General features: G+C 47.4%; 1 protein-coding gene across 1 annotated transcript; it reads right to left on the reverse strand.

Moving 5' to 3' along the window:
• Positions 1–6,184: 6,184 nt before the first annotated feature.
• Positions 6,185–94,535, reverse strand: CD44 (CD44 molecule). The gene is given in 9 exon segments (NM_001197022.1): positions 6,185–6,878; positions 14,101–14,179; positions 16,182–16,253; positions 19,934–19,999; positions 44,532–44,765; positions 47,321–47,389; positions 53,600–53,733; positions 57,782–57,947; positions 94,271–94,535. Coding segments are annotated over 9 exon segments (1,092 nt in total). The 5' UTR covers positions 94,338–94,535; the 3' UTR covers positions 6,185–6,673.
• Between the last annotated feature and the right edge of the window lie 14,474 nt (positions 94,536–109,009).

The raw sequence follows: 109,009 nt of genomic DNA on the forward strand, positions 1-109,009 counted from the left end.
CACCAGGCCCAGAGGATGAGGGCACGCTGACCTGGTTTGCAGCATTTGGAGATGACCTCCTAACTCTGACAAGTTCAGTTTACCAGACTTCTGACTACAGGCAACAAAGCATGTTAGGTCAGAGGCCCTGGACAGAGCTGAGCTCCATTCCAGCTTCTACTCCTTTTTACTTGTGTATCTTAAGGACAATAATTAACTTCTCTGCCTCACCTATTTAAATCAGGATATGAATTCCCCTTCATGGGTTATAGGAACAACTCAAAGGTGTGTAAATCCAGGAGTCTATAAGTGCTCAGTAGAGGGTAACTTTTGAGGCCATTATTGATCTCGGCCTTCTGCTGTGCACTGGAGATACAGAGCTGAGTCCTGCCTTCAGGCTTGCTGTCTTGTGGAAAAGACAGGCCCCATGGGGCAATTAATTAGGTGCGGAATAAGACCTGCTTCAATGACACCTGGACCAGGTAAAGGGGTGGCTCTGGGAGGGGAAGGGGCTCAGCCTGGTTGGGAGCGTGTTGAGGCAACTTTCTGGACATCTTGATCAAAGCCGTGGGTGGAGCTGCAACTTTGGTTAATCCACAGCCACTGCTTGAATGGCCAAGGTTTCATCAAGGGATGCCAACTAATCTGCTACCTGGACTCCTTGCTCTTTAGTCTGACTTTGGAACCAAAAAAACCTTTCTATGGAAATCAAAGAGCCTTCGAGTCCAAAATATTCTGGTTCTAAGCATCCTAAGTTAATAGCTTAAAAGCTGATTAGAGTTCTGGAAACCGGAGGTGATGGCGAAGAGAGAAGTTAAGTGCCTACTGTGCATGAGGGAGGTGAATTAATATTCACCTAGGAATTGATATTTTCATGGGCCTGATATATGTCAGGCCCTCCCAGGTACTATTACCTCATTTAATCCTCAGAGCAGCCCCATGGAGGTTTTTTTTGTCCTTCTTTTACAGATAAGAAAACTAAGACTCGAAGTGTTTAAGATGTGTGAACAGGGTTGCAGTTAAGTGGTAGAGTCAGGATTAAAACCCAAGTTTGTCTGATTCCAAATCTCATTCTCTGTCTACTGTTTCAGACAATTTCTGGAGCGGAGATTCACACAGGTCCCAGCTCCTTTCTTTCCCAATAAACATGGCATTTATATATGTCATTGATGGTTTTCTAAATTAATGCTCTTGCCCACATGGCCAAAATGGCATGTGCACATAAGCGTAAACATGAGAGGTGCCCTCAAGTACAAGAACCGTTCAACATATCAGTCACAGATTGATTACACTAGTGACCCTGATCATTGGCCTCCTTGTAACCACACTTTTTGCAATGTGACTTTGCAGCTCCTCCCATTAAGGGGTAAAATCTGTTTTCCATCCCTTAAGTCTGAGCTGCCCTTGCATTGTCTATATGGTGGAATGATGAGAGCCAGCTCCAGGTCTAGGCTGGGGGAAGCCTTGTGGGCAACTACCGTCACTTGCATCCCCGTCAAGCCTAGATTAGACAGCTTGGGGCATGTGAGGGACACATAGAAAGAGAGCCCTCCCCGCCCCCATCTTCCCAGCCATCCCAGGTGAACCATCACAGATTCTAGCTGACTTGTTTGTGAACACAGACACACATGTGACTACAATCATGCCCAGCTGAGCTCTGCCTGGATCCGCGGCAGCACCCAGTCAAGGGGCAAGCTCCTGAGAAATAATAAATGTTTGTTGTTTTAAGTTCCTGCATTTTCGGAGTAGTTTTTAATGCACCAACAGCTAACTGCTAGAACCAAAAATGTCATTTTCTTCTTCATTAGAGGTCAATTCATTTATTGTCAGTACTTCAGTTTGGACGGGCTGTGCCCTAGAGCTGCTGTGCGGCTACCGTTGCGGGATCTCCCTGTTTCATCATTACAGGAATTCCCTCTATTTTGCTTTCTGAATCTCATGCCTTCCTCCTTCTGGGTAACTCCCTTGTTTTGATGGAGTACATCCTGTGAGAGTTGCCTAAAAATGGGTGGGTAGGTTTGGAGACAATACATATTTGGAACACATTCATGCTACCCTTTCTCTTAAGTTGTGGATTAGCCCAAGTTGAGTTCTAGCTGGGAAATATTTCTTTCAGAATTTTGAGGGTACTGTTTCATGGTCTTCTGTGTGGCTGTTGAGGAGTCTGGTTCTATTCTGATTCTTAATCCTCTGTATTGTCAATTTTCCCTCTCCAGAAGCTTATCAAGTAGTCTCTTTGCCTCAATTGCGATGCATTTTTAAGATGATGCGCTTTAGTGTGGGTCTGTTTTCATCCATTGTGGTGGGCATTCACTTGGTCCTTTTAATCTAAATATTCATATTCTTCAACTCTGGGAAACCTTGTTAATTTATTCTTGAATGAATCCTTTCTCTTAATTTTCTGTTTTTTTCTTTCTGAAACTCCTATTATTCACATGCTAGATTTTCTAGAGTGGTTCCCTATTTGTATCTTTTCTCCTCTGTTTCCTTTGCTTATTTTTTGCTCTCTTTTCTGGGATATTTCTTCAACATCACGTTCCAAATCTCCTACTGAGTTTATTTTTTAATTTGTGCTTTTGAGTTTAAAGAGCTCCTCTTTTGTAGGTGTTCCCTCAGTGTTCCTTTATATGCTAGTGTTGTGTTCTTGTTTCATTGATACACTATCTCCTCTTATCTTAAGGAGGTTAGTAATGACGTTTTTAAAGGTTTTCTTCTCTGTGAATCATCTCTACTTCTGATGTTTAAGAGGGAGCCCCCGGATGCTATGAGTCCTGTGTGCCTGGCAGGGCTTGAGATGTGATCATCACTGAGCCATTTCCTTAGGGGAGGATCTCTCATGTTAGTATTTTTAGACTTTTCTCTGAGGCTTATCAAATTCCCCAGAAAGATTGGTCTTCTGTCTGATGGGTACTTGCTTGGTGCTGGCATTCTAGAAGCCAAGCTGGGGGAAGGGCAGGGGAGTCTCAGCATTCCTTATGTATGCTTTACTTCTTAGCATGGTATTTCTAATGTCAACTGGATATGCCTTGTTGCCCCTCCGAGACTGTTTTGCCCTCTCTAGAGAGTGGGCTACTGGTCATTGGTTGGGATTGGAAAACAACAGTCACTCAGCTACTTGGAGTGAGGAGGGAGATTTGGAGTTCTAACTGCATCTTAAGTAGACTTCAAAGCCATCCTCCTAATTTTAGCCCCATCTTCTCTAGCACATTCCAGTGGTAGCTAATGCTGCCAATTTCTGAGCCTTTGGTGGGGGTTCTGCTTCACCAATGCAGTTGTGTCTCAACTTCCCCACTGCTGGCTTAGGATTCAGCTTCCTCAGATTCGCTCGGTTACCAATGAACCGTCACTTCCCAGCTTCAAATTTTTGTTCCTATTGCCTCTTCTTCCATTTTCTTTGATCCCCCTGGTTTACACCTTTTTTGGAATATCTCTTTATTGTCTTTTCATAGGCCTGCATGAGAGAATGGAGGTGAGTATGTTCCCTCTTCTCTCTTTACCTGGAAATCCAGGAGTAGTTCTTGGCTTTTAAAGAACTAACACTTCAAGATATCTTATTTAGTTTAGGCCACGTGGACCACATGTTTACCATAGAAAATTAAACTTTCTCCCAAAGAAGACCCTCAAGTGGTAGAAGTATATGTGATTTCTCTTTTTAGAAAAAAATGAGTTCAAGCCCTCAGTCACTTCACAAACTTACCCTTGTGGTTCCAAATTGCCCAGACTGCCAGACAATCACAGTGGTACCCCTCCCAGACTTCCATTCCCTTTAAATCAGAGACTCCTGAGTCCATTTGCTTTAACCTTTTAATAGTAGCCTTTTGGTATTTTCCTATAAGTGCTTTCAACTGGGCAATATACATATCATGCTTTCCTCATTATCACTGGTCCATCAATAAATATACAAAAAATCAGAGGAAGGGTGTCCTGTGAAAAATTGAAGTAAAAATGGTCACTATACATGCATGAACAATGAGCTATTCTCTGAAAACTCAACACAAGTGATTTATAGAAAGGCATACCTATTACATAAAGGCAAATGGGCCATGTTATTCTTCTACTTAAGTACACTTGACATTTCTAGAGAAGTCAGAGATTCCTTTCTCCCACTCCTCTGCTGTACCAGTATTGAATGAACATTGGCTATGGAATCAGTTCTTGGTATCATGGTCTCAATATAAAACTTTGAGAGTTTCTGCTGGAAAAATCCATTCTGCCAGGCTAGAATCTATGAAATATGGATAAGAAGGTGTCTCTTGCCCCCTTTTATTTTCACCCAATGCTAATTTAAAGGCAGCCCTCAGGAGACACAAAAGATTTACAATTGTAGGAAAAATTACACCTTAAGCTCTTGGCTTAATGGAATTACACCATTATTTCAAATGGGAGAGAATACATTTTATTCCATGAACTTTGGACAATATTATAGGGGTATTACATACATCCAAGGGATGGAAGCTCTGGGCCTCTCCCATTGCTATTGGAGAACACAGAGGTATATCCAAGTGAGAGACTACAACAATAATAAAAGGAAAGATCATATTAAATTCTAAAATAAAACAGAAAATAATCACCTATCTCAGCCTATTTATTGGAAACGTCTAGAAGAGGAAAACCATCCTTAGCTGTGAGATTTGTAAGACTATCCATGACCCCAAAGAGAATCTGGGGACAGATAGAGCCTAGCATAGCCCTCCTGAACCTGATCCAGGAGTGGCTAAAGAGCTGGAGTGAGCGTGTCAGCAGCAGACCCAGGAAAGCTCTTGGAAAGCAGGAAGCACCTGGACACTAGTGGCTGTAAAACAGAGTGGCTATATGTCCATTTCTTTTTTTCATCTTGAAAATAAAAAGAAAACCAGACAGCTGGATATGGCACTGGCCAATGAAGTTCACAGAAGAGAAGGAAATTTTCAAAGATCATGATTGGGAGGAGGTTATGAGGGTGGATAGGGGAGAACAGAAGTTGGAAATGAGTGCAGAAAGTGGGCATCTCTTTTAAAAACAGATCCTTCATAATTACCCCATGTATAAGCCCAGCCCTATGTGGGACCTATTTTCTTCTTTTCCTCCTCCTCCTCCTACCTCCTCTTTCCTCTTTTTCTTTTCCTCCTCCTTCTCCTCCCTTCTTCTCTCTCTCTAGTCCTAGCAACATCAGCAGTTAAAGCTATCGGTTTAGGCAACAGATGACCTTTTACGGGGGCATAAGGAAGGAGGGCTCGTTTTAGAGGAGTCTGAGGACTTGCCAAGCAAGGGATAAAGCTATTATTCTCTTATTTGGTCATAAACCTGCCTATCTGGTGCTAAGATTCCAATGGTGGGAAGGCCTGTAACCTTCTGAGGGACTTCCCAGGCACTTCACCTATTCAGAGTAACAACTGCATGGGGAACAGACAGCTGGCTTGTTAACGTATAAACAAATACAGCCATAAAAATACTCAAACAGGATCTACACAGCCTCCTCTCTTCCCCAACCTGTGGGAATCAGTTGGCTACTATCTATGCTCTCTTTCATCTCCATTGGCTTTTCTTTTTATTACAAGAACTCAAAAGGTACTTTCATATTGTTTTTGGACATCATTTCACAGGGTCAGCATCTATGAACTGGTATCTATCTGTGCCACGAAAGGTTAGGTCATGCAATGTAATGTGACTTTTCCTAGCCTTTCAGGGCAGAGCACTGGTGGCCATTAACACATAAAAGCAGTTGAGGCTCCTCCCCTTGCAATTCTGGTGCTAAGACAGGAGAAAGTCTTTGGAGCCCCAGAGATAAAATAGCACTGTCTTCCTTGATTTTCTTTGAGATTTGGTTGAGTGAGCCCGACTGGGGGCTTAGTGGCTCTGAGATGAAGACTTTCAAGGAGGACCTTCTCACAACTTCCTGATGAGTTTCTGGGGACCAGACCTTGCTGAAGGATCACAGCACAAAGGGTTAAGTTGGAAAAAGTACAGATGTTTATTATGAATCAGCTTAAACCCTTTATGCCTCTGACAAAGTAACCAAAAAAAAAAAAAAAATCATATCGATCAAAGGACCTCCAGGGTTTAATATTTCAAAAAAACAGATAAATAGCATCCTACAGATAAATAGCTTCACCTTTTGGGTATTTCCCAGAAGCATCTGAAAAATTTCCAGATGGTCTGTAGAAGCGGATGTGTAACCAGTACATTCCGACCCCCTACCCCACTGGAAAGAAATGCCCAGGGATTGGGCTGCAGGAGGGGCAGGGGGCATGTGGTACCTTTTAAATATCCTCCCAAGGGACCAATCCCTTTTAGCCCTGGGGGATGTTCTTAGCAGGTGGTTGTTGCCTGAGAGGGGGAAGGGAGGGAAGGTGGGGGATCAAGAAGATGTATATGTGCCTTCTGTTAGAAGCCGTCCATAGCACATCCTAGGGGGTGGAGGCTTTTAGATGGGAACTGGAACAGTCAAATTCTTGTGGATTATCCATTGGGCCCTCATTTCAGAAAGCAATGCTGTTTTTATAAATTGGACCTGACTTTAAAAAACAAAATGCAAAAAAAAAAAAAAAAACCAAACAAACAAACAAACAAAAAAAGAAGTAGAAAACGTTATACTAAAAAAAGATCCCCAATAATGAAACAATCAGTAGCACATTGCATCTGTGAAGTGTCCCAGCTCCTTGCCATGATTCTGTCTCCAACTGCCATTTCTCTCCAAGGTCACCAAGTGTGGGGGTTACACCCCAATCTTCATATCCACGTTCTGCAGGTTCCGTGTCTCGTCGGCTGTCGTATACTGATCGGGGGTCTCTGAGGGTTCCTTGTTTACCAAGTGCACCATCTCCTGAGACTTGCTGGCCTCTCCGTTGATCCCACTTGGCTTCCTGTCCCCCACTGCTCCATTGCCATTGTTGATAACCAGCTTTTTCTTCTGCCCACACCTAATGATTCAAAAAAAAGTCACATGAGAAGGTGCCCTGATAACTCAAACCATCATCACTGTCGTCACCACCATCAGCATCATCACGACAGTGTTTTCTTTTTTTTTTAAGATTTTATTTATTTATTCATGAGAGACACAGGGGGAGACACACACACACAGAGAGAGAGAGAGAGAGAGAGGCAGAGACACAGGCAGAGGGAGAAGCAGGCTCCATGCAGGGAGCCTGACATGGGACTTGATCCCGGGACCCCAGGATCACGCCCTCAGCCGAAGGCAGATGCTCAACCGCTGAGCCACCAGGGGCCCCATCAGGGACATTCTCCATGGCCAGCCTGAGCATGTTTCACCTGACTGACTGTAACTCATCCGTGCTTCTCAGAGTGTGTCCCTGAACCAGCAACAGAAGCATCACTGGTGAACTTATTAGAAATGCACACTTCTCAGCCTGACCCCACATGTACTAAGGCGGAGAAGCCTAGAAGTGGGTTTAATATCTGTGGTTTGAATAAGTCCCCAAGGGGTTTCGGTTGCACACTGGATTTGGGGAATCCGTGGTCACAACTCTGGGAAGCCAGGGCTAGTACTGTCCCCCTATGGCCGGTGAAGAGATCCTTATGCTCCAAGAATTCAGTTATCCCAGTTATTCAGCAAGCAATAAAAGAATCGGGATTCAAGCCCTTCCATGTCTGATTCCTAAGTTCTAATTCTCCTTCCCCATCCTGTGCAATGGCAATGTTTGCCTTTTTTAGACACATTAGCAGTTCCCGCAGACTTGGATAAACGATGAATATGATATGATGACTATAAATCATTCTGATTTGTGTAATTCAACCAAGCCCCATAACTTCCTCTCCCAGTGGACCCTTTGGTGGCCTTATCGAGGTTATTACTGGATGGCTTGAGAAAAAGGAAACCCTATTCATATTATTCTAGAAGAGTGGGGCCATACTGATTTTCATAGGCTAACACTGGGTAACTCGCATAGACGGGGGGGTTTCACTCCCTAAGGAAAGGCATTCGCCGTGCCCACAAGGCTTCTCAGGACCCTGCTCAAGGCGCGCATGCAGAAGGTCTCCTATGGAAGCCCATGACCTTGATCGCGTCCCCAAGTCTTAGTGCTGTTGGGGCATTGCCTCACCCCCCACCCCCAGCCTGTTGCAACGTTTCCTCTATCCTGTCACATGGGCACGGCCACACGTCTAGAAGTCAGATGGAAGCCAAGCTGCAGAGCCTCGTGGCATCGAGTAAGGTGGGGACGAGGGGAAATGGGCTGGCATTTACTGGACACCTCCCCAAAGCCAGACATATTAAATACAACTTCATGAAAGCCTCACAATAATCCCATGATGCAGCTGTTACTCTAGTTACACAGTAGTGGAAACTGAGGTCCAGGAATGTTTAATAAGTAGCTTGGGGTCACAGAGCTAGGAAGACGGAGTCAATATTCAAATCTCCGCCTCTCTGAGCAGATGCCAGGACTCTGCCCAGCTCTATTCACGCTGCCAACCATCTGGAGATCTGGAAACAGCATGAAGTCGGAATCGTTCACTTTGCCGCTGGATATTTGGACTCAGAGAGACAAAGACTCTATTATTCATGATTAGGGGCCATTCCCTCTAGAACTGCCAAGGCCATAAACTTTAATCTCTTATTTGGGGAAACAGAAATTATACCTCCTCGACAGGAGGTAGATCCTGTCTCCTCTGGCATGATGCTCGATGAGGGGTGGAGGGAAGGCTGCTTGACCTCTGGGGCACATCTGCGGGGCTGGGACTATGGGCACAGTCCGTGCAGAGTAGGGGCTGGGAAGGCTTGGTTTTGAGGCCTTATCGCTGTGGGGCCTGGACCAACTCATTTGACCTCTCTGGCTCTCAGTTTTCTTATCCATAATATGGGGCCAGGAAGAGCACCAACCTCACTGGATTGTGGGATGCCCTTGAAACAAAGCCCAGCACTGATACGGGAGTCTATTATTGTTATTATTGCTCTTACTAAATGGGGTGGGGAAGCCAAGGCCTTGGAGGAGCACTTGGGACAGAATCTGGAACGCAGTAAATGTTCAAAAAGCGTGTAGTTGTTCATAGAACCAGAGCCATATGAGTTTGGCTTTTGCTGGTTTGCCCTGGCTGCCTCCACGCAGTCGTTATATTTACCATGAAGATGGCCCAGGAGGCCGAAGGTGGAAGTCTGCTCGTTTTAGTTCAAATTCTCAAACGGTATCTCAGGTGTTCTTTGGAGGGAAAATATCTTATTAAAGCAATTCCCATTTGCTGACCTGAGGGTAGTTTAGAAGTCGAATGACATATTGTAGAAAAGACACTAACAATCATAAAAATAAAATGTTGGTGCCTGGGTGGGTGGGGTGGGGGATTCGTGCTCTTTAGGCTCAACAGAGCTGATTTTAAAAGTGGGTGACAGGGAACCCGCAGCGCTCAGAAATGCCCTGGTTGGGTTTGTCCTGCCCCCGTTTCCCTTTGGATTCATGTGTCTCTGTTATCTGAGTTCCTTCAGGGGGACAGGATGATTCTCACAAATAACCAGCCCAGTATGTGTTGCTCCAGGGCCTTAATGAGTCCTTTTCTCTTTTAACTCACGACATCACCAGTTTATTACAAAAGGACATAACCCAGGAACAGCCAGATGGAAGAGATACATGGGGCGAGGTACGAGGAAGGGATGTGGAGCCCCCATGCCTCTCTGAGAGCACCATTCTCCCCGAATCTCCATGGGGTCACCACCTCAGATGCATTCATGAGTACTTTTAAAAGACAAGTTCTCATTTTTCCATTCTCCTTAGTTATAGGATTTTCAGAAAGAACACCAGAGCTGAGGGGACTTCAGACGTCGCCTAGCCAACCTCTTCATTATATAAAACAGAGACTGAGTCCAGGAAGTGAAAGGGATCGTCTGAGGCCACGCGGCTGGTTAGGGCAATAAATGGGGTATCTGCAACTTAGACTCTCTGACTCCAAAGGTCAGAGATCTCTACCAAACTGCATCCCCTCTTCGCCCCTTGTCTCCTCAAATCTCAGGCATCCATCAGCCGAGCAGTGACCATGTGATGTGGGAGGGAGCCATCCTGGAGTCTCACCAGGAGAGGGTGGGCAGGCGGGGTGGGTGAGAAACCAGGTAACACACGTTCAGGGCATGGAGGAATTTATCTCGGAAAATTTGGGGGAGTAACTTAACAACCACTCTTTATGTCTTTTCTGCCTGACAATCCCTAAAGATCTTTAGAGAAATTTATGTTGCATTGGGTCAGAGCTGTGCCACCCAACGTGGGAGCCACCGGCCCCAGGTGGCTATTGAAATGCAAGCCAGTGAAAAGTGAACGAGGTTCAAAATTCACCTCTTCACTCAGACTCAGCCACATTTCAAGGGCTTAGGAGCCACAAGTGGTTAGTGGTTGTGTGCTGGTGCAGACGTAAAAACCTTTCCATTGTCGCCGAAAGTTCTATTGGACAGCTCTGTTCCAGAGGACGGAACAAGGCTGGCTGAAGACAGACTGCGATAAGCCTGGCTGATGCTTAGGAGAAGGATGGCATTTCCAAACCATGGAGTTTTACAGAGGGGACCTGCAGAGCAGGGGAGGGAATGAAGGCCCTCCAGGGTGCACAGAAAGGATGATTATTCCCATTCCCATTAAGCCCTGGTGAAAGCCTTTTCTGTACAACCAATATAGTGACATCCCTGAATCATTCCTGTCTTGTGAAACCTCCCCTCGTAAGGTCCTCACATTTTTTTTTCTCCTTTTCATAGAATCAGATCAATTCCTTAGGGGAAAGGCACCTCTTGGGCCTCATCCGATACCTACCAACTCAACTGACTCCTAAGACAACTGTCTGCTCTTAAGGAAATGGAAGGAAGTAGGATTTCCATTGGAAAGCTGAAATTCAAGGACCCTGGTTATGAATATCAAGGAAAGATGGTGTGGGGTATCCCAGGGATGGGAAAACCTAAAGAAATAGCAGGACCCCTAAATCAGCATCTTTACGATGCACAACTCATCACTTTGTCCTGGAAGCCTGTGGTCAGGCCTCGCACAGCATTTCAGTGGCTGCTTCTCCACTTTCACCTTTTTTTTTTTTAAGATTTTATTTATCTAGGGATCCCTGGGTGGCGCAGCGGTTTGGCGCCTGCCTTTGGCCCAGGGCGCGATCCTGGAGACCTGGGATCGGATCCCACGTCGGGCTTCCGGTGCATGGAGCCTGCTTCTCTCTCTGCCTGTGTCTCTGCCCGCCCCCCGCCTCTCTCTCTCTATCATGAATAAATAAATAAAAAATCTTTAAAAAAAAAAAAAAGGATTTTATTTATCTATTCATGAGAAACACACACACACACACACACACAGAGAGAGAGAGAGAGAGAGAGAGAGAGGCAGAGGAAGAAGCAGGCTCCATGCAGGGAGCCCGATGTGGGACTTGATCCCGGGACCCCAGGATCACGCCCTGAGCCAAAGGTAGGCGCTAAACTGCTGAGCCACCCAGGGTGCCCCTGGTTTTGTTTTGTAAAAGATTTTAGTTATTTATTTGAGAGAGAGAGAGAACACAAGTGGGGAGGAGCAGCAGAGGGAGAGAGAAGCAGACTCCCCACTGAGCAGGGAGCCTGAAGTGGAGCTCAATCCCAGACCCTGGGATCATGACCTGAGCTTAATCAATGGAGCCACCCAGGCGGCCCCCTCACCCACCCACTCTTATCTTCTAACCTAAGTTCCTACACCAGTACCCGGCCCAGAGTATCTCATCAATAAACATCTGCAGACTCCGATCCAACCGGTCAGTGCTGCTGCTGCCCCTCCAGGTCCCTCTGGGCCGGGCTGGCACCCTTCCCATTTTTAATCTCTTCTCCCTCGCCCGCTGCGATCACAGGAGCTCACTGAAAAGATGTTTGCTGAATAAACGGAAGCTGGCCATAGAGCCTCATTTTCCACCAAACTTTCTTTCATGAAAATAGGATGCTGGATCTCTCTAAAATGTCATATTTGCAGCGGAAAAGGCCCCAGCCTTTCAAGAGGATTAGAAATGGGCTTGCGGCCTCGGAAACGCAGCAGGTGCCGAGAGGCCCGAGCCGCCCTTAGCCACCCCTCAGCTGCGTGGCAAATGTGTTTTCGATTATCAAACCAGCAAGTGGTCACTCAGGGCGTCCGAGCAGCTACTCTCCTGGTGAGATCCTCACTGTGTCGGATCTCGCGTGTCCCTGTTTGCTTGTCGCCAGGGTGACCACTGGTCTTGGGCTGAGGGTGTGCAGCCCCGGGCTGGCAGGGTGGAGGGCGACCGGGGTGGGGGTGCTGAAAACAAGCCCCGCTGTGCAGACTCCAGCTGCTCTCGGGGACAGCTGAGATGCTTCCCGGAGGAATCGCCCCCATGGTCGGCATCTGGGGCCAATGTTTCTATGACGACGTGTGCAAAGCTTATGGACTGGATAGGCGAGCAGAAGGGGTGCAGTCTAGGCCCTGGAACAAAAGGACTCATTTCCAACAACTGGAAATTCATCTGTCATTGAGCAAAAGTAACCTAAGAGAAGACCAGAAGGCTGGGGGAAAGTATAAAGACTCTTTGTAAGGGCTCCCTCAAGCCACATTATCTAAATCAGCCAAACAAAAAGCTCTTTCCATTCCGTCACAGGAGCCTTCTAGGAGGTCTTTCAGATTTCTTTTCCTAATTTTCGTTCCTCATACAGTTGGCTATCATGAGTGATTTTTTTATTATTCTCTCATAGGTATAGATAGCAACAGCTATTTGACTTTGGTGTAGCCCTAACTTGCACCAGGGTTAAGTGACACTATCTGATGTCCTCGGATAATCAGAGATCCTGCAGATGCGTGACACATGGCCTGAGAATTAGCCGGTGATGTCCAAAAGCCAACAAGAAGGATTCTAGCATGTTCTCTGGGTCCTCTCCCCAACCGAGGGGCCCCTTCTGGCATGTTAGATGATCTAGTGATACAATAAAGAGAGCCCTACTTGGAAGTAGGATTCTTTTGCCTTGTAGGAAGCAAGTTCCAGGGACATTTATAAAAGGTTGAATGTTCCTCTGCATACGCTCAGAGGAAAGCAGTGTACCTTTAGAGCATCTCGAACAGGAAACTTAGACTCACCCTTTGGAATGCCCTGTCAAAATTCACGTCCTCAGTTGCTAGAATGAGGTTTTCTCTTATTTCACTTAGGTGGCGTTACATCTGGAGCCTGGTCACTGGCTCAGTCAGGCCCAGTACTATTTAAATAATTTCCAACATGACAGGCCGTGGTTGAGGTGAGGAGAGAGAGGGACCTCTGAGGATATGAAGACATCCCATGCCCGGTTGGACTGTCTTTAGTCAGACACTTCTAAGGAAAGTTCTTCATCATTTCATAGACCTTACTGTTGGGGAGCTCTTCCTAAGCAACAACCTGAATCCTTTCAACTACAGTTTCCAGAAAATATAAATTAGTATCATTGCAAAAAACAAACAAACAAACAAACAAACAATAAAAAACCACAGATACCCAACACCTATTTCGGGTAAGCGTTCTACAAGGTTCCATGGGCCACAGACAGGCTAAAGGAGATGACCAATGCCTAGATCTTTATATGGTGTTTTTGCACATTGTGAATGCACTTACTAAATATTGTTTAATCAGTCAATGAAGGAGTGCATACTTTTGTGCCTTCCCAGTGATATATATATATATTTTTTTAATATTTTATTTATTCCTGAGAGACACACAGAGAGCGGCAGAGACACAGGCAGAGGGAGAAGCAAGCTCCCTGCAGGGGGGCCTGATGTGGGACTTGATCCCAGGACCCCGGAGTCACAACCTGAGCCAAAGGCAGATGCTCAACCACTGAGCCACCCAGGTGCCCCCCATCCCCAGTGAGATATTTTATAACTTTCAGCAGATAGCATCTCCATGGGCTTAACTCTGAAAAAATTAAGAACCTCCAAAGATTCAACACTATTTAAAAGTGATGGTCCAAATAATCACAATGTCTCTTTTATCTAAAGAAGGTGCCAGAGCAGGGCTTCTTAAACTGTACCATGCTCACAAGTCCCCGGGATCTCATCAAAACACAGACTCTGACATAAGATATCCGGGTAGGGCCTGAGATTCTGCATTTTTAACAAGTTTCCAGGGTGTTGGGGCTGCTGGTGCCAGGGCTGCACTCTGAGTAGCAGGTCCATGGAGCCCACATAGAAGTGACGTCCTTCCAAAGCGAAGGCCCCGAGCGCACCCCCTTACCTTCTTCGACTATTGACAGCGATGCAAACGGCAAGAATCAAAGCCAAGGCCAGGAGCGAGGCCAAGATGATGAGCCATTCTGGTGAGAGGGAACCAAAAGACACCTGTGAGCTTGGGAAATACACTTTGTAAAAACAGAAATGTACTTTATGTACTACAGATGGGTCTGGCCAAGTGGCCCTGCCGACCAGCAGAAAATGCTAGAACAACTCTGCTCTAGGTGTCTGCCCAACAGGCCTCTTGTTTTAAACTCTTATCACTAGTCAGGATTTTCAAGTTCCTCCAGGAGAAGCATGTCTCCAAAAAAGCGTGGAATGACCTGTAGAAACTTGTAACTGCCTTTGGCGCAATATTATTAGGGAGACTAAAGGGAATTTATGTTTCCCTCAAAAGGAACATGCCTCTCCTATATAAGAGCACCCACCTTGTGTTTTATTAAGAAACTCAAATGGGGGCCATGCACAATGGGTGGGAAGAGGACACCCCCATGGAGGGCTGAGCTTTTTGCATGTTCAGCTGGGTGTGTGGGGGGTCATTTGGCAAAACTCCTTCGAAATGTGCATCCTTTTGAATCCCGCTTTTGGGAATTTATAAGACCTCAGAATTTGTTACGAAGACGTTCATTGCCGCGCTATTTATCATAGTAAAAGTTGGAAACAACCTCATACGGGAGGAAGGGATCAGTTCCACAAATTAGGGTACACCCACCCTATTCTGCACTGCGAGAGCAGGAGAAGATCTACTGATGTTCGAAGCTGTGGGCAACCAGCTGGGAGGGGTGGTGGTTTCCTAAACAGCATGTGCGGCCTACTTCCATTTTTGTATGTAAGTTACATTTTAAAATGGTGGGAAGGACACCTATGAAAATGGTAACCATGGCATTTCGGGACGGCGAGGCAGCTAATAAATGATTTACACTTTGGTCCTTTGGTTTGCATTCTCTCAAATGTCTCCAATTATCGTGTATCACTTGTGGGCTGCTGACATGTTAGACACAGGTTTTACAATCAAGCTGTAAGAGGATGAAAATATGACTTGGCAACGTGGATGGATTCTCTTGCCAGCTGGGTTGTCTATCTGTGCAATGAGCTGGAGCTCAAGCACCAAGAAGGATAGGGAGGCACTGATTGTCCTTTCCCCTTTGGGAGTCTTGGGTTTCCTCCCCTGTCCTGCTCAGGACCGCATTTGCCTGGCCTCCACCTGGTTAGGTGAGTTCGGGGAGGGAGGTGGAGGCAGGTGGACCCATTTTATCCTTTGCTCTGGTCTCTCCCGTTCGCTCTCACTGGAGCTGGGAAGAACATTGCAGATTGCTTCTCCACCACCCCCTCTCCCACTGGCTCCCATTCCAGCTGTGCTCAGGCAAGCTGAGGCAAGGGGGTGAGGTGCCCCCTACATTCTTCCCTCTCCCCGAGGGAGGCTCAGCTCGGAGGCCTCTGAAGAGGGGGTAAAGTTGAAAAGAGAATTTACAACCCTAGGAAAACCCTTTCTTCTTTGTAATCCCACTCCTTAGAAATGCTCAGTTTTGAGCCCAAGTCAAATAAAGAATTTGCCTCGAGTGCCTTAAATCTTGGTGCTCAGGAGAGCGGGGTGGCCCAGCCCTCCGACCGCGCGCTGGGACTCATTCAGACACCTTCCTCTGTCTGGATCCGTAAAGACTGTCACTTGAGAAACAGTAGTTTGGGGCCAGAAGAATGTTCTTATGCCACCCCCCACACACGGCCCTTGTAGCTCCTCACTGCCTGCAATGGGAGAGGAAAGCTGTATGCTTCACCCCCCAGCCCAGACATAAAGGAGAAACCGGGCCGAGAGAGGCAGGACCTGGGGTGTGGCACAGAGTCCCTTGGGTGGTAGATCATTGCCATGGGAAGGAAGCTTTAGCGACTCACATGCCACCTCTTTGGGACAGGCCGGGGACAGGTCTGAAGGTTAGCTCATTCAGTTTTGGGGACCCGGAAGAAAGAAAGTTCCATTCTTTCCTACCAAATGCTCTCATTCCCTCTTTAGCTTGCAAAGAATGTGCTTTTTCAGTATCCTCTTTTCTTTTTTTTTTTTTTTTTTGTCCTGCACAGTTTGAAACTTACCTGGGATTTGAGGTTTCCGCATAGGACCCGAGGTTGTGTTTGCACCACCTTCTTGACTTCCACTTGAGTGTCCTAAGGGGGAAAAAAACCCAACATCTCTCAACCAAAAGTTTGGAATGCACAACTACGAGTTCCTTACACAACAGCACGCAGGGCCAACCTCTCTTCTGTTCTGCATCACTGCGAAGCTATTTTCTAGATCCAAGCCACGGACATTTATAAAGTATTACACGAGAGATACCTCCCCAGAAAAGTTGGTTTGATAAAGGCCAACATCTGGAGATGTCATTTTTCATGAAGAACATGAGAATTCTCGCCAGCGGCACTATGTAGTGTTTAAGACCTTGGGCTCCAGAGCCCGGCAGCCCTGGATTCAAGTCCTACCTCCACCTCTTGCTAGTGACATTCAGGCTACTCTCTCCAGGTCTCAGCTTTCTCATTCAGAAAATAGGGATAAGGATAAAATCCACTTCACCATAATTTCACAGAGGTGTACAGAAGCACACAAGAATGGGAACTGGGTGTAGTTGCTCCGTGCTAGCTCTGATTTAGGACCTTGCCACTCAGAGCATGGTCCCTGGACCAGCAGCACAGGCATCACGTGGGCGCCTGCTAGGAAAACGGGATCTCAGGCCTCATCCCAATCCTACTGAATCAGAATCTTCATTTTAACGAAGATCTCTAGACGATTCAAATGCTCCAGAAAGTCCAAAGCAAATCTAACGATCGCATCTGTGTATTCACAGATGTGAAAATAAATATTAAGAATTAAGGGTTTAGGGGGGGCAAAGGCCCTTTCTGTCCAGAAATAAATCACCCTCTTGGAGTCCCTTGCTAATGTGCTATTGAAACATGCCCAGTTTTCAGAGGAATAAATATCTTCTACTGCCACAAAACAAAGTAAGGGAACAAATGAAGCATCTCAAACTGGAAGGACGCGTCAGAAGACAAAAAATCCACAGCTCCGCCTGGGAGGCTCATCAAAATGAGGGAAGCATCGTGTTTTTCTTTTAAAGTTTCTTTTAAAAACTTCTAAGACATCTCGTGAAGAGACTCACCTAAGGTAAAGCTTGGGTTTTTTGTTTGTGTTTTTTATGCTTCCTCCCTGGCTTCAAAACAAAATGTGAAAATATCCCACAGAAAGGAACTTGTTCCTGCCTACCAATGGGGGGCCCGCTACAAAATTCTAAAGTCTACCAAGGGAAGAAAAAGCAAATCAGGGCAGTCTGCGTGGCTAAGCAATGGATGGAGATGGACAGGCTTGAATTAAATGAAGATGTCTGTGGAGGGCCAAACTTCAGACAGTGGACAGTGAATTTCTGATGACGGTGGTTTATTTTGGATAGGCCAATCTGCTGTTTTCGTTAAACTCAAAATGGAACAAAACACATTCTTACCAGACCTCTGGCCATTCCACACACCTCATGCCACTTTGACACTGGCCTTGTACTTGGCAAACCCCAGAAGGAGTCCAAGATGCTTTTCCTAGCTGCCCCCCAGGGCCCTTGGTCATTGGCACGTCTTTACCTGCACGGGTCATGGGATGTTGGCCATCTACACTGGAGATCTTTGGGCTTGAAAACCACCTAAGTGGTATAGGCACTCTCCCTGGTCTTTCTCTGACTCATAGCAGCCTTTGATATTTGAAAAGGAGGCCACTAATGGATCATAATCTCTTTATTTTGGTTTTCAAAAAAAGCGCTCCCAGCAAGGAAAGATCTGGGTGTGTGTACAAGATGAAACCTCCTACTTGAACAATACACACCTGCATAGGAGTCAAACAAAAGAGGCCGCTCCCGCCCACCTGATTCTCACTTCAAGCAAAAGACAGAGAAGATGGACGAGATATGGCAGGCCTCACCTTGCACCCTAGAGGTCTACAAATCCAGCCAGGGGAGGGCCGGCTGGGAAAGCAAGCCCCGCAAAGACGGACACTTGACACTGTAATTTGGAGATGAGAATCCAACCTGAGACGCGTGCACAGAGATAATTCAACTGGCCTCGACTGTGAGAAAAACAGTCTAAGACAGAGCTTCTCAAACTTCAGTGCACATACAAAACACCCAGTGTGGGAGGAGGGCTAGTTAAAATGCAGACCTTGATTCAGTAGGTCTGTGATGGCTGGCGCTTCTGCATTTCCAGCCAGCTCCTAGGAGATGTTCAAGGACCACGCCTGGAGTAGCTAGGGTCTCTTGATTCTAGAGAGCATGCGTTTTGATAATAACTCCCTATCATTTCCCAAACTCTTTTGTTTTCCTGATAGCTCACGTTCTTCCCAAGAACTCTGGGAGGTAACCGAGGCAGGTGCACTGATCCCTGTTCTACTAGGAAGGAAAGGGAAAGGCTGATCCCCTTTTTTACTAAGAGCTTGGGAAAAGCCAGATGCCCCACCCAAGGAACTCAGAGAGCCAAGACTTTGGTCTTTACTTTAGAAGTATTCCTAACGAACCCCGATATCCTGTGCTCTTATGTGAAAGCTTATTACCAAGCCACCATGTAAATATCCGTCTTCGTATTTGCTTTAAGTGTGTGAACCTTTAGACCTAGAGGCAACTGCAACCCTGACTTGGGCATGAAGGGAAGACCATGGTTCGGACAGATTACCTGGTTTTCATGGAATCACCTACACTGACAATATCAGGGCCACCCATACCAGCAGGACCTTTCAGTGGTCCCAGTGATACTGGTCACAAGTAAACCTGCTTCATGTCAGACTTTTGTTGCCCGCAGTAATGTTTCCAGGGGTGTGATCTGAGTCACAGTAAACACTTATCCATTTAATAATACGTGCCTGGCAGTAATTATGGTCATTATGGAGTGTTTTCTCCAGAACATACTTATAGAGGCAATATGAGACCTCAGGGCTTGAAACCTGGCTCCACCACTCAACTCACCAGTGACGTCAACTCAGCCAAGGTACTTGACCTCTCTGAGTCCTAGTGTCCTCGTCCGTAATACAGGGGTGATAAACAGTACTTACATAGGTCACAGGGTTTGTAGGATGATTAAATAAAGTAATATGAGATGAACCATATGAAATCCTGGGTATTTGACGGTTGACCTACAAAAATGGCAGTGTCATGTGGTCCACCCTAGTTTATGTGAAGTGTTCACATGACACCACCAGCACACAGTAAATTCTCATTAGATGCTAGCTACAGTGCCATGTGCTGGGGGTTATGCTAAATGCTTTACATGGTTTCATCATTTAGTCTTTAAAACAATGCCCTGCAAAAAAATAAATAAATAAAAAAATAAAATAAAATAAAACAATGCCCTGCGACAATTATTATCCCAATTTTAATCATTAGGAAACTGAGTCTCAAATCCCTAACGCAACATCCTCAGTGTGTGGAGGAGTTGGGATCAAGCCCAGGCCATTCTTACTCCAAGACCCATGTTCTTAATCAAACTGGCTTAATATCTTGCTCAATTGAGACCCTGCCTGAATTCTTTTTGATCCTTCCACATGGAAGACTTTTCTCCAACACAGTACTGCATTGTCCCTGCAGTGTCAGCATCACCAGGGAACTTACTAGAAATAAATATGGTCAGGCTCCACCTCAGACCTACAGAATCAGAAACCTTAAGGATGGGGCCCAGCAGTGTGATTTAATAAGCACTCTCTGTGATAGTGATGCATGCTAAGAAAGTCTGAGAACCACTCTTCTTGAGCCAATGACTCATACTTTATTAATCATCAGCAGGCTCAATGATGATAACAGCAAATGACTACAGTAGCTCAAACTTACCAGCTGATTCTGATCCATGAGTGGTATGGGACCTCTCACTGGGGTGAACCGATGAGTCGTGGTCTTCTGTGAGGAGCAAGCAGAAAAGGCTCATTACTGGGTGTTCCACTGCAATTTACATTTCCTTACTTTTGCATTTTCAGACAGCTTATCGCCAAGTTTAGTGTTTTAAAGGTCACCAGAAAAACAGTGGCAAGGAGCCTTGAATGGCTCCATGGTATGAATTACTGTTCATTGCTTGATCCACTGGTAAGTAGGCTAGAGCTTTAATCAAAATTAAATAAACTGGGACAGCACAGACCATCCAGGATGACCACAGGAAGTGTGGTTTTGGTAGAAATCTAAGAACATTAACACTCTATTATGATGTCTTTGTAGGTCTGAATTGGAACTTGATACTATGTCTTTGAAATAGAGACTAAATGCTTTGAATTATACAGATGTGATCGCTGGGAGTGTGTGTACTCTCTGACTCAGAGCATGAGCCACTTACGGAGTTTTCTCTGAGGCAGGAAATAGAAAATGGTTTTGGTGTGCAAGATCTTGGTGTTGAGTTATGCAAAAATTCAAAGGAAAGGTCAACTGCTTATGTAAAGAAAAGGAGTTTGAAGATAAGTGAAAAAGGAATAAGATGGGTGCTAACATGTAAAAAATATGGACCTGGTTATTAGAATAAAAATAAATAATAAAAAATAAGATTTTTCAAAATTGAAATCCGAATTTTCAACATCAAGAGTTAACATAATCTCCTCTCCCCAGATGTCTATCACCAAAAGGTTTTCAATTGAGACAGACTCATGAATTGCTAATATCTGGGTCCATAGGTCAAATCAAACATATGTAAATTTAACATATGGAAACAACCCTCCCCGCTCTCCTCTCTCTTCCCCAAACACTTCCAACATGCTGGAATCTTAGAACAAAACAAAACAACAAGACAAACAACAATGACAACAAAAAGGGAAAATGGTTTCATAAAATGGTTACCGTCACCCATTATGAAGACCTGTAAGGAATATGTAGAAATCTGATCATCACCATTTCCTTGATTAGAGAAGGTGGAGGTAAGCATCCTGTAATCCCTTGTGTAATTGTATAGAGGAGACAGATTGTTTTGTTCTTTAGTTAGAGTACTTGAAAACAGCATTTGCTGAAATGCCAACACCAGCACCCCCGATACCACCACCACCATCGTCATCACCACCACCACCACCACACCACTGCAACTGCAAATGTTTTAGTTCTGAACATCAAGCATCAAGACTGAGAAAAACGTATGGAAGACTGACCTTTACCTGAGTGGCTTGGAGGAAAACTAAGGATGACAGTTGAATCACTTACTAATCATTTAGTGCAGGAAGAACCACAGAAAATCCATCTGTTTGATCACGGAATATAGAAGGAATCTGCATATGTGAATATTAATTTTGTCGAAAGCATTTTATTTACTAACAAATATGTTATGTGACCCTTTCATAATACTATCACTTTTAAAACTGCCATTTAAAATTTAAATTCATTTGATCTCACAACGGTCCTTATTTTGCCAAGAGAAACAAGGCAGTGGTCTAAGATTAATTTCTCTGAAAGAAAACTGACAATGCTACTTGGAATGTTTAATAACTGAGGGCAGAACCATGCTGGATAAAGAACCAAAGGGTGTGAGGGGCTATGTCTTGCTACTATCACCAAAGTTAGTATCTTTAAAAACTGCCTAGAAAAGGAAGCTCTGGGTGAGCAGCCCAGAGGCAAGAATCCAAGCATGTGACATCCTGAGTCTTCTGTCCCCATATCAATTAGAGCATCACAGATGTCATCTGTTTTATCTATTGGGTTCTCATAAAACTTACTTTTTTTGGGGGGGGTGGGGAGGAAAGACAGACCTGGCTACAAATATACATTTAAAATCACGAATCTTTAATATAATTCAATGGTTGAGTGGCAAGAAGCACTTGAATCACTGGGATGGGGAGGAGAGATTGCAATTCTCATTTCTTAACCAGAGTAGTTATGTCCAGTTCTTTTTCCTTCAATGTAAGTTTCTTTTTTTTTTTTTTTCAATGTAAGTTTCTTAATGCAAATGGAGGAGCAAAGAAAGGGAGAAGTAGGCGAGATTAGGTATTTGAGAAAGGAAGTCTCACTCTCCTTTTAGGTGGTGTCCAACTTAATTGAATGAGTCATCTTTAGTCATCTCTTTGCCATTACAACACGAGAAATCAAGCCTATGCATTATTAGTAGATTAAATCATAAAGTCTGAAGTGTGAATCATAAGCAGGTTTAGCCACGAGCCCTCCACCAACAGTAAAATTCACCAATCCATCACCAGTAAAGATGATAATTTCAGAGCAAAAGATTTTAGCCTATGGAAATTTTTCACATGTTGGGTAAAACCTTACTAATGAGGTAGCATATCTGAGTTGAATCAAATGAATTTGCTAATACTTAACTACTTTGACCTACAAACATGTTAATTTCCTATGGTTCAAATTAATATATCACAAGATTAGGAACAAAGAGAGAAATCCTAACATGACAACCAAGTCACAAAAATAAACGGAGACTGGAATGATGACCTGTGATAAAGGTCATTTCCGTATCGCAAATCAGTCTAATCATAGCCCGCACAGAAAATGCCCCCCCCCCCACCCCCTGTAGTACGAAAGTACGCGTTGTGTCACTCTCTAGGGAAATCGAACCAGATAGCAAACGGCCAAGTTACCTGAAAGGAAATGAATAACGTTAGAATTGGAATCTCCAGCAATATTAACTTCAGTAACTCCAGGGAACCCCGTCTTAGCGGGGGTCACCGGGATGAGGGTCCTGTATTCATTTGTGGCTGGCGAGTGAGAAGGAGAAGCTTCCACTGAAGGAGCTGAGTCTTCGGGAAGATGTCCACCTTCTCTTCCACCTCTGCCATCAGTTCTATCTGTATGGACGTGGAACCAATGGTGAGCCCACATTTGTGAGTCCACCACCCATCGGGTGCTTGTCTTCAGAACATGCTAGTGCTGCAAAAGCTTTCCACTTGTTATTCATGAGTACGAAGCAAAAGACAATACAGTTCGTTCTACTATTGAACCAAAGCGATATTTTGCGATTGGCACCACCTGGACATGCCTCAGTGGAAGAGATTTTGGTGATCCCAACACCCAGGAGAGGCATTTGTTGCAACGTCTGCCTGGATTACTAGAGTTAGGTTTATGCTGCTGCGACGGTGACCTTGAAGTCAACTCAGGTACTAGATAATCTGGAGCTCTTACTCAATTAGACCCGCCTTTGATGAAGTAGAGAAAACACATCATTGAACTGAAAAGTAAAATCATGCTCCCTGCAAAGGGAATCGTAAAGGCAAGGTTTCAAAGCCCCGAGGCTTAGATTACTCTTTCCTTTGCCATAAGGGCACCGCTTCTTAATCACCAGCACCATGGATATATGTCCAGAGGATGAATGGCAAAATAATATTATTGATGAAAGGAAAACAGAAGAGTGATAGAATTCAGACCTTTATACCAATTATAAATCATATACAAGCGATCCGTTATTTTAAAACCACGCCACTAGCTCTAGAGTTTAAGAAACCTAAATTTTTAGATTGAGAAATACTGTTTGTACTTTATTACGTACAGTAGCTTCTAAGAGGTCTACAAAGCAGAAACATCAAAGAACCATCACCAGCCACACCTTCTGATCAGAAGTAACAGCTTAACAGCAGCCAGTTGTGTACCTCCACCAAAGACACCGCAAAAATATCCATAATTTATTGAGCTTTATCAAGAGCTGAAGCCAACTGAGCTTTACAATCCTTACTGCTAGTTGGAGTAGAAGCCGTTGGATGGTTTTTATCTTCTTCCAAGCCTCCAGGTGATGTGGAGAAGCTCTGAGTATGACTTTGCTCTGTTTCAATGAGGGAGGAATCCAGCATTAATTTGGAGCCATGAAACGAATCCTCCGTTAACTGCGGACAGGGAGGATCTAGCTATGGTAGTGTCAGACGGGTAGGTGCACAGGAAGGCCGAAGTTTGTGTATACCATTTTCCTCTGATTGCTAGAAATGTACAACAGAATTCTGTTTCATCCCTCATCAGCTCCTAAGAACCTCTTTTTCAGTATAGTCAACAAAGATAAAGTGCCAAGGTGAAGCCTGAATCAAAACTTTGTCCACCCTGGATCATCCTGGCCCAACTCTAGCTTCCAGCCACTTAGGAAAACTAAGGAACACAGAGACAAGGAAAAAGGAATGGTGGGTGGCAAAATGGGACTGTAGGGAAATAAATACCATGATAGCAGGTAGCACACTTCCTAGGATGAAAGAAGAAGTTCTAGAATAACCTGCTCAAGTAACTCAGATCAAATTTACACAAAGAAATATTTAAGCCCCTTCTAAAGAATATTAAATTAGAGCTACCATTATACTCTGTTATTAGGTTTTTGATCTTGTCTGTAAATGAGGATTCTCATCACTGCACCGAAACATCAGGAAACGCTTGCCTGGGCAAACACAGGGCCCTCACTGACATGTACCAATCTGAGGTTGAACCACTGCCCATATCTGCAATCACTCTGACTACTTGGGGTTGATTTCTTTTGTGTTCTTCTAAGAAAGGTACTGACCTGAGTTACAGGTGCAAGCATTCCATAAAGCACATCCATAAGCCATGTCCACCACCAAGTAAACATGCCAACCAGGAGAAAGGCATTCACCAAATCCCAAGCCCAGTATCAGAACAAAAGTCAGCAGGGACATAGAGTGGAAACACAAGGCCCCCCATTGAAGGGGACCATTCTTAGGCTTCTTTCCATCTCCTTTGATGCTTAACACTGTGCTACATACATTCTTGGTGATCAACGCATGCTTGTTGACTTTTTCCCTCTACCTAGAAGGGCTCACATGAAGGACTCTGACCAGTATGTGTATCAAGCAGTGAAATGAAGCCCTCATAAATCTGGATTTTTTTCATACTCGGTCAAGAAATCGCGAACGACTTCAGGCTGCCCTCTAGGATAGCCCTGTCCATATAATGGCAGTTAAAGCTACTAACAGTTTAAGCACTGGTTCGACAAGATGTTCAGTAATGGGAAGAGATATAAGTAAGTGTTCCTCTTTTGTTTCTGGGTCCTGCCACTTTTGTTAATGGTCAACAGTATGTCTTGCCCTCCTGAAGCAGGACTACAGGCCAGTAGAGGGGCTGTTATATCCTTCCAAGTTGTCATTGAAAGAGGTCCTATCCTGTCCAAGTCTTCCACCAAATGTGTGTTCGGATCTGCAGAAAGGCTGACATGTGGACTATGGCTGGAGTCCTGTGGGCTGCTGTAATTTCTCCATTCTCTATGATTATCTGGCCCCACAATTTCTTTTCTCAACAACCCTACCTCTCTTCTGCCTTGATTGGAGGAAAGATGGGAACCAAAGGGAGATGGTTAAAACAGAGAAACCACTGTCTTAGCCATGGTCTTGGGTTTTACTCACATAATGATTTAGGGAAGGAAAATCAAGTTGGGAAGAATCCCACAACTTTTAAAAGTTTTCTTTAACATAAAGTCATTGCATCTGGAAATCACCAAGAATGAAGGCAAAATCAGATTTAAAGAACCCACCAAGAAAATAGACAATGAAGACCCTTTCATACTCTGGGCTTGAGCCGAGCCACGTAGCACTAACTCCATTCCACCACCAAGCTCTGCAGGTGGGCCAGGGTGAGGAAGAGCTGAAGCAGGACACAGGCCAGTAAAGGGGCTGCTATATCCTTACGAGTCGTCATTGAAAGAGGTCCTATCCTGTCCAAGTCTTCCACCAAATGTGTGTTCGGATCTGCAGAAGGCTGACTTGTGGGACTATGGCTGGAGTCCATATCTGAAGGAATCAAACCAGTGTTAATGCTTGATTTACTAAGCACTACCTGAGGGTGGTTTATGGTCTACAGACAAACTATTTTCATACTCAAACCTGGACAAGAGGGGGAAAAGTACATACTGACTTATGTCTCCAGAACTGGAACAAATTATTACTTCTTCAGAAGAGTATCACAAGAAGTAATTGGCTTTATTTAAAGACAGTGTATGAAAGATACAATTTTATGTTTTGCTGAGTCTGGAAGGACTCTAAATGAACATGAGATACCTCAAGCTTTGCAAAAAGACAGAAACAAAGCCTGTGTGTCACTTGTCCCATGCCATACACATTGCCTCCCTTATAGACCCATGTGATCTGGATCATGGAGAAAAAACAAAATGCACTGGTTCAGCTCCCATTTCTTCACATGTCCCTCACTTGGCAAAAGAGCTTTTTAAACTTTTTTTAATTAAAAAAAATGTACAGCCCCCTTTCTCTTTTGGTCTTTTTCCTTTCACAAAGTGAATGTGCATATAACATAAAATTATTATCCAATACTACCTACATGGAAGCCATGGGAAGTATTCAGGGGCAAGAATAAAAAGCAGTAGATGTCAGTGAATCATTCTTCTTATAAACACAAGTTTGAGATGTCTCTGGGATTTAACATGTGCAATGTTGAGAGACGCCAAAATGTCACCGAAGGATTTAAATGTGCTGTTTCTAGTAATTGCCACAGATCGGTGGGGCTGAAATAACAAGTCCTGAGTGAAACAGCGACCAAACAATCCAAAAGCACTATCACTGTTGCTGGCCGTCCAACTCCAAGTCTACCCATACTGCTGCATCCAGAGAGATTTAATCAGGTCCAGATGACTCCAGAGGGAAACACAGGAATATTGGACACTCATATCTACAATGAAGCCTTTATATACAAGAAAAGAGAATTAAGATCTTTGTAGGGCAAAACATGGCTGACTGTATTATCCCAGGTTTCAAAAAGGAGGAAAGGCTAGTTAACCTAAATCAAAACCCCAAATGGATATGCTCTCAGAAAAAGTCCTGTCTGTTAAGCCTCTAGACACTCTTGCTCACCTTCCCTTCTATAAGTAGAATCCTTCAAGATATTTTGCACCGATCTATGGTTGAAGTCAATTGTATTATCTTTGACATGTTTAATTTAATAGACAGACCCTCTTTCTGTTCATCAGTATGGAGGATTAATATTGATCCTGAAGGTTAGTTTTCACTGGTTTGGTTTTCCACCATGGATACACCAGCGCCACCAGCAGCCATGTGCACACACGTGTGTTGGGTTGGCATGTGGCACTTCAACCCCGCAACCTAATGGCCACAACCTAGCCACTCAAACTCATCTTCCTTTATGAGAAAAGGGCCCAGTCACTCTGAAAAATCCATACCATCCTTTGGTTTCCCTTCCTTCATGCCTCTCCATACTTGAGTCTCCTTTCTAGAAAAACTTTCCCTGACTTCCTTTCTCTATTCATGGTTTTTTTGTTTTTTGTTTTTTTTCATTTTTGTAAAACCAGATCTGATCTACTTTTCTCCGACACTCTGGAGAGTCCTTTGAATTTTTGTGTTTATCGGGGGCAACATTCATTTGACATCTATTACTTATCGTTTAATATTGTTAGATACATTTTGATGATAAATGTTCTCTTTTCCTAAATTTTAAGTTCTGTAAGGCCATGGAACATGCTGTGTCCATAATGCACTGCACATTAACAGATATTTAACAAAATTGTAGCTTAAGGGATATCTGATCATTAATATTGGGGAACAGCATAGGATGTTTTAAAGGAAGGAAGCCATAGAGACTCTGGGATTCATTTTGTAGATAATTTGGTTCAATTCAACATCAAGAGACATCATTATTATGCTCTTAGAACCCATTTTAATACAGTCTATGTTATGCATACCCTTGGCAGTTTGGATCCAGATAACATATTCAATGCTATGACTGAAAATTCACTTCCCTCTATTGACTCTTGGTTTTTTCTCCTTTTTTGGAATGTGATATTTCTGTGATCAAGACATCTTGTCAAATAATTTTTTTAAAAAACTTGAGTAACTCAATTCACGGGTATAGTAAGGAGCACGGATTCTCCAGCTTAGTAAAGACTGAAAAAAAAAAAGTGATAACACCACCTGCTGCCAACTCCTGCAGATTCTCTCAGGAAAGCTGTCATCTGTTCTGATAAAGAAAGAATTCCTTTTGAATATAAAAACTGGTCAAAAAAATCAAAATCCTCCATTTTTTGCAGAACTACAACTAGTATCTCTTTTACTTTCTCTTTCATTTCTATTTTTAATTGCTTATAGATAAATAAGACTGATATTTAAGAAAACAGGGATTCTATCCTGTATAAAAGCAGTCCATTCATTAAATTTGCAAATATTTATTGAGGACCAAGAGTGGTCCAAACCCTAAGTCACTGGGTACCGTACTTCTTTCTAAATGTGGCAAGAGTGAATAATTATATTTTCTGAGCTTTTTAGTTACTTGTTTGAAATGAATACTCACCAGTTTTTGACCTCTAAGATTTCTTTAAGTTACATCTTTGGGTCTACCATGAAAAAAGTCACTGAATTCAATCACTTCACTCTCTTTAAAACCTTGTACTTAAAAGTAAACAGAAAATAAATCTTGAGGCTGCTTCTTCTTCAGAGAAAATAACTTCCACTCCTGCCACTTTAGGACTAATTCTGCTTTAACCCTCTGGTTGAATTCTTTTTTTTTTTTAATATTTTATTTATTTATGACAGATACAGAGAGAGAGAGAGAGGCAGAGACACAGGCAGAGGGAGAAGCAGGCTCCATGCACCGGGAGCCCGATGTGGGATTCGATCCCGGGTCTCCAGGATCATGCCCTGGGCCAAAGGCAGGCACCAAACCGCTGCGCCACCCAGGGATCCCCTCTGGCTGAATTCTTTAACCTCGGCCCAAGATTTCATATTCAGATGAATGTACTTATCACCCCTACCTAGAAAACTAATTTTTGAAGATACTTCAGGTTCCTTGGGAAAGCAGACTGGTCTAAAATCAAGGGCACATTTCTAGGTAAGTGGCCATTTGGTGCCTTTCAAAAACATAACATATAGAAAATCTCAGAGGCTATTACCCATCCATCTTTCCGTTTGATGACCTGGTCCCATTGGATGTGAGATTGGGTCAAAGAAATAAGTCCAGGAGCTGTCCTCTTGACTCTGCGTTGTCGTTTTTTGATCTGGATGGCTGTCTTGGGCTGTGGCTGTTGTGACCAGGTAGTTCAAGCAAGTGTTAAAGTGTTAGTTGACATCTGACCAGGGATACACTGACAAATTTAAAGAGACTTTATTCTCTAGACAACACAATGAAAGCACCTTCCTGGTATAGAGGGCCAAGAACTTGTGTAAACACAGGATGTTTTAGCAGGTATGGGTCTGTTCATGCTCATTTACTTAGCAATCAGCATGTGAACTAGAGGACACAAAGGTATTAATAACTCCTGCACGAACAGAGAATGAGTTATAGTCATCATGTGAAGATAAAGAGGTAGTTCTTGAACCACATGCCATTTTGCCACCAACCCTTAAAGGAGGAAGTGTCTAAGCGCATGATGTCATTCAGAGACAACCACATCCCAGTGAAATGCACATTAGACTGGTAGTGATTTAAAGAAGGAATCAGGCTGCCCACAAGATAAACATGAAAGTAAACAGCATTCATCTCAAAAGCATGAATGGAATCCATCAGAAGCATTACCTTCTAACAAGGGGATTCACAGCTCAAGGGACATATAAGAATTCAGCATGTGCTTTTGCTTCATTCAGAACCAGTGGAGATACATAGGTAGGGAAGATTACAATAGGAGCCCCTTAGCAACAACCACACCACAGAGCCAGTCACTGAATCCACTGCTTTGCCAGGTATGCATTCAGAAGCTGCCACACACTGGAAGCACATCCTGCATTACATTCTATATTGCAAATGGAAGCAGGGGGCTATTCTGATACCAAGTGAGAATACAGAATTCATATTCTCTTACAAGACAGGATGCATTTCCATGTTTCTGTCACACAGACAAAAGAATCATGCATAGGAGTTTGCAGTCAAGTTATCTGGCATCACTTAGAGATGATGACAGGACTCAAGTCCAATTTTCATGATCCCACAGTTCAAGAATAGAGAAGGTGTATTTTTGTAAATCTAAGAAAAAAGCACTGTGTGTTCAAAGAGAAATCTCCAAACAGACATGACCAAAGGGCTAAATGACATCAAACAGTTATTTTCTAACTATCTGGCTCCATTTCTTCTAACATTAGAGTTCTGACCAAATACTTTCTAACATGCCCAGTATTTTATAAAGCTATATCGTAGATTCCTTTACAAAACAAAAGGGAGTATTTGGTAAGATCAAAGTCTCTGCTAAAATCTCACTAGGGGATGCCCAAAACTAGATCTGAAAGTGGTATATGCAGGAGTCATATTCTCTGTGTCTTCTTTGCATGCTAGATCAATTCCTACTTAGGTGATTTGTTATGAGCATTTAAGAGTTGGCTCTGTGTTGACCATATCATAATTTACTAATTAATTAATTAATAATTAATAATTTGCAATTCTTCTTTCAATGTCTTTTTGTTCAGTGTTCTCTATGCTTAACATTTAACCCAAGAGGAAGTTTCCACCCAAGTTTGCTTGTTAAACAACCCATTACCAGCTGTCCCTGCTGTTGAATGAGAGTCTTCTTTTGGTGACTGCGGATATTTCCCATGCCATCCATTCTCAACCCACTGCTCTTTCTGGGTAGCTGTTTCTTCTATTGTACTACTAGGGATTGCCTCGGCTGTGAGAAGAACAATTGTGAGCCATTATTGTTCAATTTCCTTACCAACACATATCTTAATATGTCAAAGCCATATACCTATGGGAGAAAAGGTAGAAAAGGACAGCAGCAAGGACAGAGACCACTGATATTCTGGAAGAGATATTAGAGATCAATGGCCCAATCTTTCCATTTTTCAGATAGGAAAACTGGGACTCAGAGTACTTTTGCTCAAAATCCTACATCCAGATTGGCACAAAGTTAAGACTAGCCTAGTCTATGAATTCCCAGTAATGAGTCTTAGTTTACCATATTCCATGGCCTCATATATCCTTGTCTGAGAGAACATTGCCTCCAAAGAATTAAGCCCTTTGCTGCAGTGATTTTGAGGGGAGGAGTATATTATATAACCAATTGATGATAAAATCAGCATGGTGGGAGGACTTCTCAAATGGTGGTCACATAACCCATGATCACATGCACTGGAAAGGCACCAGCAGCAGATGTGCCCAGCATGAAAGATGTTGACAAAGACTGGCACATTACAAAGTTATGTCTACGTGGCATCTAAAATTGCCAAAATTACTTTTTAACAAAATTAAGTCAATGGAAGAAAGCTATTCTAGCCAGTGTTTGGGATTATACAAACAATAGAAATGTGTGATGAGCTAAAAATTTCAACCTCTCAGTGTTGTAGTAGTCCAGTTTTAAAAAGAATAAAATGAATGGAATAAAATTGTATCAGGGTGCCTTTGGGAAAAATCAGAATGCCACTGTCATTTTCATTTATAGCTCCTAATAGCAAATGTTCAGTTCATCAAGAAAATGAAAGCCTATAGACTTGCCAAGCCAAAGTGTATTTTGCAACTGGTAAGACTGGTTGTATTCCATAATTTTAGAAAATGATATGTGTGATTTGATAATAAGAAAAATCTTTAAAAAATAAAACCTATGTCCTCATTTTACCCTTGCATTGGCCAAAACATTCCTGGGGTTAACTGGTTATCCAGAGGGAGGAAAAAGAAGTCCCAAATCTTCAGTTTCACCTCCCACTGACTAAATCACTACCTCCTGACAAACAACGAAGTTACAAAAACCATGAGCCTAATTACAAAAAGGGGGAGACTAACCCGAACATAAACTGCCTACTCAAAATGTTTTAGAAAAGAAAGAAAAAGACAAATGCATGGGTACACACACACACACACACACGCACACATGCACACACTACACTATCTTTAGAAACATAACGATCCTTTAAATATCCAGTGACCCTGCTGTTTGCAACATATGGATTGGCAGAGGATAGGATTTCCATCGTAAAATATGAAGGCTAACTCTCTTCTAGAAGTTGTAATGGTCTTTGACAAAGCCCAGAGGTCACCAACCAGAATCTCTTTAGGTTTTGTAAGTACTGATAAGAGAATTGCTGTAGAGGTTACCACTTTCCCCTTTCCCTCTGTGAGGTTCTGTTACATCTGGATTTTCAACCCCCCTCCAGGAATGCTGTCCCCTCCCCCCCTCCCCCACCACCTTTTGACAATGGGCTCATTAATTCCAAGCCTCTTAAGAAACTGTCTCCTTTTTAAGTACAAACTGTCTTAAATTCTAAGATATACTGGTTCCAAAGGGGAATGGTACGGAATCCCATTCTGAAGAGACGTCTGCTTCTCATTTTTTCCTTCTATCAGAAGACTCTTGTTAACTCAGCCCATAGCCGTCACACAAAAATAAAATCCACTGGGATAAGAAATGAGCTGCAGGCCTGTTGGGTGTATTCAGCACAATGCCCAGGACTTAAAACCTACATCCTGGTTGATGTCTGAAATGCTTCTTTTGTTGTCTGAAGGCATCCCTCAAAAACTATGGCTTCTCTCTTTGGTTTCTAAGTGGCTGCTTCTTACATTCTTGCCTTAGGAGTATCCAAAGCTAAGAGAATAATAGTTAAATCATAGTTTTAAAGATATTACAAGCTGTCATCCTAAATTAAAGCTTCTTTTTTTCCCAAACATGATAGGCATATCTCCAAGAAGGAAGAAGAGTATATACTCCTTACTTTTTTAGTTCTATCCTCAGAGATCAGTAGTGAGACTTGAGATTGTTTTTGCAAAACCTGAGATGTTTGCACGTAAGTAGAAATAACAGTACAAAGCCTTCCCCAAGCTACTCTGAGCTTAGAAACAGAAAAAGAACAGTCACAGAAATTCAAATATAGTCTATATGAGCTACTGACCTTCCTCCAAAGAGTACAAGGGATGCCTTTCTACAATGCAGTGAGGAAGAGAATGTAAAAAAAGAAACTGGATTCATCAAAGATCTTCACAGAAGATAAGCATTCCAAAGATCATCAATGCACTCGTCAAGCTTTCTTTCCAGATTCCACTGCTCGGCACCAAAAGATACACTCTTCATCACACATTTCCATAAACACACACAAATCACCCAAATGGAACCTTGAGGGATCTCTAACACACACACAAAAAAACATATCTCAGATCTCTTAAAAACATTTCAACATTTTGGCCTTGTGGGCAACCTGACAAGTTAGCATTTTTCTTCCAACTCCTAGAACTTGTGTGTAGACTTGGCAGCTTTTCATGCTCCATGGATAAAAGAAATTACTGTATAGAAATAGAAGACATGGCTAATGTCTAAAAAAAATTCTTCCCTATTCTTCCGAATGACTTCACTAACTCATCTAAGCCAGAACTGCTGACCACCATCCTCCTTACTTGTGCTTGTAGCATGCTGGGCCTCCTCTTCATCATGGTGCTCATGGTGAATGAGAGGAGAGTGTGGTTCGCGGGTCCAGTTTTCTCCATTAGCACTGGTGCCACTTCTGTCCACATCTGCCGTGATGATGGTTATATACACTGTGACTTTTTAATCAACCAACCTTTGGTGTTGTGCTCTTCCATTACAAAGCATGCTATTTAACAGTGCTATGCCTAAATGGTACCTCTGAGCATCTCCGCTCAATACTTTTGAGTGACTCCACTAAACTCTCCCAAGAGAAAATCAATGGGCATGAAATTTCTTAATGATTACCTGTTATTCTACTATAATCACTTTGTCGAGGGCAGCACCATAAACCAAGGTAATGTGTTCATTTTTATAATAAAGCAACATAAAGTATCTTGTACCCAAATGGTATGATTGATAAATAACTCCTAGGTCGAACCAAGTATCCTCATGAAAGTTTAGAATCTGTGATGAGGCATTAACTACATTTCCCACTGAGTCCTGATGATTGGCCTTTGCAGCATCATAGACTTTGAGGGAAAAAAAATCTTTAATGAAGTATGCATAACCCATTACCAGTCATCCTTGTAGTAGTCTGAAGTAATACTTCTGGATTCGATTCGCCTGGGCTCCACGGGGTCCAATCCTGGTTCTGTTTTGGGTGGCTAAAAAGCCGTGGTGTGGTTGGAACTGTGATAATGATGATTGAAGCAATTAGGAAAATGTTAGCTCTTGAGCCTTCACTACTTGTTTTACACATCTCTCTCTTCTTTGGTCTATACAGTGAATCATCTATACCAGGTTGTATAGATGGTTGAGTGAAAACGGAGGGAAAGCAGAGAGAGAGGGACTTCAGCTTGATTCAGCCATATTGTCAAGCACCTCAGTGTCCTCTACATTCTGTCAAAGAACACGTTGGTGTCAGTACACAACATGTTCCAGAGAAAGCAGCGAAAGGAGCTGCAGCAGAAGGAAGAACAGCTTTGGAAACACCCTCCACCGAGGAGAGCCGAAAACATTAGCATTTTGCCCATCCATGCAGTCTGTAACAGCCCTGTGCGCCTGAGAGCCCTAGGAATTGGTATCACTGGCAAGTGTGCTACGTGGAGATCCTCAGGCTAAAGAGGTAGATACCTGAAGACTATACCATGATGATATGATCACTTTATTTCATTAAGAGTTTTGGTGGGGGAAGGCATACCCTGAGCAGCCAGGGATTTCCTATAGATGATTCTAAGAAAGAACATTGACCCAGAACAGCCATATGATTTACATTTCTAAATATTTAGCAAATACTTATGGTATTCTCAACAAATAGAAAGCACTTCATGAGCAAGCCATTCATAGCCAATGAGAGAAAAACAAGATTCATACATTCAGTAGAAAAGCACCATAGGTAACCCACCACCATTAGCAGATGGTCGACGGCGGGGGGGGGGGGGGGAGAGGAGAAAAAAAGAAAAAGAGGCATACATCCACCAGAGGCTGAAACTGTCACCCAAAATGATAGAGCTGGAGTAGGAGACACCTGACAGAAGGATCACGACAAAATTAGGATCAATTGCTTTTGTGAAAATATTATGTGCAAATCCATCCTAATTCTTCCAAACTTATTTCAATACCCAACTAAAATCTCCACTAGTTCTTTTACAGAACTGTAATACCATCAGCTCTATTTCACGAGTGAAGCAAGTCAAGTTTAGAATCATTATGCCCATTCTCAACAAGCGTGAAAAAGTGGCAGTTGTCATATCCCTACAGAAGAAAAAGGCACCCTGCTTAATCACGTACACAGGTGCCAAGCAGTGCGCTGAAAACAGTGAGCTGAAATTGGAAAATACACCACAGAGATGAAAAATACCAATGGGCATTTTCCCCAGGAGCTTAATCACACTATTTATTTTCAGGTTGATCTGTTTGGGTTGCCACCCAAGAAAGCTGAGTTTCTCAAGTATCAAGACCACATCTTTACTGATGGCCCCACCTTCTGTGTCCTGAACCCAGAAGACAGTGTGATAGTAAAGCTCCAGTGTCTTTTGGCTATTTGATTTTCTCTCTGAAGTTATTAAAAGGGGTTTCCTTGTTTTCTAGACCAAGCTCTGCAGAGGTGTCCAGTCTAAAGAATATACCACTTAAGAGCTTAGATATAAAGTATCTAGGTCATCTTCAGTATTTGTGGCATCGATGCCATATACTCCGATGCCTCAGAGCCCAAGCTACTTTTTGGACTCGTCCCTTCCTGGGTGCTGTCCATTTAGGAGACAGCACTCTCAGGTTTCAGTAAGACAGTCAGAACTTCAGTGACCTGAGAGAGTCCATGTCACACCACAAAAGTATACCATCTCTGAGGACAAGAGTGATGAAGTGATATGGGAAATTCAGGTTCAGAATTCTCATCTTTATTCAGCAACATCTCCAATCATGAGAGATATGTCCAGGAAACCCGGTCATCTGGCTAACTATTAGACTGACCTTTGCATGTGTTTTTAAAGGATGCTTCTCAGCTCAATTTCCATCTCTGCCCTCGAAAAGTTTTATAACCGTCACAAATTTGGATACTATTATACAGTGTATTCACTATTTGTTTTTAATACTTGGCACTGTTTCTGTTAAAGCTCAGCTAACATTTGTCCTTTCCTTCAAAGTCTTTTAATTATATGGGTGCCCTACTCATTTGTTAAAACTGGATTTGCCCCCTTGATTTCAACCAAGTTTTGATTCTGACGATTCTTGAATTCTGGTTCCCAACTTTTAAGCCTTTCTAGGACCGTTTAAGTCTTCAATGTAGAATCATCTACAACTTTTAATTAATATCCTCCCACTCACATTCTACTGCTTCAATAAATGATAGTTTGAAGGCAAGAGCTCTGTGTTTTTTTTTTTTAATCTTTTTGTTCCCAGCACCAAGCACGGTAGGTACACAATAAATATTTGTTGTAGTGTTTTCCTATGCCATTCTCTGACAAAGCCCAATAATTCAAGGAGAATCTGCAGCAGCAGATCATATAAATATACAAAACAGAAAGAACCTAAGGCAATAGGAGTTTTATAAAAGATATTTTCCTAATTGCTCCATTGCTCTATTGCTCAAATGGAAGGAAGTCTTGACTCCCATTTTGAAAAAAAAATTTTTTTCTTCCTTCATGATCTAGGACTAAGGTATAACTAAAGTGTGATAAGCCATAGATTTATGCTCACTTTCCACATTAACTATTTCCCAAGGTAGGCACTACTGGGCATCACTCAGATTAATCAGTAAGCCTTGCATAAATGGTTCTACTAATTGATTATTCTTACTGGTGCTGGAGATAAAATCTTCATCATCATCAATGCCTGATCCAGAATAACTGGGGTGTTTGTCTCTTTCATCTTCATTTTCTTCAGTTGGTTCCCAGCCTGCTGAGATGATACTTGAATCCGTACCTGTTGTGGTGACTTATGTTAGTGGCTGACCTGGATGCCAAGCAACCCATTTGACAAAGGAAGAAAATCAGGCACAGAATGTATAATGGAATTCCCAACATTTTAAGAAGAGTGAGACATCTGAGTTGCGTACCCCCAAATTCTTATATCCTAGTCTATGAAGCTAATGCATAGATCTAAAAACAATTGGCTGTGACCTTTACAACTGAACACTCTCTTTAAGGAAGTTAAAAGAATAAATATGGACATAACCCCAGCAAAGAAACAAAAGAAGAAAAGGCCAGTAAACTCTCCCCCTCCCCTGCTTTCAGATTATTAACGTATTAAGCATGTGCCATTAAAGCTAGGGTGTCAAGAATAGAATGAAAAGATTTCACATGTGCCCATTTGTTTTGTCCAGCCACCTTCAGAAAACTTTTGGAATCCAAACACATCCATCATTTTTTAAAATCCCATAGGTGTGTTCACTAATTCACTATTTGTTAACTCATCTGTTGGCCTTCTAGCATCAATCACATCACCAGAGCTCTGAACACAAATGCAAACTGAATTACCATCCTCAACAACCGAGCAGCATCCAGCCACAACAAAATTAGTCAATTCACAAAGAAATCATGCCCGGCATTTCTTAATCAACCAAAAGAGTCGACCAAAGTGGACTGGAGCCAGGATTTTGAGAAATTCTCACGTTTTCCCTTCTGGACACATCATAGGAAGGAAGACGGAGACCCTCAGCCTCTTCTCAGTGGTTACTGTAGAAGATGTCTCTTTCCTGAAAAGGGCTTTCGTATACTTTCAATGGGGGTCATGCTATCTTTTGGAGTGACCATCTGTCTTTTCTTACTATCAGTGGCTGCCCAAAGAATAGTTCCACTGAAGGAGAGTTTCTAAATTTTTCTAGCTCCAGCTACGCTATTTTATTTTCTCATGGAAAGTCAAGAATTTTTAATGACTTTTGTCATTTTGGAACATCTTTCAGAGTCAAAATTTTGTTCTGTCATCAAGAAAGATTGGCCCCCTTTCACAGTGCTCTTATTAGCCTCCTCTGGGCCTGTATTAATTCTGTGGAATAGAAAGAAGAAATCTGCTTATTAATGCTATAAAGTCAAACATATGGGTTTCCAAGTTCATGATGCTTCAAAAGTTATCAGAAACATTCGTGAAACCAGAATGGACTTTAGGATAAGTATCCCCGAGGTCAATGAACTATTGAAAATTGTCAAGAGATCTTATGAAATAATAATAACTCATTACCAGCCATTATTGTTGTTGTGTGAAGATGATTCTTGGACTCTGATGGTTGAAACCACCATGAAAGCCAATCCTGGGCTTCTCGCCTCTTGGTTGCTGTTTTGGGAGTTGTACCACTAGAGCTCCTCAAAGCTGTTGTAACCATAATTGAATTGATGGTTGAAAGGTTAATTATCAGTTCCTAAGAAATATGCTTCTACTTTTTTACTACTCCAGAGAGTCATCTATACTGAGTATAGATGGTGGGAAGAAGCAGAAAAAGCACAGAAGTTCCACTTATTTTCAAGGCTCATACTGCAGGTCATAGAATATCAGAAATGGAAGGACCTTAAATATTATCTGGTTCATGATCCTTATCTTAAAGAGGAAAAAAACTTGCTGGATGGAATGTGCCTTGTCTGGAGTCAGAAAGGCCGAATGACAGAGTGTATGACGGCAGTCTTTGATTTTTGAAAAACTATAGCATAGTAGAGGGATTAAATTTTTGTCTGGCCCCCAAAAGGTCAAACCAGGACCTGTGGTGATAATTGCAGGGGGACAAATATTCTTCCAAGTGTTGGTTTTAAAAGGTTATATTCTAAACTATCCAACAACAAACTTCCTCATAAAGTATCGTATTCCCCACCATCAGAAAGATCACTTAGGAAAACTGTGTAGATCACATGATTAGAAGTATTGATTGAGTGGGGCACCTGAGTGGCTCAATGACTGAGCATCTGCCTTTGGTTCAGGTTGTGACCCCTGGGTCCCAGGCGCAAGTCCCACATGGGGCTCCCTGCGGGGACCCTGCTTCTCTCTCTGCCTATGTCTCTGCCTCTCTCTCATGTTTCTTATAAATGAATGAATGAATAAATAAATAAATAAATAAAATCTTTTTTTTTAAAGTGCTGATTGAGCTAGACTATTGAAGATCCTCTCCAAATCTGAGAGTCTATGATTCTGAAACCAAGCTCTCCAGAGTCCTCGCCTTTCATGTTCTACGCACTTTATCTTGGCCAACCAATATCATTCTCCAAGAATTTAGGGTATGATATTTCTGCCAGCAATCCCAGACATGTAATCCCAGCAATCCCCAACAACGCAGAAGAATGCCACATGAAAGGAAAGACGGAAAAAGATGCCTTCCACCTCTTTCCATTTCATGTCCAGATCCTCCAGCAATTTTGCCCATGGTCACTTTTTTTATACCAACGCTATACTTTGCAAAGCAGAACAGGACATTCTGAGTCCATTTTTGAAAAGAAGGAAATCAACTAGGAAAGATGGACAGAAATTAAGTGACCCAATGATCTCACTAATAGGATCAGAAGTAAGAGTCCTGGTTTGAAAACTTCCCCAGACTACCATTTCTGCCACCATAACGCACACCAGAAGAGTATTACATAGTAGATTAAAAAAAAAAAAAAAACTAAAAAAAAGTTGAAGCAGAGGCTGAAACCATCATGAAATCCCCAAATACAAAAAAGTCAGGTGTCAAGAAAGCCCAGAAATGGCCCAAAACGAAGCACTGGCAAGAAGAGTTTTTCCTTCACAATGTTTGTTCTATGAAGACAAACATTGTAAACATTTAACATTTGAAAATAGCATATTCTTTTTTCTGCAGCCGTCTCCCACGTGACCTTTATCACCACGATACTCAATCACAACAAAACATCAGCATTCTTTTCCTTACATGAATATTTGTTAAAATAAAAAATATACTCTATTCAATGTGTTATAAACTAAGTCAGTGTTAAGGACCATTTTTATTACTCCCCTTCTGCAGAAAGAATGCCTAATTATTTTGAAATATGGGCATATCCTCCCACAACCAAAGTTGATAAATGAAGATATCCTTGTAATCTCCCATTGTTATAGACCTGGAACCTCCTCCTGCATGAGCTCTGAGTTCAGAATTCTTTGCAGGGATTTAGAGTTACTACTCAAACATCCAGGGAGCCTAGATACTGATGGAAAACAACAGGTCACTCGTCCACTTTACAGCTGAGGATTTCAGTATCCAAAAAAGTGCACAGGGCCTACACTTTCCATCCGTAAGTCCTCATTTCCTTCTATTATTATTGACTGCGATCATTAGATCAGCAGAAGGTAGGAGTCTGCATTTTCCTTCACAGACTTCCTTCAAGAGGGTATATTCTGAATGGATCTCCTAATTGAAGCTTCTGACGGAAAACTAATTTTGATTCTCTGTGCATTTTGCCAAAGGGAAAACAAGTAGAACGTAATATCCAGTTGTATTCCCAGATCCACAGGCCTCTTTGATAAAAGAAAGGGTACCAGATCCTGATTCCCTAAAGATGGAGAAGGGACATCTGTGTGAGACTTCAACATGATAATGGATGTCCTTCTCCTTGACGTTGAAACGCCTGGATGCAGGACAATGGATAAGCAGAAGACATAAGAGTTTACCTGTTGTTGCTGTTGCCGTGTGATCCTGAGTCTTAGGCTGTGAGTTACCAAACCAGGACCACATCCAATTATTTTGCTCCTGAACTGCTGCATGGCTGTTTGAGTGCACAGCTGAAGTAACTGGATCAATTACGAAAATACCATTTAGTGAGATCTTTTCCTTTAATCTCAGATCTATGGATATATAATGTCTACACCTATAATAGAGTGAAGATTAGAAAAGAAAGATCGAGCTCTGGTTTTATCATCCCAGTCTCCTAAAGTCTCTTGGACTCTCAGAACAACATGAGAAATGCAAATTTTGAAATGTCTTCATTTCAAACAGAACCCTCTGTATACAGGCTAAGAGCAAAATCAAGTAGGAACTTAACAACCTGTGAAGGAAAAGAGATTTTATATCTACTTGATGGGGCGACCCTGCCATGAAGTGAAGGTCTTTGATACAGCATTACATAAAGTTGTTGTCCTTCATTTATTTTTCGGGTGTCTTTAGAGGTACTTGCTTGTATCTTTTGGGTCTATCACTTTATGCAGGTAGCTTATGATGACAACTGGCATTTCCAAAGCTCCACCCACACTCATTAACTTCAAGTCAAGCTTTATGCTAGAGCAGGAACTTGGCAAAGGGTGTGTGTTCAAAATGTTGAAAGCAGCTAAAGTTTTGTCAAGTTTCCATCTATCACTTTCTGTCATTGTAATTCTAATTCAAAATGTGTTTCCAGAAAGGAAACAAAACTGCCCACGTTAGAGAAATTCTGGACTCTATTCAAACTAGAGAAAGGATAATCAGTGATATTTTGCAATTTGGAATCTCCCATTTGACTCTCAAGTAGGACTTGAGTCCAGAATGTTTCCCGGTAGAAGAATAGCAAAGATGGTCAAAATAAATATCTAAACCAGCTGAGATTTTTAAAAGCCATTTTGAGTTATACACCCCTTTGAAAATCTGATATAAGTTATGACTTCTGTCCTCAAAAAAAGTGATCTGACACATACACATTCTCAACATTTTATATATTCTTTCAGGCTCTTGAATGCCTTATGGCCTATTTTTGAACCTGTTGGAGGGCCACGAACTCCAGGTTAAAAGCTTTGACTCTATATACACCAAACACCAACAACCTGTGCAACATGTTCCATGCTACAAAGGACACGTTTGCACAGAACAGAGAGTAGAGAGATGGGAGCCAATTTCACCAATGATGCTCCCAGATAAACCTGAGCATCCCCCTGAGGCACCCCATTCTTCCCTCAGAAATTTTATTAAAGATGCAGAGCTCCTGCCACCTTCACCCCACAGGAGACTGAGAAGAGAGCAATGAGAAGGAAAGATACAAGAGCAAGATAGAAATAGAAATTGTTTCTATTTTCCCAAAAGGAGTCATATAAGATTTGGGGAAAGTGGAAAGAGCTATTGTTTAGCCAGCAGTTTCCAGTTTTCCCCACCCAAGTAGGCCACACCAGACCAAAAATATATATTTATATATTTCTTTGACACCCAGAAGACAAGGAAATAGAGCATTCTAAGGTACGAGTCTGTTTTCTGAATTAGTTTAGACCTCTGGATTCCAGAGAATTCCAGATCACCAATAGAAAAGAGGCTGACGACATGCCTCCAGGAAGGCTCTTCCAAGAATAACATTTATAATAAAAAGCCTGTTGGAAGTTAAACCTACCCAGATGGTTGTTTTTTCTGGCTTTCCTATTGCCACCCACTTAGGACCCTTAAGGAAGGAATGAGCCCACCAACCTAAAGACACACTTCTCTGCCCTCGGCCAGACCCCCTCTTGTCCTCTTGCATGTTTTAGGGAGGATCTACAATCACTCCCTCCCACCAAGACCCACCTTTCAGTCCAATAGTCATGAAGCTTTGGGAGTCTTCTCACTGGGCTCAGAAAATGGGGTCTATGCAGGAACTTACCAGTGGTGACTTTTTCTAATATGCCATGGGCTACTTTCAAGTGCCCATGCAATTTTTTTTCTTGGACATTCTTCTTTGTATGAATTGATTTATTGAGCTGCCATTGGCCATTTTTGACGCTATGGCCCTTCAATGACTCTCAGGCTAGCCCTGGACTCACTTTGTTGGACCAATGAGTCTCTCTCTTCCTGAACTACTAAGAGAAACTTAGCTAAGCGCTCTGAAAAGAGGAAAGCACAATTCTTTTCTCAACCCAAATCCTGAACTCTGTTTGGTTAAATCTCAAAGCATTCCTTCTCCCTGATTTCTGAACAGTAGATGGGCTCCACGATGGACAGTCCAAGTCTGAGGCAGTAACTAGGGCAACATTTAGCACAGAGAAGGCCTCAAATATTGGTTTATATTTGGCAAATATTGGTTACTAGCTAATGAATCCTTATTTCCCTTCGGTATGACTTTCTAATGGTACTTACTACTGGATCCCAAGCATCAGAATAGGCTTGGTACATAGTAGGTCCTCAAATTAGGTTTGCTGACTACCTAACTTGGGCAGGAAATGTGCAATCCGTAGGAGATGTGCTATGACTGTTCATAACATGTCCTTGTTGCCTTTCTAAAGCACATGTGCAATACTCATTATTTTACATAGGCTAATAATGGCTTAAATGTTAATTTCACCTGGTTCCTAAAAGATATTTTGCCATGATTTTCTTCTTTGGTGGGAAATAGTACTTTAGCGTAGACTTGATCTGCCTCTCACTGAGACCACTAATTATTATGTTTGCCAACGTCTGACAAAATTGCATGCCCTGATGATAGGCACCTTCCACATGGTAACATTAGCAAGGCAGGGAACTCAAGAAGCAGCCAGCAGCACTGCCTGCTTGGCTTCCCGAAGCTCCTCTCAAGAAGGGTTGTCCATGGGACAATAGACAACGAGGTGACACAACTTCAGAGAGCCAGTAATCTGGGAAAGCAGGAGCAGTTTGAAAACGTCTGCTTCCTGACAATGCTTCAGAGGATCTGCAGAGAATGACCAGACTCCAAGCCCATTTGTCCCGCCCCCACAGCAAGCTGCTAAGAGAAATCTGAAACACTGGTGAGCAAGTCACCTTGTGTTAAATCGTAGCGCTCTGAAGGTCTCTGGCTTCTGGGTGACAAGGCACAGAAAAGAGCCCTATCTTGAGCATTCACAAACTCGTGAATGTCCACCACACTCTCCGGAGCCCGGAGTTCCACCCCTCAAGAACCATAGTCAGAACAAAAGAAAATCCACAGCGTACTAGGAAAGCTGCTCAAGAGGCAGATGCCCACTTCAGTTTGAATAATCCTCCACAGAAGGAACACAGCCAATCTGGAAACCTGTTTTAAAACAAACCATAGGGAAAAAGCAGAGAGGGAAGCAAAGGAGGCAAGAGGGAGATGCAAACACTTTCCAGTGAAAGTGGAGCACGAAGGGCAAAACCCCAAATAAATCTAATGCAATGTTTACATATTTCCACTCTCGCAGTCCTAAAGTAATGAATTATCCACGTAACCAAGCAAGTATTAATAGCCTTCCCCTACAGACTGGGATGGACAACTTTTAAGTAGATTTAATTTGATCAGTTAACGCCATCAGATATGCTTCCTTAGACCAAAAAAAAAAAAAAAAGAGAGAGAGAGAGAGAATTTTTTTAGTAAATCGTGGGTGCTGAATATGACGGAATATTGTACCATCGATAATATAACATAAATCAAGTTAAAACAGAAAAGTATAAAGTTGAACAAAGCCAATGGAATGGCTTGCATACATTGTAAACCCAACTTTATGAAGACAATCTTATCCAAAGGTGGATAAGAACAAGAAGGAAACATGTAAAAGTAAAAATAGCTTCTGTATCATGCTTGAATCGTCACCACATCCCTGGGACAAGAGAACAAGAAAAATTGTTGTACGAAGCTTCCAGTACAGCACTCCTTATTCCGAGGTAAGCAAAACAGTGGAGTAGATGGGGGGAAAAATCATGGGACGGCAGCAGGCAAGACATACAGGGCACTGACAACCACCATAGCCCACCTCCCCAAATGCCGTCCCCAACTTCTAGACACAGGAGACAATCAACACACAAGGGAATGCATATCACCCAGGAAGATCAGAGACATATTTGTAAACAAATCGCCATTGGAAAGCACAGTGACCCATTCTCCTTACTGGTAATGGGGGTATGGTCTGAGTTGCTAGACACCCTGGAACTGTCTTGGTCCTCGGTCGGGTATGCAGTTGGAAGGTGGGTGTGGAAGATGTTGTAGCCTGCCGAAGTGCTCCTTTCACTGGAGGATCCACTGCTCACATCATCGTCAGTGGGGTTGCTGGGGTTGATGTCTTCAGGGTTGGTTCTGTATTCACCCTTCTGGCTGTAGCGGGTGCCATCACGGTTAACGATGGCTGGGAGAAAGAGGAGACACTCTGAGAACTTGACAGGAGACATTTTCTGGGTGTTAGGAAAGACTGTGCATTATCAGGTGAGACAGTGACTTCAAAGCTCTTCTTCTTTGTTATTAAGCAAAACAACACCTAACTAAGAAAATCTACAGCCCCCCAGCCTACCCATGCACCCTGGAAATGGGGATGGGGAACGAGGGGGTGTTTGGAAGTTCCCGTGTTTGAATCCTGGCTTCGTGTGCTCCTCAACAAAACCGATGCTGAGCTTCCCATTTGTAAAATGGGGATGCCACTAACCTTTGGCTCCGAGCACTGTATGATACATGGTATATAAAGTGCTTAGCATGGGATTCAAAATTTAGTTGGTCTCAATAAATGATAGCTCTCCCAGTGGTTCCTATCCTCCCTTTTCAAGGTCGTGTAAAATCTGTTGCTATTAATTCCATCTACTTCTAGAAAGGATGTGAAGTAGGCGATGAAGAGGTCAGTAGTCTCAACAGGGAATAGATGTCTGCAAATCCATGAAGAATGAGGCTTTCTTTCTAAGGTGCGAATTGTGTCCGTCTAAGTGAACCCCTGCTCTGGCTAAGAAATCAGCGGGCCTAAATGCTGGACACAGCCTCTGCCCATCCTCTGTGAGATTCAACCTTGAAATTAAGAGGCACGGATGCATATAAAGATCAAAATCTTTGATTCAAACAAGCAAATGCCTAGAATGCACAGGAGAAGGAAAAGCAAGAGTGAATTTGTTCATTGTTCCTCCCCGAAAGGATTTGCTGCCTTCAAGTCTGGGCCACTCACTGCACAAGTGGGGATTTAGCTAAAATTATTTTCTGCTATATTGCACTAGACTAAATGTGCCTTTTGTCCACCTGGCTTGTCCAAGTGGAACCATTAGCAAAACATAAATTAAAAAATATAGCAAGAGCGCCTGGGTGGCTCAGTCAGGTAAGCAGCCAACTCTTATTTCAGCACAGGGAGTGATCTCAAGGTCATGAGATGGAGACTCCTATGGGCTCTGTGCTTAGTTGGGGGGGAGGCTACTTGAGATTCTCTCCCTTTGCCCCTCCCCTCACTCTCTCACTCCTTCTCTAAAATAAATAAATAAATCTTTAAAAAAATATTGCAAAATCCCAAACACCCTGATAATCTCTGCAGATGAAGATGTGATAAGAAAATAGGACCAAACTCATACAGGTCTGGACTTTGAAAGGCATTTGGTGGGGTCCAAGGAAATGGGACATTTGTTGAAAATGACTATGGGCCTGGTATGCATCAGACATTGACCTTTCTTCCTTTTCATTTCAAATCTCACCTGTTGTTCCATTATCCAGATGAGAAAACTGAGGCTGAGAGAGTAAGTCAATCCTTTGAGATCACCCAGGTGGTAAGGAACTAGGATTTCAAACTAAGCCTGACTGAGACAGCACATCTCCCCTTCCATGAGGCACAGGTCAGGGACAATTTTTGACCTAACAGTGGGGGGCTGGATTTACGTAGCCAGGTCGATTCTCATCCCTCTGCCACCCACCACCACTGTTCCCTTGCACACTGAGGGGTCTGGCTCCTAGGAGGCAGAAGTCAGGCCTCCTCAACACTGACACTTTTCCAAAAAAGGGAGGTTCAGAGGCCATAAGATCAGGGTTAATAAGTTGACCTCTGAAAATTTTGGTTGGGCTTTTCTGTTTTCGTACAGTGTCAGATGCCTACTTCTCGGGATAACCAAGATGACTTTGCGGTATAAATAATGTTGAAATCCCTACCAGGAATTATATGCCCCTTATAATTATCTTTCAGCATGCAATTAAGTAAAACAGAAAATTTAGGGGGCTGGAATGGGTCTCTCCCTAATACGTATAATTCCCCTCAAGGAGAGAGAACATGGCTCACACCCAGAACTTTCAGCAGCTAGAATTAAGAAGACTATTTAATTTGTCCTACATTTAAGTGTATTTTTAAGGATGCTGTTTGCTTATGACCAGTGGTTTAGTTGTTCACTTGCAGGAATTTGTTTATTCATTATTTTATTTTTTAAAGATTTATTTGAGAGAGAGCATGAGCAGGAGGGGCTGAGGGAGAGGAAGAGGGAGAGAATCTCAAGCAGACTCAACCCTGAGCATGGAGCTGGATGCAAGGCTTCATCTCAGGACCCTGAGATTGTGACCTGAGCTGAAATCAAGAGTCGGACACTCAACTGACTCAGCCACCCAGGTACCCCTGCAGGTTTTTTTTTTTTTTATAAATGTATTTTAAGTAGAAAAGAATGGGCTAATTAAGTGAAAAATATCAAGTAGATAATTGCACTGTGTACACAGATGTGCCAAAAAAAGTGAAAGTGGTTTCCAAATGACTGCGGTTTGAGGAACAATGTGTTGGGGTCAACCAAATGGTAGCTTCAAGCCACTGCAGGGAAAGGGGAAGGGGGCAGTGAATCACAGGCAATGTCCCTTGCCTTGGGGAAATGGTTGTTCTTCTCTTCAAATAGGAAACACAAAAAATGCGCCTAAACCCTTTCCCAAGAATGTGGTCACTTAATCAAGGTCAGAAGACATACATACTTATGGTAATTGGTCCATCAAAGGCATTGGGCAGGTGTGTGACCGATGTACAATCCTCTTCAGGTGGAGCTATGGAGTAGCAAAAAGAAAAAGCATGAGAACTCTAAAAAATAGGAGCAGAACTGATACCCATTTCTAGTAGTTAGGATGGGGTTTTATTAAAATTTATCCCACATAATTCTCTTTTTTTGACTATTGAAATATGGTTGACACACAGTGTGACATTAGTTTTAGGCATACAACATGGTGATTTGAAAAGTCTACATATTACTCAGTGCTCACCACAATATGTGCAGTCACCCTCTGTCACCTTACAGCATTATTACGATATTACTGACTCTATTCCCTACGCTGTACTTTTCATCTCCATGACTTATTTATTTTATAACTGGAAGTTTGTGCCTCTTAGTCCTCTTTATCTATTTCAGCCAACCCCCCATCCTGCTCTCCTCTGGCAACCATTAGTTTGTTCTCTGTATTTATGAGTTTGTTGCTGTTTGTTTGTTCATTTGTCTTTTAGATTCCACATATAAGTGCACAAAATGATCTTTCTTTTTCTGAAACTTGATTGAGTCTCCTAGGAACTTCTCTGACCCTTGCAATACATTTTTCACTTTTATTTACCTTCATATGTTTTTGGAAGCTTACTTGTTCCCCTTCCTACCCTAACAGATCCATTTATTAACAAAAGAATAGAAATGTTCTCTGTCGGGCATTGGGGAAGGCCGGAGATACAATGGGAAATAAGATAGACGTGGATCTTTTCTAATGAGGCATACATTAGAATTACTTTTTAAGTCTGTTATTATAAAAGGAATGTGGGAACACTGTAAAGACATTTTTCAACAAAGGAGTGCATGAACTATAATAAGAAAATCATGTGTAATCCCAATACTATACAGAAATGATAGAAACACATGACAAATATAATAAAATGTTTATCAACATGAACAGCATGTGAATATGAAGACTCAAATAATCACCAAGAATTTACTTACTAGAAATACTCCACAGCAAACTAATCTTTAGTGTCTTTATTAAGGCACTGATGTGTTCATTAATTTAGCTAAGCTCCGTAAGTGCCTACTCTGTCTAGAGAGCTTCTCAACATAGAGTTACTGAGGTTGCCCACCATTGGGCCAGATGCCCAGACTATTTCTTGGGACAACTGTGTTGGCATATCTCACCATGGAAACCTCTGGCTTCTTTTCCTTGTGTCCTCCATGTATCTCCTACTTTCCCCCTTCTTCAGAAATCTAAAGATTTCTGACTGTACCTTAGGCCTTCCTGATCACCTGGAGACATTACTAAGTAGCCCTCTAAGAACATTATGTAAAGCCTTCTGAAGACAGGCCCTGAAGGTTCCACCCTGCAAACCACCCTTGAATCCCAAGAGAAGATGGAGAATGCCTTAACCAGCCATTGCAAATGCTCTATTTGGTAACTAGACCTTGTATTGAGCTCTAAAAACTCAGAGAGCTTTAAACTGGCTGTGCTGTTGCAGGAAGTATGGATCCATTTGCATATTACAGCTTTTATATTATGTGTGTGTGTACACGTGCACTCATGTGCATGCACACATACGTCTGTGCACAAAATGGCAATTTATTTGTTAGGTTGGTTTCTCTCAGAGTTGCTTCTTGGCAAAGAGGAAGGAAGAAAGGGATGGATGGATGGATGGATGGAGGTAGGCAGACTGCTATCACAAGGAAGGCTGTTACCACAAGTATTTTTAACTGTTCTGCCATAAATTGCTAGGTAATCGTGACAGTGGACAGAAACAGAAGTTGAACAAAACAAGATCTGGGTGCTTGCCAGTTCCTAGAAGCATCTTTTCTTACAGGTAAAGGGTACCTGCCTATTTCTTTGGCCTCATAGTGAAACTAACTGGAAGCTTTATACATTCATCTAGAGAAAAGCACATTTTACAAAAAGTCATTTTTGCAAAGGCTAATTAAAAGATCTCCCAGAAGAGAGTCTCAGAGAAAGTCATGTCCTCAGTAAGGCCTTCCCTCACCGTCCAATCTCAAGAGCCCCTTAACCAATCCCCCACATATATCACCATCACATATTTGCTTACAGTTCTTCTGGCTTAATGCTGTCTCAAATTCTCTTGTTCATTTTACTTGATGGCTGTTCATGACACATCTCCCAACCCCTAACCTCTGCTACCCACCCAGCTCCAAAGAACTACATAAATTGAGTAGTGATGTGTAGTGACCTTATCTATCTCAGCCAGTACATTTATGTGTGACGGGTTCAGAGAGGCAGGCACTCGATAAATATTTGTTGAATGAATGAAAGAGGAAGTACCATTATAATTCCCATAGGTTCATTCTTCTGGGAATCATACCTAAGATGTTAACCCCTCCAAATCATCTGCAGTGATAAACATGTCAAGAAATGTTTAGATAAACCCTGACTGGCAGCGCCATAAGAAATATGTTTTAAAGGGTTCAGATATATCAGTTCATTTATTCATCTGGAGCATTACTCATGTGACAGATTTTTTTAAAAAGGAGCAAAGAGATGAACATGTTCCTTTCCTTGCTTTTGAAGAAACCACAAGGTCACGGGTGACGATAACAACTAATATTCCTTTAGATTTTTTCAGTTTTCAAAAAAAAAAATCTCCCAATGATTTCCTTATTTGAAAATCAGGGCAAATAGCCACCCTGGGAGATCTTGATGAGTATCTATCCCGTGTGTTTGTGTAACACCACCAGAAATGAGAAGCTTCTGATACTGTTATGTTGCATAGACCCAGGAAGAGGCCTTGGGTTATGACTTTTTAATGGCAGGGTTGGAACAACCTCCCCCAAATTCAGGCAATAGTAGTACACTGGGAAGGAGTTTCTAAGGGGTAGGTTGTGATATAATGGGGCATGGTGTAAAAACACACTACGGCAGTTTTGGAAATCGTTAGAACATTTGTTCAAATGGAGCCTCCTCATGCTCCAGTTCACCTTAACTTTTATAAAGAACACCAAATCAGGCAAGCGCACCGCGATGAATGGTGACCCAAATGTGCAATTAATACATTCACGCTCCCATGTCAGATAGCAGGGCCTCACTGGCAGTCTTTTATTCTGTTTAATGAGCACTGCACAGCTGGGAGAATGGGGCCTGGTGAGCTTTTCCTGAACCTATGGGGTTGTTAGAAAGACTCTGGGTGGGCTTCCTGGTGGGCTGCAACTCCAAACTGTGCCTCGACTGTACCAAAATAGCCAAGAGAAATGTTAATTATTCAGTCTAGCCAATTACTCAGTGCCCGATAGAAAGACCTCTTCCTCAATGCCTGATACAGTCTAGGTGTCCAATAAATATTTGTTGAGTAAATGAGCAAACGAATAGATAAATGAATGTAGCCTCTTCTCGATTCCTCCTTCAAAAGAGAATGAGGCAGTTTATCAGAGGCAAACTTAAAAGATGCACTAATTCAAGCCAGTTCGCTGGGCTATTAACATAGAGGTCACCAGGCTCGGGCTGGGCCTCACTGAGACATGAGGCAATCAAAATCAAAACCATGGACCTTTCTAGGGGCTGCCTTATTTTCATCTGTGAACCACGGGCAAACATGTTTTATAAAAATGCTGCTGAAACTGTAAGCACATGGAAGTCTTCTGCTAAGATTGAGCTGGCTTTGGTCCCTATAGACCAAGAGGGTTTGTAGGGGGTCACATCACTGGGCCTTGACCATCTGTCTGCAATTCTCACGCTAAGCCGGACTCAAGGATCTTTCCAATGAGATTCACTGCATGGAACAGAAGATTCATAGCATATGAATCGACATATCAAGATCCATGGTTCACTCCGCGCCTCTATCATCTGACTCTAAACCAAGACATTTCAAATTTATTATTTTTTTATTTCAAAGACGTCTTCTCCAGCTTCTTTCTTTCTTTATTTTTTGTTTGTTTCATCATTTCAACAAGATTACCTCTCAAGACAAGAAATATAGCTGCTGGTTCTTTCTCACCCTACTTGCCCAGCAGGGTGCTGACTGCATAGAGTTGATCCATAAATACTCTTTTTAAAACTTGAAGAAAAACTTATAAAAGCAGCCAATCCACATTACATTGGGATAGAAGAAAAGGAAAAATCTTCTCCTTAAACTTTACTACTTTCATATGGCCATTCTGGTGTGAATACACCAGCTGCACTTCTCCCTCTTTTCAGCTGGATTAACACCTCCCCCACCAAGGAGAGTTCACTTCCTTCTCTAAGGCCAGACCTAACCTTACAGGCAAAAATGAGGGGCAGGGAGAGAAGTCTCCATAGTAACTTGTCCACATGGCTGCCAATCCCTGTGTGTGCTTCTACCTTTTGGAGTTAAGATTCTTTCTAGCAAGTGATACTAACCTGTAAAATAGGTGAGACAATGTGAATACGCAGCAATGTAACTTATGGCCTATGTACACTGGACAAGGTCCAGTGGGAGAAGAAATAGGCAGCACCCCGAGACTCCCGAGTATGCAGTCGCATGCTAGCCCTGTCCCACATGACCAGCCCTTTCATCCGACACACAAAGTCTTTCTTCCCAAAGTCCTCCTCTGACCTCTGGCACTAAGAGAAGCTACCTAGACCACGTCTTTCTGTGTCTACTTCTCCTTTGCCGGCATGTGGTTTTTCTCATCATCGTGTCCTTAGAACAGACATTCTGGGTATGGATATGGGAACTGGGTACGGGCCGTGTACCGTTTAGCCTCATTGGGATGCTCCTCTCTTTGGTTAAACTCCTTCTGCATTCCTTGTTCAGATGCCACGGAAGAAGAAATACTCTATAGTTCTCTTCTCCTTGTCTTACATGTCCCCCCCCCACCAAGGTTTAGTGACTTGCATATATTTGACTTGCATATATTTGTCTTGGCCTCACACCCATTTCAACTAATTAGCCCTGAAACTCTCTTTCTCCGAATCTCCAGATTCCTCTTCTGAATGCCCACTTGGATTCCTACTGCTCACGCTGCAGCAGGTGGTCGGCAAAGTCGAAAGCTACCGATGGAATCTCGCGATTGCTTGGGTGCTTCTACTTGCACTGAAAAATCCATGCAGGTTTTACATTCGTTTATGATATCTGTGTTTGTCTCCTGCAAATAACGCCTGAGGTCATCACTGGAGAATATCCGCGTTTGTCTCACGCATAGTCTTTAATCACTTTCCAGCTAACTGAACAGCCTCCTTCCCGTCTTTAAGTAAAACTGATGTGCCAGGAAGATGTGTCGGGTTTACCCCATGGGTCTATCTTCCCTTCGTACAATCTCAGACCTCCCTGAGCAACAGAAGGCCCAGTTTGAGAAGTAAGTGATCCATCCATATTTGATTGTGGCCATTCAAAGATTTGACACCTGTGTTTCTGACCCTTTTCAGAAGACCCAGAAGATACATAATGACTAGAATTCTTGAATCTTGCTGGACCCTGAGTTAAACTTAGAAGCATGAGCTCCTAAGCCACTGTTTGGAAGCAAATGCCATAGACGGGGAGAGGAGCCTGGCCAGCAGCCTGGCACACACATCCTAAGTTGGCTTTCTTGTTGTCTAGGTGTCAGGTTCTCAGATGTTGGGAAAGGAAACTTGAGAAGGTCAAAGGCCTACTGGGTATCCTTCCAGCTTTCTCTCCAGCCCCAACATAAAATAAATGCCTCTAAGCTAAGCCATTTGGTGTGTACCCCAATGCTACCATTAGGTTCATGTCACTTCCCTACTCAGACCCCCGCAATGACGTCCCATCACACTGAGAATAAAAGCTACACTCTCGACCATGGCCCATAAGGCACTATGTGTGCGCTGGCCCCTGCTTACCTCTCTGACTTCATCACTTGGCATTCTACCTTCTGATTGCTGGCCTTTATCTACTTGGGCCCCTCAGTGTTCTCAGAACAATGAGACCCCAAGGCTGCCCCATACCTGGCTTTGCATGCTGATGTCAGTTGGGGCTCTCTCAAGGGCACCTCCTCACAGACACCTTCCTCGACCACCTTCCCAGAGAAATGCTTCTCTAGCACTCTGAAGCCTCTTCCTCTCTTTTTTATAGCACTCGTCACTCTATGACTTCATATTATTTATCTGTTTCCTGTCAGCCTCCCTGCCTAGCGAGTAAGCATCCTGGACATAGGAATCTTGTCTCTGCTGTGGAGGTATCCAATGAGCATCTGTTATATGAACGGAAGCTATGTGAATCCCCGCTTAAGCCAAGACTCAACTGCTGTCAGCCATGTCGCCAAAGGCTTGTGCGCCCAAGGCAACCCCAAACACAAAGACAATTCACTTGGAACCAACCTGAAGCATTGAAGCAATACGTGTCGTACTGGGAGGTGTTGGATATGAGGATGTACACCCCTGTATGGTTTGCAGCACAAATAGCATTGGGTTGGATACGGGGGATCACCACATGTCCTTCTATGAACCCGTACCTGTGAAAGAAAAGCGAGAAGTTATCCACCTGCAAGGTTGCGATGGGGATTTCATAACATTTGAGCCATCAAATGACGTCTCAAACCATGCACTGCTTCATTCAATTCACCGCTGGGGATCTTAGAGGGTTTGACAACTGGGTTACATGAAATCCAGAAACAACAACAGAGAGAGAAGGAAGAGGATCAACAAGGCTGAGACAAGGTGATTTTATTTAGAGCTCTATAAAGAGCTTGAAAAAAAAAAAAAGATTTATGAAAGAAAAAAACCTGGTTTTTTAAAAAGTTTTATTTAAGTAATCTCTACACCCAACGTGGGGCTCGAACTCACAGCCCTGAGATCAAGGGTCGCGTGCTCATCCGACTGAGCCAGCCAGCCGCTCCAAAAGAAAATACCGGATTCAACTAAAATATACGGACAAGAGTGTCAAGTCAGTTTGAATACATGGGCAGAAGCCTGAGTCACTTAAGAGGGAAGAATGACCACTTTATGAGGTGCGATCTACTCTGGCTCTCCATCACCTTCCTCTTTTCCAGAACATACATCAGATGACCAGCTCCCAGAAGATAGGCCTAGATGGCCTACACTTGTCAGCCCGCACTTGTCAAACCTGCCTCCTTCCCAGGTTGCCTCACCTTTTCCTGTGATTCCCTCACTCCAGACTCCATTCCTACACACACGAAGCCTTGTTTAGATGCTAGAAGGAACACAGGCCTTTTTCTTCATGAGCATCCCAGGCACAATTTCATTGCCAGTGGAAGTAAATTGACTGTCATTAAAATGGGAGTAATAGAGAATAAGTAGATAGCGTTGCCTCATTTAGCTCAGGAACCTTCCAGAAGCAGGTCAGTCAGAGAACTGTGTAGCCCCGTCTGCCCCCACCAAGATGTTTCCTGCAGATACAACAGACAGCACCCAGCCTCCTCTACCTGCATCACAGAAGCTACGTGCTCACTCACGGCACAACTTCTCCCCAATAGAAAATGCTTCCTAAATAAATAAATAAATAAATAAATAAATAAATAAATAAATAAATAAAAATAAGATGCGGGCCAAGGAGGAGGTGGTGGCAGAGGGTAAGGGCAGAGAGGACGAGGCTAAACCCAGCAAGTTTCTGAAAATGCAATGCTGGGTAAAATGCACAGCGGAGATCCTTTTTAATCTTTGCTGCCAGAGGCAACAGTACCCAGTGCATCACCCGCAAGGCTCAGGGAAAGGGCTGTGAGTTTGACATTTCTAAGCCCGCAGAGCTCCTTAGGTCTGTGTTGCAACCGTAGCTCCCATGACTAATTCCTCATCTGAAAGGACAGACTGGTTTCTCCAAAGGCTCCTCAGGTTGGTGGGGAGGGAGAGAGCAATTAAATGTTAATAAGTTTCCATCTATCTGGGAAATGCTACTAATCAGGGTGGGGCGGACGGAAGAGGGACTGCTGAGGTGTTACCGGAGCCTGTGAGCCTCTGCCCCCTGTCCTGGGGCAGAGACCTGCTTCACAGCGCCTGAGCCAAATTAGGGCAACGCGTTTTGCAACACTTAATACCCTGTACGGTGGGAAGGATAGGTTTCTTTGGCACTGTTTTGCTCTTTTCTTTCTTTTCTTTTCTTTTCTTTGTCTTTTTTTTTTGGGTGGAGTGAGGGCGTATGATTTCACAGGGGCTGGGGGGGTGGGGGCGGGTTGGGGGGGGGAGGGCTGGGTGTATGGGCTGCTGGGTGTTTGTGTGGTATTTGCGTCTTTGTTTCTTCCTTCTTCTTCTCCTGCCTTCCTTCCTTCCTTCCTTCTTTTTTTCTCTTCTCTCTCTCTCTCTTTCTTTCTTCCTCGACACTACTCCTTGGTGAGCCTCCTCCCCACCCCACCCCTATCGCACTTGGGAGCTCTGTTTTCCCACTGACATTCTACAACCTACATTCCCTTGGTACGTTATGCCAGGGTGGTTGCCACATGGTGCTCACTGCCGCTTTGATGGGGCCCAGTGGACGTGAGCTGGGATATGAAAATGTAGATGTGCTTATACACGGCCCCAGAGGTGTGCTTGCTGGACACAGGGAGGAAAGAACCGCTCAGCCAGTCCATGCACCGTGCTTGTGTCTCCCCCCCACCCCCTGTTTGGCCCTCAGTTCTTCGGGAGGCTCGTTTACTTCTGGCCCTGGGCTCAGACGAGGCAGGACTGGAGGCCCGACTCCTCCTCCGTGCAGGCAATGTGGCCCTGGGCCAGCTGGGGCGCTTCTGCAAAGCTCTGGCGCTTCATCAGCAAGGTGGAGGGAAATGCTCGACCCCAGGTGCACAGGGCCCAGTGGGGGGTGAGGGACCCCGGCCTCTGGGTGCTCAAAGGTTAGCCTGTGGGAGTCAGAAGAACGTCCCTCCCTTTCAGCAGATGAGAACATTTCTGTGTTTCCTAAGCCCGCATTTCTCAATTCCAAGGCAGCTCGGGAAGTCTCCGTTCTTAGGCGACGGGCCTTGTCAGGGCCTCTGTCTCTGCCCATCCCTCTCTCTGTGTCTCTCATGAATGAATACATAAAATTAAAAAAAATAAACGGTTAACCTGGGGAGCGGGATGCACGGCCGTGCTCACTGGCCTTCCTCCACGGGAGCCCCCTGCTGCGCTTCAGAAGCTGCCAGAGCTTCTCCCTTCTTTGCTCCTTCGGTGGACCTAGCTCTGGACACACGCACACGTCTGTGCACATCTGCCCCTCGTCTCGGGGACAGTACCGCTCGGTCGAGCTTCCTGCAATCGCGGGGTGGCCCACCTGCAGCCTATGTCCTCCAACGCAGCAGCCCCGTGGGCACCTGGAGCTAGCCGAGCACCTGAGCGCCAGCAGAGTCGCGGAAAAACCAAAGTTTGATTTCCTTGCATTGTAATTAAGTGGAAGTTGCTGTGTGTGGCTAGTGGCTCCCCCATCGGCACAGTCTTGGGGTGAAGATCTTTCTTTGCCTTTCCAGCCGGGGAGTGTCAGCTGCCGTGCTTCCCACGCCCACGGGGCGTGCATTGCTCTGCAAGCTTACATTTCACGGTTTGGGTGAAGACTTGGGCAGCTTGACTTTTAAAAAGCAGCCTGTGTTTGCATGCGTGCGTGCGCTTAGAGGAGGGGAAGCACATTACCTAACGACAAGACATCGCAAGCGCAAGGGGAAGCTGCCGGCTGGCTAGAAACTTCGGAGCGGCTGCTCAGATTACCCGGAGCTCTTCTAGGGAAAACAAACCAAACCAGACCACTTCGGCGTGGTTGTCACCACTGCCAGCGCCTAACGCGCCCCACTCCCCACTCCCCACGGGGTCACCAGAAATTCCAACACCCGGGGCCTGAGCCTTGTGGCGTCCTGGACAGAGGCTCGCAGGAGGTCTCCTGGGTCCCTCCGACCACTTCCCACTCACTTGTAACAATACATCTTGATCATTTGCACGTCCTTTTATTTCCAGTCTCAGATCAGAGCAACGCAGAGGAGAAACAAGCAAATGAGAGGCCCAGAGACAGAGACAGAGACAGAGAGACGGAGGGAGGGAGTTGTTGGAAAACTCTGCTTTGAGCCAAGTCTGCAGAGCCAGGACTGCGCCCGGCACATATTTATTTTAAACACTGTCATTCGGTTTACGTTTTCTTGCGTTCTGACAATGATACCGCGCGCTTCTTCAAAGCCGGGAGGGCGCTGGGGAAGCACCTTGGGCCAGAGGACGCCCACCTGGACCCTCATGGCCTCCTCTGGGCAACCCCACTAGGACTCCCAAAGCTGTCTCTAGCCCGCTTTATTTTTTATTATTTTTATTTTTTTTAATTGGAGTTCAATTTGCCAACATATAGCGTAACACCCAGTGCTCATCCCATCAAGTGCCCCCCTCAGTGCCCGTCACCCAGTCACCCCCAACCCCCGCCCACCTCCCTTTAGCCCGCTTTAAATGCCAGTCGTCATACAGGTTCCAGGTTGACTCGGCCAAATTAACAGGTGGGGACGACCCTTCAGGCAACCAACCATCCATCAGCTGTCAGGGAGGAGCCTGCGGGCTCCCGGCCCCGCCCCCGCCCCGCCCCCGCCCCGCCCCCGGCTTTCCTCCCACCTGCAGGTCTCAAAGCCCACGCTCAGGGCTCGCTCCATCTGGGCCATGGTGGGCAGGGTGCTGTTGAAAGCCTTGCAGAGGTCGGCAGCCTCCGTCCTGGAGATGCTGTAGCGACCGTTTTTCTCCACATGGAACACACCTGCGTAGCGGCAGGTTATGTTCAAATCTGTGGGGTGAAACAGAGATGTTAGATGCTTTGGCGTAACTTATTTGAGAAGGGTTAAGAGGTTTGTGGGAGGGTAGATTCGTTGACAACAAACAAACACCTCCCCTGGCCAGAGCCTTCCAAAGCACACACTTTAAGCTCAACCCCGAGCTAAGACGCAGGAAAGGAGCATCACGCTTGACACTGCCTCCGTCGATTGCTCTACAAAGAAGTTTTGATTTTTTCATTTTGCTAAAGATCTTATTTATGTATTTGACAGAGAGAGCACAAGCAAGGGGAGCGGCAGGCAAAGGGAGAGGGTGAAGCAGGCTCCCGGAGGAGCAGGGAACCCAATGCAGGATTCGATCCCAGGAACCCGGGATCATGACCTGAGCCAAAGGCAGACGCTTCATCTACTGAGCCACGCAGGCGCCCCTACAAACACATTTTTAAAAAGCATATGACTTATTTCTGATTGTTAAAGTAATGCAACTTGGAGAAAACTGAAAATCCAGGGAAATAATGAAGGAAAAGCAAGGTGACCACTAGTGCCAATGCTCCATTACTTACATATAACCTCTAATGGCTTCTGGTTGCCCCCAGAATACACGTCCTTTTCATGGCTGACATACCTACGTGAGCCGGCTCCTGTCTCCCTCTCTAACACTTAGTAGCTCACTCAGTTCCAGGCACAAAACTTGCCTTTGGCTCCTCTGGACATTCCGAGCTCTTTGCCACCTTAGCACACAAATGTGCTGCGCCCTCTGTCTGGAATGTTCTGTCCTCAAACATCGTGTTTTGTGTTTTGACTCCACATCACCCACTCACAGAGGCCAACCCACGGTGTCTCCCTCACTGACCCTGCTTTTGTGTCTCCACAGCAACTCATTTATTTATTTGCATTTAAATATTAGTAATAACGATATCACCCTTCCTGTGATAGAAGCTCCAAAAAAAAAAAAAAAAAAAAAAAACGCAAGGACCTTTCATTTGTTTGTAGTGTTTCTCTAATTCTCACAGCAGCGTGACAGAGAGTCGATTTCAACGAATATTTACTGAATGAATAAATGGCTCCTTAAAATTTCCAAGAAAAACACACATTTTGGACATCTTGACAGAGAGAGCCAAGATCGGCTGTTGGCTCCCAAGGGTTAATGGCATTCACAATGAAGCCTAATGGCTATCAACTGGTTAAAGAGTGAGTTCGTCTAAGGGCTTCTGTGAATTCTGCAGACATTAATCTAAAATCTCCAATAAGGTGCTGAAGAATTATCTGATTCTTCTTGATGCTGTGCAACCACCTCAGAAGGCCTCTATACCTCAAATAGAAAACTCGTTATTTCTCTGGGACAGTATCATCCCCAGTTCACCCTTCAGTGAACTCCAACATGGAAAGGTAAAGTCCTTGGAATTATCCTGGTGGAGCGTGATTCCTTCAGAGCACCGCCTTGAGCCGCAAGCACAGTCCTTGGCCAAGGAAGGAGCGCACCGGCATTTCCTCTGGGCCTACATGGTGGCCCCTGTGCCCGGCCAGGCACCGTGTTGTTAGTTAGAAGCCGAGTCTGGACTCAGATGGAGTGGGTTTTAACTCAGACTCCATCTCTCATTGGGTGGGTCCACAGGTATCCGAAGATCCTGCTTGTTTATCAGGGACACAACAGAGGCTCGGAGACATGGGTCCCCCCAGGAAGTGAGCCCTTCTATCTAGAGCCTAGAGTTGACTTCCTGAATTTCAGCTGCCTTGTTTTTGAGTTCTGAGCTGAGAGCCAGGGAGGGAGGCCTGTTGCTGCAGTGTCCCTGGGTCCCCAGCACCTTTGGGATTCTCCGTTGCGTCATCTCCTGCAAACGCCGAGAAGTGAGTTGCATGCATGTGTGTACAGATTCTTTATCCATAAAGAAAACTGAAGCTCAGAAGAATTAAACAGCCTCCCCCCATCACCCCTAATCGGTGGCGGAGCTGGACACCCACCCTCCAAACCACTTGGCTGTGCACCCAGGATCCTTTCACATCATTAGAGTGGGTGTTGGCTGTAAGGGCGAGAGGCACAAGTAAACAACTGCCACCTGAGGACAAAGACACGGGCTCCCGGTTGCTGAGCCGGACGGGCAGTGACTGCTTTCTCCCCTCGAAGCAGGAAACAGGTTCTAACCACCAGGAAACAGTGTCTGATGATTAGCAAACTGAGATGAGAGAACCGTGAAACTTCTGTTGGATCTTTTTTGACCCTCAAAATCCTAAAAGAAGAAACCAGCAATGGAGCTTCGAGAAGACAGAAGCCCACCTCAGTTGCTTCTCTCTCTCTCTCTCTCTCTTTCTTTTTCTGTTTTTTGTTTTTTGGTATCATTAGCACGTAGGTGCTTTTTAAAAGCATCAGACCTAAGTGGAATGGAGAGCATGCATTTTTGCATGATGGATCCTTTTGGGGTCTACGGGTGTCCTCCTTCGGCCGCTCACCCCTCGCACGCCGGTGGTGGCAGGAGGATGGTGAGCGGGCAAATGCACAAGGCCCTTTTGAAATGGTGTTTGTTCTCCCTGATTTTCAGCCTGGGCCTCTGTCAGGCAATCTTCACACAGGGAAAGCTGTCAGGCTGGGTCGACAGCCCTGCCAGGGTGGCCTCCCTCCGCCAGCAAACAGAAGGAAAACACGGCCTCGCCGTCAGCTTCTTGGAGGGGAGGCTGCCGGGGGCGGGGGAGCCACGGCAGGGAGGCCTCCCACTGGGGGAGGCCATCGGCCTGTCATCGCGTGGCCAGGTGGTTGCTGTCACCCCAGGGTTATAAACAAAGTCTGAGGCCTAGACGGTGGTTTGGAGCTGAATGGCAGTTTCTGTCGCATTAAAATTAATTCCCGTTTAACACCTGGCACATAGAACATGCAAATGCAAAAGGAACCGAGACTCTTGCATAAGATGCCTGGGGTCCCCTCGGTACACAAGACCCGCATGCACCATGGGAGGGAGTTGGCATGCGTGAGCGCAGAAACTCAGCGCGGGGTCGTGTGTGCCTGCCGTCGGCCAGGACAGGGCAGCCAGAGCCAGGCAGGCTCCACCTGCGGCCTTGCTCCGCGGGGGCCTAGCCAGGGCATGGCACATGCCGGCAGTGGCCCGGGGCTGCAGGGCAGGAGCAGGTCTATGCGGACTGAAAGCTACAGCTTCCCTGTAGCCTCGTCTAGGGCCAGCTCCTACCCTGGATGGGATTTAGCCACCCGGGACGTGCAGAGACGGTGCCCGAAACTTCAGTTCAGGTCAGCCATCCCCATGAGCCTTATCTAGCACCTCCCCTCTGGGTCCCCTCTTGCCTTAAAAGGGATCAAGCCTTCAGGGCTGTGTAGCCTTTAATCCTTAACGAAGATTTGCCAACAGGCTTCCTCCACGTGGATGGAAACCCAAACTATGAGTCCAAGGATACTAATAATACCAACAGCAATAATAGTAGCAAATACAGACTGCGCCCTTATCCATATGCCAGACGCCCCTCTAAGCACGTTACAAGTACTAACTCCCTTTATCCTTAAGACACCCGATGAGGGGCACCTGGGTGGCTCAGCAGTTGAGCACCACCTTCGGCCCAGGGCGTGACCTGGGGGTCCTGGGATCGAGTCCTGCATCGGGCTCCCCGCATGGAGCCTGCTTCTCCCTCTGCCTGTGTCTCTGCCTCTCTCTCGGTCTCTCGTGATTAAATAAATAAAATTTTTTTAAAAACCTGATGAGGTAGGTAATATCACTATGCCCACTTTCCAGGTACAGGAACTGAGGTACAGAGAAGGGAAGGAACATGCCCAGGATCACAGAGGAACTCCAATCTGGAAGCCAGGACTCAAATCCAGCAGCCAGACACCACGCGTCTACCTGTGGGCTGCTCCTGCCAACCCTGATTTAAGTAACACTCTGTGACCTCCCACCCTCCCCGGTGCAGAGCTGAGAACATCCCAGGGCCCAGGTAAAGTCAGAGCACGGCCGAGACGGGAGTAGCCACAGACCACAGATGATTGCACGGGGCACCGGCATCGCCGGCACTGGCCACACCACGAACCGCTGCAGAAGAGCAGGACTTCCCACGCGTGCGGGCCTCCCTCCTGAGAGCCAGAGGCCTCCGTGATTCGCGATCTATGGTGACTGAAGTCACTAAGACTGAATGGCCAATTGCATCTCGCGAACAGGCGTTTCCAACCGAAAGTAAGTCAAGAATTTTTTCCGTTGAGCCCTCTGGGCTCCAATAAGTCTCCTGGGTCCTGGGATAAGGAAACCGTCCCAAGTCCCTCCCTCTGAGGGACCCAACAGGCAGCATTAACCGTTCAAGGCCACTTTCAGATTCAGGGAGGAGTCTCTCGGCGGGGGGGGGGAGGAGGGGAATGCCACCCAGGCCACCGGAGTGCTCGTTACTATGGGAGGGACAGGGGGGTCATGGGGTCTGGCACCCAGGGGTCTGGTCACCCACAGGGGAAGAGGCCTGCTAGGGACCTGTCAAGAAGACAGGGGCTCTCCCAGAGTGCCTTTCTCGTCTAACCGACTCCCTGGCACCTACTCACAGCTCAGGGTACTGAGGACCCTCCCACAGCTGGGAGGTGGCCGCTCGCTAGGCCACCTGCACCAGCTTTTACATGGGCTCCCCCTCTCGGACACCCAGGCTTCTCAGGGGGGATGCCTACCAGCCTCTCAGGGTCTGGCACCGCATTAGAGCCAGCGGCGTGGCACACCTGTTAGGCAGCCTATATGCTTCAGCTAATTTAATTCCTACAAAAATGCTATGAAGGAGGCACGACTACCAAACCCATTTTAGAGACAAGGGTAAAGAGGCACAGCTGGGGTGCACGACTGCCCCCCTACACCCCTGCCACCCCCTCTAGTCCTCCAGGTGGGAGAGACAGGGATCTAACCTCTGGGCTGGGCCGCCCATGAGCACGGCAGGGTTCTGGGGTAAATTCACTCTTACTTGGATAAATCCTCGATGACCCATATAACACCGTTAATCTTACCTAGATTTTCCCCTAAGCCACAGATCAAGGAAAATAGGTTTCTCTAGTAAAATCGGCCCAGCACATTGCAAAACTCTACCAAGTGAGACTGCAAGGCCGGAGACGGATGGTTTGCCCCAGCCACTCCCCAAGTGGTAGCAAATCACAGCACCTGCTGAGAAGAGAGCACCGTCTAGTTTCCCGGTAACTCACCATTATCCACGTGTCTGCAGACTCTCCGGAGGGGTGTGTGTGTGTGTGTGTGCGCGCGCGCGTGCGTGTGCGCTGGTGGGGGGGGTCACACCAGCCGACCAGCGATGCAGCGGGGTGACAAGAGGTTTTGCACCTCAGCAGGTCTTCGGGGAGGTGGAGGGGGTCCTATAAGCCTGGACCTTGTGTGCAAGCCTATGCACGTATGTATGCTGTGCGTGGAAGGCGTTTGTGTGGGACAGCATCCCTAGGTTTCATTCATTTCTCAAAGAAGTCTGTGATGCCAACGGCTAAAGGATTACAAGGAATCATTACCTGCAGGGTCTCTCCGGTCATGAGAGATTCCAAGATTCAGGAATCTTGGAACTACCTCGTGGGCTGTGACAGCAAGGACCATAAGTCTCCCAAGGACCATAAGTCTCCCTTCCCATGGTGTCCCCACCGCTCAGCACAGTACTGCCCAGCCTAGGTACGTGTTGAACAAATGAGTGACAAAACGAATGAATGAATGAGTGCCTACTCCATCCTGCCCCCCGCCCCCCGCCCCCACAAACAGAATGCCTCCCAGGTCCGCTCCCCACATGACATCTAAGGAATCGCTAGCTGGGCCTCGCTGAGCATTCCCTGTCGGATGTATAAAAGGTCTTTAACCAAAGCACCTGCTTCTGAGAACCTTTGCTGTCTTCCCTGGAAGCAAATGTGTCCGGTTAGAAGGTGGCTTTGTCTGTCTGAATTCTGACTGTCATCTCTGCCATGGGCCTCCTGTCAGGGGACTGTTTCCGAGGTCAACTGAGAGAGGACGACAAGCCATGCTGCGTCCCAGGTGAAGGCCACCAGAAGATGACTCAGGGACTCTCGGTTCTCCACACCAGACTCCTCCAGATGGTCCCAAATGAATCAATTCATTCTCCATCACGAACCACCAGATGCGCCTGGTCCCTATTTGTCATCTCCCCAAGAGGGATAAAGCAGAACAGGACTTTTTCCTTTTCTTCCTACTGATTCGGTCTCCGAGTTGGCCATGTGTCTGGGGGAAGTTGCGTTTTCTTGAAGTTGGGAATAGGGACAGCTCCTGGGACCCGGGGCCTGGTTCAGTTCCCTCGGCCACGAAGACAAGTACCGTCACTCACCCGGTGCCAACGCTGGGCCATGTGAGCGTTTCAACGTTTACACCTCAGAATTCATTTAATTCTTGCCACAATCCTATGGGGTCGGCACCTTCATTATTCCCATCCTAGGCAGGAGGTAAGTGATGCACAAAGACAGGATGGACCAGGGCTCGTAGGCAGGGGCTGGCTTTCAGACTGGGCGGTCCAGCTGATCACACCGAGGTGGAGGTGTGAACGGTGCCCTGTGTGTGGGGAAGGTGCTAGAACTACAGGCAGCCGCTTGTCCTCCTTGAGGTTTCTAAAGTGCAGTGGGGTGAGCTCTAAAAGAGAGCTCTGGAAAGAGGAATTTGAGCTCACTGAATATTATTTTAAGATCCGAGGTCCCTTGATCCTGGGCCCTAAGGCTCAAGAGGGCAGGGCCTTTGCTCAAGAACCTGGCGAGGCCTCAGCGGAAGCCCTCCCAAACTGAAAGCCCACCATCTCCCTGGGGAGAAGAAGATTCAGAGGTCCCAGGTTCGCTGCCTTTCCCCACAGTGGGCGGCCTACCTCTTCCTGATTCCACCTGGAGGCTGAGAATCCAGCCCCAGCTACAGCCTCAGGTTTCCTTACCCTTCCTTGCCGTTCCCTGGCCCATTGGGCGGGCAAAGAAGAGAGGATCTCAACACTCCCGAGTGGCCCAGGGCTGGGACACCAGAGCACAGGCCATCCCTGTGACATGCTGAGACGCCTCCGGCCCAGCCCGGAGATCTCAACACACCAAAGCTAAAGTGCCAGGCCAATCGGGCTGGGGCACGGCACTCCAGGCTAACTGCATGCAGCTCCGGCGGGCGCCCAGAAGCACTGGTGGGTTCCCCACATTTTTCATTTTCATAGTGTTTGTCACAGAGTAGCCAGGGTTCTGTTTCTGTCTCCTGATTTGCTGAGCTCATGGCTAAAAAAAGATTACACAACTCACAACCCTAACTGAACTGATTCTGATTAGAAGCAGGGAGAGAAAAGGCCAATTTTTTCTTTCTTTCTTTCTTTTTTTTTTTTTTTTCTTTCCCAAGGATTATTCTGTGTTTAAAGCCAGGTGGGGCAACAGAATTTGTCTCACCAAAGTCTCTTGAGACAAAGAGAAAACAAGATCCAGAATGACTGAGCATGGTCCCCCAGCCAGTTGTGAGAAGAGCAGGGCCTGGGGTGGGGTGGGGGGACCATAACTGCTAGATTCCTGACTCCTAATCCAGTGCTCTTTCTCCTGAAGAGCTTTTGTAAAGGGCCGGAGCAAGCTGTTCCCAATAAATCCAGCATCCACTGCCTTAACGGGACACGAAGAAACCGTTCTATTCTTCATTTCTTTGATGTCTTCAGAGCCCACGAGTTTCTATCCGGGAGTCTTGCTAGCTGTTAGGGCCCCTGCTGCCACCCAGGCCCGCCAGGCCAGAAGGCTGGCAGCCTTCCTGCTGCCCCCACGTCACTCGCCCCCATCCCCTGACACCCATGTGATGGGCGCCTGGTGAAAGGATCTATTGTTCAGGATCCACTTCTGAATGAGGCCAAGATCACACTCAGTGGCCGAATCGCCTTTGGCTGCCCAGTGCAGGCCATGAGTCTTGGGTGACTCAGTCTCTCCCGGAATTGCCCCCGGAGGTGGGTGAGGGTTTAATGAGCAGAGAAAATAGTCATACACCATCATACCCGGAGAATTTCCTCCAGAATGTGTCCTGGGTTGCTTTCAACTGAGCTATTCATCTCTTGGCACTTCCAAGGGAAATGCACCCCAACTTCTTGGCGCCTGGCTGTACCCCCTGACCTCTCAGCCCCTTGTCCGTGGAACAGAGAGCCTACCATAGCAGCCAACACCAAGCCAACAGGGGCCCATTACATCCACACTCTCAGAGGAGAGTCCAAAGGGGTTCCTCAGGCCCTGGCCCTTCGACCAAGGCCTCCCAAGGCCTGACCCAATGGGGCCCTTGGGTTGTTTTCACAGTCTGAAGAAAGACCCCGCCCCTGCCTCCTTGTAGGGTGATGGGAACAAGGGGAGGGGACGGGGTGGAGAAAGCCCATCTGGGCTCCCACCCCCCGATCCTGGACTCAACAGAATCTTCCCGGCAAAGGGGAGTGAGTATGTGTCTCAGAGCTGTCGTCTCGGTTGTGTACTGAGGTCAAGTGGTCTTGAGTGAGCACATCTCCAGGAAGAGAAACCACAGTGTGTACACCTGCGCGTTGCCATGGTGATCTGGAAACACTCAGGTCTGGCCCCGAAACCTTTGTTTTCTTCCTTTTTTTTTTTTTTGATCCGATCAGTTTAGCAGATTGACTAGCACAAACCCAGGATGTGGTCAAATGAAATGAGAAAGCATCTCAGGGACCCACACGGGGTTTTTCCTGTGCGAGGAAGGGGGAGAAAAAGGGGTCCCACCCCAGTAACTAGATCTGCTTTTCCTGGGGCCATGAACAATCTGTGCTCAGCCTTGGCTCCCGTCTGCCACCTGTGCTTTGAGGAACTGGCTGACTTGATTTAGGCACTTTATGAACGCCGAGGCCGACTGACGCTGGAGCTGCATTTCAGGGTGTCTGTGGGCCACTGATGTGTGGGTGAGCCCGGGGAGGGGGGCCCACCTGGGAGGAGGAACTGGTTTTAGCCCAAATCCTGTTAATTATAAGCTGCATGACCTTGAGTAACTCACGCCAGCTCCCAGGTTCACACCTCACCTTCCTACCTCCCAGGGGGAAGTAAAGAGGTAGGGAACACTTGTGGGAGGAAGGGGGGAGGGGTCAGGCACACACTGGGGAGTCTTAAAATCTCAGATAGCTTCTCAAAAATCCAATATTATTAGTTAGGACACATTCGGGCTCCAAGCCCTGCGGAACAGACAGATGGAAGTCCAAGCAAGCCTCAGTTATCTCGCCACGTGGGTGGTTTCCCTCTCCCATTACAAAGCACTTCCACAGCCCGAAAGGGCTCCGTGAGGCCCAGCTGTTGACACCAGGGACCCATTTTACAGATGCAGAAACTAAGGAACAGGAGATCCAGAGCCTCAAAGCCCTACAGAGTTTGAATGACACCCAGACTGCAGCTCAGATTTTCGAGCTCTCCTGCTTTCTCCCATTCTCAGCCTTGCTGCCCTTTCCGTGTTGGGTTGCCAACAAGCGAAGGGGAAAGGTGAGTGCTCAGAGAGGAGGGGGGTTTCAGCCAGCCCCCCCCCTCCCCAAGGATGTGTGAGGCAGAGCCAGGATATTTAGGATGGGTAAAGGCAGAGCTGTTCCAGGGGGAGCTGGAGGGAAGGCAGAGTGGCAGGCCCCAGAGCCTCCATCCACCAGCTGCTCATTCTTGCCCAGCCCCCACACCACCCCACCAATGGCCCTGGCACCCTCCACAATGCTCTCGGAGGCTCAGCGGAACACTCTGGAAACCATGGCAGTCCAGGCCAGTGGTAGCGACGACCGCCACCCGGCAAGGCCTGCAATGTGCCAGGGGCTCCCAAGCACTTGGAGCCCTAAGAGGGTTAGTCACTCCTCGTGATGGCTACGGAAACAGAGTCGGAGCCTTAAGTAATTAGCACAGGCTCACAGCTCAAAGGCTGCAGCCCAAGCGAGATGCAATCGTGTAAAACTGCTTTTCAACTGACACTGGCTCAGGAGGATTATTTTTGCATTTTTCCCTCTCAGTCTCAAGAATAAAAATTACCTTGCAATTTAAGGTTCCATGAAGACTGTGTCTAGTCCCTCCCCCGGAGAGGAGACCACACAGTCTGAATGTCCAGTCCTATTCTACAGGGTTGGGATTGGTGGGTTAGCTGTGTACCCGACACGGTCTAGAGAGTCAGACCCTAAGGCGAGGCTGTTGTCCTTCAGGTTGGAGCCATCCAGACGGAGGGGAGCAAGACTGCCACCAGCCCCCCAGAACCCAGTGCTCCCCCAACTTTGATTTTTTTACCTCTTCTAGAATCTTCACAAGTGAGAAAGGAAAGGTTCTGGAGCCTATCGAGCTGCTGGTCTGAGTCAGACATCGTCCAGGAGCCTTAAGAGATTTTACACTTGCACCTTCCCGAGGTCAAATTATCATCCCCATTTTGTAGACAAAATAAGTGAGATTCAGAGCACAATGGACCCAACATCCCACCGTGGAAGTGGCAGGTTCAGGAGTCAAGCCCAGGGATGACACCTGGTCTCTGACATGAGTCACGCTTCCTGGGGCCCAAAGATGGTCCCACGGAAGGCCCAAAATGCAAGTGCACTGCACGGCGTGGTTGGGACACTCAAGTTCCTACAAGTCCTACCGCCGCGCCCCTGGCTGGCCTCCCTGGTTATGCGAACACTGATTTAGCACCTACTGTGGGCTGGGGTCGGTGCTAGGTGCTTCACACTGATTGCCCGACTTAATCTCCACAATAAAGGAATGAGATACATGCTGTTACTAGCACCGAACCATGTTGCAGATAAGAAAACCGAGTTTTAGAGGGGCCAAGACACCTGTCCACGTTTGGACCGGCAGAGGATCAGGTGCCTGGCGCCTTTTCTCTACACAAACTCCTCTCTCATTTTGCTTAACTTCAGCGGGTTCCAGGCCAGTTTCGGGATGATGCCTCTTGCCAGAGATTTGAGCGCCTCTGGGTTAATATTTGCTGGTGCCACGCAAATAGAGCTGGAAGACGAGTGCTCCTACTACTGGCTCCTCCAAGGGGGAACTCACGGGCCCAATGAGATGGGGAACAGAAAAACTGGGCCCGCCCTGGGCTTGGGAAGCCTGTGCCCTCGACAGAGCTGACCAGCCCAGGCCCACAGGCAGAAGGCGAGCTTCACGAACAGGCTGGATTTCCACCTGGCTGCGATTCTAGGCCACTACCGTTGCTCTTCCCATGACAGAGGGTGTCTGGTTCACATACCCCTTCATTGATAGGCTTTTACCCAACCATTTTATTAACTCCCTCTCTCTCTCTCCTTATTATCTCTGTCTCTGTCTCCCTCTCAGATGCTAACGTGAACAGGGATGTGGGTGCCTGTTTGTGAGCGTGCATGTGCTTACACGAGAGGAGGGGCTCGCTCTCCTTCCCAGTCTAAGAACACTACTCCTGTTTATTCTCCAGGTGCTTTTAGGAGTAACGCAAATGTTTCAAAGCAGAAGCCCTATGGAGGGAGATTGTGGGGATATTTTTTTTAAATCTGGGAAAAAAGAGATTTCCAGGACTGGTACAGTTGCAATTGTCCCGTGAGCTAATAGCTTGTAACTCACACCTCTTCCTGGGCTTTTGATCTGTGAGATGCCAGTCGGGAATGCCAGGCTCCAGAGAACTTATTTCTGACAAGCTTTTTAATAAATTTGACTCGAGCCAGGGGGTTTGGACCAAAGTCTTCACCATTTCATGCTCAGCTGTGGTGGGCCAAAGACAACTTCCTGCTTTTAAGGAACAGGGCCCATGCACAGATCCAGGAGGCTTGAAAGTGAAAGAGGTAACAAATGACCCTTCTGTGAAGTTGCCAAAGGAAATAAGACTTGATCTTCCTTAAAATAAATGGCCATCGGACATGGCAAGAGACCATACCTGGTGAAGGCTCCTTTCACGACAGACATTTGAGAAGCGTTCCAGAAACATCAGGGTGAGGACAATGAGCCTCTTCCTATGAGATCTTGGCCTCCCAAATCACCATTAGTATCGCCAGGGTATGGTGCCAAGTGTGAAGATGCAAGTGTTATGCACCAGATATGTCCCCTGGGAGCTAGAGAGACATACAAGGTCCATCCCGTCAAAGAGCTACCTGCTGGGCAGCCCAGGTGGCTCAGCAGTTTAGCCGCCGCCTTCAGCCCAGGGACTGATCCTGGAGTCCCGGGATCGAGTTCCACGTCGGGTTCCCTGCATGGAGCCTGCTTCTCCCTCTACCTGTGTCTCTGCCTCTCTCTGTGTGTCTCTCATGAATAAATAAATAAAATCTTAAAAAAAAAAAAAACAAATAACAAAGAGCTACCTTCTAATGTGGGGAAGCAGATGCTATACAGGTAAATGATTAATATAAAAACAAGGCAATTTCAGGTACTAATAGCACCCCAGAGAAAATAAAAGGGGGTTCTATGACAGAGCATGATGGGGGCTGCTTTGTCAGGCAATCTATGTGGTCTGACACTTTTCTATGAACTTATGGACGTATCTTACTCATTCATTATGGGGCCATGGGTGGGATCAGATACCCAGCCAAAGGAGACTACTACCCCGCCCCACCCCCGCCAACCCCAAACACACACACAGATAAAATCAGATTTGGAATTCATCTTTGCCTTCCAAGGTCCATAGGAGATATCCCTAGGACGTGGACTTAGTAAGGCAGACAAGAGAAGCTTGGAAGGCAAGGTCCGTGGCAACTGAATGATCTGGCTTCTGAGATGAGAGTTCTACTGGGGTCCTAAGCTAGGGACAGAGTTGGTGGAGCGGGGTGCACCTGTCTCTCCCGGTCCTTGGCCTCCACTTCACACAAGCAAATCAACCGCCCAACAGAGTGCGACTGTGATGTGTCTGCTCTCAAGCCCTCTGAAGCTTACGAGGGCCTCGCTCCCGGCCAGCGGCATCCCCGGCGTCCCTTATTTTACAGTCACTGGTAAGGAGCACCAGCGCTGGTGGGACTCAGCAGGTGCTGCCTGAGGACGGCATAGAAGGCCGCAGTCTTTCATCTCAGAAAGACCTGGCTCCAAGTCTCAGCCTGGGCTCTTGTGGTATGTTACACTTACCGTGTTTTCCTAACCTTTATTATTATTATTATTTTAGATTTTTTAAAAAGGTTTTATTTGTTTATTTTTATTTGAGAAAGAGCAAGCGAGAACACGAGCGAGGTGAGGGAAAGGGCAGAGGCAGAGGGAGAAACAGGCTCCCCGCTGGGCAGGGAGCCCGATGCGGGACTCGATCCCAGGACCCCGAGATCATGAGCTGAGCCGAAGGCAGGGGCTTCACCGACTGAGCACCCAGGCACCCCATGTCTTTTCAACCTTTAAACCTCCGTTCCTTCACTAGTAAAGTGGAGGTAATGCCTACCCCCATGGGTGCTTTTAAGGGTTAAAGGAAGAAAGCACCAAACACTCAGCAAAGGTGCTGACACCTAGCCGAGTGCCTGGTACTTGGTCAATATTATCCAATCATCACAAAGATTAACGTGTATTTAAGGTAGCTCAACTATAAAACGCCTCTTACTCTAACTCCATTCTTTAGTAACTGGTCAGCCGCCCACAGTACCCTTGGTGACGGCCACGCGGAAGCTCAGGAGCCAGGAGCCTAAGGACCCAGAGACGTGGCTCTGACTCTACACAGTTGTGTACTGACTTGTACAACTTCACCCCAGGAAGAAGCTTGCCTCAGGTGATGCTAAGTCATAAAATCAAAGTGGGATCCATTGGGATGACACCCAATTCATCTTTATGTCCCCAGTGTCTGGGTGCTGTCCAATAAACGTTCCTTTGGTTTAGTGGGAGAAGCATTAGGCTAACGGTCCAGGGCCCTGGGGTCTGGAGCCAGGCTTCTTCCTAATCAGCTGTCCTTGGATAAGTCACTTCATCTCCCTGGGCTTCAGTTTCTTTATCAGAGAAGGAAGAGTTTGGATGTGGTGACCTCCGGGTTTCCAGCCCACCTGGTCCCCAGCCAACCCGGCTCCCTGTCTCTAGGAGGAGAAGTCTACGCTTCTTTCTAACTTGCTCCCCCGAGCACCCCAGGAACCTGCGTGGCTCCCTCTTGCCTGCAGGACAGTGGCATTGGGCTTGGCATCCAGGCGGCGGTGGTGTGACGGCGCTGCTGACAGCGGCGTGTCAGGCAGGGTGGATGGCCAGCAGACAGAGACAGCAGACAAGACAAGAGAGAGTCACCAGCATCCTGCTCTCCGATTACACCAAATAAGCGCCTTCCAGCGCACAGAGATTAGAACCTGCCCTATCGAAGCTGGAGGGAAGAATGGTTTCAATTAAGAGAAACACAGCAGAATTACTGATTTCCTTAGAGACACTCCTCCTAAATTACTACAAACAGCCCCAGTGCTCCCTATGGTGAATTTTAGCGTCACGGGCCAATTCAAACCATTCTTCAGTTGTGAGGCAATCCTCAGTCCTCAAACTCTCAGCAGCCCCCACCTGCACCAGTGGGAGGCGGGACGCTCCCCAATCTTTGGTGGTCTTGGAGCTCCCACCGCCCCTGGGAAGGGGGCAGACAGGCAAGTTCCCACCACCTCCTTTCCTGAAGATAGCTCCCAGTAGTTCTAAATTGTTTCAAAGCCCTTCATTTTCCAGGAGCCAGAAAAATCCAGACGCTTGGGAAAAGGGGATGCTTTGAATTTTCAAGACCTCCGGTTCTGGGAATGGAAAAACGAGATGAACTCCCCCATAAAGGGGAAGGGAAGCTTGTGGGGCAATGTTGAAAGGGAGAGAGGAGCTCCGAATTGAGGTCCAGCCCCACCACATTAAGAGCTGAGCTGTCTTAGCAAGTTCCTTTACTTTTATGAGCCTCAGTTTCTCAGCCTGTAAAATGGCTCTGATGGAATTTCAGCCAACCATCCACTTAGTGGATATCTGTACATATATACCTCAAAGAGGAGTTTGTGCCAGGGACGTAATAAATATATACAGCAGCAGTGGGCTTGGCTCCTAACAGGGGCTTAGTAAATGCCAATCTTTTTCCTTCTCCCACAGGGATGTGAATCTCGGACGACTGGCCACAGCTCTCCTCGAAACCATGGGTACCCCGACTTTCTAATTAATGACATCTTTACACCACGAAACCCCATCTGTGCTTTGATAATCTTCTGTTTTGGCCTGAACAACAGGCCACCGCCACCCTCTCACAAAATCGACAGCAAAATGAGAATCCAGCAAAAAATGCAAACACTCCTATTAAAAGGTGCAAGAGCCTTAGTCACTTCTGAGGTGTGGCTGGGAGAGGCCAGACCTTCCTTTCTTTAGAGGACAGCAGAATTAAGCAGTGAAAGGCAATTAAAGGTATTTTTGGAGAGGAGAGAATCGAACCCCCCACCCCCATGACTTACTGCCTCGACTACAGACTTTAGAGGCCGGTCCTCCACCCACAACCAGGTAATCCCAAGCTCGGCCTTCTGGGGAGGAAGTGGGCTCTGGGAAACTCCACTGTTTCCAGAATGAGAAGGAAGCCACCGCACTAACGTGCCCCCGAGGGCCCTTCCATACAGTGAGGCTGGAGAACAGGACACCTGGACCGCGAGGGAGGACAAACCACCTCCTCCTCCGGCCCCACCGCCAACCCCCAGGACCCAAGGCAGGAGGAGGCTGATCCTGCTGAGACAAGCAGCCTGGGAGGCTGGCTGTCATTTTGCGAGGCAAGACGGGACCTGCAGTGCATTTCCCCACCCGCTTTCAGCAGCTCCCGCACGACCCGGAGTTCCCAGAACATCCCACTGCTGTTTCATCTGCTCAGCAAGCAACGGCCGTTCCAGGAAGCACCCGTGGGTGCAGCTCTCCGGTGTGCCCTCCTCACCAAAGTAGATGTGAGTCCACTGCCTGATGTTTTGCCCAGAAAGGGGATGGGGATGAAAACCTTCCAAAGGCAGCTGCAAGCATTTCTCAAGCGTAACAGCAAAATGAAGTGAGGGCTGAATGGTGGAGAGCTCCGGGGCCTAGTAATAGTGGCCACAATGATCACTGATGAACACGGCTCCCTCCCTGCCACTCGTTCCCTCAAGGGCTTCATGCAAAGGATCCCATTAGTCCTTACACGACCCAACAAGTAGGTATTGCTACTCTATTCTAAAGATAAGAAGCCTGAGGCTTAGAGACGTTGTGTAAATTGCTTAAGGCCCCATAATTGTTGAGTAGCAGGACTCCAACGGAGACCTCCCTCTAGCGCCTACACTGCTTTCTGAGCGGCAGGACACCAGACTCAGGGTCCCCCTGTGCATCCCTGACAGCCTGCCCTTGCCCCGGGCACTCAACTGGAGTGAACATCCTCGAAGCCAGCCTTTAGCAGCCGGTCAGAAACCTGGCTTTAAGAGACACTGTTCCCTGTCGGCCTGTTTGAAGCGAGGTCTGTTTCTGAACGTCTTCCAGAAGGCCTGGGAAGCTCGTTTAGGAGAAGAAACCAAATTAATTTTCCAGTTTTTAACAATGCAAACAATGCAGAATATAAACACGGTTGTTGACTTTTGCCTCCCAAACAATATAAAGAACAGGAAGCTCAAACAGATGATAGAGTACGTTTCCTGATTCTTGAGAAACAATCCTTTTGGAAGGCTGGGGCTTATCTGGTGACAGTTGTTGGAAAGCAGAGAGAGCTGTCTCAAATATGTCCCAGAGGGAGCCACAGGGAGAGAGGAGTCTAGAGGACCCAAGGCTTGCTTCCCCCAAACCTTGCCTCGTTTTTCCTCTGCCTAAACAGAAACAGACTATTTCTTAGATGATGCCAGCCAAGGAGGGGAGGTAGGAATTGGGGTGGTGGGCACCATGAAGAGGAAGGACAGAATGAGCAATGGGGCCTGCTTGCCGACCCTCCTTTGCTTTTTAAGTGCTTGTCTCTTATTCCAAGAAAGATGTCTCAATAAATGATAGATGACAGAGACACAAATGGATCTGTGATAGATACATAAATAGGTAGATCCACAGGCAGGTAGTAGGTAAAAAATAGATCCATAGGTACACAGATAGGTAAGTGTATAGATGATAGATAGATAGAACCAGACTGACAGAGTGTTGTTTTTCTAAGTTGGATTTAGCGATCACAGCCTGAATCCACGATGGTAAACCACAATCCCACAAAATCGCCCCAACATTGAAGTGGATACAGGCCTTCAGAAAAGAGAATTCCAGCCCCAACTTCATTCAACAAGGTTTTATTCAGGCCCCATGTGCTGGGCACTCGGACCAGGGCACCGAGCAAGGGAGGCAAGGCCACTCACTGTCCCAAGGGAGGCTATGGCCCAGAGGAGAAGACAGACATTAAACAAGTCAATGACCGGACACAATAGATGTCATAACAGAAGTGAAGGGTGCTGAGAGGTTATTCCAAAGGGAAACCTTTCTTCCGCAAGACCTTTGCTGGCCCCAAGGGATGCCTCTCCAAGCAAATGCCATTTCAGCTGAGAACTGGAGTAGATTGGGAACGAGGCAGCCAGTCTCAGGCTCAGCAAGCCTCACTGTCAGGAAATTCACCCTCAGAATAAACCGTAAAATCACCAGGTTTGATTTTATAAAAATGATTTTTTTTCATAAAATCCATTTCCTCTGGCTCTTTCACCATCAGACACCAAAAACAAGTGGTCCTTTCCCGTGTAAGAAAGGACCATATCCTTGAGGTTCACATTAAACACCCTTTGGGCTTCTCTTCCCTTGATGCAGTCATCATAAGTCTTTCAATGATATTTAGGTGAAAAAAAAAAAAAGAATGGAAAACAAATAGTAAACAAAATCCCAAAGTTCCCCCCCACACACACACTCCATACCACTAGATGCATGAGCTAGCTGCATCCCAGGAAACCCTCCTGTTCATCTTTGGGCTTATTAGAATATTAAGATGTTAGACCCTTGAACTTCAGACTCAAAGAAGCTACCAGGAAGGCATTTTTCTGCTCGTGAAAGAGCAATTATTAATATAAAACTCAATAGTTTTGGACTCCTTGAAAGGAAGTTGGGTCCACTGGAAGCCAACACACTGTGGTGAGATGGACATCAGCTCTGGGAGTGGAAAACTAGGGTTCAAATCCTGAAATCTGCATTAATTAGCTATATGACCTTGAGAAAGTCATTAAACTCGTCTCGTATACAGGAGGATAATGACGCTAACCGTGAGTTAATGTGAGGGCTGGATGATATAATGGAGCCTAAAACACTTCGCACACATTAAAACACTCTAGGAGTGCAGTTATAGAAAAGGGAAGCTAGCCATCTCCCTTGAGGGTGGTCATCTCATAATTTACAGGAAGAGATACTCATTCAGGGTCATAGTCATGCTTTTAAAAAGGATCACTACAGATTAGTGGTCCTCACGCCTGGTGTAGCTCCAGCGGTGCTGAGATGGGTTGCTAATGAGTCTCTAATAATAGAGCGCTCAAGTATGCAAACAACTGATTATTTCTTGTATAAAATTTTTAAGGTTATTCCCCGATATGCTTTTTGGGGGAGAGAGAAAAGGACAAAGTTCCAGCTGTTATGATTGAATGCAAGCCACAGACCATCGAAGTCTAAAAATGCAGTGTCCCCCATGTGAACTCTACCCATGAGGTGTGTCTTCTCACGAAACGGCTGAGGGTGTGCCTTAGGAACACAAGAACTTAGCTTTGCTTTTTTTCTTTACTCTATATAGAGTCTCAAACCACAACTCGACCGGGTGGGTGGACACCCTCCGGGGCCTTACTCATTGTAGTAGACATTGTTATTAATGCAACAAAGTTCTCCTAATTGACTCTTGATTTTGTTCAAAATCCCGAAGTTGTGCTTCAGGGGGTGTGAGGTCCCAACTCCCAGCTCCAACGGGTGAATCATGGCTGGTCTAAGTCAAGCACTGTGGTCAGAGTTCTCCTAGCCAACAACTGGCTCTGCGTGAGCATTTCGTGGGATGTGACCCCAAACTTCAATGAAAAGGAAAGGAAAGTCAATTAAGGACTTCTGGAAAAGCCACCCCTCCAATTTTCTAGAAGAGACATTTGTGAATAAGCATTCCTCCTCCTGCTGCTGGATATTGTTATTTTTTTATAGGATGCTTAAAACTCTGGAAGTCAGTTTCAAACTACGAAGAGGGCTGACCTGTAGGAAGCCGATGGGCGCGGTGGAGTGGAAAATTAGAAGAAAACTGGATCTTTGATAACATCATTGAGTTCCTGGTATTCCAACCTCCATACTTCTTGTTTGGGAAACAGCCTTTTATGACGGTTTCTGTCACTTACAGAGCTATTCGGGTGGCACGCACTGACGTGGGCTTACCAAGAAACAGCTTCGGGTAGTTACCAGCGACAAAGGAGATAAAGAAGTGAGGCCCTTGTAGCCAGATGGTTAGACATCGGAATCCCAGGGGTCCGATAGAAACACCTGCCCGACTGCTGGAAGTCATCCTGCAAATCACTCCCTACACACCCACTGATCGAACCCCAAGCCCAAGCTCCAATCTACAAAGTGCTCAAAAAACAACAACAACAAACAAACAAAAACAAAAACGAGAAATTCTACCAAAACCAATGAGCTCTGACCCCAAACCCAGGCTCAACTTTCAAGATTCCTAAGTCAATTATGAACTTTTTCCCATGGCTTAAAATAACTCTGACATCATATGACACTTTCTGTTTCCCAGAATTTGGGTTCCCTTGCTCCCCCCAACACAAACTTCTACACGTCTCATTCAGTAAAAACAAACAAACAAATAAATATAAGCCTCGCTCAGCTTGGAGGATGCCATGCATGGTTCTCTATTCATCCACTGTCTGTTTCAGGGCAGATGTGATAAACCAGTTGCTTTCAGAATTTTGAAGACTAGAACTTTCTTTTCTTGCTCTTGTACTCAGTGAGCCAAGTGTGACACAGCCGGAAGAGGAGGTGCTTTGGCTCGAGTTGCTGAAGGGGCTTTGACCTCACCCACCAGGCAGTTTCTTGGTCCTGAGCACTGTTAAGGTTGAAAAGTTCAACAACTAGGGCCCCCAAGGACCTGGGGACATCCTATAAACCTAGTTGCTGCTCTTCATCCTACCGGGCTCCCCTGATGCTCCAGATAGATGAGGTCTCCCCGGTACATGCTCCCGGAGACCCTGCGCTTCTCCATCTCAGCATTTACCACTAGAATTGTTTACTCTCTGTCTTCCAAGATAGACTGGAAGTTCCATGAGAGTAGAAACGGTGTCTCTCTTGCTTGACAGTGTATCCCCAGTGCCTGGCCCAACACTAGGTCCATAATATTGTTCAATAAACACATGTTGTATGAACCAATGAATCATTTGAAAAACCACTGATTATTGACTCAGCTCACAGAACTGCTCAGAGAGGCTGGGCAAATGCCAGGCCGGGTTGCACCGGGCTCTCTGGTTTCTAAACGTTCATTAAGTCGAAAGGGATCTCAGGTGAACACCAAATACGGATAAACAGGTATGGCACAGGAAACCAGGTCCAAGTACAATAAAGGCTCCGAAAAAAAAAAACAAAAAAAAAACAAACAAACAAACAAAAAAAAAAAACAATAAAGGCTCCGGCAGTGTGTAAGCCATTCCCCGTTGTGCCACAAAACCCGGTACCCTTTTAGCTTCCTCTCCTGGTCACCCCAGTCTTCTCGCCAGCCTCGTCTTGCTCAGTGCCTTCCCTCTATCGACTCAAAGCATGAAATGGAAAGAGCATTGGACTGAGAATCAGAAGACCAGCGTTTTGATTCTAATGAGTTATGTGACCTGGGGCCGGAGTCACTAGTGGGCTTTGAGATGCTTTTCCCTCCTCTGTCCGATAAACAGAATTTGTAGCATCCCTTCCCATTCTGACACCCCATCATCTTTGGCCTTTAGTCACCAGCCCATGATAACTTCCCATTTAGGGTCCTCCCTGCCTCTCTCCCCTTCTCCCTCCTTGGATCCATACTTTGGTGGATCCAGGCCAGCCGGCACTTTCTCAGCCCTAGCAAAGCATCTAACCGCCCCCCACCCCCCAAGCCCTGCCTCCGGTGTTTGTACCGAGTTACCTTAGCGAGGGCATTGTGATTCAGCTCGCCAGGGCACCCCAGTCCCCTGCCAGCCCGACTGCACCTGCACCTGCCTCAGGAAATGACACAGCCAAGCAGCCTGAGCACATACCAGGTCTTCCTAGATAAAAGCGCAGCCCAGGAGGGGACGGCAGCTCCGAACAGATTGGTGAACATTCCGAAGAATACAATTTCAATGATTGGGGTCAACCAGCAACGGGAGACAGAGATAAAGGCGAAAGTTACCTCCGGTAATAATAGGACCTTGTAGTTCCACATCACGTGCTTCTGCCTACCAGCACAAAACACTTTCACACCAGCAGGCAGAGGTGGAGAGGTCCAGGGGAGGCAGAGGGATTATTATCCCCAGGTGGTTCACACAGTGTATCGAAGCATTAGACAGATAAAGCCAGTAGCCCAAGGTCACACAATTAGGCTTTGACACGGTGGGAATTAGAGCAGAGTGTCCTAATCTCACCTGGGGGCTATTTCTAGTAGACACTTGGTGGAGCCTTTTATTTATACCTTGGCTCTATATTATCTTAGCTGCCAAGGTAGGGAGCTTGTTTTTTCTCTTGGGGATGAGGAGCGTCCCAGGATGGGCTTGCCAGCCTGAGCTCAGAATCCAGCCTACTGGACTTGGATGCGACAAGCTGGACCCAGCGGGGCCAGGCTGTGGAATGCTGCTGCTGTTTGCACTTGGGAGGCACAGGAGAGCCCCGAGTGGCAGCTGAGAATGCAGAGGCTCCAGGGCTGATAAAAGTTGTAATTAAGGCGCACATACAACCCTTTCATCTTCAAAGGCTTTACTCACATTAGCTAGTTATTCCTCCTATCACCCCCATGGGTGAGGCATCATTTTTGTCTTCTCAGTTTGCAGATGGAGAAGCTGATGCGGAGAAGGGGCCTTGTGCCAAGGAGCCTGGCTCTGGTTCAAACAGAGGAGATTCCTGGCTCCCAGCATCCAGCCTCTCTTGGGGTGACGGGAAAACAGTGCAAATGAATCCTAAGAGAAGGCTCAAGCAACCAAACTCCTCTGGGTAAGAGTCTGGATTTATACTGTTCTGGAAGGAGGTGGAGTCTACACAGAATGACTTGCTCACTGTATTTGAGTGGCCAACGTCCCAGTTTGCAGGCAGCTATCGGAAAGGAAAACTCGAAAAGCCTGCTGCTCCACTGGAGCCATCCCAGTGAGATGGGGGGCTTCCGCGGTCCCCTGCCCGAGACAGACATCACGAACAGACCACGCACGGCACCCTCTGCGGCCAGCCAAGGTCTGGCTCTCGGCACAGCCCTCCAGGCAGCCTCTGGTAATCGATGGGAAGTGGTACGTGGGCTGACACCTATTTGCCATCAGGGCTGCAGGGCTTGTCTGGGATCATCTCAAGCTGCCAGTCTCCACCCCAGCCAGAGCGGCCCCAGTGGCAACCCAAGTGGTGCTGGCGCTGCCCCACTGCTGAACCCTGCCCAGCAGCCTCCAAATACGGTGTCGTGGGAACTTCTCTGGGGCACAAGAACTGGATCTTGCAGGCGGTGCCACTGACACATGATCACCTGGAACCTGCCCAGCGTCATCCCTCACTGTTCTTCAGCTTGGCCTCCCGTCCAGGCAGGCTGCACCCTCCCTGGCGCCCCACAGGCCATACGTAACTCCCCCCACTTGAACCTTCTCAGCTCAAGCTCTGCACCCCCATGGGTCACCCTCTTCTCTGCCCTGCTCATCCACCTCACGCTCAAGTCCCACTCCTTGCACGAAGCCTGCACAATCACCGCCCGTGCCCGCTTTCCCTCGTCTTCCGGCCCTTGATGGCCCATCATCTCGTAGGGCTCCTTCACCTGTTTGACTTTTCTCCCACCAAACCGTCAGCTTTCTGGGGACAGGAACTAGATCTTCCACTCCCCTCAATCCTTTCCACGGTGCCGGTCACACTACACTCTTCAGTGAATTGAATTAGTGAGTTCATCACCATCTCCTAGTTGGGCAAAGAGGCAAACTGTAAAGGGCGAATCTTGCCCACCATCCTCCTGGGACTAAGGGGGAGAAACACCAAAGCTCCACTGGCTGCATGCGGCTGTCACTTCTCCCGTCACTTCTCCTAGATGCTGTGTCTGCGGGACCGGCTGGAGATGACCAAGCGATAACTGAGGGCATGGCATATGACAAAGAACAGAACCCAGCTGGTATTTTACTTTGGTTTCTGGTTGGCGGATACTAAAAGGGCACACCCAGGCTGGATGGGACCTCAGTAAGGACTTTCAGTGACTGACAGGAGGTCAGAACCCTGACAGGGCATTTAGTCCCTGACCCGCTTTGGCAAACTCCTAAGTAGTGCCGTCTTTAGGACTTCCTTTTTTTTTTCTTTTTCTCTTTCTATTTTTCTCTCTCTTCCTTTCTTTCTTCCTTCCTTCCTTCTTTCCTTTTCCTTCTCTGGGTTTATTAAAAAGAACTAAATATCTTAGCAGGAATCTGGAAGGCTCTGAGCAGAAGCAGCAATTCGCCATCTCAAAGGGCTGCGTTGGCCAATGCATTGGTACGTGTGTGCATGTGTACACACATACATAATATTAAATATTTGTTTTGTTTGCTCTTTTTTTTTTTTTTTTTTTTTTTAGATTCTCGTGGCCACCCTAGTTGTTTTCCGTAGGATTCTATAGCTCACCCTCTACGCACCTCTTTGGCTGAATGATGTGGTTTTGTTTTGCGTCAACATGCTGCAGCATCCCCTTAACGGAAGCTGAGGAATCTAAGTTGCTCATCAGCTTTGAGAGTAGAGGACATTATCTTTCCCCCTCTTGGCTTTTCTGATCACTTGAAGCGATGTTTTTTAAAGCACAGTTTAAAGGAAAAGAGTATCGCATTCAGATCCTGCAGGTAACCCCAGGACTTGCTTTCTGTGGTTCTAGCTGTGTGACTGAGACGTGTACTGCACTTCTCTGGCCCAAGCTTCCTCGTCTGCCCATTCCCAGGCGGTCGAGAGGATTCAGCTGAGTCCTCTGAACAAAGCACCTTGTTCCTAAGAGTCGTGCTTGCCCAGTGGGGTTTAGAGTAGAACTGGGTCAATAGATTTGTTTCTGGCATGGATTAATAATTCACTTCTGACATTTAATACAAACCATGCATCACTTTTTTTTTTCGCACTGCATTGTAGTCCTGTTATTCTTTCCATTAAGTTTTATGAGGCTTAGGTGTTCGTGGCCCACAGAGTGGTAGATTCATAGAACGTGAGGCCTAGAAAGGATTTTACAGATCAACTGGAATCCAGCCCTCTCATTTTATACATGGAAAATCGGAGGTAAACAGGGGTGAAATGATTTGTTCAGCAAACTAAAATATAATAATAGTCAATTTCTATTCTTGAGGCACCTCTAAGTGTAGACACTGAGTGCTAGACACCACATGCTAAACATTGTTCTAGACATTTAACATGTGCACGGCCTGAGCTCACACCACTCTGAGGTGGTAGAGAGGGGAATCAAACTTCAGGTCTGGCTCTTCTCACAGCCCTTACTCCTTCTACACAGCCCTCCTCCAAAGCCAAACCTCCGCATTCCCGGTGTACCACGCAAACCCTCTGATTTGGCACAAGTGGTCTTTGGAATAGAAGGTTTTAAACCATTGAAAGAAACAACTTCCTCTTTTTTTGTTTTCACAGAGTGACCAAAAGCCAACATCTTTTCTATAAGTGTCATTGAGTATATGATTTTGAGGCTTGGGTTTTTTTGTTTTTGTTGATATATATATATATATATATATATATATATATATATATATATATACACACACACAGGAGGCCAGATTTGGAAGGAATTGCTGGGGCATAGAGGCAGACAGGCTTATAGGAAACCAAGATCCCTGTTCTACTGGACAAAACCTAATGAGCTCTGAACAACCCCCTACCTTGCCTGACATGTCAAACTTCAGGAGAGATACACTCCAATTAAGGAGAATGCAGAGAAAAGCACTTTTAAGGAAGTTTGAGGCTCACTAAAAGAGACACTGGAAAAAAAATAAAATTAAAAGGTTTTTATAGACCAGAAAGAAAAAAAAGGATGAAAAAAATTAGCCAGAACCTATAAAAATCACAAAAGCTAAATGATAAAGGTTGCTTTGCCAAATCTAGAAATTTCATCCATTCATTCAGTCATCTGATGTTTACTGAGCATCTACTATAATGGGGGAACTGATGACTGGGGGCTACCATGAGACAAAAATACATATGATGTACATAAAGCATGAGTTCTCCCCTAAGGAGCTTATATGCTCACCAGTGAAAGAGAACAGATGGCCACACACGGCTCAGAGGCATCCCTTAAACTTCATTCTATTAGATGGAGGTATACATGTAGGGTTTTTATGAATTATCAAGGAGAAGCAAGGCAATGCTTGCAACTAAGCACCTGGGTGGCTTAGTTGGTTAAGCATCTGCCTTCAGCTCAGGTCATAATCTCAAGGTCCTGGGATCGAGCCCTGCACTGGGTTCCCTGCTCAGTGTGGAGCCTGCTTCTCCCTCTCCCTCTGCCCTTCTCCCTGCTTGTACTCGCTTGCACGCTCTCTCTCTCTCATAAATAAATAAATAAATAAATAAATAAATAAATAAATAAATAAATAAATTCTTTAAAAGAAAGAAAGAAGACAATAGAGGAGAGTAAAAGTCTCTCTGGTAAGACCAGAGGGATGTGCCTGACCTCGAAGGCTGACGTTGGGAAGACACCTTGTGCTACCACAGAAGATCCACAGCAAAGATGAACTTCAGGGCAAAAGATTTCTCTGGCAGCATCACTTCCCTCCCCAAAGTCTGGTCCACCTCTGCGTGACCAGCACTCTTGTAGGAACCTGAACCCCTGTCTTCCCTTTTCTGATGAAAAATGTGACCATGCAATAAACCGGTGGGCTGGGGCTGGCTCAGTGACATCAGCTGGTCTCCTGCAGTCTGTAAGACGGTGCACAGCTCTGCTAGACTCTGCTTCCTGAGCCAGATGCACTCAGTAATGCCAGCATTTGTGACTGGCAGGTCGGAGATCTTCATTTAATATTTCTGGAGTGCGTGAAGACTGGGGCCAGGGGCCTGGGCAGAAACCACCTTCTAGGCCCGAGCCAGGAGACCAGGTATTGGTTGCATGGCATTGTTCATTTCTCCTTGACATCTCAATTTGCATAATAATAAACACCTGCAAGGCTTTACTGCCATCACTCTAACACCTCTGCAGATTCTCTTTGAGAGAGGAAGTAGTAAAAGAGGCTGGGGTGTGGGTCCTAGAAGGTACTGTAGACCTGCTCAAGTGAGAGGAAGTAGTAAAAGAGGCTGGGGTGTGGGTCCTAGAAGGTACTGCAGACCTGCTCAAGTGAGAGAGGAAGTAGTAAAAGAGGCTGGGGTGTGGGTCCTAGAAGGTACTGCAGACCTGCTCAAGGGAAATTCAAATGGGTAATGAATCTGTGATGAGTCTCTGAGCCCAGGCCAAACACACACAGACGAGTGTCAGGTGTCCTCAGGTGGCTCTGACTCCACCTTTCTTGGGGGGCTTGTCCTGCCCATCTCCCCTACCTCCCCCAATGCACAGGTCACCTGCTGGGCCACACAGAAGCCAGGCCACCCTTAGGTTTAGGCGAGGGCTGTGAAGAAGGGCCCACTGCTAGTATTTGCTCAGTTCCTTGTGTCAGGGTGAGTGTAGCCTGATTTCTGATGGCCTCCTTCCTCAGTTCCCTCCTTCCCTCATCAATTCTAGCTGGTGGAGAGAAGGCCCTGGGGCCAAAGACCCTTGCACTGAGGGCAAACCTGCTATTTAACACCCCTTTTCTAGCTTTGGCCATTCATGAGCCAAAGTCCTAGATGGTGGAGAAACACTAATCAGCAACTTCCACCTCTCCTCCAGGGGACAAGTAATGAAGTGATAATGAACAAACAACTCAACCCACCATCCTTTCCAATCCTACCTCTTCCCCAGCTTCCCATCATATGGACAAGAGCAGAACTTCCATCCAGGAATTGGAATGAATGAGCCACTCAGGGTATGAATGGGGAGAAGCTTCCATGACAACTTCTTTCCCCTTCATGCTTGCAATTCCAGCCCTTCCTCTGACATCACGTGTAAAAAGGGAGGGTAAGACTAGCTCTGTGGATGTTATGACCCAACCCACACCTGATTCCCAAGTGGAGTTTATGAAAACAACCACAATACTACCAGATATCCCCATTCGGGTTTCTGGGGGCCCTGACATCTTGGCGTACGAGAAGCACAGGAATGAAGTAACTAAGAGCTTCCCAGTAGCCACATCACTTCGGTTGAAATCCCAGCTCCATCACTTAGCAGCTCTGTGGCCTTGGACAAGTTACTCAAATTCCCCATGGCTCAGTTTTCTCATATTTAAAAGAGGGATGATAACCCCACTACTTCATAAGGTTGGTGTATGAGTTCAACAAGTCGGTATAAAGGACATAGAATGGTGCCTGTCCTGGCACCTGGTTAACGTTCCATGAGTATTTACTATTGTTACTAATTGTGGTGATTGTTATCTCAAAAATATACACCTAAATACAAAGAAACAAGTGCAAAAGGTACAAGAGCTCTCTCTGTCCAGAAAGGTTGTGGGGAAGAAAGATGAACTTACAGGCACCTTCAGAGGAGACTTGCAGTGACACCATCGCAAATGTGAATAATCTCTCCCCGCTGGAGTTTTGCAATTAACCTTTACTCTCAAAAGCTGAGGACTTGAGGAAGATTTTTGGGGCCTGGGTTTTGCAAATCACCTCCTCGGTGACTCAGCCCTCCCCACCCACCTAGGACCTATCTATGCCCACACTTGCACTCACGAGGGCCACTTGCCGACTTGGGTGGACACACCCAGGCAGCCAGGGCACATCAAACTCAGAAAGATCTGGCTTCGAGATGTTCTTTCCCCCCACAACACCCATCCCTTCCTTCCTCGTTTGACTCCCTGCGTCCGAGCGTCACTGGGCAGGTGATCCCTGGGTAGGGTAGGCAGGACCTGCCCCAGGTGTGGGCAACTCCAGACTCAGCAAGCTCTACAGAGAGGAGGCATGGTTTGCTGTTGCCGGTGTGGCTCGCCACCAGACAGCAGGCTTCCCTGGAGCCTTGCCCCTTCCTGAGCTGCAGGAGACCCACAGAGAAGGTGACACTCTTCTGTGAAGCTCTTCTGCTTCTCTCCTGGGTGCCACCACCTTCCAGAAGCAGGCATGGAGGCAGTTGGGGGGGGGGGGGGGAGGCGGGCAGAGGGGTGTTTAAGGAGTCCAACCTCAGATCAGCATCTCCAAAATAATCTCCAAGTGGGCTGCTGCTAGGGAGTGTTTTATTTTGAAGCTTAAATTTAGGGGTTGGTGTCATCATGCTGCCTGGCTTCCACTCCCTTCTTGGCCTGAGAAGCTGGTAACCCTGTTCTGAGAGAGACGTCCCCAGCCACAGCAAGCAGCCACCAAAACCACAAACAGATGGGTGATCTCCCTGTTTGGGCAGACCGAGCATGAGCCCTGTGGTGGGCAGCTGACCAGGCAAGCGCCCTGCTCACCCCTGCCCTGAGCAAAACAGCCATCCCCACTGCTATCGCACAGAGAGACGTGCTGTCTTATGCATGTGTCCAGCACGCTTCCATATATAGGATGGAGCTATTTCTGTAGTCTGCATATTCATTTCAGTTCAACAGTTCCTGGCAGCTAGGGCCAACCCTGGGATCTGGGACCACACACACGCACACACAATATGATTGTGACATAATCCCTGGGGCTCCCGCAGTGCTGCAGAAGCCAGATAAGAGAAGGCAGGTCAGGCTTTGGGTTTTCCCCCTTTGAGGGGAGTGAAAGTCATTAGCGCCCCTTGGCCCCCAAAGTGAAAGAGGCCTCTCTGCCTGATTTTACTGCACAGCCTTGAGGCTAATTAATTTTAGCCCTACGAGGCTGGGGGGGGCCTATCCTACCCGAGGGGCCCTATGAGGACCAGGTACCACGCTGTCAGAGGCGAGCTTACTGGAATGGCTGCCATCGTGTGACACCAGATTCTCAACGTGAGGGGACTTCGCCAGCACCACCGTCCCTCTGGCAGTGTCCAGAGGCCTTTTTGGCTGTCACACCTTGAGGAGGGGCAGGGCACTACCCGAACCGGGTACGTGGAAGCCAGAGAGCACGGCCAGCCAGCACCCAGGAAGCCACACACCACACATGACAGGGCGAGCTAGCTGCTCAGGGGCGAGGGAGGTGGCCTTCTTATGAGCCCCCCCTCCAGTGCCCAACCCCCCAGTGCGGCAAGTGGGCCCCCCGTCAATGTTTGTTGGCCGTATGGGCTAGTTAACTCATGTACTCGAGAGTGGGTAAACTGATGGCAGGCAAGAGGGACACATCCCCCTTTTCACTTCTGCTTCTTCATACATTCAAATGCCATCCTGTCCCCATGGCCACCTCCTCCCGCCCACCTTGCTGCGTGTGTCACCAACGCCCTTAGCCTCACAGTCTCTGACAGCCAGGCCGCCCAGCAGCTGCACCATGTTCAAAGTTCTTGGCTGCAGGTGCCAGTGTCACACCTGTGATTCCCCGGTGGTGCCCGGCACAGCGGGGGGCCCACAGAAGACACCCGACCGGCAGATGCCCACTACAGGCAGATGCGTGGGCTCAGGCGTGCACACACTCACAAGCACACCCACGGTGCGTGTAGGCCCACGTCTAGCAAGCAGGACTCCAATGCGTAGCTTGTCCTGGTGCTTTCCATATCGGGGTGACCACGAAGTGGAGAGCAGAAGAATAGTAAATATTTCTCCCCAGTATTTCTCCACGTTTTCTCAGCCAAGCGTCATTTGAATCGGACACCTGGCCGACAAAGGAGCTGCAAAGCTGTGAATTCCTTTATGCAAAGCGCCTTGCAAAGCTTCTGACCCCTGATCACACGAAACCAAACACATTTACTGGTAGAAAAACATATAGACGCTCAGTCAAAATATATGCCGTGCGTCAATTGGTAGAGCATTTGCACATTTGAAAGCCGGACTCTCCGGGGAAACCTGGCAGGCACGACCACTTTGTCCGTGCCCAGCCAAGGTCCACAACCACAAACCAGGGAGCACCCCTTCCACACTCTATCAGGTGGCCCTTGCTTCCCAAACCCTTGGTGGCCCGCTGAGGGTGGGGGTGGGGGGTGGTATGCTTTTTAAGAAAAATTGCAACTTGCCGCATGAGTAAAGAGGTAGGGTTTGAAGTTAAGGTAGGAGGCACCGGCCCCCCTGCTAGTTCTCAAGAACACTCGTGTGCTTCCCATTCAAGCAGAGACACAAAGGAAATTGAGTCATCGGCCTCTTGCCGTGCAATCCCCCAGAATTTCTTTCTGAAGCAGAAAAGATCCCCTTTGAGGACCATGCTTTGTCTGACAGCATCTGCCACCTGCTTAGGCTCCCTCTTGCACAAGAGCCGCTTCCTTTTCAGGCTCTGGGTGGAGCTGGCCGAACCGAGGTGGTGGGAGACTCAACTGCAGCCTCTGTCTCAGCCCCGGCCCAGTCCAGAGCGGCCCTGGCCCCGGCCCAACACGGCCTCAGCCCCGGCCTCAGCCCCGACCTCAGTCCCAGCCCAGCACACTTCAGCCCCAGCCCTGGCTTCATCCCCAGCCCAGCCCCAGCCCCACACAGCCTAGCACCAGCTCCAGCCCAGCCTCAGCCCAACACAGCCTCAGCCCCAGCCCCAGCCCCAGCCCCAGCCCCAGTCCCAGCCCAACACAGCCCAGCCCAGACCAGCCTCAGCTTCAGCCCCAGCCCCAGCCCAGCCCAGCCCCAGCCCCAGCCTCAGTCCCGGCCTCAGTCCCAGCCCAACACAGCCCAGCCCAGGGCAGCCCAGGGCAGCCCCAGCCCCAGCCCAACACAGCCTGGCCCTGGCTTCAGCCCCAGCCTCAGTCCCGGCCTCAGTCCCAGCTCAACACAGCCCAGCCCCAGCCTCAGCCCCAGCCTCAGTCCCAGCCCAACACAGCCCAGCCCCAGCCTAAAACAACCCCAGCCACAGCCCAACACAGTCCAGCTCAGCCCAGCCACAGCCCAGAGCAACCTCAGCCTCAGCCCCAACCCCAGCCCAACACAGCCCAGCCCAGCTCCAGCCCCAGCCCCACACAGCCTAGCCCCAGCCCTAGCCCAGCCCCACACAGCCTAGCCCCAGCCCTAGCCCAGCCCCACACAGCCTAGCCCCAGCCCCAGCCCAGCTCCAGCCCCAGCCCACACAGCCTAGCCCCAGCCCAGCCCCAGCCCAGCCCCAGCCCAACACAGCCCATCCCAGAGCAGCCTCAGCCTCAGGCCCAGCCCCACACAGCCTAGCCCCAGCCCCAGCCCGAGCCTCAGCCCAACACACCCCACCCCAGCCCAACACAGCCCAGCCCAGCTCCAGCCCCAGCCCCACACAGCCTAGCCCCAGCCCCAGCCCAGCCCCACACAGCCTAGCCCCAGCCCAGCCCCAGCCCAACACAGCCCAGCCCAGAGCAGCCTCAGCCTCAGGCCCAGCCCCACACAGCCTAGCCCCAGCCCAGCCCGAGCCTCAGCCCAACACACCCCAACCCCAGCCCAACACAGCCCAGCCCAGCTCCAGCCCCAGCCCCACACAGCCTAGCCCCAGCCCCAGCCCAGCCCCACACAGCCTAGCCCCAGCCCTAGCCCAGTCCCACACAGCCTAGCCCCAGCCCCAGCCCAGCTCCAGCCCCAGCCCACACAGCCTAGCCCCAGCCCAGCCCCAGCCCAACACAGCCCAGCCCAGAGCAGCCTCAGCCTCAGGCCCAGCCCCACACAGCCTAGCCCCAGCCCCAGCCCGAGCCTCAGCCCAACACACCCCACCCCAGCCCAACACAGCCCAGCCCAGCTCCAGCCCCAGCCCACACAGCCTAGCCCCACCCCCAGTCCAGCCCTAGCCCCAGCCCCAGCCCCAGCCCCAGCCCCACACAGCCCAGCCCCAGCCCCAGCTACAGCCAGGAGCCACTGCTGGGCAGGCCAGCTTACCTCCCACCACCTCCACGCTGTCAGGGAACCCTAGTTTGACACCATTAGCCTGGATACCATAGACTGATCTGAAATCTCACTTGGGTAGCCGCATGTCACCCGGAGCTCCATACTGGCTTTCAGTTCAAAATCCTTGACTTTTGTAGGCAACTGTGTCAGCCTGCCACCTGGGTCCTCGAGACTTTCCTTCGTTGGGCCACATACAATCTGCTAAACACTGAGGGCTTCCACGGAGCATGTGACGAGGGCCTTTCTGGGTCAGTGCATCTAAAATGCTTGCGGGGTTAGGGTGAAGGCCTCTGCAGAGCCTCTTCCTTAATTTTCAGGCAGAAGGCATTGCCCTAACTTGTCTCTTAGACAAGGAACAGCCTCTCCCTTTTTTTTCCAAGCCTGCAAATGAGAGCATGTCTAGAAGGGCAGCTGGACTCTGATAAGGGAATTGACTTATTTTAGTAACAAATAACTAGGTTGGCATCTCTTGACAGCTGTGGCCAAGCTGGGGAGAGTCAGTCCAGGGTAGGGCAGCCAAGAGGCCACATCCTGCTTGGGGGGGGGGGGGCAGATGGGGCGGGCCGGGGGAGAAGCCATTCACACCAGGCTTCACATTAGCTGGTCACATGTTACAGGGAGGGTAGGAGAATCACACACACACACACACACACACACACACACAGTTTCCAAAGTACTGAATCAAAGGCGCGTAAGCACTGGAGTCTAACACTCCAACGTTAGACAGTGGGAAACCCCACCTCTGCCGTTTGCTAGCTGTGTGTCCTTGGGCAAGCCATGCCACCTCCCTGAGCCTCAATTTTCTGGTCTAGAACATGGGGTTAAGAAAGTGTCAAACATGCCCAGGACTGTCGTGAGGCTCATATGGAATAACCTACTCCAACGGCTCGGCAGAGGGCCTAGCACAGAGCCGCTGCTCAGGAAACGCCACTTCCTGGGACCTGGAACTCTTCTTTGCAGTAGCAGTGTCAGGCTTCGAGAAGCAACTTTGCTTTGTGGTGAGAAACCGACATCATTATTCCTATCCTGAACTCAAACTGGATATAGCAGAGTAAAATTTAAAAATGTGGTGAATTTGCTTCGACGTGGATGGAACTGGAGGATATTATGCTGAGTGAAATAAGTCAATCGGAGAAAGACAAACATTATATGGTCCCATTCATTTGGGGAATATAAAAAATAGTGAAAGGGAATAAAGGGGAAAGGAGAGAAAATGAGTGAGAAATATCAGAAAGGGAGACAGAACATGGGAGACTCCTAACTCTGAGAAACGAACTAGGGGTGGTGGAAGGGGAGGAGGGCGGGGGGTGGGGGTGACTGGGTGACGGGCACCGAGGGGGGCACTTGACAGGATGAGCACTGGGTGTTATTCTATATGTTGGCAAATTGATCACCGATAAAAAATAAATTCATAAAAAAATTAAAATGTGGTGAGTGTTGGGGTGCCTGGTTTGCTCAATCAGCTAAGCATCTGCCTTTGGCTCAAGTCATGGTCGTGGGGTCCTGGGATGGAGCCCGGGAGGGATGCTTAGTAGGGAGCCTGCTTCTCCTGCTGCCCCTCCCCTGCTCGTGTGTGTGCAGCGTGCTCTCTCTCAAATAAATAAATAAAATCTTAAAAAAATATATATTGTGAATGTTTAATGTAGCATTTAAGGTGTGAAACAAGTGTTTTGCCCACTGCAGGGGCAGAGGGGGTGCTCATTACCGTCCTTGATGAGAGGGGTGTTTCAGAGACCTGTGGTTGGAAATGTCCAGCCCTAAGTCTGTCTCCAAGAGGGAAAAGCCACTCCTCCTCCTCTTTCTGTTTCCTCCATGGGAAAAAAGAAGGGTTTTTCTAAATGGTCCTTGGAGTCCCCATGGCTGAGTCTACGACAATGAGTCAAGAAATAGTTCTCGAATGAATGGAAGGGGATCTGTCATAACTTAAGAATTTCATGAGTCCCATGCTGCCCCTGCGTGGGGTAATTTGGAAGAAAGTGGCACCTCTTCCTACTGGCTGCCAGCCTCAGACACACCTACTTGGCACTGCGCCTCTGCAGGAAATAAGATGTCCAATGTGTATCTGGGGAACAACGGACTTAATTGATGCTAACCTCGGCAGTGATGCATTTCTTGCTTCTCCACCCGGGAAAACACAGCCACAGCCCTCACGCCCAGGAAGGGGGGTCTCTACTGCTCACAGGGAGCAGAAGGGAACGTGCCACCCACAAGCTCCGAGGCGCTCAGATGAACCCCTCTTTCTCAACACCAGGGGCGCACCTCCCAAGCAGCGACCTGTCGTCCACAGACAGGAGGAGGCGAGACGTCAGGAGGGCTCATCCACTGCCCTCTACCCGGGGCCACCTTCTTCCCCCTGCATATGACACCTCGTTCAAAGTGTCCGTTCTCCAACTTACTTTTTGGGTCCAGTGTTGGCCATTTCTCTACTTTTTACTTTCCGATATGCAGGAGGAAGCCTTTCTTTCTCCCCAAAGCCGTGCTCCCTTCCAGAGTTTCCTTGTTGTCCTCTGGAGGCCTCCTGACTCCTCCCCCTCACCCCCACCCCCACGGGGGACTGGGCGATAGTACTGCCTCCCCCCACCCCACCCCACTCCTCTTCCTCCTTCCCCGCAGCCGAGCTGCTGTTAAGTCACGTCTCCCTTCCAAGTCTCAGTTCCTTCCAAACAGCATTACAAGCACCCGAAAGCCAAGGCCCCGGAGTTATTGCTACTGGCACTTTGTCACGCTTCCTCCAAATGATGCTGTCCAAAAGGACCATGAAAACGCGGGGCAGGACTGAGCCTCTGGTGTCTGGGAGAATCTCAAGGACTGGGGACAGTGTCAAATATCAGGGGGGTCCGGCCTTGATATCTGGAACCAGGGAGACCGGGTAGGAGTCAGGAACCCGGAGCCTCAGAAACCGAGCAGAAGGCATCACCGGCAGGTAACTGGCCAATGGGCCTCCCCGGAGGTCCCAGGCGGGCCGGCCCAGGGCGCCCCCCACGCTCCAGAATTTCTCCTCTCGGCCATCCCAAATGTTTTTGCCTTTCAAGAGTTCAGTGGAGCTCTGTTCACGTTGGAAGCCTCCTCTGTGGCCTCTGGTCCCCCCTCAGGCCTCGACCCCTGAACTCTTTCCAAGCACGTCTGTGCCACACACGGAGTCCAACGCAGTCCCACTAAGCAGAGCCTCACGGACCTGGGTGCACACGCGCACCAGGCCTTCCAGCCGCGTGAAAACCGGCCAGTTACCTAACCTCTCCGCGCCTCCGTTTGTCTCCCCCCTGGGAAACAGGGCTAGCGACAGGACCCTTCCCACTGCGCCCCCGTGGGGGTAAAATAAGGTCAACGCTTGTAAAGATTTAGCACAGTGTCTGGCACGACGGAAATGTGCAGTCAACGGTGGCCGGCGCTGGCATTTCTTCCGTTATTGGGACCATTATTATTATTATTTCTGTTTCAGGGCTCTAACTCTTCGATCCCCACCTGAGCCCGGCCTAAAGTACCCAGGTCAGACTGTCTTTACTCTCCTGGTACCCCCAGAGCCGGGTTTACTGAATACTTGCTGAGTAGAATCAAGCCATAGGCTGAGCTGTCTTAATGACCCAGCTGGCGCTTCTTAAAAGAAAAATTAATTTTGCTAGCAATAAGCAAATCAGCCATGTAATTATCTGTCCACATATAGACAAAGGGAAAGAAACACCCGGAGTTCAGTCTCCCCAGAATACCTCACACGCAGCCACCCCACTCCAAAGCCACTGAAGATACAGACCCCGTTTGGTTAGGGTATAGCCAGCCCGAGCGAGCTCCCGGGTTCCTAACAGGACCCGGCCGCCCAGGCTCCCCTCCCTGCTGCGAGGCTGCCAGGCCGGGAATAGGAGCCACATCACTGCCTGGATTTCCCCTAACTGATTGGCAGGGGTGGGGTGGGGTGGGGGGGTGCAAGGACTGGCTCAGTCCCCGCCTTTCCTCCTCGCGCTCCCTGCCCCGGGCTGGCACCTCGTGGAAACCCAGAACCTCGCAGAGCTGGTTCAAGTTCCCACAAGCGCTGGAGAGTCGGGGCCGGGAGCCAACTGTAAGAGCCTTGCAACCCGGGCGCACTGGGGAGCCGCAGGGCGCAGGCACCCCTTTCTGGAAGGCTCGGGGCCACCACCGGCTGCCACCCCAGCTGCTCCAGGGCCACCTGGCTACCGGCCCGCCCGCCTGGGGCGCCCTGGGGCGCGGGAGCCGGTTGGTGCGGACACCGGTTGCGCGCACGCAGGACAGTTACTTTCTGCCTCGTGCTGCGTCCGTCCCTCTGCGGGTCCGTCCGTCGGTCCACGGCGATCTCAGCCAAGACCGCGCGCCGCCAACTTTCTCCTCCGCTCCTTCTCTTTCCCTCCCAGCCAGGCTGGTGCTGCCCGCCGGCCTCTCCCCAAGGGCTGATCGCAAGCCCCGCGCCCCCGCCCCGCGCCCCCCGCGCGCCCCCCGCGCCCGCATCCACGGGCCCCCCGCAGGCACTCACCGATCTGCGCCAGGCTCAGCCGCAGGAGGCACAGTCCCCAGGCCAGGTGCCACCCCAACTTGTCCATGGTGCGAGGCGCGAGCGCGGGGCGCCGGGGTCCGGGGGTCCGGGGATCCGGGGTGCGGGGTCCGGTGCGCGGGGCTGGGCTGGGGGCGGTGATGCCGGCGGAGCACGGGGCGAGCGCGGCGGCCCGAGCCTGTCGGGGGGCTGGGGTCCGGCCGGGCAATGAGGGCGCCTGGGAAGTTGGGTGCAGTTTTTATTCAAGGGCTGAAAAGAGTGACCTAAGAGGGAGGAGGGAGCGAGCGCAGGACACACCCAAGCGAGGGGCTGTGACTAAGCAGCCGGCGGAGGTTTAAAGACGCAGCAGCCTCCCGGCCCTTCCGCCCCCGCCCCGCGCTCCGCGGACACCCGCAGCCCGGGGAGGGGGGGACCCCGGGGAGGCCCCGCGCCCCCGGACGCCCCGGCTCCCCTCCCCGCGCGCTGCGAGGCGGCCTCGGGACCATCGACGGTTCCCTGGGTCCCTGGTTCCCTGGGTCCCGAACCCGGACCCCCGCGGCGCGGGGCGCAGCCTCCGACCCGACCCTCCCCCGGGCTTCAGGCGCACCTGGATGTGCTGCGGCCGCGATGGAGGGCGCCAGGGGTGCTCCTTGCTCACCGTGCGGAGGCGGGGCCGAGAGCCTGGGGTCCTCTCCAGGCGGACAGGGCGGGCTCCTTCGTCCTCCCCCGGACCAGAAGCCGAGTTCTCACGGCTCGGGGGGCCGTTGGCTTTTTGTCGGGGCGGCTCAGGGCAAGCCGAAGATGACCGGCCGCGGACGGGGCTGCTATTTCCCTTCCCCAACCCACGTGTCATCTTCCAGGCCCAGGCTGGCACGTGGGGCCATCCGCCCATTCAGCCAGCCAGCCAGCCAAGCTCATTCATCTTCCCAAACATCCTTCCACCCAGCTACTCACCTATCTCCCCATCTTTCCTGGGGGGGGGGTGCTGGCACATCTACCCATCCTCCCTTCCCCCCATCCACTTGCCCACCCACACATCCTCCCTTCCCTCCATCCATTCATCCAACCACTTATTCATCCCATCACCCTCCCATACAACTTCTCCTCCACCTGCCCGGACATCCTTTTTCCACATGTCCTCATAAACCTACATCCATCCATCCATGTACTGTTTTCTTCTCCAGCCAGCCAGCCACATCTGTTCATCAGTATATCCATCCATCGTCCATCCAGTCATCATCCACCATTTTACCCATCCCCACATCGACCAGACATCCACCTGTTACTCTCTCTTGCTATCTAGACTCTTATCTATGCAAACAGTAATCCACTTTCCCTCATCCTCCCTACCCAATACACCTCAGAAAGGGAAGGAAGATTGTCTTATTCTTCAGGAGAGGCATTTTGAGTTGGAAAAATCATGCTTTGCATTATAGTTTCATATCAACCTGTAACACACGGTGATCTCATACTTGATAATCAACGGTAGTATTTATTGTCAGTGTGGACCCCTGGGAGTGTCGCCGAACAGCCTTCCTGCAGGGAAGGGAACCCAGGAAGAGGTCATGGTTGTCAGGGACTGCGGCAAGATCCTGAAGGGGCTGTGCCAGAATTTCTGAGCCGAAGGCGTTTCCTTGTGATTTTGTTATTTATTGAAAGAAATTGAGAGAAAGTGCATGCAGCCATGTCTGATTCATCAAACATGTCGCGAGTGCTCAGGGGTGTCAAGATAAGGAAGATCTGAGATCTGCCCTAACTTGAGGGGCCTCACGCTTTGGTCGGGAGTCAGGCTCGCCAGCTGGCTGTTAGCACCCAGTATGAGATGTGCTGCAAAACACGTGCGAGCAGACCGTTGTTATCCGTCCTAGAGAAGAGAGGCCCGTCTTTTCCTGGGGAACACCACGGGGATTGGGGGGGCTTCACAGTGGAGGTGATATTTGGACCAGGTCTTAAAGGAGGAGGAGGAACCTTTCAGGAAAACTGCAAGGACAAGACATCCACCAGCCACGGACAGTACTCTGTAGTGTCGAAGAGCAAGGATTCAGGAACCAGAAAGCCTGGCTTCATACACGGCCCTGGTGACCTTAGACAAGTACCTTAGCCGCTCTGTGCCTCAGTTTTCTCACGTCTAGCGTGAGGTTAATAACAGTATCTGCCTCATAGAATTGAGGAGGATTAAATGACTCCAACGTGCTGCATATAGCAAGCGCTAGATCTATGCATGTATATGCATAGAGTAAGCACCGCGGATGCGTTTGTTATCATGACTAAAAGCAGAATTGTGAGTGAGCACAGAAAAGTGAAAGCGCGTGACAGGTTCGGGCAGCGGAGAGCCATTTAGAGCGGCTTGAATATTCGATTAGACGAAGGGGTGGGGAGGAGGACAGCAAGACAGGAGGCCCCGGCTCAGGCCCTCAGGCCCGAGGCTGTACCCAGGAGCTGGAACTTGACCCCCAGGAAATAGGGAGCCAATATAATAAGTATTATTATTGTTGCTGCTGCCGTCGTTATTGTTGCTACGATTATTACTGTGCTGAGAGACACATACCGTACATCCGTCATGGACTGGTCTCGGTCAGCTCTGGCTGCTGTCGCCGAAGGCCACAGACTGGGTACTTGACCAGCGGAGAGTTAGTTCTCACAGTTCTGGAGGCTGGGAAGTCCCAGGTCAGGGTGCCAGCAGGGTTGAGTTCAGCTGAGAACACTCTTCCTGGTTTGTGGACGGCTGTCCTGTATCCTCACATGATGGGGAGAGACAGAGATAGAGACGGGGGGGGGGGGGGGGGGGTGGGGAGGGGTGGAAGGAAGGGGGAGGGAGAGAGGGAGGGAGAGGCAGAGCCTGAGCGGGGCGGGGGAGGGGGCTTGCTCTCAGGTTGGTCTCATAAAGGCACTAATCCCATTCATAAGGGCTCCACTTCCCTGACCTAGTGACCTCTCCAAGTCCCCACCCCCAAATGCCATCGTACTGGGGGGTTAAATGTCCAAAATAGAAATTTGGGGGAAACAAACATTCGGCCAATAGCAACCTCTCGCTAGTTCAGGGTGAGGGTTTTGAAAGCCTGATTGACTACAGGCTGTTCTCTTGCGTTCCCAGGGAGAGCGTTGGGGGCCGAGTAATGACTGGACTTGTCCCCAACCGCCGTGCTGCCGCTAGCTCCAGGGTCCCCGGGGTGGCCCGGCTGAAAAGAGGAGCCCCACCTGGGGAGCGGGCACTTTCAACAATGCCACCAATGGTAGCACAGTTGACTCACCAAGGGGGCACCTTTCCGAAACACCTGCGGGCACACCGAGCTCCAGGCAGGTCTTCAGACTTTGGCTGCCCGAGCAACCAGCCCTGGTGAGTTCCGTGGAGAGGGCACTGGCTGGGGGGTGGCCTTGGACACCTCCCTTGGCCTCCAGGGCCTACAGCTTTCCTTTTTCAGAGGAGGCGAGCCAAATGGGACGGGTGTTCACTGCAACAATACTTCTTGTTGCGTTTGATGGGACGTGCAGGCTCCTGGGAGACCCCTTGGAACCAGACACGGGGGTCAAAGCAAAGGCTGTGCCTTCCCCACCCTGCCCCCATCCCAATGATGAGTTCCAATCTCATCAATTTTATACACTAGAACTGTTGTGTGACATTGCATTTCGACCAAGAATTTTACTCGAAAAAAGTATATATAAGGCACTCGACTAGGTCTTCTCCAACCCTGATCTCTTCAGCACTTTTTTTTGTGCGGTCCACAATCAGCAGATGACGTAACTGGTGTGCGAATGCTTTACAAACTCTAGAAGGCCATGCAAATTCTAGGGGTTGTAATTAGGAAGTGTTTTCCCAGGAGGAAATATTTGGCGTGCCTGCTTCCCGATAGCTTAGAGAGGGACGGGGGCTGTTCGCCCCCATGCCACAAGTGACTCATTTCAAACCAACCTAGCAATTGACTGAGTCAGGGCCAACCTTCGGGAATTCCTGGATCACCTCTCTGAGCTCCCCCGGTCCTCTTTCCACCCCAGATGCGCCCCCCAGCCCGCTCCTCCATACCGCCGGTCTCACGGAGATGTTCTCTGCTCCTCTCTGAGCCTCCATAAAGCTGAAATCCTTCCCGTTACTAAGTTGAGATGCTCAGTCTCTGCTGGGTGTTGTACCAGTTACCTTTCTACGCCCAACCCAGGCATGTGGGAAACTGGAAAAGAGCTTGAATTGATCTGAGTTGACATGAGGTCACACTGTTAGACCGGAATCCAGGACAGAATCAGAAGCCATGGGCTGAGGAAGCCCAGACCTGAGCTGTGGTTCACCCCCTGATCAGCCTGGGTGACTTCACTTAGGTCACTTGACCTCTGGGAGTTTTGGTTATCTCATCTACAATATGAGGTGCATAAAAACCTTTCTCCCCATCTGCTATGAGTCGTAAGTGAAAGAAGGCATCAGGACTCGTGGTAGGGCTCAATGACCCACCAGCCTCTAAGCTACCTGAGGACAGGGCATGTCTGTCTCAGACACTGATTGTACCGGCTTCTCAGTTCCAGGCAACTCCCTGTCTCTGGCATATATACCTTTCTCAATAAAAAAGCATTATATAAAGGCATGAATGACTTGTTCCTTTTCTTCCCCAAACATTTTATAGGGTAACTTCAGGAAGTACATGAGCCAAAAGATAGAAACGTTTGGACAACATGACACTTTCTAGATGAATGCAAGCAACAGTGTCCCATCTGGGTGACCATTTTCAGAAGACCCAGTGGAACTTGGGCATGACTCCCTCTGGCAAACTAGGATTCATTTATTTATTTTTCCTAAAGTGGGGGCCTGCTGGCTTCTGACTAGTAATAAATCTTGTTCTTAAGTTAAAAAAAAAAAAAAAAAGTCAAACCTAAACCAAATGTGAGCAGGAGTGTGTGGAGCAAGGCTGGAAGGTGGGACTGAATCATGGGATTTGAGGATTATAAACACAGCAGGCCACCAGCCGCTTTTAAAGGGAGAACATTCAATTCTCGCACGGGGCTGCTAAACACAGAAGGAGCGATCTGGCAAGGTATAATAAAGTGTGATTCTAGTTCAATTTTTTAAAAGATTTCATTTATTTATTCATGAGAGAGAGGCAGAGACATAGGCAGAGGGAGAAGCAGGCTCCCTTCAAAGAGCCTGATGTGGGACTCGATGCCCGGACCCCGGGATCACAACCTGAGCCGAAGACAGACGCTCAACCACTGAGCCACTCAGGTGCCCCTTATTCCAATTCAATTTTAATTTAAAAAAAAAATCCATTCTTAGTTCGCTCTCGACTTGTGAGTTCTACACATGCAAATGAAAAGTGGTAAAAAAAAACCTTCTGTGAAATAATTGTTAGTGAAGTCTAAATAAACTGGTAATTTGGGAAGCGATCTTCATGACACATAAATGACATTGAATGAGTAATTAGTCTCGAGCTAACCAAGTGAAACTACAGAGCTGAGCCTTTAGCATTACCAAGGCTTTCAAATTTAGCGAATAAAAGAGCCCACGTGTGGCTGGTGCACCCTAGAAATGCCAACGGGGCCAGGTGCCTCTGGATTCTAGATGTGTCCATGTCAGGTGCAAAATGGTTTTATGCAGAGCTTTGGAAATTAAAATAGTGTGCCAATAGGTCAAGTCCCACAACTTGGTGGTAGCTAATTTAGAGATGCAAATTTTTTTTTCTTTTTATAATAAATTTATTTTTTATTGGTGTTCAATTTGCCAACATACAGAATAACACCCAGTGCTCATCCCGTCAAGTGCCCCCTCAGTCCCCATCACCCATTCATGCGAATTTTTGAAGACGAAATTTGAATTAGTGGTGTGTGACGTCATGTAGAAGGCTAATCCATGAGACTCCTAACTCTGGGAAATGAACTAGTGGTGGTAGAAAGGGAGGTGGGCAGTGGGGAGGGGGTGACTGGGTGATGGGCGCTGAGGGGGGCACTTGATGGGATGAGCACTGGGTGTTATTCTGTATGTTGGCAAATTGAACACCAATAAAAAATAAATATTATTAAAAAAAGAAGGCTAATCCATTCTTGAGACTTGACTGCATTCTTGCCTGGGACTTCCGTGGGGCACCCTGATGTCCTCATACTACACCCCTCTTACTTCCTTGTGTTTGCTTAAGCTGGTTTCTGTTGCGACCAAGGAGACTTGATAGACATGGGAGGGCATCACTCTGTTTTACAAGAGAGTAAGCAGAGGCTCAAACGGCTGGGGGATGTGCCTACTATTAGGTCTTGAACTCAGGACTTCCGGCTCTAAATCTCAGGTCTTCTGACTCTAAGTCCCCTGCTCTTTTTCACTACCTGGCCTCTCCTACAAACCCTCCCTTTTATCACCCAATTATACCAAAAGAATGCAATTATTTCTCCTTCACTGTTCTAGAAAGTGACATCCCTCATGATCTGCCTACAGTTGCATGGCAATCCAAGTGAGTGTGGGTCTTCCCAGGCCTTTTCCAGAAAGCCCCTTTCTGCCTGAACATGCCTCCTAGACTATTTCAAAAGCAAAACCTTTCAACTGGCAGATGGTAACAGCTGCTTCTCTTCAAAACACCCAAAGGGTGAAACTTCTGGGCTCCAATGTACGGGCATAGCATTCTAGCCAAGTCTGGATGGTGCTCAGGGTTAACTCCTGCAGAAAAGTTTGCAGGTACTGAACGTGGATGCGAGGCCGGGCCCAAACCCGTTTTATTACTGGATACTGTTGCTCAGCCACAGCAGGGTGCAGCTCGAGAAGGCATGGCGTGGGTGAGAAAGAAACGTGAACTTAAGTGGGAGAGGATGTGGTGAGGGAAGGGAGAAAGAGACATCTTGAGTGTGTGAGTGGTAGGGGAAGGACAAAAGACAGAGACATGAGCCCACCATGATATGGAGACAAATAGAAGTCTTCTAATCATCAACCAGGAATTTAATGGACATCTACTGTATACATTACATGGACTAAGCACCAAGGGAAAAACCTAAGAGGAACGGGACCCGCCCTCTCTCCTCAAAGTGATTAAGGTCTAGGTGAGTCTTGGCCAGTCACTTCTTTGTACCAAGTACTACTCTAAGTGGTAGGAATCCAACAGCAAAAGCAAAAGCAAAAACAAAACAAAACAACAACAACAACAACAAAAACAGTGTCTTACTGTCACTTAAGAAGTCAGGGGAGGGTGCAGGGTAAATTTAATAAGGTGGTCGGCAAAGTCTGTCTATAGGGGTAACGTTTGGGCCATAAAAAAAATATTAGAGAAATGCTTTCCAAAACAGAGGGCACTGCAAATGTGAAGGTTTGGGATGAGAGTACTCTGGGTATGTTTGAAGAAGGGAAAAGACCAGTGGGCTGGAGCTGAGCAAGCGAGCGAGCAAGTGGTAGGAGAGGAGACCGTAAGCTTTAAGCTCTTGTGTGGACTTGCAGGCTGCAATAAGAAGTCTGGGTCCTCTGGAATGATCCTGGTGGGTTTTCCTTCACTTTCTAGCTCTGATGAACTAGTAGAGACTGCTTCGGGCATGTGAGGGGGAGGACTCTGAAGTTTTCCAGCTCAGGGAGTAAGCGTTGAGTGATGGGTCGGGAAGATACAGCACATCTGCGAGATGAGGGGATGGTGATGCTCGTGATCCACACTTGCCATCTCTGATCCGGTTGGAATAGTAAGTGTATCAGGTTAGACCCGGGTTATGCTGCGGGAGCAACAGCACTACAATCTCAGTGGACCAAAGGCAGTCATCCAAGTGACTTCTTGCCGCGTGACTCCTTGCCATGCTAAGTCTACTGTGGGCCCAGCAGTTCTCCAAGGCAGCTGTCTTCCGTGCAGTAACTCCGTGATTCTGAGTGGTTTGGTTTTGCAGCATCTCCGTGTTAGCGGAATTACCGCAATCAGGGAAAGAACAGTAGAGGATCTCATGCCAGCGATTAAACGCTTTGGCACAGAAATGATACATGCCATTTCTGCTCACATGCCATGGGCTAAAACCAGTGACATGACCCCATCTAATTGCGGGGGAGCTGAGGGGCAGGGCGAACCTCGCATGGGCCTAAATGTGCAGAACCGAGTATGAGCAAGCAGTAAAAATGTAGCACGTAAGTTAACTTTAAAGAAAGTCTAGTAACCCTCCACTGCAGGGTGTCACAGGCTGGCCGAGGGACAGTAAATAAAAAAAGGAGTTCAAAAAATAGTAGGATTGATCAGGCGTGGTTCCGAAAGTCTCTACAGAGAAGGGTACCTGAGTGAGATCTTGATAGACGGCCTTGTTGGAAAGTCACCCTCCAGGTCTACCTTCCCCACTTCTATCCCATTAAATGCTTCCCTTTTCCTGGTCCAACCCCATCCACGAGTCTGCAATAGGGTCTCTGCACTTATCTGGCTCTTTAAACTTATTCTTTTGGATGCAGTAACACGGTGGGGGGGGGGGGTAGGAAAGTTATTCATTTGCTGTGTAACCTTGGACAATTTACTCAACCTCCTAGAGCTTGAGTTACTCATTTCATGCTTTATATAATTATTGTGAAGATTAAAGTATACTTTGTAACAATGTATCTATTTATCTTAACTTAGGGTTTTGGAACAGAGCAAGGTTCCAAAAATTGTAGCTATGATTTTCTTTGTCTTTTTTTTTTTTTTTTTTTTTTTTTAGGGAAAGCCTTTATTTTTTTTTATTAACACAAAGTAAGGAAAGAAAGTAATCCCAGGGTTGGTTTGGTAGCTCAATGATAGTATTACAGACACAAAATCGGTTCATTTTTCTGTACCACTCTTAACATGCCAGATTCCTTTCCCAGTGATATCTGCCTCACGTCACAAGATAGTTGCTGTAGATCCAGGCATTAAATTCTCACTTGATCATGTCCAAGGCTGAAGAAAGGAGGTAGGCGAGTAGAGAGGGATCTTTCATCATTGGTCATCTCTTCCAATCAAAGAGAAAAATCGTCCTCAAAAGCAAAAGTCCCTCAGCCAACCTCCTTACGTCTCAGGTTCTGGGATTCAAACCCAAATTCAAACCCAGATGTAGTTACTATTTTTGTTACTCCCCCTGCCTGTGAGTTCTATCCTTTCTTGGCTTCGCAGATACTGCCCTAGTCCAGTTTTCACTCTACCTTTCAGATGCATTCCTCTTTCTGTAGCTTGTCGTCTAATTTAGCTACTGACAAAGTACTCAGAAATGTAGAATGGCTCAAAGACATCGAAATTTATTTTTGAATCATCTCGTACTCATAAAGGTTTCTTAATGGGTAGGATGGTGGGGAGGATGGAGGATTCAGGCTGACGGAGGCTCTGTAATCCTCAACGCATGACTTCCAAATCGGCTGGGGGCATTCCCATTCAGTCAGTGGAAGGACGAAGAGCATGGAGGACATTTGGGGGGGGGGGTTATAAGCAGGCCTGAAAAAGGGAGCATCACCTCCACTCAGGACTCCCTGAACCACAAGGGAAGCTGGGAAACGGAGTCTTGCTGTGAGTCCAAGGGAAGGGGGTAGAAAGCGGAGTTGAGTCCATCCCTGGCTCCTCTTCTGAGTCCTTTTCTGCATTCCTCCTCCCGAGGTGGATGTCCTCAAGTAGACGGCCGGGTTTGCATCTGCACCTTCACTTTCTCCCCGGGCTCCCCTCACCTACGATGCTGCAACCATGAGAAAGGAGACACCGGTCTGACCTCCCTCACTGAGCGCGCCTACCCCTACAGGAGCCCTGTTCACTCTTCTCCTTGTCTCCCACTTGCAGATACCAGGAGAAGGTTTGGGGCAAAAAGAAAGAGAGTGGACTTTCTTGACTCCAAAACCAGCCCGCTGGGAATGTGAACACAGTTTATAGGCAGGAAATGGTCCATGTAGTCTTAGGCTACAAACCTATGGCTTTTCTCGGCCAACTCTCTGGGACCTGGTGAGACTAGGTTTTTTTTTTTTTTTTTTTTTTTTTTAAATACTATTTATAGACTGCTCTGAGACCATTTCTCAAAATACGAATTTCAAGGGATTTTAATATAAGGGTGCTCCTCAATGAAAGGCTTTTCATAAATAAATACGTTTGGGAAACACTAGGTTAAAAGAGGTGAATGGGTGTCCTTGTTCTAACTGCTTTTCCTTGTTTTTTCACACGTCAGCCATTTCTTGGGGGTTTGCTAGCATTGGACACTGTGCGGGGCACTATGGACTGTGGTCCACACCCCCCCCCCCCCGTAGTCCCTATTCTCTAGCAATGTAAAATCTAGCAGCAACACACACTGTAAGTTTCCAAGAGGGGGGCCGTGGTATGCAGCTTTTCCCAAAATGATTTGACCACAGACCCCTCCTTTTTTTTTTCTTTTTTATGAAAAGGAGCGTAATACATTTTCACACACACATCACGTAGTTTAAACAATTACCAACTCATGACTCGCTTTATCTATCTGCACCTCCTACTTCCTTCCTCACCACCTGATTATTTTGAAACAAATTCCAGACATCATATCTTCTTTATAAGTAAATATGTCGGGCAGCCCGGGTGGGGTTGCCGCCTTCAGCCTTCAGCCTTAGCGCCGCCTTCAGCCCAGGGCTTGATCCTGGAGACCTGAGATCGAGTCCCACGTCGGGCTCCCTGCATGGAGCCTGCTTCTCCCTCTGCCTGTGTCTCTGCCTCTCTCTCTCTCTCTCTCTCTGTGTGTGTGTGTGTGTGTGTGTCTCTCATGAATAAATAAAATCTTTTAAAAAAATAAGTAAATATTTCAACATGTATTTCTAAAGGAGAAGGGCTCTTTGAAGGAACGTAACTACGATACTGTTATTACAGTCTTAATGATTCCCAATTTTCTGCACTAGAGGTTTGTAAATGTAATATTTGAAAAATATATCAGGATGCAGTCCACATTCCCGGCATGGGAGATGTATGGTGGAGCGCACCCCCCCACCCCCCCCACCCACACCCTGGGGAGCCGTGACATCACCTCCAGGAGAACACCCTAGTCCTGAGGGCAGTCTCCCCCACACCCTGGGGGACCCAGTCTGCCTGCAGTAGAACTGGGAAGGAAGTCCCTCCCGTCCTCACAGACCCCAGGCCTACAGGAAATGGGGCGGCGAGGCCTGTGGTCATGTCCCTATAAGTGCTGGAAGTGGCTCTGAAAAGCGATGCGGGGGAGGGTGACCAAAATCTGGGCAGCGGGAGGCAGGCCTACCACGTGACATTGTTCAGAGAAGTTTCTATCAGTGATGCTCCAGCATCTGCCCTCTGACCCCTTGAAGCCTTCGTGGTCACATTGGCCTGGGCGGTCATACGCCTCGAAGACCGTTCCTCCCCCGAGTCTGGCCCCGCGACAGTAGGTTGGGCAAAGGCAGGGGAACTGTGAGCACTCACGGGGACCCAGAGGGCCGCCCCAGAAAGAGAGGGGTGCCTGGGCCTCAGGGTGCCTCATCTGGCCTTCGAGGCAGCCGCCGTCCCCCCTCCCAGGCCCGACGGGCCAGGCTCGCCCTTGCTCGGGTGGCGAGGATGTATTGATCCAGGCCTGGGCTCGAGGGGCGAGGGTCCCCCAGGACAGGGGCCACGTACCCCCACAGATCAGCTCCCCCAGCACTGGGCTCCCGTCCGAAGCAGCGACAGGCCTCTCCGGCCCTGGCTGTGTCCTCTGCGGAGGCCTCGTGGCCACCTCCCCGAGCCCCGAGCTGTGGCCGCTGACACCGGGCCCGGGGACCCCGAGACGCTCCTGTCAGAGCCCCCAGTCCCTCTCTGCACCCCGGGCCCCAGGTAGCCGTGGACCCCCGCTTTTTCCCTCCTGAACCATCTGAGAAAGGCCCCCAGCAGTGCTCAGTCCCCCGGCCTCTGCTTTCCTCTTTCCTGCCCTTCACTCCTTTGCATCTCATTCCCTCTAGAAAAGTCTACGGTGTGTGTGTCTCCACCTTGGCTTCATCCTGCCTGTGCCCACCTGTCGGTGACGCCACCAGTGGGCAAGTCCCGGAGAAGCTCCCACTAGGTGGCCCTCGGGACTCAGGCTGCCTGGAGTCAGGGCAGGTTCCTCTCCTTGCGGGGGGCACAGCAGCCTCGGGCCGCGGTGTCCGCTCCAAGTAAAGGGGACCTGGCTCAGGAGACGAGGAGGAGCCCACGACAGCCTCCTCCAGGTCAGGCCTATGGCTGCGGGTCCCATGCGGGCTGAGCCACATTGAGCTCCAACCCGGGCCTGGTGAGCCCTCTCCCCACCCGGGCCCAGGGAGCCCTCTCCCCACCAGGGAGCCCTCTCCTCACCTGGGCCCGGCAAGCCCTCTCCCACCAGGAAGCCAGCTGCGATTCCACCTGCAGTGGCCCAAACAGATCTGTTTTGCTTTTATTGCCAAGGCGGTGCCTCTGCAATGTTGAAAATGCTTTTGGGAGGAAGAAAAAACAAAAATCACCCAGGTTCCACTTGTTATTAAAAGTTATTTTGCTCTTGTGTGTTTTCCCTTTTTCCCCTCCAGTTTTAGATCACATATGGGCAGATTGGGGTTTTTTCTAACTATTGCCATCGTGGTGTACATACCGTTCTCCACCCGCTTTGGTCCCCTAGCGCTTATTCTATAGTGCTCACTTCCCAGCACAAATTCCAGAATTACTACTTAAAAAAAATTTTTTTTAAAGATTTATCTATTGAAAGAGATTAATTAATTAATTTAGGGGGCAGGGAGCTGGGGAGAGAGAGTCTCAGACTCCACACTGAGCACGGAGACTGACACGGGGCTCAATCTCGCAACCCTGAGATCACGGCCTGAGCTGAGACCAAGAGTCGGACACTTAACCCACTTTGCCCCCGCCCCGTGTCCCCAGAATTACTATTTTAAAATTACGTCCAACATTCCACTGATTGGATACAGCTTAATGTATGAAAATATTTCCTTGCTGCTGTATGTTGAAGTTGCTTCCTCTGGTCACGATTATATAGAACATTCTACTGGAAATTTCTATGCATGTGACTTCTTGCTTCCATGGAATTATTTCCTTAAAAAGCTATCTGTTTGGAACAGTTTGATTGCAATATGGAGTTGGTAGTAAGAGTGGAGACCCTATAGGTTTAAAAACCCAGCTTTGGCCCTTGCTAGCTGAGTAAACCTTGGACAATCTTTCTAAGTCTCCATTTTCTCAGACGTAGAACAAGGCAAACATAATCCTTAGTCCATACGGTTGACGTGAGGACTGAATAAAGGAAAGTACCATATATTCCATATACTGCAGCTGTTCCGAGGACGCATCCCGTGGCTGCGACGACTATCCATGCACTCACACTGTTTTTCTCTTCCTTTAGACTGAGCTGACCCAACAGCACATGGCTGAAAGGTTAAATGTTTTCTCGAGGCGGACTTGACCTGGTTTGCAATAATGCAGCGGCTCGGATTGCTTTAGATCTTGCTTCACTGATAGCTCCCAACTGTGCCGCTTGCTCCCTTCACAAATGTGTCTCTCCCGAGTCTGAGACTTTAGCCAAACCTCAGTCCTGCTTGATCTCTTTCAAGCCTCTTTCAAGGCCTTTGTGGGACCCTGGCCCCAGATGACCTCAGGTGTATTAAAACGCCCCCTTCCCCATCCTGCAGGGCATCCCATCAGATGGGGGGAGACTAGCAAATGTGAGGCCAGCCCTGGGGCTCCTGGGTGGCTCAGTCGGTTAAGCATCCGACTCTCGGTTTCAGCTCAGGTCATGATCTCTCACGGGTCATGAGATCGAGCCCCGCATCGGGCTCTGTGCTCGGTGGGGAGTCTGCTGGAGAGTCTCTCTCTCTCTCCTTCTCCTTCTGCTCTCCTTCCACTCACACTCTCTCTCTCACTCTCTCTAAAGTAAATAAATAAAATCTTTTTTTAAAAAATTAACTACTCACTAATTTTGCGGTGTGGGTCGAGGTGTAGGGATCGAATGAATAGTGTCACCTGCCTTCCTTCCTGAGTTCAGAACCAAACTGGAAGTATACTCAGGAGTCAGGTAGATGGAGGCGAAGATGCCTTTACCCACAGGAGCAGGGGAAGAAAAGACTGTGGCAAAAATACGCAGCCACAGGGGACTTTCGAACACTGCCCCTGAAATGAGCTTGCAGCACCTCCCTCACCCCAAAACACCCTTCAGGCTCCCCCACCTGCCAGGAAGTACACGGGGCCTTGAAGGGACCCTGCTACACGAGGCCCATCCAGAAGGGGGTGGGGAGCTGTGTGGAGAACATTCGGTCTTTTTCCAAACTTGCTGTCAGAGAGGAGGACACAAAGGATGGAGAGGCCGGGAGTGTTTTCAGCTGCAGTTCCGGGGCATGGGAATATCAGGCCCCGGGACAGCAGGTTTCTTTTCAGACCCAATATTTGGTCCCATACTGACCTGCTGGACATGAAGATGACAGGTTCAGTCTCACCATTTGGACCTTTACTACCGTCTCACAGCTATGGTTGGGCCCACTCTGCCCCTCCTCCTCCCCTGGCCCTCCCCATAACCCCCAGGAATAGCCAGTCTCTGTCCCCAGGACAGTGTTGGCCCACAGCTGGCACCCGCCCCCCCAAGATGGAGATGTAGCTCTGACGTCATCGGTGGCCCTTGCATCACGTTTTCACCTTGCTTTTCTATCAATTTACAATTCCATCCATCACGTAATAGGATTACGTCAGGTACAACAAAAACAACAACAACAACAACAAAAGCCAAAACCCCCGTTCAAATCGGCGCAGGTAATAGAGATCTATTATTTCACATCACGAGAGGGTGGTATTATCACTATTACTCAGTGATATTGAACTCAGGTTCTTTCTCTTTTTCTGCTCTGTCAACTGCCCCTTGACTTCACCCTAACACTGGTCCTGCTTGGGGTCC

Source organism: Canis lupus, chromosome 18 (genome assembly GCF_011100685.1).
Source record: "Canis lupus familiaris isolate Mischka breed German Shepherd chromosome 18, alternate assembly UU_Cfam_GSD_1.0, whole genome shotgun sequence".
NCBI lineage: Eukaryota > Metazoa > Chordata > Mammalia > Carnivora > Canidae > Canis > Canis lupus.